General features: G+C 45.5%; 1 protein-coding gene, 1 long non-coding RNA gene, 2 other non-coding genes and 1 pseudogene across 7 annotated transcripts; 4 read left to right on the forward strand and 1 right to left on the reverse strand.

Annotated features, from left to right (window-relative positions):
• Positions 1 to 18,951: 18,951 nt before the first annotated feature.
• Positions 18,952 to 31,205, forward strand: LOC126950267 (uncharacterized). 4 transcript variants are annotated; one of them, XR_007724118.1, is made up of 4 exons: positions 18,952 to 19,213; positions 22,286 to 22,354; positions 23,062 to 23,188; positions 25,790 to 31,205. It is a non-coding gene; the product is annotated as an uncharacterized LOC126950267 (long non-coding RNA). The 4 variants fall into 4 exon arrangements; XR_007724116.1 differs by lacking the exon at positions 18,952 to 19,213 and adding an exon at positions 19,222 to 19,806; XR_007724117.1 differs by lacking the exon at positions 18,952 to 19,213 and adding an exon at positions 19,827 to 20,605.
• A 9,950-nt stretch (positions 31,206 to 41,155) lies between these two features.
• LOC126950918 (suppressor APC domain-containing protein 2-like) lies at positions 41,156 to 42,484 on the forward strand (annotated as a pseudogene).
• A 403-nt stretch (positions 42,485 to 42,887) lies between these two features.
• On the forward strand, positions 42,888 to 84,857 carry LOC126950919 (zinc finger protein 716-like). The gene is made up of 8 exons (XM_050784846.1): positions 42,888 to 43,157; positions 49,892 to 50,067; positions 50,193 to 50,309; positions 50,430 to 50,439; positions 60,794 to 60,922; positions 66,806 to 66,932; positions 75,829 to 75,924; positions 81,738 to 84,857. The coding sequence occupies exons 1-8, from the start codon at positions 42,888 to 42,890 to the stop codon at positions 82,964 to 82,966; spliced, it is 2,154 nt and encodes a 717-aa protein (XP_050640803.1). The 3' UTR covers positions 82,967 to 84,857.
• A 7,863-nt stretch (positions 84,858 to 92,720) lies between these two features.
• LOC126951748 (U6 spliceosomal RNA) lies at positions 92,721 to 92,827 on the reverse strand. The gene has a single exon (XR_007724617.1). It is a non-coding gene; the product is annotated as a U6 spliceosomal RNA (small nuclear RNA).
• Positions 92,828 to 130,682: 37,855 nt separating this feature from the next.
• On the forward strand, positions 130,683 to 130,786 carry LOC126951741 (U6 spliceosomal RNA). Its single transcript, XR_007724610.1, has one exon. It is a non-coding gene; the product is annotated as a U6 spliceosomal RNA (small nuclear RNA).
• The last annotated feature ends 5,300 nt before the right edge of the window (positions 130,787 to 136,086 follow it).

Here is a 136,086-nt window from a genome sequence, read left to right on the forward strand (position 1 = left end):
CATAAAGGGGGCTCAGGCAGGGCTGAGTCCCCAGAGAGAACCCTGCAACTTTAGAGCATGAGCCCCCCTTCCTCCTTCCCTCACTTGGTGCAGTCCAGATGCTGGCAGAGAAGGTGGGGGTTTGGCAGGGACCCCTTGTCAAAGTCCAGCTTTTTCATTGCAAGAATGGAAAGACCAAGATATCAGCAAAGATGACACTGTGACCAATATCCTTTCAACAGCGTTTCATTCCACACAAGCTCCTATGGCAGAGGGCAAAAGTCTACCCAGGCTTAGGGATTGGTGGGAGATATATAATCACCTATAACCCTGAAAAAATATAAAGCTTCGATCATGCTCTAGGGGTTTCTAAAAGACTTTCCAGGGAAGTCAGGGAAGGCTTCTTGGAGGAAGAAGCACTTAAGCCAAGAGCTAAAGAGAAAGGAGTTCCCTTGGCAAAGCTGGGAGGGAAGGGGTTTCAGATGGAGGGAACAGCCTGTGCAAAGGGCCTGTGGCAGGAAGGAACATATGCGAGCAAGGGCTTTGCATTCACACCCTGCTTTTCATGGGTCCTGACCACATGCCTGTAAGGTAGGTCTTGTTATCACCATTTTAGAAATGAAGACATTGAGACTTAGAGAAGCAGTGAGCTGCCCAGGGACACACAGCCAGGAAGCAGCAGAAATGGGAATTGAACCTGCATTCTTCATCATACCCTGGTCTGTCCCTGGTACGGATCAACCAGCAGCTTTCTGACTGCTGGGATACTTCTCTTTGAGAACACAACAGTTCTAAAAGTGTGGTCCTAGGATCCCCAGGGGTCTCCAAGACCCATTCAAGGGGTTCATAGGATTATTTGCCATTTTTACTCTTATTCTCACATGAGTGTAAAGAGTTTGAAAAGTTCATTGATAAATGTTTAGATTCCACATTGCAACAGAATTTAAGACATTACCACTGGCTAGGTTTTGTGTAGCGTTAAAGACTATTCATGGCTGGGTGTGGTGACTCATGCCTGTAATCCCAGCACTCTGGGAGACCGAGGCAGGCAGATCACCTGAGGTCAGGAGTTCAAGACCAGCCTGGCCAACATGGAGAAACTCTATCTCTACTAAAAATACCAAAATTAGCCAGGCATGGGGGCAGATGTCTGTAATCTCAGCTACTTGGGAGGCTGAGGCAGGAGAATCACTTGAACCCAGGAGGCAGAGGCTGCAGTGAGCCGAGATTGCGCCACTGCACTGCAGCCTGGGTGACAGAGTGAGACTCTGTCTCAATATATATGTATTTCACAATGTGACAATATCCTCTCTTTTTCCAACTATATTCCTTTGGAAGCCAGGTTTTCTCAGGTACTTTATCCTAAACAAAGTCTCACAGCAGATCCACCGCAGAAGCAGGTGTGAGGACTCGCTGTCCCCCAGAGGCCAGCTGTTAGAGAGAGATGCAGAAATACCCACAATCCAACAAGCGCCACTTCTCTCACTAAATTTGTCTGTTTAAAAATGCATAGTTATTTATTATAAAAATGTTATGTTCATGTAATGGATTTATCATTACATTTGAATGAATAAATAAATATGTTATATAGTTCTTAGTTTTCATTTCTAACATGAATATCGACTGGTAGAATCCACACAAGCAAAAGTTCCTTGGGGTTCTCAGCAGTTTTTTAAAATGTAAAGGGATCCTGAGGGCGGCTGTCTGGGGAGGCTGCAGAACTGCCCTGCACACTGCCAGGCCCCTTCTCTCTTTCTTTCTCCCTTCCACCCTTCCCCGCTGTAAGTCTGTCCTCAGCGCCTCTGGGAAGGGCCGGGACACCAAGTACGGGGATCCCAGGAGGTTTCCTGGCTTTTGAGTTTGAAAAGTTGAGAGGAGCAGGAAGAACTCACATCTTGCAGAGAGCAAGGCTCCCCTACCCAGAGCCAGAGCCAGGGTCACAGGGTAGGTACAGAAAGGGGGTGTCAGAGGCGGCCCCTCGCCTGGGGTTGAACCCAGAGAGGCCCAGAACCTCAGGTAGAAGCAACTTCTCCAGGATTCTGGAAAGGCAACCTCCAACCAGCCCTTGAAGTAGCCAGGAAGCAGCCAAATGATCCCCACGACCAGGGACAATGGGAAAGGGACAGCCACAGCAGCATGCAGGGCCTCAGGTGGGGGCCAGCCTGCATCAGGCAATGCCTGGTGGGAAGATGACACCCAACACCAATCCCCCATCCTCATTCCTGTCCCCAACACCTTGACCTCACGGAAGGCCAGGGGACCCAGGGCCTTCCCAGGAGAAGTGGGGTGGGGCGATGGCGAGGGTGGGAATCATCGTCAGATAAAGCCCCCTCCAGCCTGGCATAACCACAGCACGAGATGGAAAATCAGTTCCATTTGCGAAAACACGAAGAAACTCTACAGTGCCAGTGTGTGAACTGGGACTCATACCCACCCCATGTGGAAAAGCCCCACTTGTGTGGGATGTAGCCTCCATGACAGATCTCTTTCTTTGGGCATCAGAGAGGTTGAGTCACTTGCGTGAGGCAGCTCAGAAGGAAGGGGCAGAGCTGGGATTTGCCCCAAGGCCCTGACTCCAGCCCCCATGCCCTTGACCCCTGGCTGCTGAGGGAGGGTGTTCATCCTCCAGGCCTGGCCAGAGTGTGGGGCTCAGAATCCCAGGCTGGGCCTGGGGGTACAGCCCCTGGGATTGGAGGATTGGACCCCAGGGTCCCTTAGGTGAGCAGAGGCCAGTCAGCCATGCAGGGTGTGGTGGAGCTGGGTCTCTTGCCCAGGCTATGCACCAGGTGTCCCCTCACCTGCTGAGTACCCTGGGAGGGGCGGGTGAAGGCCTCACCTGGCAGGACAGGTTCTTCAAGGTCCTCTGCCTGGGCGGTGGTTTCCTGTGCCTCTCACTCCTCCTGGAAGGGTAGACAAAGATGCCCCAGATACAGGCCCGGGGAGGCCAAGAGATTAGCCAGAGGTCACACAGAAGGTCATGGGAGTGCCAAGACCACCCCTTATGGAGCCTTGTGGGAGGCAGAGCCCCTGAGGAAGGAGGCACAGAGCCAGGTCCCTGCACCTGCCCCTGCACAGAAGGCTGTTGGGGGACATGGGGCAGGTCCTGCATGGGTTTCTGACTGAGGCAGCATGGACGTTGTCTGTGATGCTCCCCTCTCACCTTCCACATGTACCATCGTAACTGTCGGCTTTATGCCCTAAATATCTCCTGTATCTAACCACAACTCCTCACCTCCCTGGTCAAGCCCTGGGCCAGGCCCATCCCTTTCACTCATGGACTGTGGCCATCGCCCCTTCTCTGCTCTTCCTGCTTCCAGCCTCACCCACTCTCTTCTCCACACTCCTTCCTCTGTCTACAACCTTCTGTGGCTCCCATTCACCCAAGAAAAAGTCTAAACTCCTTTCTGTGGCTACAGGGCCCCTGGCCAGCTCTCCTGTCTCATCACCACTTCCAATATCTGCTCCTTTGGCCTGCAGCTCCGGTGAAATGACCTTCAGTTTCTGTCCACAAGACATTTACACGTTCTATTCCCTCTGTTTCTACTATTTTTTTTATTATTTGTAAAAATTGAGGTGAAATTCATGTAACATGCATTTAAACGTTTTAAAGTGAACAACTCAGTTGGCATTTGGAACATTCACCAAGTTGGGCAGCCCGTATCCTGGCATTATTTTTGCTGATCCTCCTTTTCATCCTTTCAGTCATCCAGATGTCACCTCCCCCAGGAAGCCCATCTTGACCTTCCCCTCTTCCCCATAGTTTGGATCAGATGCCTCTTTGGAGCTGCCAGGGCCCCTGTAGCTCCCCCACTGGTTTGTGTTGCCTGCCAGAGTGTGAGTGGGCTGAGGGCAGGAACCACATCTGATTCTTCTCGGCACTCATGGCACCCGCACATGTGTGGACTTGGGGTGTGTTTGTGATGAATGAGGACAGAGGCAGAGATGGGTGGAGAGATGGTGAAATGTGAACTGAGCATCCCCTTTGTGCCAAGCCCTGTGCTCAGTGTGCTTGTGCGTGTCACGCGGTGAAGGACAGAGCAGACACAGAGCCTGCCCCTGTGGAGCTGACATCCCCAGGGGTGGGGTGAGGGGTGGGCAAACATGCCCCTGACAATTACAAGATGGCATCACCACTTGTCTCCGATGACAAGTATAAGGCATTGTGGGAGCACCCAGAAGCCTCCTGACCAGTCTGGGCTGGGAAGGCTCCTCGCAAGTGGCATCTAAGGGTTGTGAAATACAGAGGGGGTGAGCCAGGTGGGTGCAGAGTGCTGGCAGGAAGTATCCCCAAAAGACAGCGCAGCAGGGACAAAAGCCTGACCCAGGGGGTCCCGACTACAGTGATTTTGTTCTCCCCGGGAACATTTGGTGCTGTCTGGAGATGTTAGTTTTCACAGCTGGGGAGGATGCTGCTGGCATCCAGTGGACAAAGGCCCCGGACACTGCTTAGTGTCCTGCAGCGCACAGGACAGCCCCACAATGGAGAATGGCCCAGCCCGGGCCGGGTGTGGTGGCTCAAGCCTGTAATCCCAGCACTTTGGGAGGCTGAGACGGGCAGATCACGAGGTCAGGAGATCGAGACCATCCTGGCTAACACGGTGAAACCCCGTCTCTACTAAAAAAAATATAAAAAACTAGCCGGGCGAGGTGGCGGGTGCCTGTAGTCCCAGCTACTCAGGAGGCTGAGGCAGGAGAATGGCGTAAACCCAGGAGGCGGAGCTTGCAGTGAGCTGAGATCTGGCCACTGCGCTCCAGCCTGGGTGACAGAGCGAGACTCCGTCTCAAAAAAAAAAAAAAAAAAAAAAAAAAAGAATGGCCCAGCCTGAGGCTGAGAAACCCTGGCACAGAGGCAGGCCTTTGGGGGCACTAAAGAAGCTCAGGAGAGGAAGCTGGAGGGGGTGCAGGCAGCCCCAGCCCCATCCAGGACTTTGGATTTGGGGATGGGGTGTCTAGCCCAAGAGAGGACTTAGGCAGCAGAGGACCTGCTGAGATGCAGGGTCCAGGAAGCTCCCTCTGGCCGCAGTGTGGACTAGGATGACCCAGCTGTATGATCCAGTGGAAGAGAAGTCAAGGCAAAGGGCACAGAGAGTGCAAAGGTCCTGAGGTGGAAACTGGCTGAGTGGGATCTGGAGACAAAGGGGAGGCCGGCATGGGTGAAGTGCAGAGACTACTGGGAGATGCCATGCAAGGCCTTGGAGGCTGCAACAAGACTTAGGGGGTTAGTCCAAGAGCAAATGGGGAGCCCTTGAAAGTGTTTCACCAGGGGAGGGGCACTGTCAGCCTTGGGTCCTAGCAGGCTCCCTCTAATCGTGGGTGGAGAATGGATCTTAGGGGTGAGGGCAGCACAGGGAGATGAGGAGGAGACAAGGCTGGGGTCAGGTCAGGCCAGGAGCTGGAGTGAGGTGTTGAGGGGGTGTGGCCGCCAGGCCCAGATCACGGGTTTGATGGGAATGATAGGCAGAGGACTGGAGAGCGGCTCAGAAGCTTCTAGCGGGCTAGGCAGCCTGGACAAGGGGCCTTTGAGGCATCTCTTTTCACCTCCTGGGGACCAAGGGCCCTGATATCTGTGCTTCCCACCCCTTCCTGGACAAGTCCAGCCTCTTCATGGATGTCCTCAACCCACGCACCTGCAGGAGGCAGCCTGGAACGCTTGCTGTTGGGACTTTCCCAGAGCTCCAACCCCAGGACACACTGCATCTCAAAGTGGAATCCAGCTGCTGGCACCGCCTCTTAAAGGCCAGAAGAGGATGAAGCCAGAAAAGGCCCCGTGTTCCACAGTTGACTCTCAGCAGCGCCAGTCTCTGCTGTTTGCAGGGCCTGAGTTTGAATCCTGCCTCTGCCACCACATGCTCAGTGCCTTGGGCTCCTCACCTGTGAGGTGAGTACAGCAGCACCTTCCTCAGAAGGCTGATGATCATTTGAAAATGAGAGAATTTGTGGAAAGTACCTGGTGTATAGTCAGTGTTCAGTAATTGTCATGAATATTACTATTATTATTAATTAAGGCATTGAAAATAATTCACATTTGCTCCCCTCCCCAGCTGGAAGGGCCAGGTTTGGCTTCAAATCAGCCAGGACATTGTAGCTGACGCAGGGTCACACACAGAGCCCCACGCCAAGCTCCCAGGGGGATAAACCAGGGGAGGGCTGTTCCCCTCATAACTGACAGCCTGAGAAAAATTGCAGTTTGCAAGACACTCATGTGGAAAGGGAGGACTTTGGAGCCATGAACCCACTCCTACGCTCAGATGCCAGGGTCTTGGGCAAGTCCCTGAGCCTCTTGGAGCCTCATTCTTCCCATCTGCGAAATGGGAACTCTGTTGCCCATACAGGTTCCCAGAAGGTGGAATTGCACCCTCTCTACTCTACTTTTGAGACACAGGAGGGGCTAACTCTGCCTCCCAGGGATGGCATCGTAGCCCCTCGAGGCCCCCTTTAAGGCTGAGGGCTCCTCTTTGCCAAGCAGCTCTTGTCTCACAGACCCTTGTGCCAGCCCTCAATTGTTCCAGTTCTGCAGATGTGGACTTGGAGACATGGCCAAGTACATCACAGAGCTGAGGCCATGCCAAGCTCGGCACCCTCCCAGCTGAGGTGCCTCCCCCTTGCTCCCCTCTCAGCTCTTGAAGTCACTGGGACTCATCGTCTCAAGTCAGAAAGTGGGGACAGATGGTGGCAGATACACGGGTGTCTGTTGCATAATTAAGTGAGGGCAAAAAATGTTGCTTGTCATTAAACAAGGAACCAGGACAGTAGCGGCCCCCGCAACAGCTGGGGCGGCTCAGGAAGGGAAGGCCGCTCCTCTGGAAGACTCTGGCTGGGAGTGAGGGGTGGGGGATGAAGCCTGCGGAGGTTGTGACCTCTGTTCCTCTCCCAACACCCCAGCTCCACATCTGCCAGCTGCATGGCCTTGGCTCCATCCCCTCCTCTCTTTGTGTCTTGGTTTCCAGACAACAGTAAGAGTGGGGCTTGTCCTGGTCTTGTCTCACCTGTTCCCACCTCAGGGCCTTGCACTGCCTGGCAGGTGCTTCCCACACCCAGATCTTCCTCGGGAAGCCCCTCCACCTGCTCCAGGTCACAGCTCAACTGCCTCCTCCTCCTAGTGGCTTCTCGACCTCTCCCACCCCGTCACCCGCTTCTGTTTTCTCCATAGCTTGGCTTGGTGCCCTGCACAGAGTAGGTTCTCAGTAAGTACTTATTAAACAAATGGAGATCACTGGGTCATTTGTCCCTTTTATCTGTCATTCTCTTTGCTCCAAAGCCATTTACCATTTCACAGATGAGGGAAACTGAGGCAGGTGAAAGCGGACACACGTTGCCAACCTCCTCAAGTGAAGCACCAGCGACGTGGATAGCCACTGAGCTTGATTACCCCTGGGTACAAATCCTGGCTTTGCCTCTCCTTGGCGGGGGCACCTTGGACAAGTGACTGTGCCTCAGTTTCCTCATGTGTAAAAATGGATGGTTATATTGAACTCTCAGGGTTGTTGCAAGAGTCAAAATGAAAGTGTTAAAGCAGGTGGTAGCCACTAAGTACCAGAAATAATGTTTCATAAAATATCTGCTGAATTAAGGAGGTGAGAATCATTGTCCACATTTCACAAATGGGGGAAACTGAGCCACAGCAAGGTGAAGCTAATTAAACAATGGAACTGAGTATCAAACCTAAGTCTATTCAACTCCAGAGGCCTCTTTTGTGCAATGAAAGTAACATTGTGGAAAATTCTAGGCCTCAGGACTTCCAAGTGATGGGAGGGATGGGAGACGACCTAGCATGTAAGAGGATGACTGGACAGGCACAGCCAACCTCCATGTGGTGAGACAGGTAGGCAGCAGAGACGGCCCCACCAGGGCCCACATGAAGGATGGTTGGACCTGGCCAGTCTCCACTCTCTGTCTTTCTGATATTCCATTGAGGAGTCTTGCTCTGTCACTCTAAGTCCATGGAGTTTGAGCAAAGCTGACCCCCACCTCCAGCTTCAAGGATGTGCATGTGGCTGAGGACCTGGCCATGGGCCACGGGGTGTGGTGAGAGATGGCCACATGATCCAGTCACAGCCAGTGAGAGCCAGTCTGGGGGCTTGGACAGGAATGGTTGAGAAAGAGTGCTGGGGTTTCCCTCTGGCTTGCTGGACTGGTAGGGTCATATTAGTATCAGTGGGTGTCATAGTCACAGTGGCAGTAGCCGCAGCAGTTGTAGTAATAAAATAACAGCTAGTACTTATTGAGCATTAGGTGTGTTAGTTAGTTAGTGCTTCACATATATTGATTAACTCTGTCTTCCAGAGAGACGTGGAAAACAATATCATTCGAACACCTGGATCTGAAGCAAGCACCCCTGGAATTTTTTTATGTGACCCAATAAATTATCTTTCACCTAAACTGGTTTTATTTGGATTTTTGTTCCTTGCAGCTGAGACAGCCCTGACAATCCATCTGCCTTCTGGACATGATCCAGGCTTCCATCTCCCCATCTTTATTGTAGCTGAAGCGGCACACCCATTAACTGTTTTATGCCTGTCACTGACTCACAGGTTTCCATTGGAGCTCTTGGTCCATCCTTCCCAAACAGAAGCCCCAAGCCTACTCTTTTTCCCATTCGCGCTGAGCGGGACGGAGGGTGTGTAGGCATGAGTGCACACCTGTGTTCCAGGAAGGTGCTCTGTGGGGTTTGCTTGGCCCCCAAACACACCTTGTGATGACTGCTACTAAATAGTCCTCCCAAGCAGAACAGCTGCTTTGCATAAATGGTGATCTCACCAAAACTTCCTGACAGCCCTGCAAGGCAGATATTGTCATCCCATTTTAAAGATGAGGAAAATGAGGTTCAGAGAAGCAAAGCCTGAGTCCCACAGCTCTAAGCAGAAGATCCTGCACTCCCTAACTCCAGAGGTGTGCCCCTTCCAAGACCCAAGTTCACAGACCACAGGTGCCAGAACCCAGGGTCAACTTGGTTTATAATATGTGTGACAAATCTATGTGCATGTAGAGCCTATGAGTGTGTGTGTATATGTGTCAAATCCCTATGTATGCAGAGTCTATACGTGTGTATATGTCTCAAATCCACACATACAAATAGAATGCAAAGGAGTAGGTATTCTATAGGTAATCTACTTGAATATTGAATGTGTGTCTAATATATGTGCCAAATCTATATGTATGCAAAGTGTATATATATGTAATATATATGTAGAACCTATATGAATGTAGAACATATATGTGTGTGTATAAGATGCATGTAGAATCTACATCTATGTGGACATATATGAGGGTGTGTGAAATATGTGCATGGGATCTATATGAAGGATATATATGAGTGTGTGTCTAATATGTGCATAGGCTCCATATAAGACATAGGACATATATGAGAGTGTATGTGTGTGTGTGTCTAATATGTGTGTGGAATCTCTGGTTTCACCTGCCCTGCATCTCTGGGCGGCAGGTACATTGTGGAGTGGGCGAAAACAATGACCACATTTTCCCACCTCAGCCTGCACCACCCTGGACCAGCCACTGTTCCCTGCTCCCCTCTGGCCTCCTGCAGTCACCTGGCCTTCCTGCTCTGCCCCTCCTCCAACCCATTCTCCCCTTGGGCTGGGGGGATACTATTAGAACCGAGGTCAGGTCAGGGTTCTGCTCAGAGCTTTCCATGGCTCCCATCTCTTTTAGAGCAAAGCCAAAGTCCTTGCAACAGTTTGAAAGGCCCTGCCTGGTCTGGGACCTCCCTCGTGGCCTCCCTGACTCCTAATCGACCCTGTCTCCCTCTTCCCCTTGGCTACAGCTGTCCTGCCTCTTTCTCTGGGGCCAGGCGCACTACAACCCAGCACCTGTGCACTTGCAGTTCCTGCCCCCCACGCAGATCCCCTGCCCCAGATGTCACTTAATTCATGTTCCAGCTGAAATGTCACCTCCCTGAAGAGGCCTCCCCAGATCCTCTCCAGCTCCTTCCCCTGTGTGGACGTTCCTAAGATGCTCCCATGCAATGTTGTCCCACCAGCCAGCACAGTGCCTGACATGTGGTAGGTGCTCAGCCACTGGCTGATGGGTGAGGGGGCAAAACAAGCCAGGAATCAGGTCAGCGCTTGTCCTGCTGAACTTCCTCTCAGGCCACCCAGGATCTGCACGGCCTCACCTGACCTCTGCCCACCACTGTCTTCCCACAAGCTCACCCACTCCACTTCCTTCTTGTTTGGGGCTAGAAGTTACCAACAGAGCCTTTCTCTGCCTACATTTAATGGCTTACTTTACAAAAAAGCAAAAAGACAAGTGTCAGCAGCAACACCCTTCACCTCCCATTCCAGAGTGTTTCTCAGTCACTACTGGGCCCCATGGGGAAATTCTGCCTTCTGGGACAGTCCCGCCTGGTGTGCAGGAACCGGTGTTCCAGGTAGCTGAAGTTTCCGGATAACTGAGGATAACCTCCGGAATCAAGGAATGGAAAAAGCATGGCCTGTGGTTGACTCTAACCCACCAAGGAGTTCTGTTAGGCTAGTACTTTTGTATTTTAACAGCTCTGTCGAAATATAATTCACCTAAGATAAAATTCATGCTGTAAAAATGTACAATTCAATGGTTTTAAGTACATTCATAGAATTGCACAACCATCAGCACAATCAATTTTAGAACATTTTCATCACCTCCCCCAAAACACCCCGTATCCCATGCCTACTTCCCATACCCCCTCACCCCAGCCTCCTCAAACCACCAATCTACTTGCTGTTTCTATAGATCTGCCACTTCTGGGCATTTCTTGGGAATGGATTCTTGCCCTATGTGGCCTTTTGCGTCTGGCTTCTTTCACTCAGCATCATGTTTTCAAGGTTCATTCACATTGTAGCATGAATTCGTAGATCATTCTTTTTATTGCCAAATAATATTCCATTGTATGGACCCCCACATTGGCGTTTACCCATTCATCCAGTGATGGACATTGGAGCTGTTTTCACTGTGCCGCTATGATGAATTGTGCTGCTATGAACATTTATGTGTCAGTTTTTGGTGGACATACACTTCTGTATCTTTTGGGAATATACCTAGAAGTGGAATGTCTGGGTCATATGGTAACTCAATGTACACTTTTGGGGAATTGCTAGACTGTTTTCCAAATCAGTTGTACCTTTATACAATTCTGTCAGCAAGATATGAGAGTTCTAGTTGCTCACACCCTCGCCAACATTTGCTAGTATCTGTCTTTTTGATCATTTGCCATCCCAGAAGGTGCAAGGTGGTATGCCAATGCTTTGCCTTCATTAGTGGAAAACATTTAAAATTTGGGTGAGCTTCTTATTTTTTAATTTTTATTTTTTGAGACTGAGTATCTCTCTGTTGTCCAGGCAGGAGTGCAGTGGTGCAGTCTTGGCTCATTGCAACCTCTGCCTCCGCAAAATTGATGGTTGCGCAATTCTATGAATGTACTTAAAACCATTGAATTGTACATTTTTACAGCATGAATTTTATCTTAGGTGAATTATATTTTGACAGAGCTGTTAAAATACAAAAGGATTCAAGCGATTCCCCTGCCTCAGCCTCCTGAATAGCTGGGATTATAGCCAACTGCCACCATGCCCAGTTTTTTTTTTTTTTTTTTTTTTTTTTGGTATTTTTAGTAGAGATGGGGTTTCCCATGTTGGCCAGGCTGGTCTTGAACTCCTGAACTCAGGTGATCCACTCGCCTCAGCAGGCTGAGTGCTGGGATTGCAGGTGTGAGCCATCGCGCCTGGCCTACAAATTGGGAGAGTTTCTATCAAAATCTGGATCTCTGGATTCTCCTGAGGAAGATGGCTTTTTGGCATGACTGGGATGCATTCCCTGTGGAGGCTGAGTTGCAGCCACCCTCCAGGCCACCACAGTCTTCATCCAGCCAACTCCCTTGTTAAAGGGACTTCAGGGCTCTTTTGACATTGAGGTCTATAACATGTGTTTGAGCCCAGAGGAGGTCGACAAAGATGAAGAACTTTCATCACTTGGCCTTTCTGGAATTGACTTTCCCTCAGGCAGACTGGGGGTTGAACCGCAAATACATTTTCCTACATAGTATATCCCACACTGACACAGGGTACAGGTTAAGGATCCCTTATCCGAAATGTCTAGGACCAGAAGTGTTTTGGATTTCTCTATTTTCCAAATTTTGGAATATTTGCATATGCATAATGAGATATCTTAGGGATGGGGCCCAAGTCTGAACATGACATTTACTTTTGCTTCATACACACCTTATACACACAGCTTGAATGCAATTGTATACAACTTTTAATAATTTAGTATATGAAACAAATTTTGTGTACATTGCACTATCAGAAAGAAAGGCATCCGATGCCTATCTCAGTTACCCACATAGACAATCTGTGGTTGTTTGGCATCACCCTTATTCCCAACTCTGAATTTATATACTATCAATAAGCAACCAGTGAATATTACTATTATTATTAATTAAGGCATTGAAAATAATTCACATTTGCTCCCCTCCCCAGCTGAAAGGGCCAGTTTTGGCTTCAAATCAGCCAGGACATCGTAGCTGACGCAGGGCCACACACAGAGCACCACGCCAAGCTCCCAGGGGGATAAACCAGGGGAGGGCTGTTCCCCTCATAACTGACAGCCCAAGAAAAATTGCAGTTTGCAAGACACTCGTGTGGAAAGGAAGGACTTTGGAGCCATGAACCCACTTCCACACTCAGATGCTGGGGCCTTGGGCAAGTCCCTGAGCCTCTTGGAGCCTCATTCTTCCCATCTGCGGAATGAGTGACAGAGCAAGACTCCATCTCAAAAAAAAAAAATTGAAACGGGGTTTCACCATGTTGGTCAGGTGAGTCGTGAACTCCTGACCTCAGGTGGTCCACCTGCCTCAGCCTCCCAAGGTGCTGGGATATCAGATGTGAGCCACCACCCCTGGCCATCACTTATGCCTTTGTCTAGCTCAGGGAATGTGCTTTTTTCCAGCAGAGGAACCAATCAAATATGCCTTTATCTCAGGTGAGCAGAGGGATGACTTAGAGTTCAGTAAAGTTCTTGGCGCTCACAAGGAATTTCCTAGTAGGCAAATTGGGTGGGAGGAATGTGGATTATTTATTTATTTATTTAGAGATAGTCTAACTCTGTGGACCAGGCTGGAGTGCAGTGGCATGATCTCGGTTCACTGCAACCTCCTCCTCCCAGGTTCAAGCGATTCTCCTGCCTCAGCCTTGCAAGTAGCTAGGATTACAGGTGTGCACCACCAGGCCCGGTTAATTTTTTGTATTTTCAGTAGAGACAAGTGTGTCACCAGGTTGGCCAGCCTGGTCTCAAACTCCTGACTTCAGGTGATCCGCCCACCTCAGCCTCTCAAAGTGCTGGGATTACAGGCATGAGCCACTGCACTTGGCCTCTCTCCCTATATCTTCATGTGCCTGCAAACCCAAGAGGGAACTCCTGGCCCCTTGGTTAGGGTCAGGGCCCCAGAGGCCCAGGGTCAAGGCTATGGCTCCATCCCAAGGACGTGCATCCCTGCAAGAGGCTGCATTCAACAGGCATGGAAGAGGCTCCGCTGGAGCCTGCTTGAATTCCTGCTGTGGATAGCAAGAGGAGGTGCTCCTTGAAGAAACAGGGGGATCCCACCAGTCTCAGGGGTTCTGTGGTGGCCTGCAGCCGTGGATCATCCAGCCTGTGCTGGGGTGGGGAGCCAACCTTGCCATTCTTGGCTGAGGCTGAGGGTGAGGGTCCCACTTCCCCAAAGGCCTAGCCTGGGGTTCCAGCTGCAGGCTCCACTGGGCATCGCCAGGCCCTGTTCCTCCCCTCCAGACCTGGCGCTCACCCTCAGCAACGATAGCAAGACACGTTTCGTGACCCGTCCACCAGGCTCCTCCCGCACTGCTCTTAGCCCTGCAGATGGTGGCCGAGCAGTGGAGCAAAGTGTGACCCAGTGGACCAGGGTGGCCTGGAGACGAATCCCCAGACAGCGCAGATGAGGCTGTGGGGCAGCAGGTGAGTGGGTCTGTGGTGGGAGGGGCTCCAGGGAGTCCGAGGACAGGCTTCTTTCCCCCCAGCTGGAGGCCTCCACATCAAGAGAGCAGGGGGTCTTCCTCCCCCAGCCCTGCCCTCCTGTGGCCACAGTACCTGAAATGCCTCCATTAGAGAGACCACAGAAACCACCTGGGTGAGTTGGGCTCAGCGTAGATTTGGCAAACGGTGGGACGGGGGACACCATGACCTTATGACTTGCTAAAATCCCACCATAGAAGTAACTGGGGGTGTCCAGTGGCCTTGGAAGCCAGCTGGGGAGATGGGGGAGAGGAGGGTGAGGGCTGGGGGAGGTAGCTGAGGGTCTTGGGCTGTTCCAAGTGGGAGACCTGGGGAGGGGGTGTCTGGGCAGGAGTGATTGGTGATATTTCAGGGGACAGGTCTTGGATGGGCACCTGACAGTGGGGGCTCACCACCACTACCACCCCAATGGCCAGGGTGATGTGCCTTCTCTGTGGGGGTTCCTCACTGACCTGGTGAAGCTGGACACTGCCATGAAGGACTGTGTGGATGGGAGTGAGCCTGGGGCAGGCAGGTTGGGGACCGGGATCCTGAGGTTTGGGAGCAGAGAGCCTTGGACTCAGCCCTTCCATCTCAGCAAGCCTCCTCCCATGTGAGCCCCACAGTCCTCCCCATGCCCTGTGAGCTGGGGCGTCAGGCCCATCTTACCTCTGATGGTGGAGGCTCCAGAGCAGCTGCCAGTCCCTGTTCCCTGAGTGGTGAAGCTGCAGAGCTGCCTGACTGCAAAGCTGCAGGAGCTGGACTCAGCCTCTCCCTCAGGCGGTGCCTATGGAAGGAGAGGAAGATTGTGCCCCTCCCAAGTCAGGCAGCTCCTAAGTGGCCGAGCATTTTCTTTCTATACTGGGCCTCCGTTTGTCAGAGAGTGTTGGGGCAGAAGGTCCCTGAGCCACAGCTCCCACACCTCCTCATCTAGAGCCCAGAGCCTGATGCAGAGCCCAGTGCTGTTCTGTGCACATTTCTCACACCTGCTCACTTTGGGGGAGGGCGGGATGTGGAAGTCAGAGACTCCCACCCACTTACCCTGGGTAGAACACTCCCTGGCTCCATCCTCTGCATCCTGGATTTATTGGGAGGGTTTGATACACAGAGGAGACCCATCCCAATGGAGGGTGTGGGTAGGGGACAGGAATCCTGGACAAATTCCTAGCGGGGGGCTGTTTATCTGTTTATATCCAACTCTGAGAAAAGGGTGGGACTGCATGGGATTGGAGAAGAGGGGGCCCATTAAGTGAAAAACCCTAGAGATCGGCCCCAGTTTACTCCCTCCCTAAGGGCCCTTCAGCGTCTTCCACCCAGGCCCTGTCAGCCTCCTGTTTTTCCCTCTGGCCAGGAGATTAAAGTCCTCCAAGAAATACAGCTGCTTCCGTGACAAGAGGGAATTATCATCTTCAGACTCAGGAGGAATATGGGGTTGGTTTCAAGTCCATGGAGCAGCACAGTCCGATTAAGAGGTGAGAGCCTAGCTGATTGACAGAGGGTGGGTGGAGACTCTGTCTTGTGGTCAGTTTCAGACAGCCTGTGGCCACAGCTCCCTGGTCAGCAGCAGGCCCTGTTGAATGGGAGCCCTGGGCAGGCACTGGGAGGGAGGCCTGAGGTGTGGCTCCTGGAGCCTCACAGCTGCTGCTCTGTCCTACAGCTACAACCTGTCCTGCCGCTGAGCCCCATCCCAGGAGGCCAGTCATGCCCTCAAGGCCAAGATGACCAGGCCATGAAGAATCTCAGGCCCACTGAGTGCCCAGGTGGCAGGGGCAGAGTGCCTCAGGGCTCAGTGAAGTTTGGGCTGAGCATGGGCTCTGGGAGTCAGACAGCTGCACAGGGCTCCCAGCTCCACTGTGATCAGCCCTGTGACTGGGGCAGGGGACTCACTGCTGTGATACCTGAGCATCATTGTCATAAATTTAATGTGTCTGTCCAATCCTTTTCTCTTTTTATCTCTTCCTCTATAATCACCATGTACTGCTGATCTCTGTTAGTGCTTTTGTTCAAATAAATAAACATACGTTATACAGTATGTATTACATTTTCTCATGATTTCTTCACCATACTGTATGATTCCACTCATACGAGGTACTTAGAGTAGTTAAGTTTACAGAGACACAAAGTAGAAGAGTGGTTCCCAGCTGCAGGAAGGTAGGTGAGGTGTTTAATGGGTACAGAGTTTCAGCTTTGCAGGATGAAAAACACTCTCTATAAATGTGGAGGATGCTCGTAAAATAGTGTGAATGTGATTAATTCCTTTGACCTGCACACTTAAAAACTGTTAAAATGAAAAAACAAATTGTTGGCTGGGTGCAGTGGCTCACGCCTGTAATCCTAGCACTTTGGGAGGCGGAGGTGGGTGGAGCACCTGAGGTCGGGAGTTCAGGACCAGCCTGGCCAACATGGTGAAGCCCCGTCTCTGCTAAAAATACAAAAAATAGCCAGGTGTGGTGGTGCATACCTCTAATCCCAGCTACTCAGGAGGCTGAGGCAGGAGAATTACTTGAACCCAGGAGGTGGAGTTTGCAGTGAGCCAAGACTGCATCACTGCACTCCAACCTGAGCAACAGAGTGAGATTCTATCTTGGAAAAAAAAAAAAAAAAGAACAGACCATATCTATCTGCAACAGCATGAATGAGTATCACAAATATACTGTTCCATAAAGGTAGATGTAAAAGTATACATACTATATACTTTGATTTATACAAAATCCAATAAGCCGACAAAACTGGGGTCCTGGCTTTCAGTAATACTGGAGTAGCTTGTTGAATTAACGTAGATTATAATGATGACACCCAAATAATATATATTGTTATAGAAACACATCTACATAATACAAATATGACCTATGTGTGAGTAAGAACTCAATGAGAATTTCGGCTGTGCCCACTATAGGGGAGATAGGTATTGGCGTTTGAATCCAGCACAATTAACACCATTTGTAAACAATAACACCGCTCTTGAAAAGTACACAACAGAATTGAGAGTCTCTATAATGATTCTTTACAGTTTTAGTACCCAACTTTGAAATTCATGAGACGTGTGAAGAAACACAAAAATGTAACCCATACACAATTTAAAAAGCAGGCAGTAAAAGTGATCCTAAGATATTCAATGTGTTCTAATTCAGAATGTTTAAAGCAGCTATCACAAATCTGTTCATGGGGGTAAAGGAAAATATTCTAACAATGAATAAAGAGATGTGGAACCTCAGCAAAGACATGGAAATTATGAAACAATAGGAAGATAAGGAAATTTAAAAAATACTTTTGAGCTTATTCAAAGGTTAGAAGCAGAAGACAGGGCAATATAAATCGTCCATTCAGAATAAAAGAGTGAAAAAGCTTAAAGAAAATGAAGAGTCTCAGAGACCTGTGCAGTGATTGAGTCCAAGTTGGAGAGGGGACAGAAAAATTAAATGAGGTGCAAAGTAAATCACCAACTAATAGCTGAAAACTTCCAAAAATTGGTCAAACCCCCCCCCCAATTTTTATACCCAACATGTCAACACGCCCCTCCAAAAAAAAAAAAAAGCAAAATCCATACCAAGGCCATATTGTGATTTAGGAGACTGGCAGGGCAGAGCTTTCTATTGATTTGTTGTGGTTTCTAATTTTAACTACTTAGAAGAATGAAAAATAGATTCTCCTTATTTTTTTTTTTTCTTGGAGAAAGTCCGAGTTAGACACAGATGACTGACAGTTATTAAAGGCCAATGACTTTCCAGCCTTCTCTTAAATTTCCAGTGTCCTACATTGTAAATTATTTAAATTTGTTTCTTTCTCAAATCCTGCAGTAATACTGATACTCCAGAAAGACGTCCCACGGAGATTCTGCTCTTGTGCATCCGTCCTGCACAGAGCTGAGGCTGTGCCTCCTCCAGTTTCACAAAGGTAGATGTAAAAGCGTGTAGTCGTGGGGTACTTCGCGTTAATCTGGAAAATTAAATGTTAAAATGGATTCAAGCGGGGCCCGGTGGCTCACGCCTGTAATCCCAGCACTTTGAGAGGCTGAGAAGGGCGGATTACTTGAGGTCAGGAGTTCGAAACCAGACTGGTCAACATGGTTAAACCCCACCTGTACTAAAAATATGAAACTTAGCCACGCGTGGCGGCGGGTGCCTGTAATTTCAGCTACTGGGAAGGCTGAGGCAAAACAATTGCTTGAACCCCGGGAGGCAGAGGTTGCTGTGAGCCCAGATCGGGTCACTGCACTCCAACCTGGGCTACAGAGTGAGACTCCGTCTCAAAAAAAGAAAAAAGAAAAATGGATTCAAAGAATTATCACTGTTAAGTTCCACCAGCAACTTGTTAAACGTGGTTCCAAAGGGATATTTAAAAAGGGAAATTAAGTGTTTCCAAGAAAGCCCTATTCACAGCAGCAATGCAGACACTGTTCATGACTTCACCACACAAACTTCCCTCATGTGTTGGGAGGGACCAAGGGGCTCTCTGGTTCTGCACCTGCGTTAATTACCACCGGGAGGTCCACACTAGGACCCCAAGGTCTGGGACCAGCCTGGGTCGGGGGCAGAGAAGTGGTGGATGTGGCTCTCAAAGTGTCTTAGGGGCTCCCTTCCCTGTGGCTGTTTCCTGACTGGATGTAGCAGGGTCAGGCCTTTCACTGTGACGTTTTCTACTCTTTATTAGAGTGGCAGGAGCGTCCCTGTGAGAGGCCTGACCCAGGTGTGGGCCATGCATCCAGCCCCGGGTCCAAGGGGCACTCCTGGGGTGCAGAGGAGGATTTGTGACAGCCTAGAGGATGGAGGAAATGGTGGCTTTGAAAAGGCAAGTGCCAGGTTATCAGCGACGGCGTATATCCATTTCTGGCAGTCAACTGACAGTTTCAGACACTTAGGAGGGAGCTTCCCGCGTGGGATGCCAAGAAGTCGGAGAACTATCAGACATCTGGCCATTAGCCCCAGTCCTATGCAGGGACTACACTGCGCATGTCCGAAGGGGCGTGTCAGGGGTGGGGCGAGGAGGAGGGGCGGTGCCGAGGGGAGAGGCAGCCCCGAGGGAAAGAGCAGGGCAAGGAGAAGGGCCAGGGGCGAGGAGAAGGGGCGGGGGCGAGGGAAGGGGTGGGGCGAGTACCGCTCCAGGAAGAGGAGCGTTACTATGGCAACCCTGACAGGTTTGTGAGCAGCTCCTGGTCCCCTGCTGCTCCGTGAGAAATCAAACTTCTGGCAATGACAAAGCATGAAGACAGCATCTTAGGGAGAGGTAGTGACATAATTAAACGGTAAGACCAGTCGCCCTGGTCCCGCTGTCGCCCGGCAGGCAGGAAAGGTTTGAGAATAGTCAGGCTCCCGTTAGCATGGCAGAACTGCTCTGGACTCGGGGAGGTGTGGATTCGAGGGCGGGAGCTACGCCTGGCATACTGGGAGTTGTCATCTTTGATTAGCTTCCAGTTTTTTAATTGCAGGGCGACCGGATTACAATCCCAGCCAGCATGAACAGGAGGTGGTGCGCAGTCCTGAAGGGGGAAACCGGGCTGTGCCGGCCTCGCTGTGCATTCTGGGAGCTGTAGTCTCCTTACTGCTCCCGCCCGTTGTTTCAAGCGCTTCGGGACTACAATCCCAGCATGCCCCGGGCTCGGGGGCGGGGCGCAGTTCTCTTCGGGAGAGCGGAGCAGCGCGCGCCTGACCAGGCTGACTGGAAACGGTAGCTCTTAACGGTTCCCCGCCCGTCGGTGGCAAGGCGGCTGGACTAGAATCCCAGCAGACGACATGCGAGGAGGCGGGCAACCCAGGAGTGTTGGGCAGAGCAGTGTGGACCTCGCCGCTTCCACAGCGATGCTGGCTACTGATCGCGGGCACCTCCTTGCCATGGGAAGTGAGTCCGGAGAGGGACAGGAGCCGGAGGTCCAGGCTGGGCGGTGAGGAGGGCGTGACGCCGCGAAGGGCATCTGCCCTTGTCCAACTCGGACGGGTGTGGTCCTCACCCCACTTCCCGCTGCTCTGCTGGGTTCCCTCTCCCACCTGCACCTGGGGTCTTTCCTGGGCGTTGCGCCTCCTCCAGCCCAGGGAGCCGCCTGCTTTCCTAAGCTGCTGTGGGAACCGGCCTGAGGTCTGGGCGCTGTCCATTGTGCCGCTACCCTCTTTTCTCTCCAGGCAGAGCGCAATGCAGCCGCTGTGGGGAGAAATCTGCTGCCTGGCCCACCAGTGCACAAGTTCGGGGCTTTGCAGGGGGTGACATGGACTGTGGCTTCGTGAAAATGTCACCCTCACCAGCGCCTTTCTCGCGGATGTGGATGTTGAGGCGTCAGGGAGTGTCATTATTGGTTTACCCAGGAGATGTGAAGAGCAGAGGAGAAAATCTCACTTCCCAGGCGTGTGTCTTTGGTGCGCCATTTTCCACCAACCCATTTGGTGGAAAGTTCCCCAAATAGCTACCTAAAGATGAAGATGGTTTAGGCATTTTACATGTGACATCAATGGCCTCTTCTCAACTGAGGCCTGACTGGGCAGTGTCTCAAAGACACAGATGGCAACCTGATCCTCAGGAACAGGTGGTGCTCCAGCTTTGTGGGAGTGACTTTCAAGGTGTGGAGCGCTTGAGGCGTCTTTGAAACTCCTCAGGCTTCACAATTTTGCTTTGAGTGGAGTGTTCATCACCCCGGGCATTCACGGAGGTACCTTTACTCTCTCGGGCTGATCTGTTTAATTTTTCTGTCTAGACAATGGAAACTTCTGGGAGCACTTCTAGTTTCGTGTAGCTTCCTAATCATTGAGTCCCTTAATTCCATATGTCCTCAGGGACAGTTCCTTTGATTCTGGAATGACGCCAGCTTTTATGCTTTTATGTTTAATCTGTAAAAACCAAGGTGTTAATCTACATGAAAATAAGACCTTGTTCATATCACACATTACAACAGGCTTCATTTGTGATTCCTGAATGTGGGTTACTATTTTTAAAAACCCTTAAAACCCTGGTCATGGATATTAGACACTGTAATTGTACTTTGTAAAGAATTTTCTCCTTCAGGATCAATTACACTTGGGCTCAATCAACACCTTTGTAAATAAGGGAACAAGAACCGTGCAGCATCTATGGACGTGATGAGATGAAGTATGGGGAGACCACAGCACAACATTCTCTTCCCTTGTTTTCAGTAGAGTTTGTGGGGTCAAGTACCTGCGTTCCTCCCCCATCCCTCAATATTCTCATTTCACTCCTGACTATTCCCCCTTTAGGTGGGAGTTTCTAAATACATTTGTCCGCAAGTATGGTCAGGCTGTTGTAATGTGAGGGCATCCATCATCTGTCACCTTAAAGATGAATGGAGAGGGTTTTGTGATTTGTGTTCCAGAGGCACTGCTGTTGGGTGTGTGACTGCAAAAACAGGTGATCTCAGCTGTCCCCAGCAGCTGCCTCACAAGATTGGTCCCTGCTGTTCACAGAGCCAGGAGCTCCTTGCAGTTTGGTGTATTCTGCTGAGATTTGTGGCTCCGGCCCTTCTCTGCTCACCTCATTCCTGGTAGTGTCTGCTCAGCTGCCTGGTTTGTTCCAGTGTTTCCTGGGAGCCTGTTGTGTAACTGCATTTCAGAGGGTCTTTAGGGATTCCACCCTCACTTCACCAGTCACTTTACACTGGCCATGCATTCACCTTCTTGTGGCCCTGTGTGTGTCCTCTTCAGTGGAGCTGTGAAGAGTTCTAGTTAGGGATGGACCTCATTCTCATGCACCTCAGGCTGCTTCGAAAGCTGATCATCTTGTCTTTGGACACATGGACATTATTCCTTTTGTGTATTTTGAAGTCTGATGCTTTTTTTTTTTAAAAAAATAATGTGAACCCTTGCAGTAACAGTAACAGTCACTTTTAAATATCTTTGTGAATTTAACTCTGGCAACAATTTGATGAAGTTGACATGCGGTTCCCATTTTATAGGTGAGGAAACTGACACTTGGAGAGGTAGAGTAGCTTTATTTACTTCATACAAGCTTTTGATGAATTTCAAGTCTAAACCTAGAAGTCTTCCTCTAAGGTATGACTGTGGCATATTCTTTGTGTTTCTCTGCCAGCGTCCTGAAGGGGTCCACATCCCATTTGGACTCTATTTTCTTCTTAATGACAGAAAACTTGCAGAAACAGGCCTTTGGTTGGGGAGAGTACTTGCTGGCACTTGGCTTTCCCTGTCCTTCGTCTTCCCCTTGGCAGGGTGTAGGTGATTTGAGGGAGCTGGAGCAGCGGTAGATCCTGACCACAACTCACTTGGAACGCTTGTTGCTATGTAAAGATAACACCCACTCACTCACTTTTTGAGGTGTGATTTTTTTTGTTCTAATTATTCCTCTGGACTTTCTCTTCCAGGTTTGTGCTGTGCACTAACATGTAATTCAAATACTGATGAAAACAAAACTGGTGCCCTCCTACCAAGTGGTAACAATGCATATTTTTTTCTTTCTCTAATTATAAAAGAAATGCATGCTGTTTTAATAATGGTGGATCATAGAGATCTTTATGTAACGAAAGTTTCACATGTCTTCCTCTTCATTCCAAACTCACTCCCTTGTTAGAAGGAATTATTATAGCTTGGTGTTTATTTTTTTGGATGTTTTCTATAAATTTATAAATACACATAAATTTGGCCAAGTGTGGTGGCTCGTGTCTGTAATCCCAACACTTTGGTAGGCCGAGTGGGGAGGATCCCTTGAGCTCAGGAGGTTGAAGCTGCAGTGAGCTGTGATCATGCCATTGCACTCCTGTCTGGGCAACAGAATGAGACCCTGCCTCCAAAAAAAAAAAAAAGAAAAATACATGTACAGTTTTTGAACACAAATTGTATCATACTATTTTTTTATTTTGCTATTTCACAAGCAATATATCATTTACATTATTCCATATCAATGCACGAGATTCTATTTTTAATGTCTTAAATTTATTCCAAAGAATGGGTATACAAGATTTGTTTCACTGTTTATTATTTGATGGAAACTTAGATTATTTCTAATTCCATCATTATTTAAAAATGCAGCAATAAGATACTCGTACATAATTTACTACACTGACAACTAAGCGTTCAGTTTATCTTGCCTTCTTTTAGTCAGAGAATATGTCATGAGTTTATTTTATGATTTGATTCGTAGGGAAATTAATGTTATGACTGGATAAAGTCAATTGTGAAGAAACTGCACTTTGAGGTTGTCTATCTCCATATTCTGATGGAAAAGCGTGGAATTTAGAAGCATTGCTCGCTCCTTCAGTTTCTAACAAGTCAGTATTCTCACAGCAATTTTAATTTAAATGTTTGAATTGTTTCTCCTTCCCTTGTTCAGGATAAGTATGTTGTTTTTCTGTTTGTGAAACTTCTGGTCTGGGATATTTCAGCTGGGCTTTAGAGACCATAACTCCCATATTGCTGTTGTATCTATTTCTCTTCAGCATCTGGCTGCATGTGGCAAAGATCATAGAATTAGACCAGGTCCTGTATATATTTTGGGATGAAAAATTCAAAGTAATCAACTCAAGACAGGAGTCTACAATTTTGATTCTTAACAAAAGATTTCCTTTGGTTTCCCCCAATCTTTATGATTCCTAGTAGAAATTCACCCAGGGTGAAGCATGTGGTTCTCTTGAATAATGTTTTGTTGGGGAGTTCCACATCGAGTTTCATGAGGCATACTGTTTTACAAGGTGTTTTTTGTGGGTTTTTTTTTTTTTTTTTTTTTTTTTGTACTGCCTTTCTCCGATTCTATTGGAGAGTAATACTAGCTTCCTAAAATATACAGGGAAATGTTCCCTCCTCTGCTACTTTTAGATAATATTATACTCATAATGACAAGTTTTCTTGTGAAAACGCTCTGAAAAAAAAATGTAGGGTGGGCCGGGCATGGTGGCTCACACCAGCACTTTGGGAGGCCAAGGCAGGCGGATCACGAGGTCAGGAGTTTGAGACTAGCCTGACTGACATGGTGAAACCCCATCTCTACTGAAAATACAAAAATTAGCCAGGCATGGTGGCATGTGCCTGTAATCCCAGCTACTCAGGAGGCTGAGACAGGAGAATCATTTGAACCCAGGCAGCAGAGGTTGCAGTGAGCCAAGATCGCACCACTGCACTATAGCCTAGGCAACAGAGCAAGACTCTGTCTCAAAAAAAAAAAAAAAAAAGTGTTAGGTGCCTTTTCTCTTTTGTACTGGGTAATATTATTTATCTTGATTGGTATTTACCCATATACCTGCCAATGGTTTAATGAGCCCCCATCTTCTACTCACCAATCTTACCCCTACTCCAGCCACTCCTCCCTGCTTTTTGGTACTCAGCCCCATGTTTTTCTCTCCTCACATTCTCAACTCTGTCTCTTTAATGTGGGGACTTCCATGCGCTGCCTATATCCTCCCACCCTGCACTGCCAGGAGGCTCTGCAGGCTCTAAGCTGGGGCAGCAATGTGGTCCCCTCAGTTTCAGCCTCCAGACCACTGTCCTGTGCTCCTTGCAGTTGCTTCTAGTGTCTGGAAACATCTGGTTGATGTAGTTGGTCTGGCTTCCTATGTATCTGGTGCCAGAGGGAGTCTGTTTCTTGCTCTTCCACCATACAGAGAAGGCAAAGCTCTGAATTGATTTTGAACTCAATTCTTGGTTACTTCTTTTGGACTGAAATACATTGTCTATTACTTTATGATGACATAAATATTGTAGCTTAGTTTGTGGCAGTTAGAATTTCATTTTTATTTATTGTTTTACAGGCCATGCCACCATGCCCAGCTAATGTTTTATTGTTTGGCAGAGACATGGTCTCACTCTGTGGCCCAGGCTAGTTCCAATTCCTAGGTTCGCAAAATTCTCCCACCTTGGCTTCCCAAAGAGCTGGGATTATAGGCATGAGCCACTGTACTTGGCCAATAGTTAAAATTTTAGATTATTATGTACAATACTGTGATATGCCATATTTAACTTATTCAGAGACAAGGCTTTAATAAAAAATTTCTTCATGTTAGAATATTTTTCTTTAATTTTTTAAATCTGTTTTCTTTTTTTTTCCCCTAATCTTTTTGTTCTAGCCTCAGTCACCTTGACCCTGAGTTTCCATGTTTCCATCCTGGGCAGCAGAGGCAGCTCCATGGCTGATGGGCTTGTGGCTCTGTGTACTTGGAGCTCTTTCCAAGTAAGACTTTGTGACCAGGAGGCCTCTTTTCAGGACAGATCACCTGCATGTAAAACAAAGAGCCCTTCCAGGCCAGGAGTACTTAGCCAAAATCTTTTTGCTTTCACATTTTATTTTTGTTTGTTAGGTTTTTTTTGTTTTTGTTTTTGTTTTTTTTTTTTAGTTTGAGACTGTGTCTCTGTTGCCCAGGCCAGAGTGCAGTGGCGCAATCCCAGCTCACTGCAACCTCTGCCTCCCAGATTCAAATGACTCTCTTGCCTTAGCCTCTCAAGTGGCTGGGTTTACAGGTTCACACCATGGTTTCCTGCTAAGTTTTGTATTTTTAGTAGAGACGGGGTTTCACCATGTTGGACAGGCTGGTCTCGAACTCCTAACCTCAGGTGATCCACCTGTCTTGGCCTCCCAAATTGCTGGGATTAAGAGTGTGAGCCACCACAGCTGGTGAGTTTTTGAGTCTTTATCCGTCATTGGACACAATAAACATCCAGACACACAGATGTTCCCCAACATGTCTATGAGTTTAGAGACCGGACATTTCTTTTTCCAATGATCCTGGTTCTTGACCTTCTCATTTAAGGTTTTGTCATCTCCTGGCAGCAGACACAAGGTCTCCTTAAGCCCTGTCAGTGTAGAGGGAGGGTCTTTGAAAAGCACCAGGTTTACACTGTGAGTGTCTCAAGATGCATCCACATTTCTCTGTCTCTTCCAGGCCAGTTCTTGGAGATACTAGGAAGCCAAGAGTTCCCTCCAAGAATGGAGATTCCTTGGAAGTGAGGTTCACCTTGAGTCAAGAAAGATGAATCACATGTGGTCAAAGGTCATTCAGGGTCTCAAGAACAGCCAGAAAGAAGAGCTGGGGCCGACGGGATTGTGGGGGTCCTTTCTCCCTCTCTCCCACCTGAAAAGCTACTGCTGCCTGCCAATCCTCTCAAGAGGAGACCTCTCTGGGCTCCAGCACCTAAAACAGACAAACCTGGGAGGATGCTTTTCTCTTCTGTGTCACACGTGTCCTGGAGAAAACCAGTGTATCTGAATGACCAAAGAAAAGTGTGAGAAAAAGTGCAAAATCTGTGCCAGGCCATTCAGGCCAGTGTCTGGATGGGGCTCTGTGGTACACATGCATTCCAAGAAGACTGGAGAGTGCCAAGCCTGTGGGAAATGTCCCTCAGACCTGCCTCTCACACCTGGAGTATGACTGCCGGTCCAGGTTCATGATGCAGAACTGTCTTTAAAAGGTGACTGCGGATATGGAGAGAGGGATTTCTAACCCTGATAGAACATGACCAGCTATTTCACTGGGGAAAGCCACATCCACCAGTGACATGCTGCTCAAACTGGCCCAGGACACACTCTACTACCTAAGGAATAAGCCCCACATTTGCTCTTTGTGGGTGAAAGGAGAGGGTGAGAGAGGAGAGGAGTGTCCACACAGACATGAGAAGCCTGCAGATCCAGATGACCCCTTGCTGATCAGAATATGAAAGATCGACTTGTGAAAACAATGACCCCATAGCAGACAGATAAGCTTCTAGAGCAGGCTTCAACCATGCGTCATCCAGACCCACTGGCGGAGAAGTCTGCCCCCACTCTATGTTGATGGTCTGGGGGATACCATTACTGAGACAGATTTAAGAAATAATCTACCTGTTGGTGAGATCTGGATGGTTACTGTTGTGCAGAGACAGCAGTGTGCTCTCATCAGCTTTCCACAGGGCAGGCTGCGGAAATGGCCACTGAGAAGTCCTTTTGTAAATTCATTGTCCATGACTGCAGACTCACCATCAAATGGAAGAAGATTCCAAGCTCTCAAAGAAAAGGAAAAAGAGAAGGATGGAACTGCAGACTCTGGGATCCTGCCAGAGCCTATTTCAGTGCTGCCAGGAGCTCCTTCTCCCCCTGCAGCTCTGGTCTCCACCTTGGAGCCTCCTTCCAAGGAGTGAGACTACCTTTCTGACTTTTTCTGACCATAGAAAACTTTTCTGACTTTTTCTGTCCTTGGCACCTGCTGAGGACAGCAGACCCAGGGACCCAGTCTCCTGGGCCCATTCTTGCCCAGCTTCTTCTTGATCATGTGACTTGAAGGCATTCTTGTGCAGTGGAAGCAGGGCCCCAGGACCATGTGATAGATCAATGGTCTCTGGCTTCTGCCCCACTGATGGTCAGATGGTGGCCACTCAGGGTGTGAGAGCCCAGCCATCGCTGCTTCCTTGAGTTGAAGAGGTTGGAGGCTGGTCCACCTGCTCCTATCCCACCCTCAGCGATGTGGATGGTTGCTCCTTGAGCCTGGTAACATCTCTGCCTTGGCCTTGCCAGGCATGCCCTGACTTGGAGGGCCCTGCGTACCCACACACTACTTTAAGGGGCTTGCCCTTCCTTGGGCCAAATTCTAATTTTGGCCAGTGCCCCGGGAAGCTCAGTCCCCTGTTTCGTTATCTTGGCTATTTCTGGGGCTCCCATGGTTCTCCTGGGTCCCTTTTCTCCCAGGGCTTGGGCTGGGCTGGGCATCTGTAGGTCTGGGATGTTTGCCCTGTGAGCGAGGCTCTGTCACACAAGTGGGCAGGCATGGGGACATGTGATAGGCACTGGCTGGCTAGGGCTCTGCAGATGCCACAGTCCTTCTGCCCTCCAGCAGCCTCTGAGTTCAGCTTCCCCATTGACACTGATTTCACCCAGTTGAGGAGCTGTCTGGGGTTGTCTGGGTGCTGTCTTGGCTCCTTTAAGGCTGTGCTGCTCCGTGGCCCCTGAGAAAGGTCAGGTCCAGGTGCCACCATGCAAGGGGAGTATCTATGGCCCTGCCGCTGGGGTTTCGGTGGGCTGGGCAAGGCCTGGTTGTGGGGGCCCTGATGGGGTTCAGGGCCAGGGCCTGTCCTATGGTCCTGGGGGTGTCCAGGGAAGATGAAAGAACAAGGGTTCAGCATCCCTGCTCAAAGCTGCACTGTGGACACCATGAGCCCCGGATGTCGAGATCCATGGGGAGTTTGGGAGAGAATTTCAACACAGAACTCACCAAAAATCCCATGGTCTATCCTGAGATGGGAACAGACTTGCCACATCTTGAGCCACTGGGCCCCCAGAGAGTGACCTGCTGTCCTGGGCTCTACAGAATTCTCATGCTGCTGGGCCTTGGCCTCAGGTCAGCTTCTGGGCTTCTGGAGCTGGGCTGGTGGGCCAGCCTGTCCCCCTTGGGAAGGGTCTCCATGCTGAGGGACACCCGCAGAGGCCTGGGTGCCACAGACACTCGCTCCAGAACCAGGGCCTTCCTAGGGATCTTTGTGTGTTTAGCTGAATGGAAAGCAAACTTGGTCCACTTCTCCCCCAAACCCACCTGACCCTTGTACGGTTTGGGTTTTTGGAGTCTTGGGGTCTCTAGGAACCCACCTGGTCTGACACTGAAGAAACACTACAGGCTGCTGATCCCACAGTGAGGGGTGTGTGCTGCCTGGGGTATGGGCACTTGTGAGGGTCCTTACTGATTTCACAGTGACAGATGTGTACCACCTGGGATATGGGTGCTTGTGAGTGAGGGTACCTGCTGGCTCTCGTGAGTGAGGGTCCCTGCTGATCCCACAGTGAGGGGTGTATGCCACCTGGGGTATGGGCACTTGTGAGTGAGGGTCCCTAGTGATTTCACAGTGAGGGGTGTGTGCTGCCTGGGGTATGGGAACTCATGAGTGGGGACCCCTGTTTCTCTCTGGCCCTGTTGGTGCTTGCAGCTGTGGGTGTGGGCTGGCACAGATGGGACTGAACCCTCTAGGGCCCTCCAGGATTCTTCTAGGGCAGGAGGGGAAGGGTGTGGTGGGGGGCTTGGAGGGGTCTTGCCCTCATCCCCTGCCCTGTTACTGAGGTGAGTCCAACACCTGCCCTGGGGCCCAGCTGGCCTGTTTTTAGAAGCTTCTTAGAGAAGGAAGAGGAGGAGGAGAAGGAAGGCCTGGGGAGCAGGGATGGAGGGTCCTGGGCACTCCCCACTGTTTACTGTCTTAGATGGTGACTCAGAGGAGACCTGGTGCTCGAGACCACCTGGGGGGCATGTCACAGTGCATCCTTCTGAGCTCAGCCATGGAGGCCTAAAAGTGCCTGAGAACCACATCATCATCCAGAGCCCAGGTCTGGGACAGTGCGTCTTGGGAGAGCTCCCACAGGACAAACAGGAGAGCTTCAGGAGAGGGTCTAGGTTTGGGGCTGGGCATCAGGCCAGGGGGGGGTTTCCTGGGAGGGGTCTGTGCCTTCACCCTGTTTCTGCCCTGGGCACATTGCACTGGGCAGTGCTGGGTCCTTTCTGGACACCCTTGGGGGCCAGCTCTGCACAGGAGGCAACGGATACGGGAAGGTCTAGGCAGGGAAGTGCTCGCCACACTCCTGCCTTTCATCTGAGTTGTGTCAGGGGTAGGTTCAGTTTCCAGGAGGACTCATGGTGCCCTCTCCAGCCCACCAGAGTTGGATTGGTTTGGCCCTCCCTCAGGGCTAAAGCGGAGGGTCCTGTGGGCAGTGTGGGTACTGCCCTTGGGCCAGGTTTGATGTGCTTGTGTGCTCCCCCAGCACCCTCGGGCACGTGGGGACCGGGTTCTGTGCACTTTCAATGCCATATGTGCCCTGGCTGTGAGCATGTGCTTGCCCTGCAGAAAGCACATGTACCAGAGCCTCAGGATGAGCTTGTGATTAGCTTGAAGTAGGAATTTATGGGGACAGCAGGCATGGGAGGACCTGGTCCTTCAAGGTGGAGGGCTGGTGGCCTGAGCAGGGAATACTAGAACCTCAGTCTGTGGTGCTGGGGGCCCCCTATGCATGGGATGAGACCTCCCACATTAGGCTGGATCAGATAAGATCTTGCAGCTTCTTATAGGGGTGGTCTCATCTCCATCAAATGTGGGCCCTGAAAGAAGGGCCTCCCCAAGTACTCTCCCAAGATGAGTCTTGGCCCAGTCTGCCCAGGATGCCGGCCCTGAGTCCCAGCCCCAGTCGTGTGATGCCCCCTCTCAGACAGGGCATGGCTTGTGTGCCCTGCAGGGACCTGCTTCTGCCTCCTGTGCAGAGAAAGGGAGCTGGGTCCTTCTGGAGGAGCCAGACCCCTCAGCTGGGGAAGCCAGGCCCTGTAGGGCAGCAGGGTCTCTGGCCTGGGGTCTCCTGTGCACACTTGTCCCATCAAGCACTGTAGGAGTCATTTTAAGGTGATAATCTGGGTACACAACATTTGCTTGTCTTCATGGAATGAGCAGAGGTGTTCAGAGCCCCCTGGACTGCTCTGAAAACCTCAATATTCCAGGCCCCTCTGCAGACCCTTCCCAAGGCCAGAATTCCAAGCAGTTGGCTGGGCTGTCACCCTCTTCTCTGAGACACTACCCTTGTCCTGAGACCTCCCCATTGCCCCTCAGATGCCCCATCCCTCCAGAATGCCCACCTCCCCGGGGACCCTCCACGCCCCACACGCCTTACTTGATGCAGCAGCGCTCTCTGAACAGGGTGTGGCTTATGAAGGTGTGGCTCACATCTAGGTCATTCTGGTGCACATTCACTGAGGACATCTGGGCCTGCTTCATTTTCTGTAGAGTACGGCCAAGCCTCAGAACAGACACAAGACTCACTGTCAAAACTGCTGTCATGAAACAGTGGTTCTGGAAGGAAAAGAGGCTTTTTCTGCAGAAACTTCATTTCCAAAGCCAGGGAAAATCAGCAGTGTGCAGCTCACCTGTGTTGCCCACGCCACTGTCTGCCCAGGATTTGTGACTGACCCCTTCCGCCCCCTTGGGGTTGACTTTCCCTCCATCTGGGTAACTGGGCTTCTGACACGTTCTGGCCTATGCATCCTGCTCTGGCTGGGACTGGAAGGACCAGACCTGGTGTTTCCCTGGGTTCTTGTCCTTCTCCTTCTTGACATTCAGTAGGGGTGACCATGCTGGGCCCCAGACCTCTGTGAGGATTCCTTTGTAGACCCAATAAGACATCTGTGGACAGACGAATGCTCTGGTGAGACAGGCCTCAGGGTGACCCCAAGGGGGATCCAAACCTAAGGATTCTGGAAGTTTCCAGCCTTTGGCTCCACGGTTCCTCAGGGGAGGTTTGTCTACCTAGGCCTGGGCTTCCCTTCCCATGAATAAAGAGTGAGCAAGAGCTCAGGTTGTGAACTCTGATCGGGATTTATTCCTTCCTTTGGGGTGACCAGAAGGTGTTCCTGTTCCTGGCTTAGAAGTGGCCCAGGCTCCGGCATCAGATTCCTCCCAGCAAGGTGATCCTTGCAGGGATGGGCAGGAGGGCTGGGGACCGGGCCTGTTGTCCTTTTGGTGAGGAAAGTGTACCCTTCTCTGTCTGAAAAGCAGGCAGCACCAGGCAGCAAAAATGGGCACCTGCCCTAAACACTGAAGAGCGGTCACGGGGGACACTCACTCACCGCTGTGCCTTCTTGCTCTTCCTAGATTTATTCCAGTTGTTAAACATTCATAGCCATTTATCTGTGCATCTGATGCCCTGATATGTTTGCTGTAGATAAGAAGTGATGGAGTGAGCTGAGCTGCCAGGCTTCCTGTTCTGATTCTTGGATGCTGGGTCATGTGCTTAGGGGCCCCAATGTGACTGAACTGGAAGGAGCCAGAATAGGACAGAACCCAGCCCCTGAGGAGTGGGCACTGGTGGCCTGGCCTCATGACCACAAGACACACTGTTTCCAGGGCACAGACAACCTGGGCTTTGATTGGGTCTTGGCCTCCAGGTAGGGCCCTGGTGGGCAGCGGGCAGTGACTCCAGAGACACTACTGTGATTCTCGGTGGTGGCTGTAGTAAAACACCTGCAGGGCTGGAGTTTAGTGTGAGATTCAGCAGGAGCTGTGGCCTCTCCCAGTGACAATGTGTCACTCCCCCTCACCAGCAACCATGCCCACAGGCCACGGCCTCTGCCTCATCAAACCCCCACCAAGTCACCCATCTATGGAGCAGCTTCCATGCAGCAGGATCAGGCTCTTACCTCCACCTCCAAAGCACAGACAGGGGCAGGTCTGTCTCACTGTAAGGCCGCGAGGAGAGCTGAGGACCTGGACCAGGTTGGGGGCCATCCCCTTTCCTGAGCAGGTCTCAGGGAAGGACCAGCCCCATCCTCATCTGACCCAGGTCTCAGTCCAGGAGACTGCATAGGGAAGAAAGGACAGACAGGGCCTCCATGCTGGCTGACACTCAGGAGGGGCCGGAGCGATGGAGCAGAGGGAGCACAGGGCCAGGCAGAGGCTGCTTAGGATCCATGGGGGATCAGGCTGCACAATGGGGCTGCCCCTCCTGGGCTGCAGGCAGCATCCCCTATGGGAGCTGAGAAAGTCCAGTCCTGAGATGGCACAGGGCTGCTCAGGGGTGTGTGGCTGGGCCCTGACAGCAGTCTCCCAAAATGTGACTATATCACCAAGCTGAGTTCCAGGAATGCTGAGAAGTGCCCAGTACAGCAAGGATGCACCTGGAGCCCATCCTATCTAATGGACTCTGACCATCCCGCGTCCACCTGCCTCTCCTGCATATCGGCCACCACCCGTTCCCTTTTCCTCATTTCTCCATCGTGACTGACCCAGAGGCTGTGACCCTCTCTCCAGCCCCAGTGGCCCTTCTTTTGTCCTGTCAGAGCCCCTGAGCAAGACTCCCCAGACCCATCCACATGCCTGGCTTGTCCACTTACTAATTGTGCTGCTGTGCACTGCCGGGGTGGCACCAGCGGCAATGAGGGTAACTGAGGGCCCCACAGGTGACCAGCTTGGCCCTTTACCCCATCCCTAGCCTCAGGGGGTTCTCAGGGCTGTCATCCAGCAGCCCTGGTTTGGGGCACCTGGCTGTCCTCCTCCCAGGAGTTCTGACTGAGCCTCGCCCACCTGTCCTCTGTCCGTGGTGCTGACCAAGCCAGCAGGTAGCAGGTCCCCAGAGGGTGCTGCTGAGCTTTGGGGACTGACCGAGGCTCCCCTGCTGAGGGGTCCCAGGTGAGTCACTGCCCCTGGTTCTACGTCATCTGCTGTCCTCTTCAGCACCATCCACCCCACCCCAGGCCGGCTCCATGCAGATGCATCCCCGAGTCACCAGGCTCAGGGTCCTCTGTTGTAGGATGGAGATTGCTGTACCTGCTGTACACATTCATATTTATTGTGTGAAATAAAATATGGAAGCTAAGTAAATGAGGACTTTGGTTTGCATTTTCCTGATGATTACTGATGTTGAGCACTTATTAGCCATTTTTATATCTTTTTTAAAAGATAAATGTCTATTCAGGTTCTTTGCTTGTATTTAAACCAGGTTATTAGATTTTGGTGAGTTTTCTCTCTTTTTTTCTATTCAGTTGTGTGGGCTTCTTATGTATTTTGATTTTAACCCCTTATGATGTATATTGCTAGCAAATGTTTTCTCTGAGGTCATAAGCAGCTTTTTAATTTCATTGATTGATTTCTCCTGTGCAGAAGCTTTAGGGTTAGATATACTCCTACTTGTATTATTGTTGCTTGTGCTTTTAATGTCGTATTTAACAAATTATTATCTGAACCAATGTCAAGGAGCTTTTGCCCTGTGTTTTATTCTAGGAGTTTTACAGTTTCTGATTAAATAACAATGGGCTATCAGCTCCCATCTGTTAGGATGGCTGTTATAAAAAGGACAAGAGATAACAAGTGTTGGTGATGGTGTGGAGAGGAGGGAACCCTTGTTCACTGCTGGTTAGAATGTAAGTTAGTACAGCCATTATGGGAAACAGTATGAAGGTTCTTGAAAATCTAAAAATAGAACTACATATGACTCAGCAATCCCTCTTATAAATTATATATCAACAGGAAATGAAATCAGCATCTTATAGAGACATCTGCACTCCCTTCTTCCCCATGACCCACCGCAGCATCGTTCCCAACAGCCAAGCCATAGGATGAAGTTACTGTGCATTGATGTACGAGTGAAGAAAAAAATTGTGGGGGAGGTGTTTGTGTGTATGTGTGTGTGTGTGTGTGTGTAATATATAATAATAAAATATTTTTCAGCTTTTAAAAAGTTGAAGATACTGCCATTTGTGATAACATAAATGAACCTGGAGGATAACAAGCTAGTGAAATAGCTTAGGGAGAGAGAAAAATACTGCATAATTTCTGTTATATATGAAATCTTTAAAAAGATTAAATACATAGACACTTGATAGAATGATGACTTGGGGGAGAAGAGACACAAGTCAACGTTTCAGTTATATAAAATAAATAAATCTGGAGGACTAAAGTACAATTTAAAGGTTATAGTTACTATTTTTATATTATACACTAGTAATTTCTGAACAGGGTAAACTTTAGGTGCTTTGACACCAAAAGGAAACTACATGAGTTCATGCATATGTTACATTGTTTGACCGTAGTCATCACTGATATGTATATGTATACGTATAATTATGGACTCATTAAATTTAAATGCTATAAATAGGTAACAAAGAATAAAGTTAACTGGAAAACTTGCATCATTAGACTTGATTTTGCCTAAATGACAAACTGAAACTGCCTCCTAAATATTAATATTTGTACATCGCATAAACTTCATATATTGGAAATATGTTTACAGAAAAGAAATTATAAATTTTAATAAACACAGAATGACACAGTAAATGCAAAACAGTAGAAAGAGATGAAAATATGATGAATCAGAGTGGTTAATGCCTAGATATAATTGATGATGTGTTAGGAGCAATTTCAAGCCACTTACACATAGATTTAATGCCAAAGAGTTTATGTGTACACAGAGATTAATAAAGTAAAAAAAGATACATTTACAATGATATTAATTGATATTAAAATGATTATGGAAATCAACTGTCTGGTATAGAAAAAATAGAGTGTTAAGTAACTAGTAGAAAGTTTGAAACTTTATTAGCAAGTTAATCAAGTGAAAAAGTGATCAGCATTTTTGAGCACTAAACAGAGGATGGACATAATTTTTCTTCCTTTCTTTCTCTCTCCTTCCTTCCTTTCTTTCTTTCTTTCTTTCTTTCCTTCCTTCTTTCTTTCTTTCTGTCTCTCTCTCTCTCTCTCTTTTTTTGTTTTTTTTTTTTTGAGATCGAGTCTCTCTCTGTCGCCCAGGCTGGAGTGCAGTGGCGCGATCTCGATCTCCGCTCCCTGCAAGCTCCGCCTCCCGGGTTCACGCCATTCTCCTGCCTCAGCCTCCCGAGTAGCTGGGACTGCAGGCACCCACCGCCACCCCTGGCTAATTTTTTGTATTTTTAGTAGAGACGGATTTCACCGTGTTAGCCAGGATGGTCAAGATCTCCTGACCTCGTGATCCACCCGCCTCAGCCTCTTAAAGTGCTGGGATTATAGGCGTGAGCCACCACACCATGCCCATAATTTTCCAATACCAAGAAAATCATTTGATATTACAAGGTTTTAAACCTAAATTAGTGTCTTTAACTTCACAAAGGCAGAAATCCTCTAAGTAATGTTTCCTGAACACTTTAAAATGACAATAAATATTAAAGTGTAACCAACAAGTAACGTGTAGCCACATGCAAATTTCCTTTTAGATTGCTTTATTATTTTCTAATTTTATGTGAATTTTTATTTTAATAGGTTTTTGGGGAACAGGTGGTGTTTGGTTACAGGGATAAGTTTTTTAGTGGGGATTTCTGAGATACTGGTGCAGCTATCACCCGAGCAGTGTACACTGTCCCCAATGGGTAGTCTTTTATCCCTGAGATTGTTTTAAATGACATCTAAATTAAATAGAACATTCAAACTGAGATTACTTTTACAGCACCAGAGAAATGCTAAGGAGGAAGCTTTGTGACTGAAACCAAAAGACCTGAATTTATATATTTAATTCCACTAATTAACATTCTTAACTTTATAGAAAAACAGCAATTCACCCCACATGCAGGAGTTATGCATTAAAATGGAGCATGATCACTTTGGATATTTGTCCGAAACATAAAAATTCTTCCAAGTATTAAGAAAATATTTGGGCCTGAGCAACCTGAAAAATGGAGTTGTCATTAATTGAGATGTGTAAGCCTCTGAAAGCTTTCTTGGGGGAAGATGGGTAGCTTCATTTTGGACATACTATACACACACACACACACACACACACACAAAAATACATATATTATAAATATCACATATATATGTATATATTTGAGACAGAGTCTCACTTTGTCACCCAGGCTGGAGTGCAGTGGAGCGATCTCAGCTCACTGCAACCTCTGCCTCCCTGGTTCAAGCTATTCTCGTGCCTCGGCCTCTGGAGTAGCTGGGATTACAGGCACGGGCCACCATGCTCGGCTAATTGTTTTTGTATTTTTAGTAGAGATAGGGTTTTGCCATGTTGCCCAGGCTGATCTCAAACTCCTGCCCTCAAGTGATCTGGCCGCCTCAGCCTCCCAAAGTGCTGGGATAACAGGCGTGAGCCACCACGCCTGGCCCTGGACATACTAAATTTTAGATGCCTATAATAAATTCAGGTGGGGATGTTGAGCAGACAGTTGGATGAATGATTCTGCAGTTCAGGGGAGAGATCTAGGTTGGAAAAGTAAATGTGGACCTTGTCAGCATACTTGCTGTCTGATACAGTAGCCACCAGCCACATGTGACTATTGGGCACCTGAAAGGTGGCTAGTCTGAAATGAGACATGCTATAAGTGTAAAATATTCACTGGATGTCAAAGACAATACAGAAAAAAAACAGTGAAATATTTTATTAATAATTTTTAATATTGATCACATGTTGAAATGATATTTTTGGCTATACTGGATTAAATAAAATACATTATTAAAATTGAAAAAAAAGAAAATATTTATACTTCACAGTAATGTTAGTGTATAATACATGGGCATTGAGATGTTTCAAATGAGAAAAATTGAAATTTCTCATGGGGCACTGTTTTACACAAAATATTTATGTAAAATTTTTTACTCATATATGCATGTGGACATTTGATGTTTTAGCACAGAATAACATATTCTCAAAGGTCATTTAATGTAGTAAATTAAAAATCTTTAAAGTTTACAAGAATTTTAAAACTGCTCAGCAGAACTGATAGAAAAATATGGGAACTTCTCAGGAACAGAAGTGAATCAAGAGGCAAATTCACAGGAGTCATGAAAGCGAGAAGTTAGAGCTGCCTTCAGGTACAGTTCTGATTGCAGGGCTGATTACACAGACCTCAAGCCTGTGAAAATCGTCCACTCTGCCCCTTGGAATATACAGAGAAAATTTCTAACCGGGGCCATCCCAAATGTGAGATCTCTATAATGTAAGAACCAAATTATAAATTATGAAGCACACAAAATAAGCTACCCCAAAAAAGGGAAAGAAGAAATTATACATCACATAAACTTCACAGATTGGAAACGTATTTAAAATAATTAAGTAACAAATGGGGAAGGAGAATATCAAAATAATTTTGAAAACACATGAAGTTCTAAAGCAGGCACTGGGGGCAGTGGCTCATGCCTGTACTCCCAGCACCTTGTGGGGGCCAAGGCAGGAAGATCACTTGAGGCCAGGAGTTTGAGATCAGCCTGGGCAACAAAGCAAAAGCTGTCTCTACAACAAATAGACATAAAAAAATAAGCCAGGCACAGTAGCGTGTGCTTGTAGTGTCAGCTACTGGGGAGTTGGATGTGAGAAGGTCTCTTGAGACTGGGAATTTGAGGTTGCAGTGAGCTATGACCACCACCGAACTCAAGCCTGGATGACAGAGAGATTCTTTCACACACACACACACACACACACACACACACACAAAACAGGCATATTTTGCAAAGACTCAAATTGAACAACTGAAACTTAAGTAAATTTAATATACAATGTATGGTTTAATTATTAGACCAAGTTAATAACAACAGGATTAGTGAACTAGAATACTGAGATGAATAAATAAGAGAACTACAGAAAAACAAAATGATCACAATACAAACATGATTTTACATGTACAAAGAATAAAATGAAATGAAATCAAATACATTGGTTTCACTAGCTTACATACAAATAACAAATCACACTAATAACAAATATTTATAAATTTCTGAAACAGAATATCAGATGGGAACCCTTGAATGCAGAAGTGTATTGTGATTAATAGTGACCACCAATAAAAAATACTCAACAGAAATAAAAGTCAAGCTGCATAACACCAAAGAAAAGAAAAAAATGTAAAGACATGAGAGAGAAAAGAAGAGAGAAACAATGAAGGTGAGAGCAAAGCCTCCACAACCTGTGTTCAGTCAAACACAGAAATAAGTAAGAGTACTGGGAGAAGTTACTGTTCAACCAATAATTAGATACTTCACTAACATATTTTGAATAAGTAAGGATGCACTAAATGATTTCCAAAAGTAAAAAAAAAATGAGAAATCTTATTACCAATATGAGCTTATTAAGAATACACTTCAAAAAGAAAAATGTTTTAAAATGAAGTTCAATGAATCAAAATGAAATGCAAGAAACTGCAAACATATTAGGCTATGAAATCATGGTGGACAATGAACTAAAGGATCCATCAAGTCTTTGGCAGCATCAGTTTCCAAATGATTTACATAAAATAACAGTGTTAAATGAACTCTATACAATGTAATGAAATAAATTATCAAATCCTCTGATACTTGAATAATTTAACTGATGTTAGAATCTCCTTTTCAGATAATTATTTTCATAGAAAAATATACAATACTTCTGTCTCATGACTTGCAGAATATCAGTTATCCTTTTTTTAGCAGCAAAGGGCTAGTGGCATAGGCCCTGGTCACAAGCCTCTGGACACCCAGGACAACTGGATCATATGTTGATCAGGATTGAGCAGGATGAGAGGCGCAAATCCATTCAGTACATGACCGCAAAGAAACTCACCCTTTTTTCTGGAGAGACTCTTGGGGAGAGTCTGGTGCTGTGAAGGTGCTGGGATCGCCTCTGATGCCTGCACAAGAGAGTCTCCATGTATACACTTGAGAGCAGCATAATTCCCACAAAGAAGACATCTCTGGATAATGACAGAGTAAGAAAAATAAGGCTCCTGATGATGGATTTCCTTGGGGAAATGAGGCAGTTTTACTGAGCGTCAGAAAACTGGTCTGAGTCATATGGAAAGAAACCACAGTGTCGAAGATTATGTAACTACTGCAGGACAACTGAGGGACCATAAGAAGACAAGAACATGTGACATGTGATTTGTGAGTTTATGTTTAAACCTCACCAACCAGGAGGTGCCGGGGCTGATGGCGATGGCCTGGAGCACGCTCAGGAGGCAGGTGGTGCAGACGGGATAGGCCCCGCATCACCCTGCTCAGATAGGAAAGCATCTTACACTTGAAGTCATTTTGAAAATGAAGGGACTCAAAAAGGTCTGGAGACACCAAGAACACAATAGTGAGCAGCATCATGATGTGGACGAGGCCAAGTGACTGGTGGTGAGGTCAGTGGGCTTAGGATCCAGAAGGAGGGTCATGATACCAGAGAAAAGGAGGATGTTGGCCGAGACTCCAGTAACAGCTTGGGCAAAGAAGTCACTTTTGAATGATAACGTAAGTGAAAACTGTGTACATTTTAATGGCAAAGAGGAAATATTTTATGTACCTGAAAAAATCAATAAAACTTCCATCATCAATGTCACTTCAGATTCAAAACTATCACCATCATTATCATTTTAAATCCATCTATTTATTTTGATTAATGTTGATTATCACATATAAATTTTTTTTTTTTTTTTTTTTTTTTTTTTTTTTTGAGACGGAGTCTGGCTCTGTCACCCAGGCTGGAGTGCAGTGGCGCGATCTCGGCTCACTGCAAGCTCCGCCTCCCGGGTTTACGCCATTCTCCTGCCTCAGCCTCCCGAGTAGCTGGGACTACAGGCGCCCGCCACCTCGCCCGGCTAGTTTTTTTTTTGTATTTTTTAGTAGAGACGGGGTTTCACCGTGTTAGCCAGGATGGTCTCGATCTCCTGACCTCGTGATCCGCCCGTCTCGGCCTCCCAAAGTGCTGGGATTACAGGCTTGAGCCACCGCGCCCGGCCACATATAAATTTTTAAACCTACAGCCTGATCATTATATGCTAAACCAAATTATTAATATAGTTGATCGAACACCCACACATGCACAGTCGCACCTGTAGAGGGCGCACATTATCTGTGCTCCTGTAATACCAAGGCCACGCTTTTTTTTTTTTTTTTTTTTTTTTTTTTTTTTTTAATTTATTTATTATTATTATACTTTAAGTTGTAGGGTACATGTGCATAACGTGCAGGTTTGTTACATATGTATACTTGTGCCATGTTGGTGTGCTGCACCCATCAACTCGTCATTTACATCAGGTATAACTCCCAATGCAATCCCTCCCCCCTCCCCCCTCCCCATGATAGGCCCCCGTGTGTGATGTTCCCCTTCCTGAGTCCAAGTGATCTCATTGTTCAGTTCCCACCTATGAGTGAGAACATGCGGTGTTTGGTTTTGTGTTCTTGTGATAGTTTGCTAAGAATGATGGTTTCCAGCTGCATCCATGTCCCTACAAAGGACACAAACTCATCCTTTTTTATGGTTGCATAGTATTCCATGGTGTATATGTGCCACATTTTCTTAAGGGCCACGCTTTTTAAGTAAGCATTTAGTTTTTGTTTTTGTTTTTGTTTTCGTTTGTTTTTGTTTTTGTTTTTGCATTCCTTCATTTAGTTTTCACCACCCAGAACTCTGACATGTATATAAAAATGAATCATGGGTGTTTGTAGAACTGAACTGAAGTAGATTTTGTGCTAATGGAAAAAGCAATCACCTGATGTATCTTGGAAAAAAGTAATAATGCATTGAGTGGCTGTGATATCACATCAGCCTGACACCATGCTGAACATCACATTCATGCATGCAACGTTTCATGTATCCTATAAAAATTATATAGCAGATACATGGCAGAAGGTGTTCTTTTCAGATAGTTTGTGGTAGTAAAAAAAAATCTCCGTATTAGCAATGAGTATAATAGGATTAAACATAATTTTATTACGGTCATCTACTAAAATCTTAATGTGAAATATATTAAAAAGCTTGGGAGCGCGCCTGACTGGCCCCGCCGTGGGGCCACGCGGGGGCCCACGCAGGTGGACGCGCGGACCCAGCCCAGGCGCCCATGGCCCGGGCCGGGACTGCCCAGCGGAGCCGCATGCCTCCCGCCGGGCCGGCGGGCAGCACAGAGGAGCTGCCGCGAGCCTTCCTGCGGAGCCTGAGCACGCTGTTCCACATCCTGGACGACCAGCGGCGCGGCTCCCGGCACCTGCGCGAGATCCAATCCCGCTGGCAGGGCGCCGACGCGCGAGAGCTGCCCCGCGGGGTCCTGAGGGCCTGCGCGAGGTGGCCCCGGACAGCGGCTACCTGACCTTCGAGCGCTTCATGGCCGGCCTGCGCACCGCGCTGCTGAGCGCCGACGGCGGCCCCCGGGACCCCACGCACGCCCCGGTCTGGCCCAGGGACCAGCCGCCTCAGCCGCCGCAGCGCCTGATGTTTGCGCCGGCAGACGAGCAGCGGACGGTCCTGGAGAGGAAGCCCCTGCCCCTGGGCGTGCGCGCTTCTCTGGCCGTTCCCAGCGGCGCGGCCCGCAACCTGGAGCAGCTTGGCGCCCCCGCCGAGGTCACGCCCTACCCCGCCGAACCAGAGCGCTCCCAGAGCGCGGCGCTGGAACGGAGCCCCAGCGCGGACGCAGGTGCATCGGCCTGCAGGACCCTGGAGGCGGACTCGGGGGGTGCCCAGTGCCGGAGGGGAACGTCGGAGGCACACCATCACCAGCGGCGTGAACTGCTGAAGCACATGAAGGAGCTGGAGCAGGAGAAGGAGGTGCTGCTGCAGGGTTTGGAGATGATGGCGCGGGGCTGCGATTGGTAACAGCAGCAGCTGCAACGAGTGCAGGAGCGCCAGTGCCGCCTGGGCCAGAGCAGAGCCAGCGCCGACTTTGGAGCCATGGGGAGCCCCGGCCCACTGGGGCGGCTACTGTCCAAGGTACAGGAGGTGGCCGGGTGCCTGGGAGACCTGCTGGCTGCGGCTTGTGCCGGCCGGGCCCTGCCCATGTCCTCCTCCGGGCCCCCCCAACTCTGCTCTGACGTCCACCTCGTCCCCGGGCTAGCAGCAGCAGACCATCCTCACGCTGAAGGAGCAGAACCGACTCCTCACCCAGGAGGTGACCGAGAAGAGAGAGCGCATCATGCAGGTGGAGCAGGAGAAGTCCGCGCTGATTAAGCAGCTGTTTGAGTCCCGCACCGTGAGCCAGCAAGACGGGGGCGCCTCTGGACCCCACCATATTTGCCTGACACTCAGACCTTCGGGGCGAGCGCTCTATCGCACCCAACCTCTCTGTCTGGAGACCCCCGGCAGGCCCAGGCAGGCCCAGAATGGTTTCCTTCCTGCACCCCTTGCTATCCAGGCTTCCCAGGCCTGCCCCCAGCTGGTCCCCACACCGAGCCCTTGACTTGGTTTTGGCTTCCGGTGCTGACATGGGCTGAGGCTCTCTTAAGTCCACATAGTTCGTGACTACTACTGCCGCTGTCAGTGGACAGTGGGGGACCCCTCCGCCAGTTACCAGATCTCTGGTCGCCCGGGTTTCCAGCGGTGCTGCCCTGGATCCCACCTCCAGGGAAAGGCACTACTCACGCCAGGCTGAACTTCCGACAACGGCCAGCAGAGGGCGCCGGGCGGCACGGATGCGGCTCTGAGGCTATGCCCCAGACCCGGGGAGGAGGTCCAAGGGCAGCTTACCGCCAACCTCAACCAGGGCACCAGGACAAGGTGGCTGTCGCTCGGTCGGGAGCAGATGGAGGGGATAGGGAAGGCCTGTAAACAGGGGTTGCCCGCCTGGCAGGGGAGCCCCAGGGATGGCAGTCGGACTTCAGGTCCGGGCTAAGGCTGAGAGACTCTGGCTGCTGCGGATCGGGGAGCCGGTTGGACCAGAACTTGGCCTGCGTGTACCTCCCGCAGACCCCGCGGTGATGGTCCTCCTCATCCTGGCCAGGACGCTGCCCCACATTGAGTCCCACAGAACAACCTATGAGCCTGGCTCCCCAGGAGGGGATATCACCAAACACAAATTACTAGCTGCAGAATTAGATGCATTACTATGTGTCAATTGCACCAGTGTTGAATGTGTGGGCGTGACCTGTTACCTAATTTTATTGTATCTATTCCCACAGTTGACCTTCAACTTTCCTCTCTAGACAGGCTGCACAGAAGCAGAACATGGGCTGTAAAAGAACCTGAGAACTTCTAGCCTAAAAGCTGTGTGTAGTGCTTGAGGTTGAAACATCCACAGCATCTGTCTGGAAATCTTTCCCCTAACCCCCAACTCCAGCATCTGTCTGGAAATCTTTCCCCCAAATTTTCTGGTTCCTCCCACAGAGCCAGGACCACATGATGAGGCTGATCAATCAGCGGAGTGGACAGGAGGGAGGTTCCTGCCTCCTACAGTGGATCAACCTAAATTGGGGTTATACTTCATGTTCACCATCTGGGACACAGATTGTGTGTAACCACAGCATGCACACCTTGCAGATCCTGCTTCATACCATCTCCCAAAGACATCGTAATTATTAAGATCTGGTGTGGCTACCTGATATTTTAAAGCTGTGCCTACAAAGTTTGCTTCATCTACTTCTCCTCATCTCTACAACTTCCAGTGATCTAGGCTTGGGGATGTACAACAGTCTGGTCTGCATCACTGCTCAATAATCCCTAGAAATCATGGGGACAGAATCTCTCTTCTCTGATTATCAGAAACTTGACCGAGCACGGCGGCTCAGGTCTGCAATTCCAGCACTGCATGACAGAGTGAGACCCTGTCTAAAAAAAAAAAAAGAAAAGAAAAATAAACTTAATATATTTCCCACATCCCCAGCCTTTGGGAGGCTGAGGCAGGTGGATAAATTGAGGTCAGAGCCGGGCACGGTGGCTCACGCCTGTAATCCCAGCACTTTGGGAGGCCGAGGCGGGTGGATCACGAGGTCAGGAGATGGAGACCATCCTGGCTAACACAGTGAAACCCTGTCTCTACTAAAAATACAAAAAATTAGCCAGGCGTGGTGGTGTGTGCCTGTAGTCCCAGCTACTCGGAGGCTGAGGCAGGAGAATGGCGTGAACCCGGGAGGCGGAGCTTGCAGTGAGCCGAGATGGTGCCACTGTACTCCAGCCTGGGCGACAAAGCGAGACTCTGTCTCAAAAAACAAAAAACAAAACAAAACAAAATAATAAAATAAAAATTAAAATTAAAAAATAATTGAGGTCAGGAGTTCTAGACCAGCCTGGCCAACACTGTGAAACCCTGTCTCTACCAAAAATACAAAAATTTGTCAGGCATGGTGGTGGCGCACACCTGTAATCCCAGCTACTCAGGAGGCTGAGGCAGGAGAATCACTTGAACCCGGGAAGGGGAGGTTGCAGTGAGCCGAGATCGCACCACTGCACTCCAGCCTGCATGACAGAGTGAGACCCTGTCTAAAAAAAAAAAAAGAAAAGAAAAATAAACTTAATATATTTCCCACATCCCCAGCTCATCTCTGTCACATTTGTTCGTGTGATGACACCACTTGTGGCTATCCTAAGACCTCTGAGTGATTACGGAGAGCTCACTTCAATTTCCACCCCAAATTTCAAACGCATCTGCTATATATTTTTTTCAATAGGCCTCATCTACCTTGCTAAGAAAGACACCATCATCATGTTTAATCTGTCTCCACATCTGCCACAGTGCTGACTGCCTGATCTTATCCTCTGGACTATTGCATTACTTTTCTCTTACCTCAATTCAGTGATCAGAATGTGCTATTTAAAACCCATCAGTGGCCTCGAACTCTTCAGTAAAAAACAATTTATCATTGCATTGTAAAAGTTCCAAACTATTCATCAGAACTGAAAAAAGTGTTGTGTGAGATTCCATGGGGTAAGGAGAGCAGTGAGGAAGCTGTAACCATAACACAGACAAGAAGGTGGCTTTGATACATATGTAGCTGGGGGTAAAAATAAAGAGGGAGTGAGGAACTGGAGATAATTGTAAAATAAAACAAGCAGAATTTTCTTTTCTAAATTCAGTCAGTTCAGCTGAAGAGCAGGTGTCCTCTCTCCACATGCACAATCAATGCTATTTCTTCACTCTAAATGTTTCAGTCTCTTACCTGAAAGATGTGATGTTACTCCAGTAGAAATGGTTTTCTTGACCTGGCACAGTGGCTCTTGCCTGTAATTCCAGCACTTTGGGAGACCGAGGTGGGTGGATCACGAAGTCAGGAGATCAAGACCATCCTGGCTAACACCGTGAAACCCCATATCTACTAAAAATAGAAAAATTAGTCCGGCATGGTGGCACGCACCTGTAGTCCCAGCCACTCAGGAGGCTGAGGCAGGAGAATCCCTTGAACCCAGGAGGCAGTTTGTAGTGAGCCAAGATCGTGCCACTGCACTCCAGCCTGGGGGACAGAGCAAGAGTCTGTCTCAAAAAAAAAAAAACAGTTTTCTCTTAAATGTTGAGTACCTGGTACACACCCAGCACTGCCCTCTGTGTTTTGTTTACCTTATATAAACATATAAAAGGTAAATACATATAAAACATATAAAAGCTATATAAAAGAACTCCATAACTTATAAAACATTCTAAATTTCCACTGGGAAAAAAACAGCTTGGTAAAATTAAAATATTATATGATGTCGCTTAAAATAAATAGAAGGAACAATTAATTAAAGAAAATTTTGACTTAGTTTTTTCTCCAATCAGTAAGTGAGAAAATGGAATGCAATAGTGAAATGAAATGTAATATGCTCACTCACTGTAGAATTAAATCTTCAAATTAACTTCTGAGCAACATTAAATTTTATGAAAACACTTTAAAAATCCCTGGGCAGATAATACAAAAATATTTCATAAACTTTGGAACAAAAAAATTATATATTCGTTCTCATATGAATAATAGGCAACTAAACAAACAAACAAAAAATATATATATATATAAGGAAGATTCTGAACCCAGGAGACTTGAGATTTGGGAAAAGAAAGTTTAGCATACAATAGAGAAACTAATTTTGCTTTAAACATTTGTGAGGTTCCTGATTTGCTAGCAAATTGTCAACTTTTCTGACACTATTTTTTTGGTCCACTATTTCCTCTCCCATTTAAAGAAGTGTACACACACACACACACACACATAATTTCCTCCTTTATATTTCTCTTACACTTATAATTTATTTTTAGCTTAATATATTTGTATATTATATTCAATATAAATCAAAACACAAAAAAAACTTTATGTGTTCAGTTGGGGACATATACAGGAAATGTGCAAAGAAAAATATTCAGTAAATTTTATTTATTTATTTATTTTGAGATGGAGTCTCACTGTGTTGCCTGGACCGGAGTGCAGTGGTGTGATCTCAGCTCACTGCAAGCTCTGCCATCCAGGTTCAAGTGATTCTCCTGCCTCAGCCTCCTGGGTAGCTGAGATTACAGGTGCATGCCACCATGCCCGGCTAATTTTTTGTATCTTTAGTAGAGAGGAGGCTTCACCATCTTGGCCAGGCTGGTCTTGAACTCCTGACCCTGTGATCCACCTGCCTCAGTCTCCCAAAGTGCTGGGATTACAGGCGTGAACCACCGTGCCTGGCCATATCCAGTAAATTTTTATAAATAATCATGTAAAATTCAGAAACTATGACTTCCAATTACTTTCCTGTGTGATCTTTATTCTAACTGGCACGTCTTCCCATAGTTACCAAAAGTGTAAAAAATGTGAAATAGAGCTTTTGACAACAATAGTCTCCAAATTGTTTAAATTATCTGAACAAATGATTACTAAATAAGTCATTTCACTGCATTACCCAATAGTATATTATTACCATCTGTTGCCCCCAATCTTGATTAAAGTAAAATAGTTTAACATTGGTGGCAGGATAACATTTTATGTATTGCACATCAGTGTTAAAACATTGAAAACCATTTCGTTTATTAATTAAAACTAAGTTCACACATAGTCTAAGTAAGGCATTGCAAACTCTGCTATATTCTTCTTGGTCAAAATATAGTCACAAACACTGAATAAGCATTATTTTTTCTCTGATGCAGTTATCTTAGACACTTCCTTTCTCTACTTTTAAAGACTAAGGTTAATTATTTAGGAAACATTGATTTAAAATACATTTAAAACCTTTCATGGAGGTGTTATCTTTACTTTTCTCTGGTCTCTGTAATTTTAAAAACAATTTTATTACCCTGAATAATATTTAAGACTTTAAAACCTTTTACCATAACACATTGATATTTTGAAAGACTGGCCAGCTTTTTTATCCCTTAAGGAGAGATGACTGGTAAAATTATTTATTTCAAAAATTCATAATTTTTCACTCTTGCTTTAACAGAGAAGAATAATTCCGAGAACATCTACCTCATGTAGAGTTTAAGTAAACCAAAAGAAGCATCTCTCTTTAACTCTTTTTTTTTTTTTTTTTTTTTTTTTTTTTTTTTTGGTTTTTCAGATGCAGTTTCACTCTTGGTGCCCAGGCTGGAGTGCAATGGTGCAATTTCTGCTCACTACAACCTCTGCCTCCCGGGTTGAAGCAATTTTCCTGCCTTAGCCTCCTGAGTGGCTGGGATTACAGGCACCCACCACCACACCCAGCTATTTTTTATTTTTTTTTGTATTTTTAGTAGAGACAGGGTTTCACCATGTTGGCCAGGCTGGTCTCAAACTCCTGACTCCAGGTGATCCACCCACCTCAGCCTCCCAAAGTGGTGGGATTACAGGCATAAGCCACTGAGCCTGGCAGGTTTTTTTTTTTTTTATATTTATTTTTAAATTTTACATTTGCCACTAAGATTCCATGGAGAAATTCATATAGAATGGCCTCTTCCAGCTCTGATGCAGCAACAATAGGCCACATGTTTTCACATAAACACTAGGAATGCAGGCATAGTGCCAACAGATTTGAGAGTTGAATTACATTAGTAATAGTTGTTTCTAAAAAGAATCTCAAATAATGACAATACAAAATAAGTATCCATTGAAATAATAATTATACCTGTCCAAATACCAGAGTCCTTGCTTCTTTGAAACATACAAACAAATAAATTATCTAATTGTTTTGACTTTAGATTATGCTCTATATTAAATATTCTTGTTTAATGTAAAATTTGAAAATTTTAGTGCCTTCGTACTTTATCATGGAAATTCTCCGGTTTATTTAGACTTGATTTTTGAATACTTCCTCACATTTATTGTATCTGAAAAGTTTCCCTATGAAAGAATTCCCTGTGAATTCTGGTTATTTCTAAAGTTTATATTTTAGATCAAACTCTTTCTACAACTATTACATGTATAGTGTTTCTCTAATATGAATTATCTGACATTGAGTAAAGTGTGAACAATAAAGGCTTTGCCACATTTTTTACATTGTATTTAAAAGAGCACATAGAAAGCAAATCTGTTTTATTCATTAAGACAAATTAATAATCTGTTTTCCATTTTAGAGAAATTGTGAGGGATTTTTTTCTAGCTAGTCATAATCCTTTATTTTTATTTATTTATTTTTTGAGACAAAGTTTCGCTCTTGTTGCCCAGGCTGGAGTGCAATGGTGCAATCTCAGCTCACCGCAATCTCCGCCTCCTGGATTCAAGCGATTCTCCTGCCTCAGCCTCCCTGGTAGCTGGGATTACAGGCATGTGCCACCATGCCCAGTTAATTTTGTATTTTTAGTAGAGATGGGGTTTCTCCATGTTGATAAGGCTGGTCTCGAACTTCCAACCTTAGGTGATCCACCCGCTTCAGCTTCCCAAAGTGCTGGGATTACAGACATGAGCCACCGTGCCTGGCTGTCATCATCCTTTGTATAGACAGATTAGGGGGTCCCTGGGTGCTGGAAAAGGGGTCTCAGGCCCACTCAGATATCCAAGAAGGTTCTGGTTGGGATTCTTTCATTTAACACAGAAATACTGAGCACTTAACTTTGTGTGATTACTTTTCTAGAACCTTGGCATAATTCAACGACTTCAGCATTTAGATCTCTGGGCCTCAATTCTATTCAATGAGTTAGACACTCCTTCAAAGTAGACAGACATCATAGCAGGTCATGTCCACAGGATGTGAGATAAGATGCCCAATGGCTTCTTCTAGATAGGGAGGCACTCTCCCAGATTCTGACCAAGATGACAAATCCCAGGACCAACTATAAGGTGGGTGGAATTTGAGTTCATAACAAGGGCTTCCTGTCCCCCAAATGTATGGGAGAAATACAAAGACCATGGTTGGGAAGAGGCCGAAAGAACCCTGAGTCTCATGCATCTTATGATTCCCATGGGAAGGCTGGGGTCTGGGTATTCTGCAGAATAAAAGGAGTCAAAGAGGCTGCAGATGGGCCTCAGGCCCCCTACTAAGAAGAGAGGAGGCTGGAGCTCCCAGCCAGCCCTTGACAGACCCATCCCTGTTACAGTCACATCCCAGTTCTGCCTGTCCCCCTTTATCTCACATCCAGGGGGCCCAGAACTGGAGTTATGATGAGCAGCATGCTTCTCATAACCCTCCTTCTGCGGATGCCATAGACGGGCCTGGGGGGCAGCACGCCCAAATAGTCGAGGGCACTCTTTGAAGACGCTAAGGTCCCCTCCCCGTCTTGGACGCCTCGGCCTGCACCCTTGCGCTCCGCCTGGCTACGGCCACTTTGGCGGACACCCCCTCGGAGCTCCTGGAGAGCGGCAGGTGAAGAAAGACTCAACCGGCACAAGACCAAGGTCCAGGTTCAGTGGGTTGAGGCTTCGAGGACGCGGAACGGACACCTGGGTGGAAAGTGGTCACCAGGTGTGAGTGGCACCGTGGGGCCAGTCCCCGGTTTTGCTGCCCCTGCTTTCAGAAGATCGTGGCTGGAGTCACCTGGGCGCAGCGTTTGATGTGGCACCTGCAGCGGCAGAACCGACACCCAACCAAGAGGATGCTGCAGGGAGCCAGCAAGCAGACGTCTGTCCCGTCTGTTCACAGGGCCCAGTTCCTGGCCAGCTTTGGCCAAAGCGAGAGACTGGACTTCGGAGAGTGAGTGTGAGTGCATGAGCTCATGTTCAGCCCTCCAGTGCCTGGCATGACAAGGTGACACCCTCTAGCGTCACCACTGCCCCCACCCTGCTTTCATACCTGGGGCTGATAGGTCTATCCCCCAGAGATGCAGAAAGCAAAGAGGAGGGGAGCGGCCGATGTCCCAGGGCTGTGGGGCCGCTGGCTGTCAAGGTCAGGCGGGACATAGTGGGTCTTCTAGAAGGGTTTGTGGGCCAGCAGGGGTAAGGCTGCGCCGACCCCAACCTGCATGAGGACCACATCCCCGAGGTGGAGCACCTACAGTCCCCAGCGGAGCCGGGCTAAGCGCTCCGCGTGCCCTCTGCTCCTTACATGGGCCCCAGGCTCCACATGGTAAGCAGAGAGCAGTGGCCTCGTGGGCAGCTGCCAGGCACCTGCCCCCTGGGGACAGCCAATTCCTAGGGGGACCGAGGCATCCTCATCCCTAGCCTGGCAGCTTCGCAGGAAGGCTGTGCCTGACAAGTGGTAGGGGAGGGTCTGGGGAGGGGCAGTGGCCCAGCCAACCTGGGTGACTTCTAAGTGAATAAGCTGGGGGTCCGGCTGCCTCTGGCTGGAGGTTGGGGTGGTGTCTGCCTGGACCTCAGGGGCTCCAGGCTACCAACTGCCTGTCCAGGTTCTGGGCGCCTCCTCCAGACCTCAGATTCCTCAGCTGTCTGAGAGGACTGATAGGGCATGATATGGCAGGGGTGTTTCAGGATTGGGTCAGATGATCCCCTGTAATCTCTTATTACCCCCTCCCTCCCGTCCACTTTCCTGCACACAGCCTCCTTTTTTTTTTTTTTTTTTTTTTTTTTTTTTGCCTATTCTGAGTTTGTCATGAGACTTTGTGGAATGTCTCCGGTGGGGAGGTAGGAAAGGTGAAACCCCTTGGCTTCAGTGTTCCTTCCAGGCACCCCTGACTTCGGGCTTTTTAAAAAGCACAGACCTGGCACCACATCCTGTACCTCAGAGAGTTGCAGAGAACTTCATGCGATTCCCAAACCAGAACACTTTGATGCTGACTCCAGACCCTTACCTCACCCCAAAACCCAAATGCCTTGGGGTGGCCACCTTCAGACAGGAGTGAATTTGATGCTTGTTCTCTGGGATTGACCCAAGGCTTATATAATGAAGCACGCCTGCCCCTGTGTTTTGGGGGCGTCAACAGTAGTGACCCGGAACTGTGAGCACCATTCCCCACACAGAGTACAGGGAACACAGCCCTATCCAGCAGGCTGGCCTGGCCATGGCCTGATGGTCATCAGTCCCAAGGCAAGAGACCCAAGGCAGGGAATGTCTCTTGCCCCCAACTTTTACAATGCAGCCATTTAACTGGAGGTGGTGGCCTCTGTGGGTCCTCCAGCCTTCAGATTGCTATCCAGGGCCACCAAGAGAAGCTGAAGCACAGGGCCAGTGGGTGGCAAAATTAGAGACTCTGTGATTGGGAAATATCACTTTAGACCCATCATGGCCCATTCGGGACATCTGGGCTCCATCCATGGGCTGTTTTTTCCATGGGGCACTTTGGTTGTGGTCAGCACCCTGTAGGGTGGGGGTGGGGGCACAAGGAGGAGCAAGTGGTCTGGAATCCACAGAAGTGCCCCATCCTGGGCACAAAAGTTTTGTTCTCTGATATGTGTGGGCATCAGGGCCTGTGTGGGTATGGGTGGGGTTGCCTCTTTTCTTGACCAAGAAAGAACCATTCCTGGGTCTCCTGGGAGGCTTATGGGCACTCCATGTACCTGGAAGCTAAGTGGAGCACGTGAGGGCTCTGCAGGACTCTCCCCTGCTGCCTCCTCCCCAGTGGGAACCAGGCCATGTGCTCTTAGTGCTGACTCATGCCCTGGCCCACATTGCCCTTCACTCAGCAGGCTCCTCCCTGATGCCCCCAGCTCGGCTCCTTTTGAGTCTCCTCAGGCTCTTGTGAGCCCTGGGATAGCATCACAGAAGTTGACAACCCTGCTGCCGGCCTCTGCCTGAACTCAGAGTCCCTCGTGGGCAGGATGGGCAGGTCAGGTCTCAGCTTTTGGCTGAGCACAGGTTCTTTTGCCATGCCACAATGATGGAGACACTGGGCAGGGCTGACCTGGGAGCTGCTCTATGGCCTCCCTAGTCTGTCACTGCACCAGATTGAAGCAGTATTTCTGCAGATGGCTTCACCTATTGTCACTATCCAGACACTAGAACCAACTGGCTGTTGCTCTTGGCCCAGGGTCTTGGGCTGAGGCTGTCATGACCAGCATGTTCTCTGCCATGTGGGAGCCTCAGCTCCCAGTGCTGAGTGATTCCCAAAAGACATGACAGCCAGAACTGGGAGGCTGGAACTCAGAACAGGAGTACCCCTGACTCTGGGGCTTCCAGAAAGCTGGCCCTGAGCTGTGGCCCCTCCTAAAGACAGGCTCCTCTGAGATCACACCGCTGCACTCCAGCCCGGGCGACAGAGTGAGACTCCATCTCAATCAATCAATCAATCAATCAATCAATCAATAAAGGCTCCTGTGGATATTTCAGGGGTCAAAAGTGGGTCCTTCTGGCTGGCAGGATTCTGGTGATCACTGGGCAGGTGGGGCTGGCTTAGGTAGGTCAGGCACAATAGGGCCTGGTAGAGAAGTCAGAGAATGGTGTGGCCAGAATGGACAGCTAGACCTTTGAATCTAGGCCATACACAGGCAGAAAAACAAGCGATGGTGCAGTCAGCTCAGGCAGGTCTAGGTCAGAGCGCCTGCCAGATAGGAACATGCACCCCTGCCCCAGACCCCAATCCCAGAACACCTGCCTGCACTGGGCATTGTCGGGTCTTGGCAGAAAGGCCTGGGGGTGATGATCAGGTGGTGTGTCCCTGGGTCTCAGGCCTCAGTGGCTCCTTAGCAACTGGGCAGTCACTGGTCAGGGGGAGGGGCCCAGAGATCACCTGTGTGCATCTGTCCATGGGTTGTGTTCCCACCCCAGCTTCTCAGCCCTCACAGGGAGAGGCCAGGGCTCCCTGCCTGCTCTGTTTCGAGCTCTGACCCACTCACCTGGTGACTCTGATGGCTTCCTCGCCCAAGCCTGGGTCCTCCTCTGTTAGACAGGGGTCCCAGGCTTCCTGCAGACAGAAGCCAACCAGCAGCCACACCCTGTGGGCCCACCTGGACCTCTTTACCCCACTGACCAGTGAGACCCAACTGGCCAGTCCTGGTGTCCTACTTGTATATTGCCTTTTTCCCCGGTGTGTTTCCTGTAATGACTGCTATGTGGAGCTTCCATATAAGTGCAGAATACAGAATGTCCTCTACCCCACAGAGCCCCCACCATGGCCCTCCTGGGGCTGGTCATGCCTTACTCAACTTGGTGTAAATGACTGCTGTTGGCCGGGTACAGTGGCTCACACCTGTAATCCTAGCACTTGGGAGGCCAAGGCGAGTGATCACCTGAGGTCAGGAGTTCGAGACCAGCCTGGCCAACATGACGAAACCTTATCTCTACTAAAAATATAAAAATTAGGCCGGGTGCAGTGACTCATGCCTGCAAACCCAGCATTTTGGGAGGCCAAACAGGTGGAGGACAATGTCAGGAGTTTGAGACCAGTCTGGCCAATACAGTGAAACCCTGTGTCTACTAAAATTACAAAATTAGCCAGGTGTTTTGGCGCACCCCTGTAATCCCAGCTACTCAAGAGGCTGAAGCAGGTTAATTGCTTGAGCTCGGCAGGTGGAGATTGCAATGAGCCGAGATCACACCACTGCACTCCAGCCTGGGCGACAGAGTAAGACTCTATCTCAAAAAGTAAAAAATAAATAAAAAATAAAAAACAATGGCTGCTGTAGCATGCACTGTTGAGAGCCACCCATCCACATGGCTGCCCGACCCTGAGTCTCCTTCCTTTTTGTTGCTGAGGTCTTTTCTATTCCCCTGCTCTTCACTTGAACTGCTCTTGAAGCCAAGATGAGGGATAAGTAGGGTGGTGCCAACAGGGACCCCTCCTGGGGTAAATCTCAGCTGTGAGGGGGTTGGGCTCACCCCCTCCTGTCATCTCCTCCTCTGAGCTTCATTTCTGCCAGAGGTCATCAAAGTGCAGCCTGTCCCCACCTGCTCTTCTGTCTCCCATGAGCCAAGGATGAATTTTACCTTTCCAAATGGTCGAACGAACCAAAAGAAGACTCATACTTGATGTTTTGAAATTGGAGTTTCCAGTGCCTGTAAGGAAAGTTCTGTGAGATTGCAGCCTCGTGCCTTCATTCACAGGTTGTCTGCGGGAGGCTGCTGTCATGCTGCAGCTGCAGATTTGAGTCATTGCAATCGACATGGGTTGGCAAAGCTGCAAATATTGACCCCTAGCCATTTTGAGGAAGAGGTTTTAGACCCTGGTTTGAGAATTGTCTGGTGGGACTCTGGGCTCTGGGTCAGATTCTTCCCCTCTCGGAGCTGCTTTGACCTTCACCGGGGTGTCTGTAAAGTGGGGGTGCCATGCACCTATTGTGCAGATGTTAAGCCCCAGAGCATCAAATATTGGGGTGCCTGCCTCATGTCACCCACCTCACCTGCAGAGGTCCTAGGATCTGATCCCAACCAGCAGGAGCACTTGGTGTTTGGTAACAGAGACACCACGGAGCTAAGTTGATACCTGCAACTTAGGTATCCCCTGGGGCTCACTCTCTAGGTCAAGGATGGTACAGGGCTGATGTCCTGAATCCCATTCTGGTGGAGCCTCAGATACTACAGGTGCTGAATGAGCTGCTGGCCTGCTGGGATGGGGGCAGCAGCTGGCAGAAATGGTTGTAGCTGCAGGACATTAAGGCAGCTGTGAGGCTACTGGGAGTCACACCTCAGGTCTCACTCCCAGTACCTGCCCAGCTGGAATATTTGTGCCCCAGTGGTTACTATGCAACAGGACCTGACACTGGCCAGGGAGCTATGGCCACAGGCTCTCTGCAGCTGGCCACAAAAAAAGAGTCTTCTCCTCCCCTATGCTAATTTACTGGATCCTCTTCTCTCATTCTCACTTAACCACTTCATTGCCTGAAAGCAGACCCAAAATTGCTCCTTGGACTGAAAATAGTCATTTTTTTCAGCCACCTATAGTGGCTACATCTCCTGGAGAATTTTGATTTTCTAGACACAGAGGGAAGGACAGGATACTGACAGGGCCTGGGTGGAAGATGCTGAAGGGGTCTTGTGGGGAAGGGAGGGAGTAGGGGTCCAACCTCCTGGGGCCTTTCCCCTAAGACGCTCCCTCCTCTCCTCCAATCCCATGCTGCTCCAATCTGTTCTCAGAGTTAGATAGATACAAGCAGCCCTCCTCCAAAGATTGGTCCTTGATTTCATCCCCTATTCATACCCTGTATTGAGATGGGTCTCCTCTTTCTCTGTGTATCAAACCCTCCCAATACATCTAAGATGAAGAGAATGGAGCCAGGCAGTGTGCTGCCCAGGGAATCCTGTAACCCCTGGCCCGTGGATAAACCCCATCCCCACCCCATCTCATGCTGCACTGCCACCAGGGTCAGGTTTTGGTATCAGGATGATGCTGGCCTCACTAAATGAGTTAGGGAGGAGTCCCTCTTTGTCAATTGTTTAGAATAGTTTCAGAAGAAATGGTACCAGTTACTCTTCGTACCTCTGGTAGAATTTGGCGGTGAAAACATCTGGTCCTGGGTTTTTTTGGTTAGTAAGCTATTTATTATTGCCTCAGTTTTAGAACTTGTTATTGGCTTACTCAAAGATTCAACTTCTTCAAAAAAATTTCAACAACAACAGATAAATCTAGAATTTAGTAACAGATGTACCATAGTTCTTAAAGTGTAAGTTTTACTCTCCCCAGTCTGCCATTTTACTAAAGACAAATCATGGTATGACCAAGTTGCTTTATTATACTTGGCCTGATTATTTGGATGAAGTGCAGCAAGAATAATTATTTTTACATAGGTTTTAAAAATTGGAATTGATGAAATTTTGTTCCATAAAATGAATCTCAGATAAGAATTTTTAAAGCTGAGCCAGTCATGAGTCTATACCCTGAAATATGAGTTGCATACATTTCTCTTTTGATATCACGGGATAACTCAGGCTCATGAGCCTGTGAAAAAGTGACATTATTTACTTACCACAGATTAGGAACCCTGTATAGGGACTGTGTAGACAAGGCATAAAGCCAGTTTTCCCAGTGGGCTTTTATTGGCTCTGTAAGTCAAGTTTGATTCCTTAAAGGAAAGCATGTCATTCCAGTCAAAGCCTTGGCAAAATAACTAATTTCCCCAACAGTGTCCTGTTGCAGAAGAAAACATTCTTTTGCACTTATGCAAATTATATTGCCATAAGTTAAGAATGCTCACAAATAGTTTCCAAATTCTGGAGAAAACAGACAGCAACAAATGTGCTCCAAATTTTGTTTACAGAAATATATTTTATTCGATTGCTAAAAGCTGTAAATAGCTCAAAATAAAAGTTTTCAGGACTCTGAAAAACAAAACAAAGAATCAGTAATATTTCAGGCAAAGTCAAAAAATTACTTTAGTCTTATATTAGTTCACTCCATGCAGTTATCTCCCTTTCTGCTTGATATTCATGAACATTTCAACTCTCCATGAGAGTCCTGAAAGTTTTTTCTTTATTCTATTGCCAAAATTTCCAAAGGTATCAGAAACCTGCATTTAAGAGCACCTATCAATGTCCTAAACATGATTGTAAATCACCTTTCAAAGAGGATTAAAACAAGACAACAATTGTCTGTGGATGACAAAGAAGTCTTAGGACAGCCACTATTAAAGCTACAATTGACAGATTTTGGTTACTTCTGTTGCATACAATGATTTTACATAACAATTATTACTATTAATAACATACACTAAGTCATACTGGAATTATACGAGTTTTCCATTGTTTTGAATCACATACCAATAACATATTTATACAAATACAGCCCAAGAAAAATCAAACACCATTTCATATTTGACAATGCTTTCCTTCTTTCCTTTTTTTTTTTTTTTTTTTTTTTTTTTTTTGAGATAGAGTATCCCTCTTTTTGCCCAGACTGGAGTACAATGCTGCAATCTCTGCTCACTGCAACCTCCGCTTCCTGACTTCAAGTTATTCTCCTGCCTCAGCCCCCTGAGTAGCTGAGATTACAGGTGCATGCCACCACATCTGGCTAATTTTTTTGTATTTTTAGTAGAGACAGGGTTTCACCATGTTGTCCAGGCTGGTCTCTAACTCCTGATCTCAGGTGATCCACCCTCCTTGACCTCCCAAAGTGCTGGGATTTCAGGTGTGAGTCATTGCACCCAGCCTGACAATGCTTTCTGACATTTCTTCCTGTATGATTTTTATACCAAATAAGCCAAATGTCATTTTTGTACTTTAGAGGACCTAATATCTAAAAGATGTTTAGGTAAGAAAAATACATAATTTATAATTTGATTTTTTAAAGGTTTGTCAAATATCAAATCCCAGGTTATCATAAGTCACTCATTAACCAAAATGATAACTCAAAAATTTTAAAAAGGCAAAAACCCTTACTCATGAATAGAGGGAAGACTTCACTTTCCAAACAATCTTTTTTGCCTTTCCTTTTGCTCCAGTTTATTCAAAAGGGCAGACAAAATCTTTCATTTTTAAAATATTACATGAAAATCTTGTTCATGAAAGAAAGCTAAATCTCACCGTTGCATTAGTGCACTATTGATGTCAAACCTAATTCTTAATAAAACCTTATAGACAAATCTATCTAGTCTTAATCAGTTTGACCATAAGGTAAGATTCCTATAACCCTTTTATAACACTTTACAAATTTTGTAAAAGAGCAGATTAGTGCTCTAAGGAAAACCAGTTGTACTTTTATTCCAGTGTTCAATTTATAAAAAAACTGAATACGCCTTTAACTTTAGCCAGTATGTTAACACACAGAATTTCTTTTACAAGATGTAAATTTTTACAAACCTTTCACAACTTGGTTAATCCTTCAGCTCCATTTTATCTAACTTAAAACAATCCTTTAATCCTTTAATTTAGGCCAAAAGTAATCCACATTCCCATGACTTCTTGTAATCTTTTACCAAAAACACATTTTACTTTTTTTACATACCTAGCATGTAAAACTGTTTTTATTTCCCAATGATTACTAAAGTGATGTAAACTACAGTACACCATGGTTTCTATTTTTCTGATAAAATATTTGATTTGAGCTCTTATTATTTTTAAACCAATTAATCAAAGCTCCTTCATATTACACACACAACACATAGAAATACACAGATGGAAGAAGATCAAGTACCTGTAAGATTTTTCATTCATCAGTTTCTTAATTGGATTACCACCCTGGCTTCAAGATGGATCCCTAGGAGAAACAGGGCCAGGAAAGCAAAAACCAAGCAGTTTCTACAGCCTAATAAGTAGGCACAGCTGGAAGGCAAAACAGATTTTCCACCCCCGCCCCCCGCAAATTAAGTCTGCTATTTTTATACCAGAACCTGGATCCCAAAAAGAGAATCGGCCCATCTCCCATTGGCGTCTTACTTCTCATTGTGGGGAGGGGACATTTCCATGCCTTCTAGGCGGCCAAGAGCACATTTCTCTGATTCAAATGTGCAAAAAGCTGAGTTTCCCCTGTAGCTGCCATTAACCATCCCTAAATATATATTTCCTACCTACTTGTTACATATCTAAATTGTCTCATAATGTGAAGTAATTTCTGATACCCTGGAAAGTAAAAACCATCAGATAATGCAATGCAAAAATGGAACAGAGCCTTAGACTCTGAGAGGGATCTATCTACTTCCAATTCCTGGGGTTTCATGAGGAAAACAGACGTTTTTCCCAAAAAGCCTATTGTGGCACCTCCTCTGTTTTTTCCAAGGACTTCCAGCTGTTGGAGCTTGAATATCTGCAATTAATTAAGCCAACTTTTGGGCCAGGTGTGGTGGCTCATGCCTGTAATCCCAGCACTTTGGGAGGCTGAGGCAGGCGGATAAATTGAGGTCAGGAATTCAAGACCAGCCTGGCCAACATGGTGAAACCCCGTCTCTACTAAACATACAAAAATTAGCCACATGTGGTGGTGGGTGTCTGTAATCCCTACTACTCAGGAGGCTGAGGCAAGAGAATTGATTGATCCCGGGAGGTGGAAGTTGCAGTGAGCCAAGATTGCACCACTGCATTCCAGCCTGAGTGACAGAGCAAGACTCCGTCTCAAAATAAATAAGTAAATAAAATAATAATAATTAAGCCAGCTTTTAACCATGATGTCCTTTTTAAAAACATTTATTTAATTCTCACATTGCTTGACTTTAGCCATGCCAAATTGCCAACATTTCTGACTTTTGAACTTCATTAACATAACCTCCCAGTTCAAACCAATAAACTTTTGCTTTGTTTTGTTTTGTTTTGTTTTGTTTTGTTTTGAGATGGAGTCTCCCTCTGTCACCCAGGCTGGAGGGCAGTGGCCAAACTCGGCTCACTGCAACCTCCGCCTCCTGAAACCAATAAGCTTTAACTAAGGTTATGAACCTAACCACGAGTGTACAAGGTATTTTCAAAAAGGTGCCAAGCAGTTTTTACAAAATCTACAATCTTCAAAGGTAGCTCAGAGAAAGGAAAATCCAAAATGGTTCATGGAGGGGAGGAGAATCAACAAATGTTCACACAGATATCAAATCAGAAAGGACTCATTTCCTAAGCCAGAAATTGAACTCTGAACTCCAGTTGCCACTGTGAGACAGCAAAGCCCAACTACTGAGCTACAGCACTGAGCAGTCTCCAATGGAGTCTCCCAGAAGAAGCCTACAGCAGCCAATTTTGAGCTTGCAAAGGTTTTTAACGGCTCAAAGATCATTTTTAGAGTTAAGTATAACATAAATTTCAAAATTTCTGTATGCTGATAGTAGAAACCAAGAGAAAATACTGCCACACGGCTACAAGTTCAAGCTCCCAAGAATATAAAACAAGAGGGAAACTTGATCCATTATTTTGTTGTTTTTGTTTGTTTCAGGGACTTCTTTTTTGTTTCTTTCTTTCTTTTTTGAAATGGAGTCTTGCTCTGCCTCCCAGGCTAGAGTGCAATAGCACCATCTTGGCTCACTGCAACCTCTTTCTCCCAGGTTCAAGCAATTCTCCTGCCTCAGCCTCCCAAGTAGCTGGGACTACAGGCGCGTGGGGCCACGCCTGGATAATTTTTGTATTTTTAGTACAGACGGGGTTTTACCATATTTGCCGGTCCTGTCTCGAACTCCTGAACTAGTGACCTGCCTGCTCGGCCTCCCAAAGTGCTGGGATTACAGGTGTGAGCCACCGCGCATGGACGGGAATTACAATTTGAGATGACATTTGGGTGGAGCCACAGAGTCACACCATATCACTGCAAAGGATCCACAGCAAGAAAGGTCATAAAATCCTAAATTTTAAAATGCTTATTATTTCAATTTATGAATAAATATTGTATATCATTTATAAATGCATGTCACGTTGTACACAAGGTTAAATGCAAATATCCTCTGAAGTTGGCCTGGTTCAGATGAAGTTAAGCCCTGCCTGTAAAGGCTGCAGCCTAGGCTGTTACTTTTGCTCGATTCAGCCCAGTGTCTGATCACGTATTACCTCATTGGGGCATGAAGGGTGGGGCCTGAAACCTTATCCAATCAGGAGCCGCAGACTAGAAACTATCCAATCAGGCATGCAGCTGGAGAGAACAGGCTGCTTCCGTTAAGTTTGCGGGTCCTTTGTGTTTCTCTGCGTCCAGAGCTGCAGTACTTCTCTTCACTGCTCTTCGTCCTCTGCTCCTACAGGTCAAATCTATGTGTCCTTGTGTCATGCAGGTATCCGCAAATTTGTGACTGAAAGACCAGGACCCCCTGGAAGCCGAGAAATGGTAAGTGCTGGGTCTGTCATCGTGAGAGAGGGGTGGAGGCTGGTTGGAACCGGCTGAAAGTGGCTGTGGCAGGACCCAAACTTTCCCGCAGTCAGCTCCAGAGTCTGAGGACCCAAATCCTCTTTGGCCCAGCTCGGCTCTCAGTCCCCTTGAGCCGCAAGATGGTGCCTGGGCCAGCGGCTGGGACCCTGGGAGTTGAGTCTTTTTCCTCTGCCGTGGCTTTGCCCTGGACTGGAGGCCTCCCTGGTTTGCTCTGCACTCCCAGCGCCTCATCTCACCCATATTGTGCGGGGATGAGAAAGTCATTGGGGGAGAATCCTGACTCAGGGTACAGGATTCATGAGTGGAAAGAGCTGTGGTCCTGGGTTCCCTAGTTCCTCATTTTTCCTTTTAAAAATGTATGAGAGTCACTGTAAAAGTGAGAATCTGATCAAAGTGTGATTCAAGAATAGCGCCCAGCTATGGTTTGTGGGTTGTGATCCATGGGAGAGACTTGAAGAAAAGTCTAAGTTGCATGATGAAGCAAACCAGATTTAATAATTGGTTTGGTAGAGTTATGTAGTTTCCTTATTTGTAAGATCCCGGTGAACATTTCTTGGTTATGTCATCAGAGATTAATTGGCAGTCTGTGGTTGCCTACGCCTGAATATTTTCTTCAAGATAGTAATTTTTGTTTGTTTGTTTGTTTGAGAGGGAGTCTCGCTCTGTCCTCCAAGCTGGAGTTCAGTGGTGCGATCTCACCTCATTACAACCTCCGCCTCCCAGGTTCAAGTGATTGTCCTGCTTCAGCCTCCTGAGTACCTGGGATTACAGGTGCGTGCCATCACGCCCAGCTAATTTGTGTATTTTTGGTAGAGATGGGATTTCACCATGTTGGCCAGGTTGGTCTCCAACTTTTGGTCTCAGGTGATCTGCCTGCCTCAGCCTCCCAACGGGCTGGGGTTACGACTGTGAGCCACCACACACCCAGCTGAATTTTTGTTTTACCTTTTATTTTAGGTTCAAGGATACATGCAGGTTTGTTATATAGGTAAAATCGTATCATGAAGTTTTTGTGTAGAGATTATTTTATCACTCAGGTACTAGGCATAGTACCCAACAGATTTGTTTTCTGATTTTCTTCATCCTCCAACCCTCCACCCTGAACTGAACCTCAGTGTCTGTTGTTCTCTTATTTGTGTCCACGTATTCTCATTATTTCCCTCCCACTTAAAAGTGACAACATACAGTTTTTGATTTTCTGTTCCTGCACTAGTTTTCTAAAATAACAGTCTGCAGCTCCATCGACATTGCTGCAAAGGACATGATGATGATCTTTCTTGTAGCTGCATCATGTTTCATGGTGTTTACATAGCACATTTTCTTTATCCAGTCTACCGTTGAAGACATACAGGTTTATTTCTTGATTTTACTATTGTGAATCGTGCTGCAATTAACATATGCGTGCATGCGTCTTCATGGTAGAATAACTTACATTCATTGGGTATATTCCCAATTGTGGGATTGGGAGTGGTAATTCTGTTTTCAGGTTTTTGAAAAAATGCCAAGCTGCTTTTCTCAATGGTTAAACAAATTTATACTCCCGTCAGCAGCGTATAAGCATTCAGTTTCTCCATAACCTCATAAGCATCTGTCGTTTTTTTTTTTTTTTTTTTTTTTGACTCTTTAGTCCAATTGTTTTTATTTGAATTATTTCTTTTTTCTCCATTAGTCTAGTGTTTTATCTGTCTTCTTGGTTTTACATAGAATCAACTTCTGGTTTCGTTGAACTTTTTTTTTTTTTTTTTTTTTTGAGACAGAGTTTTGCTCTTCTGCCCAGGCTGGAGTGCAGTGGCACGATCTTGGCTCACTGCAACCTCCGCTTTGCATTTTCAAGCGATTCTCCTGCCTCAGCCTCCCAAGTAGCTGGAATTACAGGCATGTACCACCACGCCCAGCTAATTTTTGTATTTTTAGTAGAGACGGGGTTTCACCATGTTGACCAGGCTGGTCTCAAACACCTGACCTCATGATCTGCTCGCCTTTGCCATCCAAAGTGCTGGGATTACAGGAGTGAGCCACAGTGCATGGCCCATTGAAATTTTTAGAGTTGTTTTGTCTCAACCTTCTTCATTTCAGCTCTGATTTTGGTTATTTCTTGACTTTTGCGAGCTTTGAAGTTGGTTTGCTCTTACTTTTGAAATTAACATTAGATTTTTAAATTGAGATCTTTCTAACTTTTTGATGTGGATGTTCAGTTATATACATTTTTTCTTAACACATTATATAACATACATACATTTATATATAACACATTATATAGCACATTATATACATTTTTTTCTTAACACATCTTAACACATAGCTCTAACTCTGAGATTCTGGTATGTTGTATTTTGGCTCTAATTAGTTTCAAAAATTTTATTTCTGCCTTCATTATTTACAAAATAGCCATTTGGAAGCTGATTATTCAATCTTTATGTAATTGCATCATTTTGTATGTTTTTTGTATTGAATTATTATTCTGTACATTTTCTTTTTTTTTTTGAGACGGAGTCTTGCTCTGTCACCCAGGCTGGAGTGCAGCGGCATGATCTCGGCTCCCTGCAAGCTCCGCCTCCCGGGTTCACGCTCCTGCCTCAGCCTCCTAAGTAGCTGGGACTGCAGGCGCCCACCACCACGCCCGGCTAATTTTTTGTATTTTTAGTAGAGACGGGGTTTCACCGTGGTCTCGATCTCCTGACCTTGTGATCCGCCCGCCTCGGCCTTCCAAAGTGCTAGGATTACAGGCATGAGCCACTGTGCCCAGCCTGTACATTTTCTGTTTAAAATTAATGATAGAGAAACATAAGAAGAAATAAAAATCCTCTGCTCTTAATGTAAATGCTAACAATTATTCAACGCTTAGTACCAACTCCCAGGGTGCTATGAAAATTAAATCACAAAATATGTTATTCCCAGCACAGTGTTCTGTGACATGCTCCTGAGCACATAGTACCTACTTAATAAACATTGTATTAGTACATGCGTACAGGTTTCCCAAGTACAGATTTACTCAGACATTACTGTCTTCTGTTGTCCCTGTAAACTTTAAAAAGCCAACAAAAATATAGTATTTCAGGATGGAAATTGGTTGTCTTTATTTGTACCAGAAGTATTCGTATTGGGACAAACGTGGTGTGTGTAAGGGACTCTTTGCTGTGCCTGCTTTCTCTTGCTAATGCTAATAATGTGTCTGGGAAAGCGCAATCAGCATTTACTGGGGATTTGTTGGAAAAGCCCATTCCTGGACCCTTTTGGATCCTGCAGAATCACATTGCATAAACAGGGCCGAGATTACCAACTGATTTATAAACTTGAGGGGTTCAAGATACATTCAGGAGAGTTTAGTTCAACCTTTGCATCAAAGAAAGGCTGCACCACAAAGAAAACTGCACTGCAGTTTGGTAGGAAGAGGTCAGTGCAGTTCATGCTCCCGTTACTGTAAAGAAAATTGCTGGTGTCTGATAGGGGAGGGCAGGGAAAAAGAAACTTATATTTTAATAGTTATGGAGAAGCTCGTTGTTCTCTCATTGCTGTTAAATCTTTTCAGTTATAAACAACAAAAGTGGGTGAAAGTTTTCTGCAAGCCTCTGTCTTTCTGCCCGTGGGTGTGTGTGGTGGTAGCAGGTGAGTAGGTTGTGCTTTAAAGGCATATTCTCAAGATGCAGGTTTGATATGTCCAGAGCATCGTATCTGAAAATACATTTCAGAGAAAGAAGAGGAAGAGGAAAAAAAATCAGTTTTTCTCGGGTGAGCATGTCTCAGATCAAGCGTCGTGTCCACTCTGCCTTTTGGAATGCCTTGTGTTCAGAACTTGCAAATTTTTACTTCTCTACTTGTGCTGTTGATCCCTATTGAGTTTGTTTCAACTATATTTTGTTATTTTTATGATAGTCAAGGGGTTCTGAAAAAAATATTTTTTTTCTGTTTACCATAGCGTTCTATACATTCTCTTCATCTTGGGTTCTTGTATGCCATGCAGAATTCTCACCGCAAATATATGACCTGCAATACTTAAAATGTTCCCATTGTAGCTGTTGAACATGAGAAGGTGTAAATACTCAATATTTCTATTGGGGAAACACAGTTATCTTTGGATATTAGTGAAAAATGAAACATGTCATGTTGAGGTTTAGAAAATGCTCATTTAAACAGGATAGCATTTATTACCCAGAAAGTTCTGAAAAAACTATTAGGAGATACTTGCTCTCCAGGGTGCTAAGGAAAGACTACTTGAAATTACTATTAAAAATTACAGAACAGGGAAGTTATCTGCACCTTCAACTTTGCATAAAACTGATCTTTCTTTATAATTAAATTTAAGCCAGGCGCAGTGGCTCAGGCTTGCAATCCCAGCACTTTGGGAGGCCGAGGCAGGCACATCACGTGAGGTCAGGAGTTCGAGGCCAGCCTGGCCAACATGGTGAAACCCTGTCTCTACTAAAAAAAAAAATACAAAAATTAGCCAGGCGTGGTGGCATGCACCTGTATTTTCAGCTACTCGGGAGGTTGAGGCAGGAGAATTTCTTGAATTCAGGAGGCAGAGGTTGCAGTGAGCTGAGATTGCACCCCTGCACTCTAGCCTGTGCAACAGAGTGAGACTGTGTCTCAATAAATACATAAATAAATAAAATTTATATATAATTGAATTTAGATTACAATTTACTTTTCTGAGAGGAGAGAAATACCACAGCAGTGATGTTGTGTCCTGTGTGCATCAGCACGTAATAAAAATGTGTCCCGGTACAGTTGATAACAGTTTTATTCACTTGGTTCAAGATCTCTATGATATTTTTTCCACTATAGAGTTAGTTATTATTCTCTTAATTATTAAGTACACTTAGGAGATTTACTAGCTGAAGTGCATAAACCATCACATTTAATCTGGAAGCTGTCCTTTCTTTTTAGATGTCTTTTTATATATTTGTCTTTTAAAAATGAAGGCTCTTATCTTTATTTACAGGTGAGAGAAACTGGGAAAAACCGAGACTCTGCCACTTAGTGGATGTTTGACAAACTATTCTTACTAGGCTAGAAACATTGGTGAGCTTGCTAAAAATTCAGAAATTCAGACTTTATCTCAAATAGTCTGAAACAAAATCTCACAACACGATCTTTAGTTTATTGCACATATTAAGAATTGAGAGGTACCTTCCAACTCATCATGACTGCTCTGAGAAATATACACAACTTATTCTGCATTATGTAAATATAACACTCAAAAATAAACATGTTCGAGGGGGTGAGGTGGCTCACGCATGCCATCCCAGCACTTTGGGAGGCCAAAGTGGGTGGATCACCTGAGGTCAGGAGTTCAAGGCCTGCCTGGCCAACATGGAGAAATCCTATCTCTATTAAAAATACAAAAATTAGACAGGCATGGTGGCTTACGCATGTAGACTCTGCTACATGGGAGGCTGAGGCAGGAGAATTGCTGGAACTCGGGAGGCGGAGGTTGCAGTGAGCCAACATCACACCACTGCACTCCAGCTTGGGCAACAGAGGGAGACTCGGTTTGAAATAAAAGAAAAAACAAAAAAAAAGAAGAAGAAAAGAAAAAAAGAGAGAGACATGTCCATATTGATGCCCTTAGTTTTATAATTTATTGTCCGGAAAAGTATCAAATCCACCATGGTATTGTGGATCTTATGCTATCCTCTTTTCTCAGAGTTAGATAATACTTCAGTGTTAAAAATTATCTTATTGAATAATTTTAGTCACTAAGTGAGAACCACTTCTTTTTACTCTCTTTTTAAACTTGAATCAAATAAAAATCTCTGCCTATGGCCACCGGGTGTTTGTGTGTTCATGTTTTTTGTTTTGTTTTGTTTTTTTGTTTTTTTTTTGTTGTTGTTGTTTCAGGGACTGTTGACATTCAGAGATGTGGCTATAGAGTTCTCTCTGGCGGAATGGCAATGCCTGGATCGTGCTCAGCAGAATTTGTATAGAGATGTGATGTTAGAGAACTACAAAAACCTGGTCTCCCTGGGTGAGGATAACTTCAATACACCATTCCTAATATATTGCCTTTCTCTCTTTTCTAAGATGATTTTGGTAATTTCTGCTTTGCATGAATGAATTTTAGCTCTCCGATTTTAAGAAAATCTTGTGGATTCATTGGTGTAGAACAAATTCTTCAGGATGTTTTATCTTGACCTAAACTTTTCCCTTCTGTCCGGAACTGCGCGCCCCGGCCATAGCAAATAATAATTAATGATTAAACGCCGGAGCTCTATTCCTTTCCACCTTCTACCTCCTCCCTAGATTTGTTGTTTCTCTTTTGTATCAATACCTCATAATAGATGGCGCTCTTCCTGCTTCTTCTTCACTTGTTTTTCCCCCGTGGCAGCGAAAATTGTTACTTTGTAGCACAGGCACCATCCCGTGCCCGGGAAAATTACCAACTGACAGCGCAGGTGCAACATGAAGTTCGACCAGAGAAACCAATACCTTGGTCACGCCCTCTGCGATGAGATCATCTCTGCCTCTGGCCCAACCCCTTCCCCTCCAAGTGTATATAAGGCACTGCATTACCGGCATTAAACGAGACTTGATCAGAGCACTGTCTTGCCTCCATTTCTCGTGTCTCTTGTTCCCCAAATTCCCACCCCCTCCTCCAGGGCCTGCTCTGACTATCCCGCGGGCCGGGATACGTGGCGCCCGAACAGGGACCTGGAAACAAGGGACTCCGTGAGGAAGAGGACGCCAAAGGACGGTCGACCGCTAATAAAGACAAAAGGAGTCAAATTCTTCCGATCACCGCGGAAACCTGCCACGTCAGAATTGAAGGTAAGTGACGCGTCCGAAATGGGACAAGAATTAAGTCAACATCAAATATATGTAGGACAATTAAAAGAGGCTTTAAAGATACGAGGAGTAAAGGTTAAAGGTAATGATTTGTTTAAATTTTTTGATTTTGTAAAAGACACTTGCCCTTGGTTCCCACAGGAAGGAACTATTGATATTAAAAGATGGCGTAGAGTAGGGGATTGTCTTCAGGACTATTATAATACTTTTGGGCCAGAAAAAATTCCTGTAACCGCCTTCTCTTATTGGAACCTCATTAGAGATTTAATAGATAAGAAGGAGGCCGATCCGCAAGTCATGGCTGCGGTCGCTCAGACAGAGCATATTTTAAAGGTTAGCTCCCGCTCTAACCTCGCAAAGCCTCCGCAAGATACGGAGGAGGATCTCATTTCCCTCGAAAGTGATCATGAGGAAATTAAGTCTCCTTCTGTAATAGATAAAGAAATGCCACACGAAAACAAACCAAAAAAATACCCGATTTTACAGATGCTTCAAAAGGAGGAGGAAATTAATAAGCCTAATCAATCGGACATAAATTGGGATGATTTAGAGGAAGAGGCAGCTAAATATCACAACCCTGATTTGCCTCCCTTTACTTCATACCCACCCCCATATAATAAGACACATAATGAGGCTTCTGCGCCCATTGTTATGGCAGCAATAGATCCCAAAGAAGAATTAAAGCAAAAAATTGCTCAACTAGAAGAACAAATTAAACTTGAAGAGTTACATCAATCATTAAAAATTAGGCTCCAAAAGCTAAAAACAGGAAATGAAAAAATACCTAACTCAGATGCTATGGAGGGTTCCTTGCGCCCACTTCAGCGGCCTGGACAACATGTTCCGAGAGGGGGGTTAGTTGCTAGCCGACATAGAGAAGACTCCTCCCCCAAAGACGTTTTTCCGGTCACTGAAACCATAGATGAACAGGGACAGGCTTGGAGGCATCATACTGAATTTGATTTTACTATCATAAAAGAGTTAAAAACTGCTGCCTCTCAGTATGGGGCTACTGCTCCATATACTCTTGCTATAGTGGAATCTGTGGCTGAGAATTGGCTCACTCCTACAGACTGGAATACCTTAGTTAGGGCAGTCCTTTCTGGGGGAGACCACTTAATTTGGAAGTCAGAGTTCTTTGAAAATTGTAGAGATACAGCTAAAAGAAATCAACAGGCAGGGAACAGTTGGGATTTTGATATGTTAACTGGTTCAGGTAATTATGTGGATACTCAGGTTCAAATGCAATATGATCCTGGATTGTTCTCACAAATCCAGGCTGCTGCTACAAAAGCCTGGAGAAAACTTCCCGTTAAAGGAGATCCAGGGGCTTCGCTCACAGCGGTTAAACAAGGACCCGATGAGCCATTTTCAGACTTTGTGCATAGACTTATGACCACGGCAGGTAGAATCTTTGGAAATGCAGAAACGGGTGTAGATTATGTTAAACAGTTAGCTTATGAAAATGCTAACCCCGCCTGCCAAGCGGCAATCAGACCTTATCGAAAGAAAACAGATTTAACAGGATACATTCGCCTTTGTTCAGATATTGGGCCCTCATATCAACAAGGCCTAGCAATGGCCGCCGCTTTTAGCGGCCAAACAGTAAGAGATTTCCTCATTAACAAAGGTAAAGATAAAGGGGGATGTTTCAGATGCGGTAAAAGGGGACACTTTGCAAAAGATTGCTGTGAAAACCAAAATAAGAGTCCAGAAGCAAAAATCCCAGGTCTTTGCCCAAGGTGTAAAAGAGGAAGGCACTGGGCAAACGAATGTAAATCTAAAACTGACAGTCAAGGAAATCCTTTATCCCCCCGGCAGGGAAACGGGATAAGGGGCCAGCCCCAGGCCCCGAAACAAGCATATGGGGCAGTCAGCTTTGTCCCAGCCAGCAACACAATCCATTTCAAAACTTAGTAGAGCAACCCCAGGAAGTGCAGGACTGGACCTCAGTTCCACCCCCCACACAGTACTAACACCTGAAATGGGACCACAAACCTTAAATACCGGAATATATGGACCTTTACCACCTAACACTTTTGGGCTACTTTTGGGAAGAAGTAGTGTCACCATGAGAGGCTTACAAGTCCTCCCTGGAGTTATCGATAATGATTATGAAGGAGAAATTAAAATTATGGCCAGAGCTATTGATAGTATTATTACTGTCCCTCAAGGAGTTAGAATAGCTCAGTTACTCCTGCTACCTTTGGTTAAAACAGATAATAATATCCAATACTCTAATAGAAATATAAAAGGTTTCGGATCATCAGAGATATATTGGGTGCAACCAATTACAAATCAAAAACCCTCTCTAACCTTATGGTTAGACGGGAAGGCATTCACTGGACTAATAGACACAGGGGCTGATGTAACGATCATTAAACAGGAAGATTGGCCCTCTCATTGGCCTACCACAGAAACTTTAACTCACTTGAGAGGAATTGGACAAAGCAGTAATCCTAAACAAAGTTCTAAATATCTAACATGGACAGATAAAGAAAACAATTCAGGCCTCATTAAGCCATTTGTCATTCCTTACCTACCTGTTAACCTTTGGGGGCGAGATCTACTCTCTCAAATGAAAATTATAATGTGTAGTCCAAATGATATAGTTACTGCACAAATGTTAACTCAAGGATACACCCCTGGTAAAGGTCTTGGAAAAGGAGAGAACGGTATCCCACAGCCTATACTGGTTTCAGGACAACTTGATAAAAAGGGGTTTGGAAATTTTTAGCTCAGGCCACTGACATACCTGCACCCCAAAGGTACGCTGACCCCATTACTTGGAAGTCAGATGAGCCCGTTTGGGTTGATCAGTGGCCTTTACTCAATGATAAACTAAGTGCTGCCCAACAGTTAGTGCAGGAACAACTGATAGCAGGGCATATTGTGGAAAGTAATTCTCCTTGGAATACACCTATTTTTGTTATTAAAAAGAAGTCTGGTAAATGGAGACTCTTACAAGATTTAAGAGCAGTAAATATCACTATGATCCTTATGGGTGCCTTACAACCAGGATTGCCTTCACCGGTTGCGATTCCTCAAAAATATTTTAAAATCGTTATTGACCTTAAAGATTGCTTTTTTACAATTCCCCTTCACCCTGCTGACCAGAAAAGATTTGCCTTTAGTCTTCCCTCTACAAATTTTAAACAACCAATGAAGCGCTATCAATGGAAAGTCTTACCTCAGGGTATGGCTAATAGTCCTACCTTGTGTCAAAAATATGTAGCTGCCGCTATAGAGCCAGTCAGAAAAACATGGGCACAAATGTATATTATACATTATATGGATGATATTTTAATAGCAGGAGAAATTGGCGAACAAGTCTTACAGTGTTTTGCCCAACTCAAACAGGAGTTAACAGCAGCAGGACTACAAATAGCCCCAGAAAAGGTACAACTACAAGATCCATATACTTATCTTGGTTTCCAGATTAACGGACCCAAAATCATTAATCAAAAGGCCGTTATACGTCGTGATCATTTAAAAACTTTAAATGATTTCCAAAAATTACTGGGAGACATAAATTGGCTTCGACCGTACTTAAAGCTCACCACAGGAGAGTTAAAACCTCTTTTCGATATATTAAAAGGAGACTCTAATCCAAAATCCCCCAGGTCCATTACTAAAGAAGCATTAATAGCACTCCAACAGGTAGAACATGCCATTGCAACACAATTTGTTACCAGCATTGATTATTCTCAGCCATTAATATTCATTATTTTTAACACAACAATAACCCCTACTGGCTTATTCTGGCAAAATAATCCCATTATGTGGGTACACCTGCCCTCCTCCCCTAAAAAGGTTTTGTTGCCTTATTATGATGCAATAGCTGATCTAATTATCTTGGGAAGAGAAAACAGTAGAAAATACTTTGGAATAGAACCCTCTACTATTATACAACCCTACACTCAATCACGCATCCATTGGCTGTTACAAAATACGGAAGCCTGGCCAATTGCTGCGCTTCTTACACTGGCATGATTGACAACCATTACCCACCTAACAAACTCATTCAATTTTGCAAACTTCATGCGTTTGTGTTTCCCCATATTACCAGTAAAGAACCTCTCAATGACGCATTACTAATTTTCACTGATGGATCTTCCACAGGACTTGCCGCTTACACTTACAATAATGTAGTCGTTAAATTCCAGACCACTTATACATCAGCTCAGCTGGTCGAATTGCAAGCTATAATTGCAGCACTATCAGCTTTTCCTTGTCAGCCACTTAACATTTATACAGACAGCGCCTACCTGGCTCATTCAATACCCCTCTTAGAGACCGTGTCTCAAATTAAACATACTTCAGACACAGCTAACCTATTTTTACAATGCCAACAACTTATTCAAAAAAGGACTACTCCCTTTTTTCTTGGGCATATTAGGGCACATTCAGGATTACCGGGACCTCTAACACAAGGTAACGCAACAGCTGACACGGCAACAAAAACCATAGCCACAGTCACTACAGACAATTTGCAACAAGCGCAAAAAGCACATGCCTTACATCATTTAAATGCCCAAACCTTAAGGCTTATGTTTAAACTTACCAGAGAACAAGCTCGACAAATAGTTAAACAATGCGCCAACTGCATAACGCATTTACCTGTTCCCCATTTAGGAGTTAATCCCCGAGGACTCATTCCCAACGAAATTTGGCAAATGGACGTTACTCACCACTTAGAATTCGGTCAACTAAAATATATCCATGTATGCATAGACACCTATAGTGGATTCATCAGTGCAACTCTCCAAACAGGAGAGGCCACCAAACATGTCATAGCTCATTTATTACACTGCTTTTCTATTTTAAAAATACCCAAACAAATCAAAACAGATAATGGCCCCGGTTATATAGCCAAAACCTTCTTACAATTTTGTAATACCCTACAAATTAAACATACCACAGGCATTCCCTATAATCCCCAAGGACAAGGTATAGTAGAAAGAGCTCATCTGTCATTAAAAACTATTATCACAAAATTAAAAGGGGGGAGCTGGTACCCCGTGAAGGGTACCCCCAGAAACATACTCAATCATGCCCTGTTTATCCTTAATTTTTTAAATTTGGATAGTCATGGAAAATCGGCTGCCGACCGTTTCTGGCATCCTGAATCTCAAAAACAGTTTGCAATGGTAAAATGGAAAGATCCACTTGATAATTCATGGCATGGCCCCGATCCAGTTTTAATTTGGGGAAGAGGCTCAGTATGCATCTTCTCACAAAAAAATGATGCAGCCAGATGGCTGCCTGAAAGATTGGTAAGACAAATAAATCATAACCATTGTCAGTCCAGGGAAGATAAATCTCCCTGAGAAGTTCTTTCCTTCTTGTTTTTCAGAAAATGAAGCCTAACATGAGATTCCTTTGGGGAATAATCGCTCTATATAGCATAGTGGCAGTCTATGCAGGTTTTGGTGACCCTCGTAAAGCAAGAGAATTATTACGAAAACAATACGGCCAGCCTTGTGACTGCAGAGGGGGACAAATATCTGAACCTCCGTCAGATAGAATCACCCAGGTGACCTGCACGGGCAAGACAGCTTACCTAATGCCAAACCAGTTATGGAAATGTAAGTCTACCCCAAGAGATACCTCACCTAGCGGGCCACTCCTAGAATGCCCTTGTAGCTCTTTCCAATCTTCTGTACATAGTTCCTGTTATACATCCTATCAACAATGCAAATCAGGCAATAGAACATATTATACGGCCACGTTACTAAAAACACAAACTGGAGGCATCAATGACGTACAAGTATTAGGGTCCACTAATAAACTTGTACAATCTCCTTGTAACGGCCAAAAAGGAAAGCCTGTTTGTTGGAGCACTACCGCCCCCATTCACATTTCTGATGGAGGAGGCCCATTAGATACTGCAAGAATTAAAACCGTCCAGAAAAAATTAGAAGAAATTCATAAAGCTCTATATCCGGAACTTCAATATCACCCCTTAGCCTTGCCTGAGCTTAGAGATAATTTTAGGCTCGATGCCCAAACCTTTGATATCCTCAACGCTACTTACAATTTACTTCAAATGTCCAATACAAGTCTGGCCCATGATTGTTGGCTTTGCCTTAAGATGGGCCCCCCTATTCCTCTAGCTATACCTAACCTTTCATTGTCCTATGTCAATTACTCAAATGAATCCTTAGTAAATAATTCCTGTCCTATTACCCCCCCCCCTTAGTTCAACCGATGATATTTTCTAATTCCACTTGCCTCTTTTCACCATCATATAATAACACTAAAGAAACTGATTTAGGCTATGTTGTGTTTGGCAACTGTACTTCCATAATCAATGCCACCAACCCTTTGTGTGCTATAAATGGCTCGGTTTTCGTTTGTGGAAACAACATGGCATATACGTATCTACCTACAAATTGGACAGGGCTTTGTTTCTGGACACTCTTCTCCCCGACATTGATATCATCCCTGGAGATGAACCTATCCCCATCCCCGCTATTGAACATTTTATTTATAGACCAAAACGAGCCATACAATTTATTCCCTTGTTGGCAGGACTAGGAATCACCACTGCTTTTACTACAGGAGCCACAGGCCTAGGAGTCTCATTAACCCAATATACTAAATTATCCAATCAATTAATTTCAGATGTACAGACCTTATCCAGTACTATACAAGATTTACAAGATCAAGTAGATTCATTAGCAGAAGTAGTTCTCCAGAATAGAAGAGGTCTAGATTTGTTAACGGCAGAACAGGGAGGGATCTGTTTGGCTTTACAGGAAAAGGGCTGTTTTTACGCCAACAAATCCGGAATCGTCAGAGATAAGATAAAAACGTTACAAGAAGAACTAGAAAAGCGCAGAAAAGGCCTGGCCGCCAATCCCTTGTGGACTGGACTCGATGGACTTCTCCCCTATCTCCTGCCATTTCTTGGTCCTTTACTTACTCGTCTACTCTTCCTCACTCTCGGGCCTATAATCCTTAATAAGCTTATGACATTTGTCAGACAACAAATCGAGGCCTTCCAGGCCAAACCTATACAGGTCCATTATCATCGCCTTGAGATGACTGAAAATGGTGAGTCTTATTTACCTTAATAAGACCACCTCCCCTGTGTGCTGAACTGGACAGTCAATGACGGGTAAGAGGACACTATCCCCATCGGAGCCTAAGACAGGAGGGCCGCCCTTGCTGCTGCCTTATCCCATGACGGGCCTAAAAGATGGGGATGAGTTGACCCAACCTAAGACAGGCGCAGTTCCCGAGGGGTCATTTCTTATCATAAAATAATAAAAAGGGGGACCTGTCCGGAGCTGCGCGCCCCGGCCATAGCAAATAATAATTAATGATTAAACGCCCGAGCTCTATTCCTTTCCACATTCTACCTCCTCCCTAGATTTGTTGTTTCTCTTTTGTATCAATAATACTCATAATAGATGGAGCTCTTCCTGCTTCTTCTTCACTTGTTTTTCCCCCGTGGCAGCGAAAATTGTTACTTTGTAGCACAGGCACCATCCTGTGCCCGGGAAAATTACCAACTGACAGCGCAGGTGCAACATGACGTTCGACCAGAGAAACCAATACCTACTTGGTCACGCCCTCTGCGATGAGATCATCTCTGCCTCTGGCCCAACCCCTTCCCCTCCAAGTGTATATAAGGCACTGCATTACCGGCATTAAACGAGACTTGATCAGAGCACTGTCTTGTCTTCATTTCTCGTGTCTCTTATTCCCCAAATTCCCACCCCCTCCTCCAGGGCCTGCTCTGACTATCCCGCGGGCCGGGATACCCTTCCCTGAGCTTATGTATCTTTTGCTCTAGGTTAGTGGCAATTCCAAAAGTCTCATGGCATAAAATAGCATTGCCCATGCCTTAGAATTCAGTTGCCACCATCAATTTTTGATTCAGTATTACTGAGTAGTGAAATTAAGGACCTATAAATTTAAAATAATTTCTAAATATTTAGAAAATTCTGTTATGAATCAATGTTAATTTTCTAGAACTTTCTATTATATCCTCTTTACTAAGCATAAGACTAATTTGGTAATTAAAGAATTCAGCCAGATTTATGTTACTTTTTTTCTGAATAAAACAGGTATTGCTGTCTCTAAGCCAGACTTGATCACCCATCTAGAGCAAAATAAAGAGCCCCGGAATATAAAGAAAAATGAGATGTTAGCCAAACACCCAGGTAGGTGATAGCAAATTAAGTAGATGAGACAGATGAGAGGTACACAAGTTAAGAAGGCATCCATTCCTTAAAATGTAGTCTGGGGAGCTGTGCTTCGACGGAAAGAGTTTCTGGAAAGCCTGAGTCATTTTTTTCTATTGCTCTCACACAGGGACACCTGTTGCAGGATTTAGGAGGATGAAAGACACCTCGGGTTTAAAACAGGAGAATCTTTTATTGAGTGCAGACCGAGCAGACTCACATCCAAAGACTGGGCCCGGAACAAAGACAGCACTTGACTTTTATACACACTTCACAAGGAGGGTGGGCTAGCTTGAAGCAAGCTTACAGTGGTGTGAAAGCAGGGATACAGAGGCAGGACAAAGACAGTTAATCAAATTGTAACAGCTTCATAACTCAGGATTGCGAATAACTGTTGCCAGGCAACCCAGATGTCCGTTGTCTAGGTTTGCCTAGGCACAGGCTTATCCCATAACCTTCACTATGGTGCCTAGACAGCTGTGGTTCAGGCCTGCTCCGGCTTCTCATGACCTTCACTGTACTTCTTAGGTAAAACAGAATACTTGAAGTTACTAGTTACAGAGACTAAGAATCTATAAACAGGCCGGGCGCGGTGGCTCAAGCCTGTAATCCCAGCACTTTGGGAGGCCGAGACGGGCGGATCACTAGGTCAGGAGATCAAGACCATCCTGGCTAACACGGTGAAACCCCGACTCTACTAAAAAATACAAAAAAAAACTAGCCGGGCGAGGTGGCGGGCGCCTGTAGTCCCAGCTACTCGGGAGGCTGAGGCAGGAGAATGGCGTAAACTCGGGCGGCAGAGCTTGCAGTGAGCTGAGATCCGGCCACTGCCCTCCAGCTGGGGCGACAGAGCGAGACTCCGTCTCAAAAAAAAAAAAAAAAAAAAATGTATAAACTTATACTATAAAACAAAGGAAAATTTGATTTTCTTCTCCCAATGTTGATGGAGTACTGGGCGAGTCTCCAGAGCACATTAGATAATATTTATCAAGACTTTTCCTGGGTCTGGGCTGTGCCTATTGCTGCCTCTGGGACAAGTCAGCCTAATATAGGAAAGCTTATTTCTCTTTCTTTTTTATTTTATTTTTCTTTAATTTCCCGCCTCACACCTTCTGCCTCATGCTGTTAAATTCTCTAAGGATTCTACTTTCGCTTCAGTAACCTTTCTTCAAGTTTACAGTATGAGCCAAAGTTTTCTTTATGGCTTATCAGGGACTGCACAAACTGCTTTGCCATTACTTTTGGGGACACACTAATATCTGCATATTTTTGAGAAACTCTATGTTAAACCACTTTTAAAATTCTTTTTTTGCATCATGTCTAAAATGTGTGAGAACAGTAGTTTCTGTTTCATTGGTGGTTGTCCATTTTTCTGCACATGCCATTCTGTTTTTATTACCATAGCCTTGAGATATAACTTAAAGTTTTTTTTACAATTTTTAAATTTTTATATCTGTATGTATTTATTTATTTAGAGGCTGGGTTATGATACTTGCTATGTGGGCATATGCAAGCGGGGTACCTCTTATGTCTTCATTTTACTGTGCTGCATATTTTAGATATAGATTTATACATGGTATTGCTGGATTATGTGATAATTTCATTTTTATTTATTTGAAGAACATGATTTTTTTATGATGGGTGCACCTTTTTTTCTCATCAACAACTTACATAGGTTTCAATTTCTTTACATCATGAACATAGTTGGTGTTTTAAAAAATTTATAGTGGTCATCCTAATTGATATAAGGTAGTTTTGTTTTGTATTGTGATTTCGTTTTGCATTTTTCTATAAATTATCAATTTTGTGCAACTTTTCAAATGCTTCTTTTCATTTGTATATCCTTTTTATTAAAGTTTAGCTTAATCATTTGTCCATTTCTTTTTTTTTTTTTTTTTTTTTTTTTGAGATTGAGTTTCACTGTTGTTGCCCAGGCTGGAGTGCAATGGCATGATTTTGGCTCATGGCAACCTCTGCCTCCTGGATTAAAATGATTCTCCTGCCTTGGCCTCCTGAGCAGCTGGGATCAGGGATGTGCCACCATGTACAGCTAATTTTGTATTTTTAGTAAAGATGGGTTTCACATGTTGGTCAGGCTAGTCTCAAATTCCTGACCTCAGGTGCTCTGCCCACTTCAGCCTCCCAAAGTTCTGGGATTACATGCATGAGCCACGTCACCCATTTCTAAATCAAGTAATTAGTTTTTCTTGTCTAGCTCTAGGAGTTGTTTATATATTCTCAATATTAAGTCTTATCACATGTGATTTTCAAATATTGTCACCCATTTCTTGGGTGATACTGTCACTCTATTAAATGTTTTATTTGATTGCAGAAATTTTGAAGTTTAGCCCAGTTAAATTTTTCTGTTCTTCTCTTTGTTGCTCAAGCATTTAATGGCATATCTAAGAAAATGGTGCCAAGACCAATGTCATGTCTTTCCATTGTATTTTTTTTTAGTTAAAGTATTTTGTTTAAAATATTTTTTGTATATGATGCAATTAAAGCATCCAACTTCATTGTTTCAATGTAGATATCCAGTTTTCAACATTATCTGTTGAAGGGATTATATTTTCTCCATTGTCTGCTCATGACAACCTTAAGGCAGATTATTTGGTCATACACAGAAGAGTTCAATTGCTGGGCTCCCTGTTTTGTTCTATCATGTCTTTATCTGTCTTTGTGTGAGTACCACATAGTTATTGTTATTGCAGCTTTTTATTATGATTTGAAATTATGAAGTATAATGCCTCGGTGTTTTTCATGTGTGTTTCTCTAGATATAGTTCATAATAAAATTTAAAAATTTTAAACAATATTCCAGGAATAAATATATTTTTGGAATTTTGATACAGATTATATTAAATTAGTTCACCACTTCGGGTCATATTGACATCTTAACAAATTAAGTTGTCACTTAAATATGTTGACCCTTGAGCAAAAATATTAAATTAAATTATTTGACCCTGTGCAAGAATACAGTGAAGAGTGTGTTTATTTCCATACATTTTTGATTTGCCAGTATTACTTTTTTCTTTTTAGTTTTTTTCAGTTTTGGCTAGAAAACATACACTGTATGATTTTGCTCTTCTTAAAGTTTTTTTTGACACAGGGTTTCTCACTCTGTTGCCCAGACTGTGGTGCAGTAGCACAATCTTGGCTCATCGTAGCCTGAACCACATGGACTCAAGTAATCCTTTTACCTTGGCCTCCTGAGTGGCTGGCACTACAGACATACTCCACCATGCCCAGCTAATTTTTAATTATTTGTAGAAACAGGGTCTCACTGTGTTCCCAGGGCTGGTATCAAACTTCTTGCCCCAAGTGATCCTTCCACCTTGGCCTTCCAACGTGCTGGGATTACACCTGGAGCCACTGCCCCCGGCTGATCTTTTGAAATTTACTAGGTCTTATGTGTTCTGACAGAATACACCAGGTGCAAATAAGAATATTGTGTATCCAATTGCTTTGCATTGGAGAGTTCTGTGTACATGTCTGTTTAAAGCCTATTTGGTTTGTGATATGGTGTAGATGCCCTCCAAATCTCATGTAGAAATATAATCTCCATTGTTGGATGTGGGGCCTAATGAGAGCTGTTTGCATCATGGAGACAAATCCCTCATGAATGACTTGGTACAATCCCCTTGGTAGTCATAGAGTTCTCACTCTATTAATCCACATGAGAGCTGGTTGTTTAAAGGAACCTGGCTCCTCCACCTCACACGTGCATCATCTTTCACCATGTGACATGTTTGGTTCTTTTTTGCCTTCCGCTATAATTTTAAGCTTCCTCATATCCTCACCAGAAGCAGATGCTGGTATATACTTCTTGTACAGTCTACTGAATTGTGAACCAAAGAAATCTTTTTCTGTATCAGTTATCCAGTCTGAGGTTATTTTCTATAGCAATGCAAAATGAATTCATACACAATATAATGTTCTTCAGGTTTTCTGTTTTTTTAATTGATTATTTTAATTTTTTCTTTATTGAAATTGAGGTATTAATGTTTATAATTTTTGTTGCTATTTTATTTCTTGCTTCATTTCTGTCAATATTTGCTTTACATATTTTGAAGCCCTGATGTTATATATGCACATATATATAGATAGACATAATAGTTATAGATTCCTAGCAAATTGACTCATTTTACCATTATATAATATCAATCTGTCTCATGCTAGTAATTGACTCATTTTCTTTTGTGTGTCTATAAATATTTTTTCTTTGTGCTACATTGGAGATTTTATAAAACCTCTTAATGTTATAACAGTGTATTTTAATCTGGTAAAAAAAAAATGACTTCAGTTGCATAGAACAATTTGTCCTCATTATATCTACCCTATACTTACTGATGTTGCAAATTATATCTTTGTATATTTTATGATTATTTTTATGCTTATATATTTCAAATTTTAAATACTAACAGTGTTTTCTGCACGATCACAATAATGACACAGAATTTTACTTTTTTGTATATGCATATGTTTTTCAGAAAGTTACGTATTTTCATATGATTATATATTTTTTTCATCATATTATTTTAAGTGGAATGACCTCTTTTCAGCATTTTATTTAGGGCACATGTAGTGTTTATATGCTTCTCCAGCATTTGTTTATTCTGGAATATCTTCATTGTTTATTTTGTAGTACATTTACATTTTTGCTGGTTATATTCTCACCATGAAGATTTTTTTCAGCACTTTGACCATTTTACACAGTTCTTTTCTGACCCGCAAGGTTTCTGTTGACAAATTCATTGGTTGTCTCGGAGGACTATGCTTATAAATAATACCTCACTTTTATCTTGCAGCTCCCAAGATTATCTTATGGTTTGTGACTTTTCAAACTTTGCTTAAATATGTGTTATGGATCTTTTTGTGTATATCCTAGTTTGTTTGTTTAGCTTCTTCATTTTTTTATATTACTTTTTTTCCTACTTTTAAATTTTTTCAGTTATTCTTTTTTACCTCCACAATTGTTTATTCTTATTATTCCAAGCTTTTTGTTGATATTCTTATTTTTCTGATTTTATTTTGGTGTCTGGTTTTCCATTTTTCTCATTGAGCATAATATGGATTATCTTTAATGTTAAAAATTAATACATATATCTTTATTTTTATAGTTGCTTTTTCACAATTTTTGAGTTTTTTGATTAGACCATGTTGCCCAAATATTTTGTATACATTGTAATCTTTGGTTGAGATTTAGACACTAACATAAAACTACCTTTCACAGTATTTATAATACGGCTCTTTCCTGGCATAGCCTGAAACCAATTGTCTTGGGCAAAGATTCTGGGAGTCTCACGACCATGTTCTTAGGATGTGTCTTGTCTGCAATTTTGTACTTATTTTTCAGTTGAAAGACTTCTTCATATTTCCTCTTACTGGTCAGTAACTACTTTCTACACCTATTGTCTGTCCATGGTACTGCAGTCTTTCTGCTGTTGTAACATTCACTTTTTATCTCAAAAGAATTAAATCTGTCATTAAAGACACCATGTTCTTCTGTTGGGGATGAGGAAGGGCTGTGTTGAGTAAATGTAGCAGACTTTTCTATCTGTAAAGCTCTTGACATTGTGCTCACATGGTGCACACACTTTCTAAATTTCTAACAAAGGTATTTTGATTACTATGATTCTGTTACATTTATACATCTATGAAGGAATTATGGCCTGTGATGTTTTGATATGCCATTTTGCTAATGTACCATATATAATTTTATATATTCGATTTGTAAAGTATATTTATCTGAGTCCAGTAAGTAGAGTAATTTGTGATTTTTATGTCTTTCAGTTATGTGTTCTCATTGCACCCAAGACCTTCAGCCACAGCAGGGCATAAAAGATTCACTCCAAAAAGTAATACCAAGAACATATGAAAAATGTGGAAATGAGAATTTACAATTTAAAAAATGCTGTAAAAGTGTGGGTGAGTGTGAGGTGCACAAAGGAGGTTATAATGATGTTAACCAATGTTTGTCAACTACCCAAAACAAAATATTTCAGACTCATAAATATGTCAAAGTCTTTGGTAAATTTGCAAATTCCAGTAAGCATAAGACAAGACATACTGGAAAGAATCATTTCAAATGTAAAAAATATGGCAAATCATTTTGCATGCTTTCACACCTAAATCAACCTCAGGTAATTCATACTAGGGAGAAGTCTTACAAATGTGAAGAATGTGGCAAATCCTTTAACTGCTCCTCATACGGTACTAAACATAAAAGAATTCATATTGGAGAGAAACCCTACAGATGTGAGGAACGTGGCAAAGCCTTTCGCTGGTCCTCAAGCCTTAGTAGACATAAGAGAATTCATACTGGAGAGAAACCCTTCACATGTGAAGGATGTGGCCAAGCCTTTAGCTGGTCCTCAGCCCTTAAGAAACATAACCAAATTCATACTGGAGGGAAACCCTACACATGTGAAGAATGTGGCAAAGCCTTTAGGCGCTCCTCAGCACTTACTAACCACAAGAGAATTCATACTGGAGAGAGACCCTACAAATGTGAAGAATGTGGCAAAGCCTTTACCTTTTCCTCAGCCCTCACTGACCACAAGAGAATTCATACTAGAGAGAGACCCTACATATGTGAAGAATGCGGCAAAGCCTTTAACTGCTCCTCCAGCCTTGTGCAACATAAGAGAATTCATACCGGAGAGAAACCCTACACATGTGAAGAATGTGGCAAAGCCTTTAGGTGCTCCTCAGCCCTTACTAACCACAAGAGAATTCATACTGGAGAGAGACCCTACAAATGTGAAGAATGTGGCAAAGCCTTTAGCTTTTCCTCAGCCCTCACTGACCACAAGAGAATTCATACTGGAGAGAGACCCTACGCATGTGAAGAATGTGGCAAAGCCTTTAACTGCTCCTCAACCCTTAAGAAGCATAAGAGAATTCACACTGGAGAGAAACCCTACAAATGTGAAGAATGTGGCAGAGCTTTTACATGGCATTCAAGTTTTGCTATACATAGGATACATCATACTGGAGAGAAACCCCACAAATGTGAATAATGTGGCAAAGTCCACCCTCAGGCCTTATAATACATAAAATAATTTATACTGAAAAAAAAACACTACAAGTGTAGAGAATGTGGTCAGGCCTTTAACCAGTTCCAAACCTTAATTGAACATATGAGAATTCATATTGGATGAAAATCTTATAAATGTAAGTAACAAACCCTTTGATTAATGCTTAAACTTAATAAACCTAAGAGAATTTATTGAAAAAAGAATTTTTTTGAGATGGAGTCTCACTTTGTCACCCAGGCTGGAGTGCAGTGGCATGATCTCACCTCACTGCAAACTCTTCCTTCCAGGTTCAAGTGATTCTCCTGCCTCAGCCTCCTGAGTAGCTGGGATTACAGGCGCCCACCACCACACTGGCTGATTTTTTATTTTTAGTAGAGATGGGGTTTTGCCATGTTGGCCAACCTGGTCTCGAACTCCTGACCTCAGGTGATCCATCTGCCTCAGCCTCCCAAAGCCTAAGAGAATTTATATTAGACCCTAGAAAGGTAAAAAATGTGACAAAACCTTTAAGCACACTCAGGCTTTACACAATATCTTATAATTCATTCTAGAGAGAAACCCTACAAAAGCAAAGAATGTGGTAAAGCTTTTAACTAGTCTTGAACCCTTATTATACATAAGATAATACTGAAGAGAAACCCTACAATAAGGAATATGGCAATGTCATTAAAAAGTCCTCAAACCTGAACAAATGTAAGGTAATTGATACTGGAGAGAACCACTGCAATTGTAGAAAATAATGTGGCAAAGCCTTTAACTGGTTCTCCATCCTAATTAATTTAAAAATTTTATACTGGAGAGAAACTCCAAATACATAAAAAATGTGACAGAGCATTTAACCACACCTCAAACTTTTCTAAAAAAGAGAAATCATGCTGGTGAGAAACTCCAGAAATGTGTTCAATGTGGCAAGGCCTTTAAATGGTAGTCATATGTTATGGTAAGTAAGATAATTTATACTGAAGACAACTCCTACAAATATGAAGAATGTGGCAAAACTTTTAACAAATTCTCATATGACACAGGAAAGCATTTCTACTAGAGAAAAATTGTACAAGGAATGTGAAAAGTCATTAATATCAGCTCACATCTTAGTATCAAAGTTTATACTTAATAAAATCATTATAGGTCAGGTGTGTTGGCTCATGCTTGTAATTCCAGCACTTTGGGAGGCCAAGATTGGTGGATCATGAGGTCAGGAGTTCAAGACCAGCCTGACCAATATGGTAAAGCCCCATTTTTACTAAAAATACAAAAATTAGCCAGGCATGGTGGCATGCACCTGTAATCCCAGCTACTCGAGAGGCTGAGGCAGGAGAACTGCTTGAACCTAGGAGGCGGAGGTTGCAGTGAACCTAAATAGAGCTGCTACACTGTAGCCTGGGTGACAGAGCAAGACTCCATCTCAAAAAAACAAAGCATTATAAATGTGATTACTGTAAAAAGACTTCAGAAAATGTAGGCCTTCAAAGTAAAAACTATTCTGAAGACATACAAACATAAAGAGGATTGTTGTACCTTTACTTGCATTATAGATTTTATTGTACACGTTTTATATTAAAGGAAAAATCTGAAGCAGTTAAACTGGTGAAGCAGACACCAGTTTATACTAAATTCTTTTTGCAGGTCTAGTAAATGGGGAAAATATGTTTAATCAAAAATTGTTTACATAAACATTTGAGGATTCACAGTAAAAAGAATAAAGGCACTGAAACTTCAGACATTACACTAAATCAGAGTGTTGAGTGTAAAAGAGATCCAAATATATTTTTTTAAAAGTAGATTTTTTTTGGAGATTTATAATTATCTTTGAGGTTATGCTTCTTTTTCTGTAAAACAAAATTAGATTTTCTGAAAAACAAATAATAATGTAACTCAAGTCTCAGATTATTTCGTGTTGATTCTGCCCATTGTTTAAGTATTTCATCAATTGTTGCATCAGAGATATGAGAGATTGTTTTTTTCAATGTACATTTATGTAATAAAATGCAATAAATTTAAAAAATGTTTGAAGATTATGTGTGATCTTAATTTTTAATTAAAGTTGTTTTTAATGTGTTAAAACTATTGTGGTTTGAATGAAGTGGAAATTTACCATCAACATTAATGTGTCCCATTTTACTTAAGGTTCTAAGTGAACAATGGTGACAGTATACTATTTGGTAATGTAGGGGAATGACATCTCTAGTAATCTCTCTTTTGCCAGTGTTTTTTGTTTGTTTGGTTTGAGACGGAATCTTGCTCTGTTGCCTAGGCTGAAGTGCAGTGGCATGATCTTCACTCAGTGCAACCTCCACCTCCTGAGTCCAAGCGATTCTCCTGCCTCAGCCTGCCAAGTAGCTGGGACAACAGGCATGCGCCACCATACCTGGCTAATTTTTATATTTTTAGTAGAGACAGGGTTTCACCATGTTGGCCAAGCTGGTCTTGAACTCCTGACCTCAGGTGATCCACCCGCCTCGGTGCCCTAAAGTGCTGGGATTATAGGCATGAGCCACCACACCTGGCCCTCCAGTGGTTTTAAACTGTAAATAAGTTGAATAATTTTGTTCTCATAGGTCAAGTTTGTATTCTTATTTACCTTATTTTGATTTTTAAAAATGTTTGTGGGTAGATTGTGTGGCATACACACTTATGGCATATATGAGGTATTTAAACATGGGCATACATTATTTATCACAGCAGAGTAAATGAGGTATTCGTCACCTTGAGCATGTATTTATCCTTTGTATTACAAACAATCCCATTATATAGCTTTAGTTATTTCAATATGTGCAATTGAATTATTAACCACAAGGTCATTTTATGATCATAAAAGTTACATGAGTATAATTAATATCCATACATTTCTGAGTCTCGATTAAATAGTTTTAAAAGTTTGTTTTATATATTTTTTGTACATGTGGCCTCTCTGCTGACAAAGAAAAAAAAAAACACTTTTAGTTTTGATTTACATAGAGTTACATATGCAAATATATTACTCTAAAGATATATCAGCCAGGCACAGTGGCTCAGACCTGTAATCTCGAAACCCCATCTCTACTAAAAATACAAAAAATTAGCTGGGTGTGGTGGTGCGTGCCTGTATTCCCAGCTACTAGGGAGGCTGAGGCAGGAGAATCACTTGATCCTGAGATACAGAGGTTGCAGTGAGCCAAGATGCCACCCTGCACTCCAGCCTGGATGACAGAGCAAGACACTGTTTAAAAATTGTTTTAAAAAGGTATACCTTACACATAAGAAAGTTATGTAGCAAGTGGGTGTGTTTGCGTGTGAGTTTGTATGCATTTCAGAATTGAACAATGTTGAAACAAAAAAGATTATTTTAATAAGGTGGATCATTAACGAGAAACAGGAAACCTCAGATTCTCAAAAAAAAAAAGTTTATATTCTCTGGCAATCATTAAAAAGTCAGGAAACAACAGGTGCTGGAGAGGATGTGGAGAAATAAACACTTTTACACTGTTGGTGGGATTGTAAACTAGTTCAACCATTATGGAAAACAGTATGGCGATTCCTCAAGGATCTAGAACTAGATGTACCATATGATCCAGCCATCCCATTACTGGGTATATACCCAAAGGATTATAAATTATGTTGCTATAAAGACACATGCACACGTATGTTTATTGCAGCACTATTCACAATAGCAAAGACTTGGAATCAACCCAAATGTCCATCAGTGACAGATTGGATTAAGAAAATGTGGCACATATACACCATGGAATACTATGCAGCCATAAAAAAGGATGAGTTTGTGTCCTTTGTAGGGACTTGGATGCAGCTGGAATCCATCATTCTTAGCAAACTATCACAAGAACAGAAAACCAAACACCGCATGTTCTCACTCATAGGTGGGAACTGAACAATGAGATCACTCGGACTCAGGAAGGGGAACATCACACACTGGGGCCTATCATGGGGAGGGGGGAGGGGGGAGGGATTGCACTGGGAGTTATACCTGATGTAAATGACAAGTTGATGGGTGCAGCACACCAACATGGCACAAGTATACGTATGTAACAAACCTGCACGTTATGCACATGTACCCTACAACTTAAAGTATAATAATAATAAATAAATTTTAAAAAAATAAAAAAATAAAAAAAAAGTTTATATTCTCTGCCTTGTATTGAATTCATCAGTGTAAAATCTTATCCCACCCAAATCTTATCTCAAATTGTAATCCCCACGTGTCAAGGGAGGGACTTGATGGGAGGTGATTGGAACATGGGGGTAGTTTTCCTCCATGCTATTTTTGATAGTAATTGAGTTCTCAAAAGATCTGATGGTTTTATAAGTGGTGGTTTTTTTCTGCTCACCCTCTCTCCTGCTGCCTAGTCAAGAAGGTACTTGCTTATCCTTCACCTTCTACCATAATTGTAGGTTTCCTAGTCCTCTCAAACCATGCAGAATTGTAAGTTAAACCTCCTTTCTGTATAAATTATCCATTCTCTGGTAGTATCTGCATAGTAGTGTGAAAACAGACTAATACAGAAAATTAATACTGGGAGTTTGGGGCACTGCTACAAAGATAATTGAAAATGTGGAAGTGACTTTGGATCTGGGTAATAGGCGGAGGTTGAAACAGTTTAGAGGGCTCAGAAAAAGATAGAAAAATGTGGGAAAGTTTGGAACTTCCTAGAGACTTGTTGAATGCTTTTGACCAAAATACTAACAGTGATATGGATGATAAAGTCCAGGCTGAGGTTGTCTCAGATGGAGATGAGAAACTTATGTTTAAAATGGAAGCAGAACATAAAAGTTTGGAAAATTTGCAACCTGACCATGAAGTAGAACATAAAACCCCATTTTTTGGAAAGAAATTCAAGCCGCTGCAGAAAATTGCAAAAGTAAAGAGAAGCTGAATGTTAATAACCAAGACCATGGGGAAAATGTCTTCAGGTCATGTCAAAGATCTGAGACAGGTCCTTCCATCACAGGCCAGGAGCCATAGGAGGAAACAATGGTTCCATGGTTGAGGCCCAGGGCCCCACTCCTCTATGAAGCCTTGGGACTTGGTGCCCTGCATCCCAGCTGCTCCAGATCCAGCTGTGGCTAAAAAGAGCCAAGATACAGCTTGGGTTATTTCTTCAGAAAGGGCAATCCTCAAGCCTTGGTGGCTTCCATGTGGTGTTGTGCATGCAAGTGCATATAAGACAAAAGTTGAGCTCTAAGAGGAACCTCTGCCTAGATTTCAGAGGATGTATAAAAATGCCTGAATGTTCAGTCAGAAGTCTTCTACAGGGGCAGAGCCCTCATGGAGAACCTGTGATAGGGCAATGCAGAAGGGAAATGTGGGGTTGGAGCCCTCACACACAGAGTCCCCACTGAAGCTGCCTGCGGGAGCTGTGAGAAGGCCACTATAATCCAGACCCCAGAAAGACAGATCCACCATGAGCTTGCACTGTGCGTGTGGAAAAGCCACAGGCACTCAATTCCAGTCCATGAAGGAACTTCGCAAAATCATGAGGGCCCACCCCTTGCATCAGCGTGGCCCACATGTGAGACATGGAGTCAAATGAGATCATCTCAGAGCTTTAAGATTTAATGACTGCCCCATTGGAATTCAAACTTGCATGGGGCCTGTAGCTCCTTGGTTTTGGCCAATTTATCCCATTTGAAATGGGAGAATTTATCTAATGCCTGTACCCCCATTGTATCTTGGAAGTTACTAACTCGCTTTTGATTTACAGGCTCATAGGTAGCAGGGACTTGCCTTGTCTCAGATGAGACTTTGGACTTAGACTTTTGGGTTAATGCTACAATGAACTAAGACTTTGGGGGATGGTTGGGAAAGCATGTTTGGTTTTGAAATATAAAAAGGACATGAGATTTGCCAGGGGCAGGATGATACTCATGGTGTTCTCATGATAGTTAGTGAGTTCTCATGAGATCAGATGGTTTTGTAAGTGGTAATTTTTCCTGCTCTCCTTCACCTAACAAAGAAGATACCTGCTTCTCCTTCACCTTCTGCTATCATTGTAAGGTTCTTGAGGCCTCCCCAGCCATGCTGACCTGTGAGTCAAATTAACCTTTTTTCTTTATAATTTACCTAGTCTTTGGTGTGTCCTTACAGCAGTGTGAGAATGGACTAATAGACACAGTAACTTAATAACAAAGATATCATTATTATTCTCAATATATAAAGAAAGAAACAGAGCCAGCGAGAAATAAATTCCTCACAATAGCAGAGCCAGTATTAAAATACAAACAACTTTGACTCCAGAGATAATACTCTTGAATACTACAATAAAAACACTTCAGACAGAAAATAAGTTACCTTTAACATCCATTCTTAAAAATTTAACAAAAATGTGCCGGGCGCGGTGGCTCACGCCTGTAATTCCAGCACTTTGGGAGGCCGAGGCGGGCGGATCACAAGGTCAGGAGATCGAGACCACAGTGAAACCCCGTCTCTACTAAAAATACAAAAAATTAGCCGGGCGCGGTGGCGGGCGCCTATAGCCCCAGCTACTCAGGAGGCTGAGGCAGGAGAATGGCGTGAACCCGGGAGGCGGAGCTTGCAGTGAGCCGAGATCGCGCCACTGCACTCCAGCCTGGGCGACAGAGCGAGACTCCGTCTCAAAAAAAAAAAAAAAAAAATTTAACAAAAATGAAAATAGATACATTTGTATTGTTATATATGTATATGTGTGAATGTATATTATAAATAAATACTTCATGTAAGCCAGAAAAATATAATTATTTTAACGAATAAAATTGAAAAGCAGTTCAATTAATTATTGTTTGCAGATGATATCTTTGTTTACTTAGAAAGACAACAAAAGCAACTGAAAGGCGATTTTAGAAATCTATTCAGGTGGGTAGGCAAAATTCTCAGATGACCCTCAGGTTTCCACTTCCATGCACACCTGCTGTGTAATCCTTTTCTCTTGAGTGTAAGAAAATGTGTGACTGTGGCAGGACATTATTCATGTAATTAGGTTTGTAATGTATTGGCTTCCTGTTTATCATAAGAGAGATTATCTTGATTAGACTAAACTTAATCAGAGGTACTTTTAAGAGAAAGAGCACATCATAGAAAAACAGCCCTACTTCCCTGAAATTAATCAAACTTCTTGGTAAGTGATGTCATAAACTGTTTATGGTGGCCACATGGAAAGGGATTTCATTTGTATGTTGTCTCCATTTCTGCCTTCAACATGTTGCTTTCAATAGAGAGAATAGGAGGATCTCATGGCAGAGGAAAAAGAAGGGATCTCATTTATGCAAGAAATAATCACCCCTCATCTGGGACAGCTTAAGAAAAACAGACCAGAACATGACCACATCAATGGAAACAAAGGCAACTTGGTTGAAAGGGCTCACTGGCATTATGAAGCAATGTCTACACAGCCGAAGTAAATGACCAGCCTCTGGGATACCAATCGTCTACCAACAAGGCTGTATTCCTTCTCATTCTGATCAAATTAGCATTTCTGCACCATTATGGCAACTCAGTTTTACATAATTCATGACAAAAATACCAGCAGGGTGTGGTGGCTCATGCCCGTTATCCCAGCACTTTGGGAGGGTGAGGCAGGCAGATCACCAGAGTTAGTGAGTTCGAGACCAGACTGATCAACATGGAGAAACCCCATTGCAACTAAAAATACAGAATTAGCCAAGAATGGCGGTTCATGCCTGTAATCCCTGCTACTCAAGAGACTGAGGCAGGAGAACTGCTTGAACCTGGGAGACAGAGGTTGTGGTGAGCAAAGATTGCGCTCATTTCACTCCAGCCTGGGCAACAAGGGTGAAACTCCATTCCCCGCCCCCCACCCCCCCAAAAAAAGAAAAAAAAAATATGCAGACCAGTGAGTACTCTCCTAGATTTGAATTTATCATGAAAAAGCATAGCCAATTATTTAATTTCAACATTGGAAAATGTTGAAAAATTAGTGAATTTATAAATAATCTGATTTTCTAATTTTAGAGTATTCTACTATATTGTAATACAATATTGAACTTTGATCACCTTAACATGAATATTTCTTGAATGCATAAATTATTGTGTAGTTTCTCTTTTACATTAACGCAATAAGACAAATAGAGCAAACAATTAGAGAAAACATTTGAAATAAAAGTCATCAGATCCACATTTTTAAATGGCTTGGCATAACTGCTATATTCTTTAAAAAAGCAAAGACAAGATTTTGGCTTAGACCAATTATTAAGTCCTTGATCTTTTGAAATCTAATATCCTGGCTAAAAAATTAGGAGGGAATATTTTTTAGGTGGCTGCCTAGAGTGTCCAAGGCAATATGAGAAGAATTTTGATAGTTAAGCAAGAAAATGCATACTAAATACACACATTTCTCTTATTTGCTTTCACATTGAAAGATTAGAAATTGCAAATGTAGTCCCTCAATTTAGGGTAAATTAACAAAAGACTCATGTTTCAGCTTAGCATGTTATTGTATGAAACTTATAGGTAACAGATGTCATTATCTGCAAAAAAAAAAAAAAAAAATAGTATGGCTAGATTCAGTAACTATCTAGCCAAGCAAATGTTAGACCAATTAGATTAAGATCCTAACAGGTGCATGTAGAAAGCATTTATGTGCGATGATGTGACCCTCCCCCAAACACCTTTTTCTGCCTCCTTACAGAGATCCCAATTTTTTCTGAATGACTCAGTTTGAATACTGGGAACTGAGAGTGCTCAGTGTTCAGAGTTGATTACTGGGAACAGAGTTAACACATTTCTTCTATATTATGAAGACATTTTATGAATCTTACTCTGCCTTGGAAAGGCTTTTTTTTTTTTTTTTCGAAGTTTCACTCTTGTTGCCCAGACTGCAGTGCAATGGCGGGATCTCAGCTCAACTCAAACTCCGTCTCCCAGGTTCAACCCAGTCTCCTGCCTCAGCCTCCTGAGTAGCTGGGATTACAGGCATGTGCCACCACGCCTGACTAATTTTGTATTTTTAGTAGAGACAGCATTTCACCGTGCTGGCAGCCAGGTTGGTCTCGAACTCCCAACCTCAGGTGATCTGCCCACCTCAGCCTCCCAAAAGGTTGGGATTACAGACGTGAGCCACCATGCCCTGCCTATTTTATTTTTTTAGACAGACTCACTCTGTCACACAGGCTGGAGTGCAGTGGTGTGATGTCGGCTCACTGCAACTTCCGCCTCCTGGGTTCAAGCGATTCTCCTGCCTCTGCCTCCCACGTAGCTGGGATTACTGGCATGTGCCATTACGTCCAGCTAATTTTTGTACATTTATTTATTTATTTATTTAGATGGAGTCTTGCTCTGTCGCCCAGGCTGAAGTGCAGTGGCAGATCTCAGGTCATTGCCACCTCTGCCTCCCAGGTTCAAGCAATTCTCCTGACTCAGCCTCCTGAGTAGCTGGGATTACAGGTGCTTGCCACTATGCCTGGCTCAGTTTTGTATTTTTAGTAGAGACAAGGTTTCACCATGTTGGCCAGGCTGGTCTCAAACTCCTGACCTCAGGTGATCCACCCGCCTCGGCCTCCCAAAGTGCTGGGATTACAGGCGTGAGCCACCACACTCAGCCTAATTTTTGTACTTTTAGGGGTTTCACCATGTTGGCCAGGCTGATTTCAAACTCCTGACCTCAAGTGATCTGCCCGCCTCCGCCTCTCAAGGTGCTGGGATTACAGGCATGAGCCACTGTGCCCGGCTGATTTTTTCCAATATCAAAGGAATCACCAGGGTCTTCCCTTTCTTTTGATTCATTTATTTTCTTGGTTCTGAAATATGTTTTTAAATATGGAATGCTTCATGAATTTGTGTGTCATCCTTTCACAGGGACCATGCTCATCTTCTCCATGTCATGTCAATTTTAGTATGTGTGCTGCCGAAGTGAGCACTGGTTCTGGATTGATTGATTTGTTTGTTTTTGAGATGGGGTTTCACTGTGTCTTCCAGGTCGTAATACAGTGACATAATCATGGGTCACTGCAACCTTCACTTTTTAGGGCTCAAGCAATCCTCCCGCCCGGGCCTCCCAAAGTGTTGAGATTACAGGCATGAGCCACTGTGCCCAGCCTGGAATGTTTAACTGCTCACTTTGATGCCTGGTTTTGGTTGTACTAGACACTCTCACTACTTTTTTCTTTAAAAATTACTGGTTTGTTCAGCTCCTTAAAAGGATCTTTGGTGTTTTATACATCAAAATATGTGAGGCCAGGTATGGTGGCTCAGGCCTGTAATCCCATCTGTTTGGGAGGCCAAGGTGGGAGGATCACTCTAGGCCAAGAGTTTGAGACCAGAGTGGGTAACATAGTGAAACCCCCATCTCTACAGGAAAAAAAAAAAAAAAAAAAAAGCTGGGTGTGGTGGTGCAAATCTGTAGTCCTAGATAACTTGGAAGGCTGAGGCAGAAGAACTACTTGAGCCTGAGAGTTTGAGGCTGCAGTGAGCTATGATCATGCCACTGCACTCCAACTGGGATGACTGAGTGAGACCCGGCCTCAAAAATAAATAAATAAAATAAAATAGACAATAGAATCTTCTGAGCTTTTTACCCTTTCCACAGGTTATAGGTGCCTGCGAGAAATAGTGAGTGTTACAGGTAGACATTTTTCATTGCAATATAACGGGGATACCTTTTCTAACCATGTTATTGTGCAGACAGAGAATGAAAAGTCAGTCGGCTGGGGCTATAGCAGGAATTCAGGCATCGTGCAAATGGCTCAATTTGAAGGGCCTTTTTTTTTTTTTTTTTTTTTTTTTTTGAGACAGAGTCTTGCTCTGTTGCCCAGGCTAGAGTGCAGTAGGGCACTCTCGGCTCACTGCCACCTCAGCCTCCCGGGTTCAAGCGATTCTTATGCCTCAGCCTCCCAAGTAGCTGTGATTACAGGTGCATGCCACCATGCCCAGCTAATTTTTGTATTTTTAGTAGAGACGGGGTTTCACCATTTGGCCAGGCTGGTCTTGAACTCCTGATCTCAAGTGATCCTCCAAACTCGGCCTCCCAAAGTGCTGGGATCACAGGCGTGAGCCACCATTCCTGGCCAATACCCTCCTCTTAAGTCTGGATCAGACCTGCTAGTTTGCTTCTTTTCTGTTTTTTGTTTTTTGTTCTTCCTAATGAGACAAGGTCTGCTTTGTCCTCCAGGCTGGAATGCAGTGGTGTGATAGTTCACTGCAGCCTTAACCTCCTGAGCTCAAGAGATCCTCCTGCCTCAGCCTCTTGAGTAACTGGGACCACAGTCACATGCCATCAGTCCCAATTAATTTTCTGTAAAGGCAGGGTCTTCCTATATTGCCTAGGCTGGTCTTGAACTTCTGGCCTCAAATGATCTTCTCACTTCAGCCTCCCAAAGTGCTGAGATTACAGGCATGAGCCACTGTGTCTGGCAAGAAATAAGAAGGTTTAATTTATTGGTGTGAGCTGGCCGGTTGGCTGTGCAGACAGCTGCTGATGTGAGTGGGTTCAGGACCAGGGTGAGAAGCCATGATCCTTACGAGCTCCTCTGCACCTCCACCTTCTGGAAAAGGGCAGGGTCCCCTCAGTCAGACTCTCCACTGGCTCTCGGTGGGCCCTGACTCAACACACTTCTGACTTGTTGTCATTGTGGTTCCTGGTTTGTGGCACTAAGCACTATTATTATTATTATTATTATTATTATTATTATTATTATTTTGAGTCAGAGTCTCACTCTGTTGCCCAGGCTGGAGTGTAGTTGTGCAATCTCAGCTCACTGCAACCTTGACCTTCCTGGTTCCAGCAATCCTTCTGCCTCAGCCTCCCAAGTAGCTGGGATCACAGGAGCCCACGACCAAACTCAGCTAATTTTTGTATTATTATTATTTTTTAGAGATACTAGGTATCCCTATGTTGCCCAGGCTGGTCTTGAACTCCTGGGCGATCCTCCCACCTCAGCTTCCCAAAGTGCTGAAAGTTACAAATGTCAGTCATCACAATCTGGACAGAGTTTTTAAAAACCAAATTGAGATTTTATTTCAAAATTTAAACAAGATTTTAATTGTTTAAATTAGGCCAGGTGTAGTGGCCAGGTGTAGTAGGATTACTTACGCCTGTAATCCTAGCACTTTGGGAGGCTGAGGCAGGAAGATTACCTGAGGTCAGGAGTTCAAGACCAGCCTGGCCAATGTGGTGAAACCCTGTCTCTACTAAAAATACAAAATTTCCGGGCCAGGCATGGTGGCAAGTTCCTGTAATTCCAGCACTTTGGGAGGCCAAGGTAGGAGGATTGCAAAGTCAGGAGTCTGAGACCAGCCTGGCCAACATAGTGAAACCCTATCTCTACTAAAAATACAAAAAATTAGCTGGGCGTGCTGGTGGGAGCCTGTAATCCCAGCTACTTCAGAGGCTGATGCATGAGAATCGCTTGCACCCGGGAGGTGGAGGTTGCAGTGAGCCAAAGTCGTGCCACTGCACTGCAGCCTAGGTGACAGAGCAAAAGTTTCAAAAAAAAAAAAAAAGAAAGAAGGAAGGAAGGAAGGAAAGAAAGAAAATAAAATTATGAAAACTGTCTCTTGAATATATGGGCACCTCCTGAAGAGGGAGTTGGTTAAGGGGAGGTCTTGGCAGGTGGGCTAGGCTATCCTGGCAGGGCAGGAGCTGGGACTTCAGTGTATTCAGTGTCTGGACCACAACGGTGCCCTTTGTCACAAGTATCCATCTGCATCCACTGATTTATATGGGGGAACCTGGGGGAAAACCAGTGATATGGTTTGGCTGTGTCCCCACCCAAATCTCATCTTGAAATTTAGCTCCTATAATCCCCACGTGTTGTGGGAGGGACCCAGTAGGAGGTAATTGAATCATGGGAGTAGGTTTTTCCCCTGCTATTCTCATGCTAGTGAATAAGTCTCGAGATCTGATGGTGTTATAATTTATAACAGGAGGGCAAAGTGAACGTGTGAGATTCCCCCACTCCTGAGTGGGAGGCTCTAGGCTGGCAGCCTGGCCCTTGCATGAGTCCCTGTTGATCAGCTCCTGGAGGACCTTATTTTCTCTCCACCCTGGGGATTCCCTAGGACACAAATTTCCTAGATAAGCCTAGGAAGCGATGAGTGGCCCAGCTATGTAATAAGGTATGCCTTGACCCCAGGAGGGGTGATGTGGTGTGAATAATGACTCCTCCAAATAGAGCCATGACCTAATCCACAGAACTGGGGAATGTTACCTTATATGACAAAAGGGACTCTGGGGATGTGCTTAAGTCAAGGACCTTGAGATGGAGAGATTATCCTGGAATATCCAGTGGGCTCCATGTCATCATAAGGGCTCTTAGAAGAGGGTGGCAGGTGAGTCAGAGTCGGAGCAGAGGTCATGTGATAATGAAAGTGGAGGTTGAAGAGGGAGGAAGGTGCTACAAACCTAGGAATGAAGGTTCCCCCAGGAGTTGGAGAAGTCAGGGAAACTAATTCTCCCCTTAGAGCTTCCAGAAGGAATAGGCCCTGCCAACCCTTCAACTATAACCCAGTGAGACTGACCACAGACTTCAGACTTCCAGGCCTGTAAAATGACAGATGTGTGGCCTGTTAGGAACCAGGCCACACAGCGGGAGAACAGCGCAGTTTCATCTATATTTACAGCCACTCTCTCTTGCTCATATTACGGCCTGAACTCCACCTCCTGTCAGATCAGCTGTGGCATTAGATTCTCACAGGAGTGTGAACCCTATTGTCAACTGAGCATACGAGGGATCTAGGTTGCATGCTCTTTATGAGAGTCTAATGCATGAAGATCTGTCTCTGTCCCCCATCACCCCCAGATGGGACCGTCCGGTTGCAGGAAAATAAGCTCAGGGCTCCCATTGATTCTACACGATGGTGAGTTGTAGAATTATTTTCTTACATATTACAATGTAATAATAAGAGAAATAAAGTACATGAAAAATGTAATGCTGGCTGGGCACAGTGTCTCACATCTGTAATCCCAGCACTTTGAGAGGCTGAGGTGGGCGAATCACTTGAGCTCATGAGTTTGAGACCAGCCTGGGCAACATGGCAAAACCCCATCCCTACAAAAATACAGAAGATACACACAAAAAAAGTAATGCACTAGAATCATCCCAAAACTATCCACCCCCTCAACCCGCAATGGTCCATGGAAAAATTGTCTTCCACGAAACTGGTCCCTGGTGCCAAAAAGTTAGGGACTGCTGTTTTAAAGCCACTGTGTTTGTGCTCATGTGTTACAGCAGTCCTGTAAATGTAATCCATGTGGACAGGACCTGAACTTCTTCCTCTTTTCCACCAGAGCTGGTTCTTTGTTTTCCTTTCCTGCTTTACTCAAATCCAGGAAAAGTCAACCAGAGGCAACTGAGAACTTGTACTTGTCTGGTCTAACGACCTCAGATTCAGGTAATGACAGCCAGCTCTACTGCTTAGGTACTGGCTGACGCCAACCTCCCTCCCCTTAAGGACAGAACTTATTCTATACCCTTAAGCTCCATTTGCTCTCTGACTCCTGGCCTGGACTTGTGAGAAACGTCTGTGCAGCCCCCACCCAGGCCACATAAGCACAAACACAGTGGCTTTAAAACAGCAGTCCCTAACCTTTTGGCACCAGGGACTGGTTTTGTGGAAGACAATTTTTCCACGGACCATTGTGGGTGGGGGGTGGATAGTTTTGGGATGATTCTAGTGCATTACTTTTTTGTTGTTGTTGTATTTTCTGTATTCCGCTTTCTGCTTCCCCTTCTCCCTCTGGTTTCCCAGGACTCTTATTCATGTGGTCCAGAGATGCTGGATGCTGAGTAGCAATAGAATAACTTTGAGATAATTCAATAGACAACTAGAAAGAGTCTACAATCCACCAGACCATTCACATCTGGAGTACAAGATGCAGGAGCATGTCAGGGAAGTAAAGCCCATGAAACAGTGTGAGTCTGGAAAGCAGACCAGACTCAGTGTGCTGGTGAATATTGAGTGTCAACTTGTTTGGACTGAAGGAAGCAAAATATTATTCCTGTGTGTGTCTGTGAGGGTGTTGCCAAAGGAGATTAACATTTGAGTCAGTGGACTGGGAGAGGCAGACCCACTCTCAATCTGGGTGGGCACCATCTAATCAGCTGCCAGCGTGGCTAGAATAAAGCAGCCAGAGGAGCCAGGAAGGACTAGACTTGCTGAGTCTTCCGGCCTCCATCTTTCTCTCCTGCTGGATACTTCCTGCCCTCAAAAATCAGACTACAAGTCCTTCAGCTTGTGGACTTTTGGACTTACACCAGGGGTTTGCCAGGGGCTCTCAGGCCTTTGGCCACAGACTGAAGGCTGCACTGTCGGCTTCCCTACTTTGGAGGTTTGGGGAATCGGACTAACTTCCTTGCTTCTCAGCTTACAGACGGCCTATTGTCAGACTTCACCTTGTGATCGTGTGAGTCAATTCTCCTTGATAAAATTCCCTTCATGTATACATCTATTCTATGAATCCTATCCCTCTAGAGAACGCTCATTAATACACCGAGGATTGGCTACTTGGAAATGGAGGAAGAAAGGCAAGATCTGGGTACTCTGCTAAGCTGTGGTCAGCACATAGCCCAGGATCCCAGCCTTTGATGCGGCCTAGAATAGAACAAGCAGCTATGGAGCCCTCAACTCCAGAAGCTTGTCCAGAAAGCCTACTGCTAGTTCTTTTTGGGAGCTACTAAGCCATGGATCTTGATGCTTGAGACACCCATTGCCAGGCAAGTGGAATCAGGGGTCAGGGGCTTGGAGAAAGGAGATATGGGCAGGATCTAGCCCTGGAAGACTGGGAAGGAGGCCCAGAACCAGGCACTGGGAACAACACAGCAGGAAGCAACCAAACCCCTTCCTCCATTCTTTAGTCTGTCTCTTGGTCCTCCACTTGAAACATATGCCTCCTTGCCAAGCCTCAAGCATGCCAATCACAATCCTGCCTCAGGGCCTTTGCACAGGCTGGTGGGGATCTGCCTAAATGCTCTTTCCCCATAGAGCAGCTAAAAAATGGAGGAGGAAGGAGTAGGAACCAACTCCAAGAGCCTGGGAGTGGATCTCAAAGTAGAAACCAGTCATCATAAAATGTGGTTGCTAAGGTCAGAGCAGGATGAGGAAAAAGACCAGATTGATGGTTGAAAGCTGGGGCCCTTGTCTGCAGGGAGGAGGGTTCCCAGGGTGGGGCAGGTAGAGAGGAAATGGGCTTGGAGGGATATGAGGCCAGGGATCCTGGTGAACCCTGAACTTCCCTTCATCCTGATTATACCTCCATGACTGTGATTTAGTCCTAAAAATGCAAAGAGAGGGCTGGGAAAGATGGCTAACACCTGTGTTTTGGGAGGCTGAGGTGGGAGGATTGCTTGAGTCCAGGTATTCATGACAAGCCTGGGCAATATAGTGAGACTTTGTCTCTAAACAAATTTTTAAAAATTAGCCAGGTGTGGTGGTATATACCTGTATTCCCAGCTACTTGGGAGACAGAGGTTGGAGAATTGCTTGAGCCCAGGAGTTGGAGGCTGCAGCAAGCTATGATTGCACCACTGCACTCCAGCCTGGGTGACACAATAAAGCCCTGTCTCTAAGAACAAAAATGCAAACAGGAAGAATGAGATCATACCTAACACTGGTTTTTCCAGGACTGCTATCATTGATAAAGTGGACTGGATCTGATTGTGGAGCTCTTCCCTTTGGTAAGCAATAATTAAATACCTATGATGCACAGGACCATCGTGCTAGAGCTGAAGACATGTAACCCATCCATTCACTTATTTATTCATTAGTCCACAAATAATTACTGAGCATCTTCTATGCATCAGGTACCAGTTTAGGTGCTTCAGTTTATTAGTCTTTTCTCATGCTGCTAGTAAAGGCATACCTGAAACTGGGTAACTTATAAAGAAAAAGAGGTTTAATGGACTCACAGCTCTACATGGCTGGGGAGCTTTCATAATCACGGCAGAAGGCAAAAGGCATGTCTTACATGGCGGCAGGCAAGAGAGAGCTTGTGCAAGGAAACTCCCCTTTATAAAACCATCAGATCTCTTTAGACTTATTCACTGTTATGAGAACAGCATGGGAAAGACCCGCCATGATTAAATTACCTTCCACTGGGCCCTTCCCATGACACATGGGAATTACGGGAACTACAATTCAAGGTGAAATTTGGGTGGGGACACCGCCAAACCATATCACTGGGATATGTCCGTGAGCAAAATAAAGATTTCCATTCACAAGGAGCTTACAGGGTGAGTAGAGAGAGAGAATAAATCTCCACTTAAAACAATAAGTATAAATATAATACATTTTTATAATATGATAAATGTAATAAAGGTAAATTATTTAATATATAATGTAAAAATGCAATAAATATAGTAAATAAATTCATGTGTGATAAATTATACTGGGTAACATAAAAAGCACAGCAGGGTAATAGGAATACAGGGGTGAGGTGCCGTTTTAAATATGGTAGACAGGTTAGGCCTTGCTGAGAAAGTGACATTTGAGGAAAGTCTAAACAGAGGTGAGCAATCCAGGTGGAAGAGCATTTACACAGATTCACCAGCCTTTGCAAAGGCTTTAGCCCCCTAAATGTTTATTGAAAATCACTGATATAAGGTAGATTGATTAATAGGAGAAAAGGCATACAAATTTATTTAACATGTGTACACAAGAGCCTTCAGAATAAAGACCCAACCTCCCAATGAGTTACAGAAGATTGTTTGCCATCTTGGCAGAGAGCAATGGCTCATGCTTGTAATCCTAGCACTTTGGAAAGCCCAGGGAGGAGGATTGCTTGAGGTCAGGAGTTCAAGACCAGAAGCTTATAGACCATTTTGAAGTTACAGAAAGAATGGGGCCTTGGATCCGGGTAAAAACAGGGTATGGGAAAGGAGCAGGGAGAATTCTGTTAAAGGGATTCCTAGGGAGAATAAATGGATTGGGGAACTTGTAAATAGTTATCTTTGGAATTTTTTTTTTATTATTATTATACTTTAAATTCTAGGGTACATGTGCACAATGTGCAGGTTTGTTACACATGTATACATGTGCCATGTTGGTGTGCTGCACCCATTAACTCGTCATTTACATTAGGTATATCTCCTAATGCTATCCCTCCCCCCTCCCCTTACCCCACAATAGGACCCAGTGTGTGATGCTCCCCTTCCTGTGTCCAAGTGATCTCATTGTTCAATTCCCACCTATGAGTGTGAACATGCGGTATTTGGTTTTCTGTTCTTGCGATAGTTTGCTGAGAATGATGGTTTCCAGCTGCATCCATGTCCCTACAAAGGACACGAACTCATCCTTTTTTATGGCTGCATAGTATTCCATGGTGTATATATGCCACATTTTCTTCAGTCTGTCATTGATGGACATTTGGGTTGATTCCAAGTCTTTGCTATTGTGAATAGTGCCGCAATAAACATACATGTGCATGTGTCTTTATAACAGCATGAGTTATAATCCTTTGAGTATATCCTCAGTAGTGGGATGGCTGGGTCAAATGGTATTTCTAGTTCTAGATCCTTGAGGAATCGCCACACTGTTTTCCAAAATGGTTGAACTAGTTTCTCTCCACGTGATAGTCTGAAATATGGCCTCATAGGATGAGAAAGACCTGACCGTCCCCCAGCCCAACACCCGTAAAGGGTCTGTGCTGAGGAGGATTAGTAAAAGAGGAAGGCCTCTTGCAGTTGAAATAGAGGAAGGCCACTGTCTCCTGCCTGCCCCTGGGAACTGAATGTCTTGGTATAAAACCCGATTGTATATTTGTTCAATTCTGAGATAGGAGAAAAACTGCCCTATGGCAGGAGGTGAGACATGTTGGCAGCAATGCTGCTTTGTTATTCTTTACTCCGCTGAGATGTTTGGGTGGAGAGAAACATAAATCTGGCCTACGTGCACATCCAGGTATAGTACCTTCCCTTGAATTTAATTATGACATAGATTATTTTGCTCACATGTTTTCTTGCTGACCTTCTCCCTATTATCACCCTGCTCTCCTACCGCATTCCACTTGCTGAGATAATGAAAATAATAATGGATAAAAACTGAGGAAACTCAGAGACAGGTGCCGGTGCAGGTCCTTTGTATGCTGAGTACCGGTCTCCTGGGCCCACTGCTGTTTCTCTATACTTTGTCTCTGTGTCTTCTTTCTTTTCTCAGTCTCTCGTCCCACCTGACGAGATATACCCACAGGTGTGGCGGGGCAGGCCACCCCTTCATCAGCTCACTGCAGGGTGTACAAGAAGCATGGTGCCAGCATCTGCTTCTGGTGAGAGCCTCAGGAAGCTTCCATTCACGGTAGAAGGTGAAGGAGAACCAACCCTTCACCTAAATGGTGGGAGAGAAAGGAAGAGAGAGGGGAGGAGGTGCCAGGCTCTTTTTAACAATCAGTACTCCCAGGAACTGTCAGAGTGAGAAATTGTTTATTACGGCTGGGACAGCACCAAGACATTCATCAGGGATCCAACCCCGATGACCAAAACACCTCCCATTAGGCCCCACTTTCAACACTGGGTATCACATTTCAACATGAGATGTGGAGGGGACAAATATCCAAACTATGTCAGGGGGTTCTTGCTAAACTGACTTAGCAGGGTTCTTGCTAAAACCAGATTCTATGAGAAAGTGCACAGACAGGCCTAGCAGAAGATTCAAAGGCCTCACTGAAATTTGGCCCAGCAAAGAGTCTTTGTCAGCACAGGGAATGCCCTGAGATCATTGTACAGGCCCAGTACTTGCGAAAGAAGGGGAAGGAAGGGAGATGGGGTGGCAAGGGTCTGAGATAGGGGTGGTACTATGAGAATATCTGAGCAAGTTGAATGGGGACTTCTAGGGCAGAGAGACATCCCAGAGAGGTGTCCCATGTTGAGTAGGACTGGCCAGGCACTGGTGCCTTTCCAAGCTAGTCACTGACTGGGCACCGTCTGGGAAGACTGTGGTCTCAGCTCATCTGCTGAAGTGGAGGCTTATGTCTAACTGCACTCTTTGTAGTTGAATGGCAAATTCGTTCTTGTAAAGAGATCTGAGAAGCATATCTGCAAGGCTTCTTCTTTTTTTTTTTTTTTTTAAATGAAGAGCCATGGCTGGGCATGGTAGCTTACATCTATAATCCCAGCACTTTGAGAAGTCAAGGAGGGAAGACGGCTTGAGGCCAGGAGTTTGAGACCACATGGGCAATATAACCAACACATCTCTACAAAAAGTAAAAATTTGGCCAGCATGGTGATGCCTATTTTTAGTCCTGCTACTTGGGAGGCTGAGGAGGGAGGATCACTTAAGCCTAGGAGTTTGAGGGTGCAGTGAGCTATGATCACAGCACTGAACTCCATCCTGGGCAACAGAGTAAGACCCTAAAAAAAATGAGAGAGAGAGAGAGAGAGAGAGAGAGAAGGGAGGGAGGGAAGGAGGGAAGGAGGGAGGGAAAGAAAGATGGACAGAAGGAAGGAAAGAAGGAAGGAAGGAAGGAAAAAGATAAAAGAAAGAAAAAGGAAGGAGGGAGGGAGGGAAGAAGGAAGGAAGGAAGGGAGTGAGAGAGAGAAGAAAGAGAGAGAAAAAAAGAAAGAAAAGAAAGAAAGAGAAAGAAAGAAAAAAGAAAGAAAGAGAAAGAAAGAAGGACGGAAGGAAGGAAAGAAAGGAAGGAAGGAAGGAAGGAAGGAAGGAAGGAAGGAAGGAAGGAAGGAAGGAAGGAAAAAGAAAGAAAGAAAGAAAGAAAAGAAAGAAAGAAAGAAAGAAAGAAAGAAAGAAAGAGAGAGAGAGAAGAAAGAAAGAAAGAAAGAAAGAAAGAAAGAAAGAAAGAAAGAAAGAAAGAAAGAAAGAAAGAAAGAAAGAAAAAGAAAGAAAGAAAGAAAGAAAGAAAGAAAGAAAGAAAGAAAGAAAGAAAAAGAAAAAAAGAAAAGAAAAGAATGAACTAGGGTAGGGTCAAGTGCAGGGGCTCACACCTGTAATCCTAACACTTTGGGAGGCTGAGGCAGGAGGATCCCTTGAGCACAGGAGTTTAAGACCAGCCTGAGCAACATAGGGAGACCCTGTCTCTATAAAAATAAATAAATAAATAAATAAATAAATAAATAAATAAATAAATAAATAACATATGTAAATTTAAAAAAGAACAGGACCAGGGTAAAACCATCTCTAATGTTTCAATGCAAGCTGCATGTATCTCTTCATAAGCATTTTAATTGTGTGAACATTTCAAGCATGAGCATAAAGAACTCCCCATTTTTCCTTAAAGCTAAGACATGCTTCACCTCAGCATCTGAATGCATTTCACCAGGGTTGATGTCCTGGGCCTACGTGCCACTATGAGTTGGTAAAGTCTGAGACCCAGTGACAAGACCCAGGAAAGCTCTGAACACACACAGATGAAGAGTGGGCTCGGAGCTGCCTGCCATCTGAGAAGAGGTTGGGGCTCCAGGGAGAAGCTGGCGAGTGGGTGCTTCTCACTTCCCAGGAAGGGCCTCACACCTGCCTCATCAATCCTCTCTGGGCTCCTTTCCAGGTCCAACAGTCAAGGACGTCTTAAGATCTTCACTGTTCCCTGACTTGCCATTTAGGTTTTAGGAAATTAGATGTAAGAAAACACATCTTGTTCTTATTTTTTTTTAAGCTGATGCCTTTGAAGATGGGGTTTAGGAAGAGGCTGTGTGGTCCCTGAGCCAAAATGTTACAGCAAAGGGGTACCAATCCAGACACCAAGAGGGGGTTCTTGGATCTCACGCAAGAAAGAATTCAGGGCAAGTCCATAAAGTGAAAGCAAGTTTATTAGGAAAGTAAGGGAATAAAAGAATGGCTATTCCATAGAGAAAGCAGACCAGAGGGCTGCTGGTTACCCATTTTTATGGTTATTTCTTGATGATATGCTAAACAAGGGTCCCCCCTTTTAGACTATATAGGGTAACTTCCTGATGTTGCCATGGCATTTGTAAGCTGTCATGGCACTGGTGGGAGTGTAGCAGTGAGGACGACCAGAGGTCACTCTTGTGGCCATCTTGGTTTTGGTGGGTTTTGGCCGGCTTCTTTACTGCAAACTGTTTTATCAGCAAGGTCTTTATGACCTGTATCTTGTGCCGATCTCCTATCTCATCCTGTGACTTAGAATGCCTTTATCATCTGGGAATGAGACCAGTAGGTCTCAGCCTCATGTTACCCAGCTTCTATTCAAGATGGATTTGCTCTGGTTCAAATGCCTCTGACAACAGCCTTGCAATGAAGAAAGAGTTTGATTGATGCAAAGCTGGCTACTCCACATGGAAAATTCAGTTGTTACTCAGATCCATCTCTCTGAGCATTTGGGGGCTAGGGTTTTCCAAAGGTAGTTTGGGGGAAGGTGGGGGTGGCTAGGCAATGGGTGCTTGCTGTTGAATGGTTGGAGGCATCATTATAGGGGTGTAGAAAATGGTCTTCCTGCACACAAAGTCACTTATGGGAAGGGATACTGGAGTGGTTGGGGTTGGTGGGTCCAGGAGGAGCCATCTGTAGTCAGAAATGCAAAAAATCTGAGAAGATATCTCAAAAGGCCAATCTTAGGTTCTGTAATAGTGATGTTATCTGCAGGAGTAATTGGGAAGTTGCATATCTTGTGACCTCTGGAATAATGGCTGGCAATTGTTTATGTCTACACCTTAGCAGAAATCAGGCTCCACTCATCTTCGTAGCCTGGCGGTCTCTCACTGGCTTTATGAAAGTGGTTGAGTTTCGGGCAAAGGCTATTATCATTTAAACTATAAACTCAGTGTCTCCCAGAGTTAGCTTGGTCTAAATCCAGGAATGATTAAGAGCAGTTTGAAGGCCAAAGGCAAGGTGAGGGTTGGCCAGGCCAGATCTCCTTCACTGCCGTAATTTTCTAACTGATATAATTTTTGCAAAGGCAGTTTCAGTGAGGTTGAGCTAAGTTTAAAGGTAAAAACAAGAAACAAAATAGGTAAATGAAGCTAAACTTCCGGGCCGGGCGCGGTGGCTCAAGCCTGTAATCCCAGCACTTTGGGAGGCCGAGACGGGCGGATCACGAGGTCAGGAGATCGAGACCATCCTGGTTAACACGGTGAAACCCCGTCTCTACTAAAAAATACAAAAAACTAGCCGGCCGAGGTGGCGGACGCCTGTAGTCCCAGCTACTCGGGAGGCGGAGGCAGGAGAATGGCGTGAACCCGGGAGGCGGAGCTTGCAGTGAGCTGAGATCCGGCCACTGCACTCCAGCCTGGGTGACAGCGCGAGACTCCGTCTCAAAAAAAAAAAAAAAAAGAAGCTAAACTTGGGTAATGAATAAAATATATTCCAAGTTAACTGTTCCAGAGTGCCACAACTTGGGACTCAACGTTAGCATTTCTTTCCACTGTAACTGTGGTTTCCATATTGTCAGTGAACAGTTTCCTGGTAGTGAAATTTACCCTTGGATAACTAGCTGTTTCCACATGTTCATGGCCTGTGTGGAGGACTTGGATAGTCACACGCATCTGAAATTCCTATGCAGTCATAAGGTAGAGGCAGTTGTTTTACATATTTCATTGCTCAGATAAATAAGTTGATTAGCAGGGCATGGCATCAGGAACCTGTGGTTCCAACTTCTTAAGAGGCTGAGGCAGGAGGATCACTTCCGCCTGAGAGTTCGAGTCCAGCCTGGACAATATAGTGAGATCCTGTCTCTTAACACAATAAATAAATAAGTTGATCTCGTGTCTACATGTGGGTTTGGGAGCTGGTGAATGAACATGAGTTTGCTTAGAACACATTTCCTCCCATCATGGCACTTTGATCTGGTTGAAGATAGGAGAGTGGAATACACAAGGTCCAGAGGCTGAAGAAATTACAGTGCATTTGTAGAAATGCTAATGACTTACAGTGGATGGAGCACAGGGCTTGGAGGGACATGTTCCCAGAGCGAGCAGAGCCAGGAGGTCTTTGCGTAGCCAGTGAGGAGCCGGGGCTCAATCTTGGGAAGAGCGGGAAGCTCTACAGGGCTTCAAGCGGGCAATGACACCATCAGCTTTGCTTGTGGAAAGGTCACTGGCAGAAGCATAGAGAGGTCAAGTTGGAGTGGAAAACTGTTAGAGGGTTTTAGAAATAATCCAGGCCAGAGAATGATGGTGAACTCAATTAAGGTGGACAGGTAGGCAAGTTCACTGCGTTGAGAGTAAGGAAACAAAATAGGGTAGAAACAAGAGCGTGAACCACAGCTGTGGGCAAAGCCAGCAGGGGGTTTGCAAAGAAACAGGCTCAGCTTCTGAGGCAAGACCCACAGAGACCTGTTATAATAGAATCTCTTAAAAATTTTTCTTTTCAAATATCTAATTGACAAAGTTCGAATTGAAGGAGCATGGAGAATTTCACACCCAAATATGGCCACCTGGTATAATATTTATTTTGAAAAACCCTTCGAAATCTACAGGCCTTGGAAAAGACTTTTCCCTTATCCTCATAAAGATCAGATGGGCCTGCCAAGAAGAACAATTGCTTTATCCTTCTCTGCTCTACTATCTCATTATCTATTTCAGGAAAGGAAAGGAAGAATGTAGCCAGACTGGCCTAATCATTTTACAAAATAATGCCTGCGTCCCGGCTTCATTCAGCTTCCCAAGAGAACCCATTTATAAGTCAATCTTTGTTCCTAGCTTCCATTCATTCTCCCAAATACCCATGCATTTTTATCTTGGTAATCATTTCATGCTCCTCAGTTGAATTACCTATATTTCCCATCTCTTTTAACATTTAAAGATTAATTAATCATTTCATGCCCCACAACAGAATAACCCATAACCCCTTACGAAAGGAGGTTCTGTAACTGCCCAGTGGGGTCACCTTGCCTGCTGCCTAGACAGAGCCGATTTATAAAGACGGGAATTGCAACGGAGAAAGAGTAATTCATGAAGAGCCGGCTGTGCAGGAGACCAGAGTTTTGTTATTACTCAAATCAGTCTCCCCGAAAACTCCGGGAATTAGAGTTTTTAAGGACTATTTAGTGGATGGGGGGAAGCCAGTGAGCCAGGAGTGCTGATGGATCAGGGGTGAAATCAAAGGGAGTCAAAGCTGTCTTTTTGTGCTGAGTCAGTTCCTGGGGGCCACAAGATCAGATGAGCCAGTTCATCCATCTGGGTGGGGACAGCTGATCCACCAAGTGCAGGGTCTGCCAAATATATCTCAAGTAGTGGTCTTAGGAGCAGTTTAGGGAGTGTCAGAATCTTGTAGCTTCCAGCTACATGACTCCTAAGCCATAATTTCTAATCTTGTGCTAATTTTAGTCCTACAAAGGCATTCTAGTCCCCAGGCAAGAAGGAGGTCTGCTTTGGGAAAGGATTGTTATCATCTTTGTTTTAAACCATAAGCTGTTTCTCCCAAAGTTAGTTCAGCCTACACCCAGAAATGAACAAGGACAGCTTGGAGGTAAGAAGCAAGATGGAGTCGGTTAAGTTAGATCTCTTTCACTGTCTCAGTCATAGTTTTGCAAAGGTGGTTTTAGTTCTCCTTGTCTCTCCCTTTCACTCTTTCCCTCCCTCTCTCCTTTTCTTTTCTGAGTACATCAAATATAATTCACCAAGGTACATAGTAAAGAGAACGCAAGAGGAGTGATTCCCAAACCTGAGCAAGCATCAGAGTCACTCGGAGGGCTTGTTAAGAGAGATGGCTGGGTCCCAACTTCGGAAAGCCTGATTCAGTAGGTCTAGGGTGGAGCTGAGAATTTGCATTTTCCCAGGTGACAAGGCTGCTGGCTCAGGGATTACATTTTAAGAACCCTGCTCTGGAGTATAAAAGATCCACTGCCCAGCCTGCAGACAGGACTCCTCCTCCTACCCCCATTTTACACAGGTGAACACCTCACTCATTTTTATAAGTTTCCAGAAAATGAAATTCTACAGGCAAGTAATTATTATATCATAATAATTTGTTAAACACTTACCAAATGTCAAGTGAACTAAATTCCATAGTCAGGAGGCTCTTCTGATTCCAGGTTCCCGTACTGCAGGTTAAACTCATTGATGCTTAAGAAGGAACCTCCCTTTGCCTCTCAGTGCTTAGAGTGGGACTCAGGTGTGACTGAAGCTGGGGATATTGAGTGATGGAAATGATGTAATTGTCACCCACTGACTTCTTAGCCACAGTCAGTTCTGGGAGCATTGGTTTTAGGATTTTGGTTTACTTGCTTCCAAAGTATCCATAGAAGCCAAGAATCATGGACTTGCATATCTGGATAGGAATCTAGATATCGCGTCACCTCTCTTCACACAGAAACATTCACCTTTGTCTTGGTTTTCTGCTACAATCCTTCATTAGCCCCTGTCTACAATACCACAGCTTCCATAAAGTCTTCCCAATACCCAGAAGGAGATGGGCTCATTCTCTCTTCTGTGTCTTCATTGCATTACCCCCTTTCTCTACAGAGAAAAAAGCAAGTAAATGCCAGCTCTTGGAGGATTCTTACAAACTTAGTATGATGACTTTATTTGATAGGATAGAAAACTTAGGCCCAAGGAGAAAATTAGAATGTTGACACCTCCACTCACGTTTATCACAGCACTGTTCACAATAGCAAAGACATGGAATCAACCCAGGTGCCCATCAATAGAGGGTTGGATAAAGAAAATGTGGTATATATACACCATGGAATATTACGCAGCCATAAAAAGAATGAAATCATGTTTTGTTTTGCAGCAATATGAATGCAGCTGGAAGCTATTATCCTAAGTGAATTAATGCAGAAACAGAAAACCAAATAGCAGACTGGGCGCGGTGGCTTATTCCTGTAATCCCAGCACTTTGGGAGGCAAAGGCAGGCAGATCACGAGGTCAGGAGTTCGAGACCAGGCTGACCAATATGGTGAAACCTCGTCTCTACTTAAAATACAAAAATTAGTCAGGCACGGTGATACGTGCCTGTGATCCCAACTACTCAGGAGGATGAGGCAGAAGAATCGCTTGAACCCAGGAGATGGAGGTTGCAGCGAGCCAAGATCACACCACTGTGATCCAGCCTGGTGACAGAGTGAGACTCCATCTCAAAAAAAAAAAAAAAAAAAAAGAAAGAAAACCAAATACCACATGTTCTCACTTATAAGCAGAAGCTAAACATGGGGTGCACGTAAACATAAAGATGGGAACAATAGAGACTGTGGACTACGGGGTGGGGAGAAAGGGAACAAGGGTGAAAAAACTACCTGTTGTACTATGTTCACTACTTGGGTGATGGGATCATGACAAATCCAATCCTCAGCATCACACAATACACCCATGTAACAAACCTGAACATGTTGTAGCCTTCCTTGGATTTGCAACTTCCTTCTAACAGTGTATTGGTTATTGAGTGATCAATGGATTGTTGCCAAATAGTTTGTAGAAATGACAGTTCAGAGAAAAGAGCATTAAATACAGAGTTAGGAGACTGGAGTGGGGTCCAGTGACGACGTTACTTATGGCCGGGCGCAGTGGCTCGCACCTGTAATCCCAGCACTTTGGGAGGCTGAGGTCGGCAGATCGCGTGAGGTCAGGAGTTTGAGACCAGCCTGGCCCACATGGTGAAACCCCATCTCTACTAAAAATACAAACATTAGTCAGGTGTGGTGGCAGGTGGCAGGTGCCTGTAATCCCAGCTACTCAGGGGGCTGAGGCAGGTGAATCACTTTAACCCAAGAGGTTGCAGTGAGCTGAGATTGCGCCACTGCACTCTAGCCTGGGTGACACAGCGAGACTCCATCTCAAAAAAAAAAAAAAGGGCGAAGTGGTGCTGCAGGCCTTAAGACAAAGAATCTAACATTGCCAGGGTGGGTTAAATAAGGAGATCCCCGAGCTGGTCAAGATAAATCCCTGGAAATTCTGCAGACAGGTGAGAGAAAGACACCCAGTGCAGAAAGAGGGACAACCCCTCACAGGTAACAACAGGGTGTGTGTGTGTGGCTAATCGTAATTGACTTGTGTGACTGGAAGGGTGAAATGTGACTAAGGAACGAGAAGAGGGTAAAGAAAGAGACAGGTTGCAGTGATGCTTCCGATATTTTCCATGAGAATGAAAAATCAGTATATTTATATTGAAATGAAAACAAAAATATTGCTGGAGTGTAAAGGAGAAAATGTTTCTGCAAAACCTCTGCTGGCTTTAGAGTACCAGGCAAACATCAGTTATTGCTGCTGCTACCCATGTTGTCAAGTGACAGCAAGTTAGGGAATGCTATCCTTAAAAGATTGCATATAATTTCAAACCGTTGTAGGAAATGCAAAAAAAAAAAAACCATAAAACGCCTTTAGGAGGGATGCTGTCTTGATCCAAATTGAAGGTGATTTATTACTGCGAGTAATCAACAGTAGTAGGTCCACATCAATTTTATATCTAATTTAAAATTTTGAGCTCTCCATGTGCTCGTTAAAGAATATAATGAATGGCCGGGCGTGGTGGCTTATGACTGTAATCCCAGCACTTTGGGAGGCTGAGACGGATGGATCACGAGGTCAGGAGATTGAGACCCTCCTGGCCAACATGGTGAAACCCTGTTCCTAATAAAGTACAAAAACAGTTGGCCAGGCGTGGTGGCCTGTAGTCCCAGCTACTTGGGAGAGTGAGGCAGGGGAGTTGTTCAAACCCGGGAGGTGGAGGTTGCAGTGAGCTGAGATTGCGCCACTGCATTCCAACCTGGGCGACAGAGTGAGGCTCCGTCTCAAAAAAAAAGAAATACACGTAAAGAAACTGAAAAAAAAATTAGTCACATATTCTGAAAGAATTACTGGTAACATTTCAGTGTTCTGGCACTTTTTTCTAAATATACATGTAGATTTTCCCCCATTAATCAGATTTTTCTTTTTCTTCGTGTGTGTGTGTGTGTGTGTGTGTGTGTGTGTGTGTGTGTGTGTGACTGTGTTTTGACCCGACCTCAGATCTCTGCAACCTCTGCGTCCCAGATTGGAGCAATTCTCCTGCCTCAGCCTCCCAAGTAGCTGGGATTACAGGCACCAGCCACTACGCCAGCCTAATTTTTGTATTTTCAATAGAGACGGGGTTTCACCATGTTGGCCAGGCTGGTCTCAAACTCCTGACATCAAATGATCCGCCCGCCTCGGCCTCCCAAAGTACTGGGATTACAGGCGTGAGCCACTGCCCCCGGCCGCCCGGCCTTAATCAGATTTTTCTAAAAACAAAGTGGGAAATCTCCTGGGGACCACAAGGTCGATTCAGCCGCTGTCCTGTGTCTGGGGTTTTCAGAATGAGAGTCTGGAGGGAGTCCCCAGCGCTCTCTTCAGAGGCAATACCGCTCTCGGCCACAAGAGGGGGATGTGTGCTCAGGAACGCGGGCCCCAAAGCTGGAAAGCGCTGCCCTGGCACCTGGCGCTGGCAGCTCCCACTTGGATCACCCTGAGTCACTGTTAGATTTATTGCTTACTGCTCAGTGCGCTTCTTGGAAACCTTGGTTCATGAGGAGAAAAAGACAGAGCTCACATGCTCACTCTTGCACCGTTCTGGCCCGAATTTGGCAAATCTTTGGACAGCTCTCCCCTCCGGTTGGAGCCTTGGGCTTCGCAGGTCATCGCCCCCAGCCTCACACCCTTCAGCAATTTCCCATCATTGCCCAGGACCCATAAGGCCTGTCAGGCCCAGATGCCCTGGTCCAGCTTCCGGCCTCCTTCCCTGTCGCCTGCCACCCCTCATACTCTGTTTTCAAACAGCAGTGGGCTGATGTCAGCTGCGATTGCAATCACTGACCTCTGCTACCAGTAGACCTTCTGGCATGCTGTTTTGTTTTTGTTTTTGTTTTTGTTTTTGTTTGAGACGGAGTCTTGCTCTGTTGCCCCTGCTGGAGTGCAATGGTGAGATCTTGACTCCTTGAAACCTATGCCTCCCGGGTTCAAGCAATTCTCGTGCCTCAGCCTCCCAAGTAGCTGGGACTACAGGCATGTACCAACATGTCTGGCTAATTTTTTGTGTTTTTAGTAGGTACACGGTTTCATCATGTTGGCCAGGCTGGTCTCGAACTCCTGACCTCAGGTGATCCACCCGCCTCGGCCTCCCAAAGTGCTGGGATTACAGGCGTGAGCCATCATGCCTGGCCTGAACTTGGCAAACCTTTGGACAGCTCTCCCCTGTGTTGCAGCCTCAGGCTTCGTAGGTCATCGCCCCCAACTTCACATGCTTTACTGGTTTCCCCTCATTGCCCTGGACCCAGTCTGAACCTCTTATAAGGCCTGTCAGGCCCCAATGCCCTGGCCCTGCTTCCAGCCTTTTTCCCTGCCACCCACCACACCACATACTGTTACCAGACAGCACTGGGCTCATGTCAGCTGTGATTGCAATCACAGCTCTGCCACCAGCTGACCCTCCTGTATGTAACTTTCCAGAAAGCTCTTCCCAGCATTTCTTGGTTTGTTTGTTTGTTTGTTTGTTTTTGAGACGGAGTCTCACGCTGTGGCCCAGGCTGAAGTGCACTGGCACGATCTCGGCTCATTGCAACGTCCACCTCCCTGGTTTAAGCGATTGTCCTGCCTCAGCCTCCCAAGTAGCTGGGATTACAAGCACGCACCACCACACCCAGCTAATTTTTGTATCTTTACTAGAGACAGGGTTCAGCCATGTTGGCCAGGATGGTTTCGATCTCTTGACCTCGTGATCCGCCCACCTCGGCCTCCCAATGTGTTGGGATTGTGAGCACAGGTGTGTGAGCACCTTACCCGGCCTTCCCAGTATTTCATAAGGAGTTACCTCTTCCCAGAAGTCTCCCTCCAGCCTGCAATTCTGTGTTATGTAATTATCTGAACTTCTGTGGGGCACAGTGAGCCCCCATCACACCACTTAGCACTCTGGAGTGTCTGCCTGCCTTCTGAGATGGAAGCTCCATGAGGGAGAGCATGTGTCAGCCTCATGCATGCATATTCCTAGCACCTTGACACTGTGCTTGGCACCCCATAGGGCTCAGTAAGGATTTTACTAAATATAGCCAGGTACAGTGGCTTGCACCTATAATCTCAGCACTTTGGGAGGCCAAGGTAGGAGGATCGCTTGAAGCCAGAAGTTTGAGACCAGCCTGGGCAACATAGTGAGACCCCATCTCTCCAGTATATTAAACACTCAGCCAGGTATGGTGGCGTGCACCTGTAGTCCCAGCTACTCAGGAGGCCAAGGTGGGATAGTCACTTGAACCCAGGAGCTCAAGGGTGCAGTGAGCTATGATTGTGCCACTGAACTCCAGCCAGTCTGGCAGAACGAGATTCTGTCTCTAAAAAAAGTTGACTAAATGTGTGAATGAAGGAATGAATGAGTGTGTTCTTCCCTGTTCCCTGAGAAGGGTCTGCAAAAGCCAGTGCACTTCCTTCCATCCCTTCCCTCCCTGCTCACCGGGTGCCTCTCATTGTCTCCCAAGCCTCTGCAGACACATCCCAAAGAACAATGCTGCTGAAGGACTAGTTCTGTTCCTTGTGATGGTGGAAAGAAATGGGATTCAGGCCGGGTGTGGTGGCTCACACCTGTATTCCAAGCACTTTGGGAGACTGAGGTGAGAGGATTGTTTGAAGCCAGGAGTTTGAGTCCAGCCTGAACAACACAGTAAGACCCCATTTCTACAAAAAACAAAGATTAGCCAGCTATGGTGGTGCATGCCTGTAATCTCAGCTGCTCAGGAGGCTGAGGCAGGGGGATAGCTTGAGCCCAGAAGACTGGGGCTGCAGTGAGCCATGAGCACACCAGTGCACTACAGCCGGGGTGACAGAGTGAGACCCTGTCTCTAAAAAAAAAAAAAAAAAAAAAGGTCAGGTACAGTGGCTCACACCTGTAATTCCAGCACTTTGGGAGGCCAAGGCAGGTGGATCACCTGAGGTCAGGAGTTCGAGGCCAGCCTCACCAACGTGGCGAAACCCCATCTCTACTAAAAATACAAAAATTAGTCAGGCACGGTGGTACGCACCTGTAATCCCAGCTACTTGGGAGACTGAAGCAGGAGAATTGCATGAACCCAGTGGGTGGAGGTTGCAGCGAGCCGAGATCGTGCCACTGCACCCCAGCCTGGGTGACAGAGCAAGACTCCGTCTCAGAAAAAAAATAAAAATTAAAACAATAAATAAAAGAAATGGGATTTGGAGTGAGGCCGACCCAGCCTCAGAACTGGCTCTACCACTTACCAGCTGTGCATGTATCTTATTTTCTTTTGTTTTTACTTTTCTTTTTTTTTTTTTTTTTTTTTTGAGACAGAGCCTTGCTCTGTCACCCAGGCTGGAGTGCAGTGGCACGATCTCAGCTCACTGCAAGCTCTGCTTCCCTTGTTCACGCCATTCTCCTGCCTCAGCCTCCCGAGTAGCTGGGACTGCAGATGCCCACCACCACACCCAGCTAATTTTTTGCATTTTTAGTAGAGACGGGGTTTCACCATGTTAGCCAGGATGGTCTCCATCTCCTGACCTCGTGATCCACCCTCCTCGGCCTCCCAAAGTACTGAGATTACAGGCGTGAGCCACCACGGCCGGCCATGTACCTTGTTTTCTCCATTTGCAAAGTGAGGAAAACAGGACCAAACTTGCAGGGTTGCTGTGAGGCAGCGCTTGCCAGCCTGACACGTGGTAGGCAGTCATTAGATCAGGGTCTTCCTCCTACTTTCCCACTGCCCCAGCCTAAGCTCCCTCCCCTCTGGAGCCTTGGGACACACACACCCCTGTAATCTCAAGTAGCAGCCACTACTACCCTGACCCACCTCTGTCCTCCCCCAGGTTACCCTGTGCTCTATCCCCCCACAGAGAATAGTGACAGACATAGAATAGATGCTCCAAAGATATGAAAAGAATGAAGGAGTGAATGAAGCAGCCACTGCAGTCTCCCCTGGGGCGTGTTCTCCAGTAGACACCAGCCTCCTTTTTTTTTTTTTTTTTTTTTTTGAGACAGAGTCTTACTCTGTCACCCAGACTGGAGTGCAGTGGTGTGATCTCAGCTCACTGCAACCTCTGCCTCTGCCTCCTGGATTCAAGTGATTCTCCTGTCTCAGCCTCCCAAGTAGCTGGGATTACAGGCAACCACCACTACACCCAGCTAACTTTTGTATTTTTAGTAGAGATAGAGTTTCACCATGTTGGCCAGGATGGTCTCGATCTCCTGACCTTGTGATCTGCCTGCCTTGGCTTCCCAAAGTGCTGGGATTACAAGTATGAGCCACCGCGCCCGACTTGAATTTTTGTATTTTTAGTAAGAGATAGGGGTTTCACCATGTTGGCCAGGCTGGTCTTGAACTCCTGACCTCAGGCGATCCGCTTGACTCGGCCTCCCAAATTGCTGGCATTACAGGCGTGAGCCACTGCATCTGGCCTGCCACCAGCCTCTTGATAGGCAGGCCAGACAGAGCACCTGTGAACACACAGGTGCTAGGACATCTTTTCAAGGCAAGGACAAGAAACAGAAAAATTGACACTGGACTTTACCAGAGAACAAAGAGGAAGGAGGAGGGAAGATGAAGAAAATGTATAGCCCTGTGGGAAAAGGAAACTTCGAGAACTGCTGGGCCTGGATTCTTGTGCATGGCATTAGGGCACCCCTGCAAGTCGCCACAAGGATCACACCCACGTGACTCTGTCATCTGAGCAAACCCCTCCGAAGGGTGTCTGCATTCCCCACAGCCATTGCTGGTTCTAAGAGAACAAGTTTCAAAAAAGGCTTTAAAAATGTTTTTATTGATTTATTTTTTATTTTTGGTAGAGATGGGGTCTCACTATGTTGCCCAGGCTTGTCTTGTACTCCTGGCCTCAAGTTATTCCCCTCCCCAATCCCACCTCATCCTCCCATAGTGCTGAGATTACAGGTGCGAGCCACTGTGCTAGGCCTGAAATCACTTTCTAAATTTCATCATGCTTCCTCTTGTGAACATTTTATATCACGTGTATCCCGAGGCCCCCTTGACAGCCCTCCTCAGGGCCCCTCTGCACCCTCCTGTGTTATATGTGATCGGAGCACCCCCAGAGCTTCATCATCTGTGATGAGCACCCACTGTCTCTCCAGTCAGAACCATCAACTGATGAATAAGGGTGGATTTCTTCTCAAATGATCTCCACCCCCAATTCATTACATTGCAAAGACTGAGCTCAGAATGGCTTATCTGATGCTTGGTGCGGCCGTGCTTTTTTGGAACACCGTTCATTGTGGACACAAGTTCTCTCCCGTGTGATGCTCTCGGGTGCAAGCTGTGATGGGGGTTTCACACGCTTCTGTGCTATGTTCTCCCCTGTGATTTTTGCATCTCTGATAACAGCTTGCCTCCATCTGAGGATTTTCCTCCGCTGGTGCCATTGATCAGGAGTCTCTCTAGTATGAATTATGAGATGAATGGAAATTTTCCCTCATTCATAATATTTGAAGCTTTCCTCTGCCCTGTGAGTTCTTTGATATTCTACTGGAAATCCTGCCCAAGTGTTTTGTCATGTGTATCAGACCAGTAGAGTTTAGGCTTAGAGTCTGCAATTTTCCCAAAGGGTACCTTTTTTTTTTTTTTTTTTAAGAGATGGGGTCTTGCTCTGTTGTCCAGGCTGGAATACAGTGGCATGATTATAGCTCACTGCAGCCTTGACTTCCTGGGCTCAAGTGATCCTCCCACCTCAGCTTTCTGAGTAGCTGGGACTACAGGCACACACCACCGTTCCTGGCTGGTTTTTAAATTTTTTATAGAGATGAGGTCTCACTGTGTTGCCCCGGCTAGTCTCGAACACCCAGGCTCAAGCGATCCTTCTGTCTTGGCCTCCCAAAGTACTGGGAGTACAGGCATGAGCCACCGTGCTCAGCCCAAACTTTATTCTGAGTGCCATGGTCATTGCTGATGGTCAGCACCCCCTGGAATGCAGTGGGGTGCCCACCCCCACCACTCTGTATTCTGCCCATCCTTTAAGCCTGGCCCAAAACCCACCTGTTCCCTGAAGCCTTCCTGGGATGCTGTGAGCCTGAAGCCCTGCTCCCCTGCTTCCCTTAATGATAATTCACTGCCTGCAAAAACCGTTTAACACTCATGCCACACTTAGCCCTTCATTAATTTTTGATGACTTGTTCTTCCTGAGCAGACTGAAAGATATTTGAAGAGGGGCCGCCTTTTGTCCTCTGGATGTGCCAAGACTCCTCTGAACCCCGAGACACTCAGGGTGGCTTGGTGGACTGTGTGGACAAGCAGACTGCTTATAACTGTGACAATGTCGTCTAGGCAGATGGGTTTGTAGTTCAGGGCGTTAACCTTCCACTGAAGACATAGCCCGCCTTCTTCAGGGTGATTGTCCCTTGAAGGTCACACAGGGAGGAAGGTGATCTTATACTTACTGCCACCTCTTCCTCCCCTCCCAACCTCCAGCCGCAGGCAGGCCAGCGGCATTAGCCGAGGTGGCCGATGCGTCGTCTCTGCAGTCTCAGCTCTGCCTGGGAGGTGTTGCTAGTTGCCCTGCATTGCACTAGCCCTGGGAGTGATTTTGGGGATGGGCAGGCAAGGAACAAGCAAGAAGTCAGTGTTGCTGGTCAGGCGCAGTGGTAGCTCACACCTATAATCCCAGCACTTTGGGAGGCCAAGTTCTGTAGATCACCAGAGGTCCAGGGTTCAAGACCAGCCTGGCAGCATGGTGAAACCCCATCTCCAGTAAAAATACAAAAAATAGCCAGGCATGGTGGCGCACACCTGTAGTCCCAGCTACTCAGAAGACTGAAGCACTAGAATTGCTTGGACCCAGGAGGCGGAGGTTGCAGTGAGCCGAGGGCATTCGACTGCACTCCAACCTGGGCGACAGAGAAAGATTGTCTCAAAAAAAAAAAAAAAAAGAAATAGAAATCACCATTGCTGTGGAGCTGTGCATTCACAGTCCTAGTTAAGTATGACCAGCTCAGGGACCACCCTCGATGTGAACTTGGGGCTCTCTGAAGGGAAGGCTATGCCTTAGGCCTGTCTCTGTGTCCACAGTGCCCAGCTTAGCATCTGGCTCATAGTAGGTGTGCATTCAGTATCTGCTGAATGAACATTGCACTCTGGTTCCCAGGCAGCCAAGGAGTTTGTGGTGGTAGCGAGGAGAACAGACCTTAAGGACTGTACTGAAATGTCCCACCTGGGTCTGCTCCTGCCCCCGGGGAGGACATCGTCCCATTGGTATATGGCTAAGTTCTGGGTCTCAAGGACACAGGACAGAAAAGGTCCCTCGCCTTTTGTTGGTGGTGAAATGTCAATCTCCCCTGAAGAAAAGGGAACAAATTTCTGTCCAAGTCCAGAGCTGGTTTTTTTTGTTCTGTTTTGTTGGTTTTTTTGTTTTGTTCTGTTGTTTTTTTGCAAGATGGAGTCTTGCTGTGTTTCCCAGGCTGTAGTGCAGTGGCGCAATCTCAGCTCACTGCAACCTCCGCCCCCAGTTCAAGAGGTTCTCCTGACTCAGCCTCCCGAGTAAGCTGGGATTACAGGCGAGTACCACCACACCCAGCTAATTTTTGTATTTTTAGTATACACAGGGTTTCATCAGGTTGGCCAGGCTGGTCTCAAACTCCTGACCCCGCCTGCCTCAGCCTCCCAAAGTGCTGGGGTTACAGGTGTGAGCCACCGCGCCCGGCCAAGTCCAGAGTTTTATATAGCCTTGGGGCTCTCTTCTAACTTTAAAAGCTACAAGCTGGGCGCAGTGGCTCATGCCTGTAATCCCAGCACTTTGGGAGGCTGAGGCGGGTGGATCACCTGAAGTCAGGAGTTGGACCCCAGCCTGGCCAACATGGTGAAACCCCATCTCTACTAAAAATACAAAAATTAGCTGGGTGTGCCATTACATGCCTGTAATCCCAGCTACTCGGGAAGCTAAGGCAGGAGAATTGTTTGAACCTGGGAGGTGGAGGTTGCGGTGAGCCAAGATAATGCCACTGCACTCCAGCCTTGGGTGACAGAGGAAGACTCCGTCTCAAAAAAAAAAAAAAAAACGGCTGGGTGCGGTGGCTCACGCCTGTAATGCCAGCACTTTGGGAGGCTGAGGCGGGTGGATCATGAGGTCAGCAGTTCAAGACCAGCCTGGCCAACATGGTGAAACCCCGTCTCTACTGAAAATACAAAAATTAGCTGGGCGTGGTGGTGGGCACCTGTAATCCCAGCTACGCGGGAGGCTGAGGCAAGAGAATCACTTGAACCCCGGAGGCAGAGGTTGCAGTGAACCCAGATCATGCCATTGCACTCCAGCCCGGGCCACAGAGCAAGACTCCGTCTCAAAACAAACAAACAAACAAACAAAAAACCTAGTAAGTTCAGTATGTTCTTGGTATCTTGGTACAAATAGTAAGAACTAGTTCTTAGTGTTGGTACTGCCTATGAGAACTGCATTTCCTAGAAAGCCAAGTCTTCCACACTGCTGAACTTTGACTTGGTGAACATGTCAGCAGGTCACTGAGCACTCAGGAGAGAAGGAAAGCACTCAGGAAAGAAGCTCCCTCTGCATCTGCTTACCAGAGACCCGTGTATTTACCCAGTTCTCTCCAGGCCAGAGGAGACAGCCAGTTGCTGGCTTCATTGCTGCAGTCCTGGAATTGTATAGCTGGAATGCCATTTACAGTGAGCCTCCAGAATATCCTCGGCCGGGTGCAGTGGCTCACACCTGTAATCCCAGCACTTTGGGAGGCCAATGCGGGCAGATTGCTTGAGCCCAGGAGTTTGAGACCAGCCTGGGAAACATGGTGAAACCTGGTCTCTAATGAAAACGCAAAATTAAGCCAGGCATGGTGGTGTGCGCCTGTAATTCCAGCTACTTGGGAGGCGGAGGCAGGGGAATTGCTTGAACCCAGAAAGCAGAGGTTGCATTGAACCAAGATCATACCACTGCACTCCAGTCTGAGCAACAGAGCAAGACATGATCTCAAAAAAAAAGAATACCCTTTCAAATCCCTCCTCTGATGATGATCCCCAAGCCAAATTAGATAAGAAATTACAAAAACAGGTGGAGGTGAAGGAGATTGAAATTAACAACCAGGCTGGGCATGGTGGCTCATACCTGTAATCCCAGCACTTTGGGAGGCCAAGGCGGGAGGATCACTTAAGTCCAGAAGTTCCAGACCAGCCTGGGCAACATAGCAAGACCCTGTCTCTGTAAATGATATTTTTTTAAAAATTAGCCAGGTGCAGTGGAGCATGCCTGTAATCCCACCTACTCAGGAGGCTGAGGCAGGAGGATTGCTTGAGCCCAGGAGGTCGAGGTGGCAGTGAGCTGTGATACTACTGCACTCCATCCTGGGTGACAGAGCAAGACCCTGTAAGAAAAGAAAAGGAGAGAGAGAGAAAGAAAGAGGAAGGAAGGAAGGAAGAAGGAAGGAAGGAAGGAAGGAAGGAAGGAAGGAAGGAAGGAAGGAAGGAAGGGAGGGAGGGGGAGGGAGGGAGGGAGGGAGGGAGGGAGGGAGGGAGGGAAGGAAGGAAGGGGAAAGAAAGAAAAAGGAAGAAAGAAAAAAGGAAGGAAGGAAAGGAAAGCAAGAAGGAAGAAAAGGGAGAAGGAAGGAAAGGAAGGAGAGGAGGGGAGGTGAGGGGAGGGGAGGAAAGACCAGGTGAAGGCTACTGGAGAAGCAAAGGACTGGAGGGAAAGGTCACCCTAAACTAGGCACCCCCATGGGGGTGGCAAAGACTGTTCTAAGGAGAATGAGAGGGCCAGGCACAGTGGCTTACACCTGTAATCCCAGCACTTTGGGAGGTCAAGGCAGGCAGATCACTTGAGGTCAGGAGTTCGAGACCAGTCCGGCTAACATGGTGAAACCCTGTCTCTACTAAAAATACAAAAATTAGCCAGGTGTGGTGGCACAAGCCTGTAATTCTAGCTACTCGGGAGGCTAAGGCAAGAGAATTGCTTGAACCTGGGAGGTGGAGGTTGCAGTGAGCCATGATCAAGACATTGCACTCCAGCCTGGGTGACAAGAGCTAGACTCCATCTCAAAATAGATAAGGAGAATGAGAGGCTTCTATGAAATTGCTCAAAAAACTGGATCTAGATGGAGAGCTGTAAAGATACCCCTACCCCATCCCCACTCCCCACTATGGAGGGTACCAGATCCTTGTCCAGAAGAGTCAAGCCAGCGCCCTGAAGCCCTAACTGGGTCTCTCACTGGGCCTTTGGCCCTCACTTGCCAAGTGCGTAAGTGACTCACAATCACAGTCACCATTGTGTGTCCAGGGCCAGTGGTGCCAATTGTTTCCCATGCAGTATCTCATTTAGTCCTTTCAACCCTTTGAAAGAGATGTGTTTCTATCCTCGTTACAAATGAAAGAAAAAAAAAGACTTAAAAAGGCTAAATAACTTGCCCAAGGTCATGCAGCTAGTAAGTAGAAGAGCAGGGGTTCAAATCCAGCTCTGTCCATCACCCATGCTTCTAAAAGTTCTCATTTTTCCATTGAGGAATTTTTAAATTCCATTTGCTGGAAGAACCAGCCCATTTTCTGTCTGTCACAGGGCCATCTTGAAATAGTCCTGCCTCCACAGTCCCTTCTTCAGCCTGTCAAAGCCACAAAAACTTTTCCAAGATCCTAAGACCAGTAGGCAAGAAGCACTTCCAATCCCTATTAAAGCCTTGTTCATGAGAGAACTCAAGCTTTCTACCCTCAGCCACTGGAGTTTCTGCTGTGGGAACTGGGGGACATTCTTGAGCCATGGAAGCCTTGAGGCCGCTGGGACTCAGGAATCTGTGATGATGCCCTCAGTTCCATGAGTCTTGGATTCCAGTTTATTTCTGCTCCACTATGTCTGAGGCCTCCTCTCCTCGCAGCAGCTATTGGGGCTGAAATGTCCAAAGTAGCTTTTGCAGTCACGTGACTGATGCCTCATGTTCTTCCATGTGGTCTCTCTCCCCGACAGAGCAGCCTTGTCATCTCATACAGTTGTTGGGCTCTGAGAACTCTCTATGGATGCTCTACACCGTTGTGCCATTAACTCTATGGCAACCCTCTACGGATGCTCTTCGCCATTGTGCCATTACTCTGTGGCAACCCTCTATGGATGGTCTATGCCATTGTGCCATCACCTGTGCTACCCCCGGCCCCTCCATGGAAACTGCTGCCCAGGTAGCTGTGTCACAACAGGCTCTCTGCCACCCCCAAGCCCCCAAATATACAGTTCACTGGACCAGGATCCCATATAGGCTGGCCAATGATTTTGAAGTCATCTGGCTCAAAAATGGAGGGAAAGCCAGCCAGGCCAGTCAGATGGCTCTTTTTGGAAATTGGAGCAGAAAAACCAGACAGTAGAATCAGTGAGCCACAAGATGTCCTGAAGGCAAGTAGGGCCTGGTTGGACCAGTGTGCTGGCCAAAATTACACTGGAGAAGAAACTTGGCGGTGGAAGCAAAACCAAAATGAGCTATGCCGTGGAGAAAATCTCCTTGTTGTGGAGGAAAAATGAGCTTGGTTTTGGCAAGAAGATAAAGGAGGAGAGGGCGAGAACAGAGCTGGGACTCCACAAAGGGCCGAGAGAAGCCAGCCCAGGCTGCCTCCTGCCGTGGCTGTCACTGCAGCCAGTTTGCCACTCATTCCCTCGGCTGTCAGTTGGCCTAGAAGTGGGCGGGTGACTTAGCTGTGCTGGTAAAATATATGGGGATTTCCAGCCCATGCAGCACGCTCTCCCATTTGCCAGGTACAGTGGCTCACGCCTGTAATCCCAGCACTTTTGGAGGACGAGGCAGGTGAATCACAAGGTCAGGAGTTCAAGGCCAGCCTGGCCAAGATGGTAAAACCCCATCTCTACTAAAAATACAAAAATTGGGGACTGGGTACAATGGCTTACGCCTGTAATCCCAGCACTTTGGGAGGCCGAGGTGGATGGATCACCTGAGGTCAAGATCAGATCAGTCTGGCTAACATGGTGAAACCCCGTCTCTATGAAATATACAAAACTAGCTGGGCATGGTAGCACACACCTGTAATCCCAGCTACTCGTGGGAAAAGGCAGGAAAATCACTTGAATCCAGGAGGCGGAGGTTGCAGTCAGCTGGGATCGTGCCACTGCACTCCAGCCTGGGCAACAGAGTAAGACTCTTATCTCCAAAAACAAAAAAAAACTAGTTGGGCGCAGTGGCAGGTGCCTATAATCCCAGCTACTCAGGAGGCTGTGGCAGGAGAATCACTTGAACCTAGGCAGCAGAGGTTACAGTGAGCCAAGATCATGCCACTGCACTCCAGCCTGGGCTAGAGTGAGACTCCGTCTCAAAAAAAAAAAAAAAAAAAAAAAAAAAAAAAAGTATGGGGAGATGGCTGGGACCATCTTGAGACCATGAGGCAACAAGACCAAGGGGAAAGGCCCACATACTGAGGATGGCAGAGCCTATGTCCTCCATGACAGCATTGAGCCACCATACCTATCCTGGAATCCCCACTTCCAGTTTTACTGATCTGTAAGTCACTGTCTTTATTTTCTAGGCAGATTTCTGCTACCTGCAGCCTAAAGCATTCCTCACCGCTTCTCAGAACCCCATGACTCTTGCTATAACTCCCAATGGAAAATCAACCTAAGTTTAGACATTAGAAATCAAATTATTGCTCATATAGAGGGAATAAGAATCAGGATTGGTCCTAGCCTACAGAGGAATCCCAGCTCTGAGTCCTAGCCCCAAAGCCTAGGGGATATGGACAAGGAAAGAAAGAGATATTCAGGCCGGGCGCGGTGGCTCACGCTTGTAATCCCAGCACTTTGGGAGGCCGAGGCGGGCGGATCACAAGGTCAGGAGATCGAGACCACGGTGAAACCCCGCCTCTACTAAAAATACAAAAAAATTACATGGGCGCAGTGGCGAGCGCCTGTAGTCCCAGCTACTCAGGAGGCTGAGGCAGGAGAGACTCCGTCTCAAAAAAAAAAAAAAAAAAAAAAGATTTCTGGAACTTTCGTGAATATCTCTTTTTTTTTTTTTGAGACGGAGTCTCGCTCTGTCACCAAACTGGAGTGCAGTGGCATGATCTCGGCTCACTGCAACCTCTGACTCCCTGGTTCAAGTGATTCTCCTGCCTCAGCCTCCCGAGTAGCAGGGATTACAGGTAAGCACCACCACGCACAGCAAATTTTTTCTTTTTTTTTGTATTTTTAGTAGAAATGGGGTTTCACCATATTGGCCAGGATGGTCTCGATCTCCTGACCTTGTGATCCACCGGCCTCGGCCTCCCAAAGTGCTGGGATAACAGGTGTGGGCTACCATGCCCGGCCTTAGACATCTTCTAAAACAGGGCTCAATGGTGAATTGTATCAATTCAGTGGGGCTTTAATGCCTGAGATTTGGAGCGGGAGCAAGGGAACTAACTGGAAGAAGTTGATGGCGGCCGGAACTAAATTGGCCTAGTGGGAAACCAGGCCTTTTGGTTACTGTCCAGCCATAAACTTTAGTGCCGTTTTAGATTCTCAGGAATAAGGTGTCCTCAGTTGCCATTCTCTGTGTGCATAGCCACCATCCCCCACCCCCTCTGCAACTTTATTCATTCCTTATCTCCCCCACCTCTCCTCTTTTTTTCTACATTTTCTTTCTGGCTTCTCTTTTTTTTCTTTTTCCTTGAGATGGAGTCTCACTCTGTCACCCAGGCTGGAGTGCAATGGTGCGATCTTGGCTCACTGCAACCTCCACCTCCCGGGTTCAAGTGATTCTCCTGCCTCAGCCTCCCGAGTAGCTGGGACTATGGGCACCCACCACCTCGCCCAGCTAATATTTTGTAATTTTAGTAGAGACTGGGTTTCACCATATTTGTCAGGCTGGTCTTGAACTCCTGACCTCATGATCCATCCGCCTCGGTCTCCCAAAGTGCTGAGATTACAGGCGTGAGCCACTGCGCCTCTTTCTGGCTTCTCTAAGCAAAGCTAGGAGCCAGAAATCCACAATACCTAACTCACTTCTATTAAGAACTCAATGAGCCAGCTGTGATGGCTCACGCCTGTAATCCCAGCACTTTGGGAGGCTGAGGCGGGTAGGTCACGAGGTCAGGAGTTCGAGACCAGCTGGCCAACGTACTGAAACCCTGTCTTAACTAAAATACAAAAATTAGCCTGGCGTGGTGACGCATACCTGTAGTCCCAGCTACTCAGGAGGCTGAGGCAGAATTGCTTGAACCCGGGAGGCAGAGGTTGTGGTGAGCCGAGATTGTGCCACTGCACTCCAGCCTGGGCAACAGAGTGAGACTCCATCTCAGGGGAAAAAAAAAAAAAATTTCAATGAGAGAGTTACTGTAGGGAGAGACAAGGATGTATTTTGGAAGACTTAGAATGCTGGTTGAAGGCCAAGCAACGAGGTTGGTAGGAGAGAAGCAATCAGTTGATGAGGACTAAAGAAAGGTTTCTTCTGGTCTTTCATCAAACATGGGGGGGGGGTGTGTGTGTGTGTGTGTGTGTGCGTGCGTGTGTGCGTGTATGTTGCTTCAACACAAGAAATATGCCTGATTCTTCCCTTATGGAATGAGAAGCTGAACCCAAGAGCTCTAGCCCGTCCTCTTTAAATCTCCATTTTTGAAAATATGAAACAAAGAGAAACTGGCATCCTCCTAATGTATCTTAGAAATACACATTATTTCATTTTACTCAGACCTGGAGAAAAACCACCCCCAGCCCCATTTTCCCATCTCCAAACAATCTCCAGCATTTGTAGAGATGTGGTCCTGCAAATTCATCAGATATATGGGGCCCACCCATGGTGTGTTGTGATATTAGAATTTGCAACTGCCAGATTCTGGCACCAAGCCCAGCACCTCTCAATCCTGTCCTTCTGCACCCCACATATTGTATGATGTTTTGAAGGGCAAAGCCAGTGCAACATTGATTTTTGCCTGTTGCTTCGTTCCCTCAACAGAGACATAAGGAATGAAAGCTTTGATTGGGGTGAAAGAAGCAAAAAGTTTAAACCTCTACTTTAATGGGATTAATGCTTTAATGTGAATCTTTTTTTTTTTTTTTTTTTTTTTTTTTTTTTTTTTTTTTTTTTTTGAGACAGAGTCTCACTCTGTGGCCCAGGCTGGAGTGCAGCGGCATGATCTCGGCTAACTGCAACCTCCGCCTCCTGGGTTCAAGTGATTCTCCTGCCTCAGCCTCCCAAGTAGCTGGGACTACAGGTGCCTGCCACCACACCTGGCTAATTTTTGTATTTTTCGTAGAGATGGGGTTTCACCATATGGGCCAGGCTGGTATCGAACTCCTGACCTTGTGATCCGCCTGCCTTGGCCTCCCAAAGTGCTGGGATTACAGGTGTGAGCCACGGTGCCAGGCACTTAATGTGAATCTTAATAAACCCTGAATTCCTCCAGCAAGTTTCCCTATATATCACTGAGGATGCTCTGAAATCCAATAAGGAAAAAAATTGGAAGACTTTTTCCCCTTCTTTGTCATCAAGGTTTTTCTCTGGGATGAATTAGCCTGATTAGTGCCTGAAAGTTCTCCCACGATTTGTCCAAGCTCATTCCTTTTTTTGTGTGAATTCTCCAATGATGAGAAAGCTAAGCTTGTCCCCAAGTGATTTTCCACACTAATTATACTCCTAAGACCTCTCTCCAGTGTGGATGCTCTCACATTCCGTATTCTCCACGCTTCCCCGAGTTTTCTGTCTTCATTACATATGACCATTTTAAATCCCACCTGAATTAGCTGATACTGTCTAAGTAAGGAACTCTGACTGAAGGTTCTTCCTCCTCCATTATACTCACAAGGCCCCTCTCTGCTTACAAAATCCCAGATGTCTGATTAGATCTGGGCACCATCTCAAAGCATTTTCACATACATTACACACAGTTTTCCTCCTTTGTGAATTCTCTGATGTTGAATGAGCTGTACTTTCTCGAAAGCTCTTGCACATTTCTGCATTGCTAGAGTCTTTGTTGCATGTCAATTAGCTGATGCTGCATTGGAATGTTGACAATGCCTCCCCATCCCCAGGGATTCTCTCCAAAATCAACGTTACAGTGTTCAATAGCATGGGAGTCCCAGGGAAAACTGTCTATATAAATGACAGATGTTCTCTGTGATACAAACACTAATATTGAATAAATTCTGAATTCTGTTGCACAACTTGGCCGTATCTTATTTGGAGTTTCTCTCACTTCTAAAACATGTAAATGGAATAATGGATTTTTTCTGTATGCATGGCACTCAATAGGATGGGGTCCCTAAAATGGTTCTCTACAATGTCCCCATATATGCAATGGCCCAAGGGGTTCTTCCTGACTGCCACACAAACAAAATCCACTGACGACTATGGCATTAAAGAGTTTCATTGATAAACCCTGAATGCCTCCAGCAAGTTTCCCTATATATCACTGAGGATTCTCTGAAATCCGATAAGGAAAAAAATTGGAAGACTTTTTCCCCTTCTTTGTCATCAAGGTTTTTCTCTGGGATGAATTAGCCTGATTAGTGCCTGAAAGTTCTCCCACAAGAAGTATTTTTTCTTTTTCTTTTGAGATGGAGTTTTGCTCTTGTTGCCCAGGCTGGAGTACAATGGTGCAATCTCGGTTCATCACAACATCCGTCTCCCGGGTTCAAATGATTATTCTGCCTCAGCCTCCCTAGTAGCTGGAGTATAGGCACCTGCCACCATGCCTGGCTAATGTTTGCATTTTTAATAGAGACAGGGTTACACCATGTTGGCCAGGCTGGTCTTGAACTCATGACCTCAGGTGATCTGCCCGCCTTGGCCCCGAAAAGTGCTGGGATTACAGGTGTGAGCCACCATGCCCAGCCTACTCTGATTTTTCAAAATTCTTTTTTTTTTTTTTTTTTTTTTGTTGTTGTTGTTGTTGAGACAGAGTCTTGCTTTGTCGCCCAGCCTGGAGTGCAGTGGCCGGATCTCAGCTCACTGGAAGCTCCGCCTCCCGGGTTCACGCCATTCTCCTGCCTCAGCCTCCCGAGTAGCTGGGACTACAGGCGCCCGCCACCTCGCCCGGCTAGGTTTTTGTATTTTTTAGTAGAGACGGGGTTTCACCGTGTTAGCCAGGATGGTCTTGATCTCCTGACCTTGTGATCCGCCCGTCTCGGCCTCCCAAAGTGCTGGGATTACAGGCTTGAGCCACCGCGCCCGGCGATTTTTCAAAATTCTTGTGGTAAAAACAAGATAGATATGTTGGAGTTAGTAGTCACTTAGAGATTGAAAAATGTCTTCAAGAGGGGTTAAGTGTTGTCAGATGTATCTGCGTGGCCAAGAACTTAGATACAATGAAAAAGTATGAAAGTTAATTCATGTCAGGTAACCACAAAAGATTGTGTTCACAATGATGTCGGGGATCTCACGAAGGTTCCTTAATATAGACAACATTTCAGCAATAGCCATATTTTAAGCAGTCATCTTTTCTCTCCACAATGTATTCCTGGAACTGCTTTGTTAAAAAGTCACATTTTCTTTGAATAATTACTCATATCCTGAAGCAGCGTCAAACAAATTGTAATTCTAATAAATACATCATAAAAACAAAAACATAGCCAGGTGCGGTGACTCACACCTATAATCCCAGCACTTTGGGAGGCCGAGGCACGTGAATCACCTGAGGTCAGGAGTTCAAGACCAGCCTGACCAACATGGTGAAACCTTGTCTCTACTAAAAATACAAAAACTGGCCGGGCGCGGTGGCTCACGCTTGTAATCCCAGCACTTTGGGAGGCCAAGGCGGGTGGATCACGAGGTCAGGAGATAGGGACCACGTCTCTACTAAAAATACAAAAAATTAGCCGGGCGTGGTGGCAGGCACCTGTAGTCCCAGCTATTCAGGAGGCTGAGGCAGGAGAATGGCATGAACCCGGGAGGCAGAGCTTGCAGTGAGCCGAGGTCAAGATTGTGCCACTGCACTCCAGCCTGGGCTACAGAGCAAGACTCTGTCTCAAAAAAAAAAAATACAAAAATACAAAAATACAGAAACTACCCAGGCATGATGGTGCTTGCCTGTAATCCCAGCTACTCGGGAAGCTGAGGCAGAAGAATTGTTTGAAACCAGAAGGCGGAGGTTGCAGTGAGCCGAGATCACGCCACTGTATTCTAGCCAAAACAGAAACACGCCAAGTAATCCCACTGATTTTTTTTTTTTTTTTTTTTTTTTTTTGAGACGCAGTGTTGCTCTGTCATTTCAGCTGGAGTGCAGTGGCATGATCTCGGCTCACTGCAACCTCCGCTTCCCAGGTTCAAGTGATTCTCCTGCCTCAGCCTTCCGAGTAGCTGGAATTACAGGCACTCACCACCAAGTCTGACTCATTCTTGTATTTTTAGTAGAGATGGGGTTTCACCATGTTGGCCAGGCTGGTCTAAAACTTCTGACCTCAGGTGATTCACCCACCTCTGCCTCCCAAAGTGCTGGGATTACAGATATGAGCCACTGCGCCCGGCCTCAATTTGGTACTTTTTTTTTTGAGACGGAGTTTTGCTTTCCTTGCCCAGGCTGGAGTGCAACGGCATGATCTTGGCTCACTGCAACCTCCACCTCCCGGGTTAAAACAATTATCCTGCCTCAGCCTCCCGAGTAGCTGGGATTACAGACATGTGCCACCATGCCTGGCTAATTTTGTATTTTTAGTAGAGACAGGGTTTTGCCATGTTTGCCAGGTTGGTCTCGAACTCCTGACCTCAAATGATCCACCCACCCTGACTCCCAAAGTGCTGGGATTGCAGGCATGAGCCACCACAACCGGCCAGTTTGGGTGCTTTCTATCCATCCACCTTTGTCTCCTGACTCTTCCTCCTCTTCATATTGTTATTGAGTCCATCTAGTGAGTTTAAAATTTTTGTTATAAAATTTTTGTTTTAAAATTTCCATTTGAGGGTTGGTGCTGTGGCTCACGCCTGTAATCCCAGCACTCTGGGAGGCCGAGGCAGTCGAGTGACTTCAATTCAGGAGTTTGCAACCAGCCTGGGTGACATGACAACACCCTGTCTCTACAAAAAATACAAAAATTGTGCTCGCTTCAGCAGCACATATACTAAAATTGGAACAATACAGAGATTAGCATGGCCCCTGCGCAAGGATGACACGCAAGTTCATGATGCATTCCCTATTCTTGCTACAGTCCACTGCCCATTACCTCGCTTTGCTTCCCTTCCCCGGATCCTGCCATAATGTCACAGGCCTGTGACATCATAACCTTGCCATGTCCATCTCGCATTGTACCACTGAGGTTGGCAATTAGAAAACAATTTGCCCATCCTCACTCAGGCATGGCGGCTTGCCACCTACCACTGTAGCCCTCGTGCAACAATAAATAAATAAATAAAAATAAAAAAATTAGCCAGGCATGATGGTACACGCCTTTAGTCCCAGCTACTAGGGAGGCTGAGGTGGGGGGATCCCTTGGGTCTGGGAGGCAGAGGCTGCAGCGAGCTGAGATTGTGTCACTGCACACCAGCCTGGGCAACAGAAACTCTTGTCTTAAAAAAAAGATGGCCAGGCACAGGGGCTCATGCCTGTAATCCCATCTACTTATGAGGCTGAGGCAGGGGAATCGCTTGCACCTGGGAGGGAGAGGTTGCAGTGAGCCGAGATCATGCCAGGGCACTCCAGCCTGGGCAACAAGAGTGAAACTCCGTGTCAAAGCCTCAAAACAAAACAAAACAAAACAACAAAACAAGGCCAAGTGCGGTGGGTCATGCCAGTAATTCTGGCACTTTGGGAGGCTGAGGCAGGCAGATCATGAGGTCAGGAGATCGAGACCAATCCTGGCTAACACGGTGAAACCCTGTCTCTACTAAAAATACAAAATATTTAGCCGGGCGTGGTGGTGGGTGCCTGTAGTCCCAGCTACTCAGGAGGCTGAGGCAGGAGACTCACTTGAATCCGAGAAGTAGAGGTTGTAAGTAAGCCAAAATCAGGTAACTGCACTCCAGCCTGGGTGACAAAAGCAAGACTCCATCTCAAAAAAAAAAAAAAAAAAAAAAACAGAAAGAAAAAGAAACAAACAAAAAACAAAAAGTAAAAAAGTAGCCAGGCATGGTGGCAGGTGCCTGTAATCCCAGATATTCAGGAGGCCAAGGCACTAGAATTGCTTGAACCAGGGAGGCAGAGGTTGCAGTGAGCTAAGATTGTGCCACTGCACTCCAGCCTGGGTGACAGAGTGAGACTCCATCTCAAAACAAACAAACAAACAAACAAAAACTAATAAAAGAATAGTAAGGGAATACTAAGCAACTCTACCTATATGAATCCAACAAGTTGGATGAAATGGACCAATTCTTTGAAAACTACAAACTACCAAAAAACACTCAATATGAAACATAATTTTTTAAATCTTGCAACAATTTTAAAAATTGAATTCATGGTTTTTTATTTTATTTTGTTTTATTTCAAGACTGCATCTCACTCTGTCACCCACACTGGAGTGCAGTGGCACAATCATGGCTCACTGCAGCCTTGACTTCCTGGGCTCAGGTGATGCCCCCACCTCAGCCTCCTGAATAGCTAGGACTACATGCACCTGCCACCATGCCTGGCTAGTTTTTTTATTTTTGTAGAGACGGGGTTTTGCCAAGTTGCCCAGGCTGGTCTCCAACTCCTGGAGCTCAAGCAATCCACCTGCCTTGGCCTCCCAAAGTGTTGAGATTACAGACATGAGCCACTAAGGCCGGTTGAATTCTTTTTCTTTGTTTTGTTCTGTTTTGAGATGGTGTCTCGGTCTGACACCCAGGCTGGAGTGCAGTGGCGCAATCTCAGCTCACTGCAACCTTCGTCTCCTGGGTTCAAGCAATTCTCTTGAGTAGCTGAGACTACAGGCGCCCACCACCACGCCTGGCTAATTTTTTTTGTAATTTTAGTAGAGATAGGGTTTCACCATATTGGCCAGGCTGGTCTCAAACTCCAGACCTCAGGTGATCCACCCACCTCAACCTCCCAAAGTGTTAGGATTACAGGCATGAACCACTATGCCTGGCCTTGAATTCATAGTTTTAATAAAACAATTTCTTGTCTTCGTGGTCACATACAACTAGTTTGAAGATTCCCTGGAAGGACCCACGTGACTGCAGATCAAGTTCTACTCTAGGTGGAGATTTCTTACAGCGGAGGATACAATACAAGAACAGCAGGAAAAAGGATATTAACACATGAAGGCTGGAAGGTCAAATGCACACTTTCTTATCCTCTCTCTGCAGGGACAGCACAGACATATCTTTTCCAGAAGCAAACTGCAAGGACCTGTGTGAGACTCCAGAACTCAAGTGGAGTCAAAATTTGTGTGGTTAGGCCAGGCGCAGTGGCTCACCCCTGTAATCCCAGCGCTTTGGGAGGCCGAGACGGGAGGATTGCTTGAGTCCAGGGAGTCTGTGACTAGCCTGGACAACATGGTGAGACCTCATCTTTATTTAAAAAAAAAAAAATTAGGCCAGGTGTGGTGGCTCATGCCTGTAATCCCAGCACTTTGGGAGGCTGAGGCAGGAGGATTGTTTGAGGCCAGGAGTTGGAGACCAGCCTGGGAAACATGAAGAGACCCCATCTCTACAAAAAATAAAAATAAAAATTAGCTGGGCATGGTGGTGTATGCCTATGGTCCCAGTTACTTGGGAGGCTGAGGCATGAGAATCACTTGAACCCAGGAGGCGGAGGTTGCAGGGAGTCGAGATTGTACCACTGCACTCCAGCCTAGGTGGCAGAGTGAGACCCCATCTCGTAAATAAATAAATAAATAAATACTGGATGGAAATTACATCCATGCCCTGTAATTTCAAAGAAGGGAAAATCAAAGAGAAGTCTGCGGTGTAGAGGAAATCCCCTTGGACCTGGGATCTGGTCCAGACCAGGCACCGCCCTGCCAGGGAGCAGTGTGTGCACAAGAAATGGTGGGGGATTTTCTATTCTGGGATGAGGGAGAACTGCTGGCAGTGCTCTATGTTTTTTGTTCGTTTGCTTGTTTTTGAGACGGTCTGACTCTGTCACCCAGGCTGGAGTGCATGTTGTGATCTCAGCTCACTGCAACCTCCACCTCCTGGGCTCAAGTCATCCTCCTACCTCAGCCTCCCAAGTAGCTGAAACTACAGGCCTATGTCACTATGCCCAGCTAATTCTTGTAGTTTTTTGTAGAGATGGGGTTTCATCATGTTGCCCAGACTGTTCTGAACAATCTTAGGTGATCTGCCCGCCTCGGCCTCCCAAAGTGCTAGGATTACAGGCGTGAGCCACTGCCCCCAACCTACACCCTACCTTTTGTGTGTGTGTGTGTGTGTGTGTGTGATTGACTGATTGATTGATTGAAATATTCTACTTTTTCATAGTTAAAATTGCTTATAGGCCATGTGCAGTAGCTCACTCCTCTAATCCCAGCACTTTGGGAGGCTGAGGGAGGATGGCTTGAGACCAGAGTTTGAGACCAGAATGGGCAATATAGTGAGACCCCCACCTCCATAAAAAAAAAAATTTTAAAATTATCTGGGGGTAGTGGCTCATGCCTGCAGTCCTAGGTACTGAGGAGGCTGAGGCAGAAGGATCACTTGAGCCTGGGAGTTTGAGGTTGCAGTGAGCTGTGATTGCACCACTTCCCTTCCGCCCAGGTGACAGAGCAAGACCCTGTCTCAAGAAAAAAACAATAAACAAATAAAAATTGTTTATAATAATTATTATTTCATTAGTCATACTAACCAATACCCTCTTTTTGTGAACAATTTTTCAAAATGGTATTTCCTTTTTTTCTGCCAGGATATAGACACAATACTGCATATACTCATTTGAAGGTACACAATTCTGTTACTTGTCTTTTCCCTTCACTTTTTTTTTTTTTTAAGACAGTCTCACTCTGTCGCCCAGACTGGAGTACAGTGGCACAATCTCAGCTATCTGCAAGCTCTGCCTCCTGGGTTCAAGTGATTCCCATGCCTCAGCCTCCTGAGTGGCTGAGACTCCAGGTGTGCATCACCTTGCCGGGCTACTTTTTTTATTTTTTGTAGGGTCTTGCTGTGTTGCCAGGCTGCTCTCAAACTCCTCCTGCCTCAGCCTTCCAAAGTGCTGGGATTACAGGTACATGCCACTGCACTCAACCAATTTTGTCGTTCCTTTTTTTTTTTTTTTTGACAGGGTCTCACCCTGTCACCCAGGCTGGGGTGTAGTGGCACAGTCATGGCTCACTGCAGCCTTGAACTTCTGGGCTCGAGTGATCCTCCTGCCCTAGCCTCCTGAGTAGCTGGGATGACAGGTGCTCACCACAATCCCTGGCTAATTTTTGTAGAGACGGAGTTTTGCCATTTTACTCAGCCGATGTTGAACCTCTGTGCTTAAGCAATCCTCCTGCCTCAGCTTCCCAAAGTGCTGGGATCACAGGCGTGAGCCGCTTCTGGCTGATTTTGCCATGTCTTGAAAATGAGATTGGGAGCTCCCTGAGAAAACGCTTCATTTTCCTTGCATGTGTTCCTCATTAAACTAGCCCAATGTTCACGGCTTAGCCAATCCCAACATTGGTTATAAATTATCTAAGCTAACGATAAATTATCTAAGCTAACAATTCAAAGGCAGCTGGGCACAGTGGCTCACACCTGTAACCCCAGCACTTTGGGAGGCCAAGGCGGGTGGATCACATGAGGTCAGGAGTTCGAGACCAGCCTGTCCAACATGGCGAAACCCCATCTCTACTAAAAATACAAAAGTTAGCTGGGCATGGTGGTGGGTGCCTGTAATCCCAGCTACTTGGGAGGCTGAGGCAGGAGACTCGCTTGAACCCAGGAGGAGGAGGTTGCAGTGAGCCAAGATCGTACCACTACACTCCAGCCTGGGCCACAGGGTGAAACTGTCAAAAAAAAAAAAGGATTCAAAGTCTGGGCGTGGTAGCTCATGCCTATAATCCCAGCACTTGGGGAGGCCAGGTGGGCAGATCACCTGTGGTCGGGAGTTCGAGACCAGCCTGGCTGGAACCTTTTTTTTTTTGAGATGGAGTCTCGCTCTGTCATGCCCAGGCTGGAGTGCAGAGGTGCAATCTCAGCTCACTGCAACCTCCCACCTCCTGGGTTCAAGCAATTTCCATGCCTCAGCCTCCAGAGCAGCTGGGATTATAGGTGCCTGCCACCAAGCCTGGCTAATTTTTGTATTTTTAGTAGAGACGAGGTATCACCATATTGACCAGGCTGGTCTCAAACTCCTGACCTTAGGTGATCTGCCTGTCTCTGCCTCCCAGAGTGCTGGGATTACAGGTATGAGTCACCTTCCTGCCTAGCCAAAAAGGTTCCTTTTAATCCTTTTTCATTCATCATTCACAAAGACTATCATTTTTTTTTTTTTTTTGACAATCCCTATTTTTAGATCTCAGGAAACTAGGTGGTAAAAACTTCAGCACTATATATATATATATTTTTTTTTGAGACAGAGTCTTGTTCTGTCACCAAAGCTGGAAT

The sequence above is a fragment of the Macaca thibetana genome, chromosome 3 (assembly GCF_024542745.1).
Source record: "Macaca thibetana thibetana isolate TM-01 chromosome 3, ASM2454274v1, whole genome shotgun sequence".
Lineage (NCBI taxonomy): Eukaryota > Metazoa > Chordata > Mammalia > Primates > Cercopithecidae > Macaca > Macaca thibetana.

What these genes read in the sequence shown, in the direction of transcription:
- LOC126950919 (XM_050784846.1), top strand. Translation starts at nt 42,888, where the DNA reads ATGGCAGTCGGACTTCAGGTCCGGGCTAAGGCTGAGAGACTCTGGCTG. An exon ending in GAGAGACTGGACTTCGGAGA is followed by an intron (nt 50,068 to 50,192) that starts GTGAGTGTGAGT and finishes TCTATCCCCCAG; the next exon opens with AGATGCAGAAAGCAAAGAGG. An exon ending in GATGTTAGCCAAACACCCAG is followed by an intron (nt 75,925 to 81,737) that starts GTAGGTGATAGC and finishes TATGTCTTTCAG; the next exon opens with TTATGTGTTCTCATTGCACC.